Source organism: Archocentrus centrarchus, chromosome 18 (genome assembly GCF_007364275.1).
Source record: "Archocentrus centrarchus isolate MPI-CPG fArcCen1 chromosome 18, fArcCen1, whole genome shotgun sequence".
NCBI lineage: Eukaryota > Metazoa > Chordata > Actinopteri > Cichliformes > Cichlidae > Archocentrus > Archocentrus centrarchus.
Genome location: NC_044363.1, coordinates 17,660,766 through 17,797,951, shown reverse-complemented (window position 1 = coordinate 17,797,951; position 137,186 = coordinate 17,660,766). Strand labels below are relative to the sequence as shown.

At 41.0% G+C, this 137,186-nt stretch overlaps 5 protein-coding genes and 1 long non-coding RNA gene across 7 annotated transcripts; 4 read left to right on the top strand and 2 right to left on the bottom strand.

Moving 5' to 3' along the window:
• The first annotated feature begins 20,287 nt into the window (after nt 1–20,287).
• On the top strand, nt 20,288–80,661 carry LOC115797058 (high affinity immunoglobulin gamma Fc receptor I-like). The gene is made up of 4 exons (XM_030753538.1): nt 20,288–20,363; nt 79,395–79,655; nt 80,000–80,272; nt 80,393–80,661. The coding sequence occupies exons 1-4, from the start codon at nt 20,288–20,290 to the stop codon at nt 80,659–80,661; spliced, it is 879 nt and encodes a 292-aa protein (XP_030609398.1).
• On the bottom strand, nt 38,007–39,541 carry LOC115796956 (uncharacterized). The gene is made up of 2 exons (XM_030753455.1): nt 38,201–39,541; nt 38,007–38,085 (listed from the first exon to the last, which is right to left on the bottom strand). Exon 1 carries the CDS (start codon nt 39,516–39,518, stop codon nt 38,580–38,582), a length of 939 nt encoding a protein of 312 aa, XP_030609315.1. The 5' UTR covers nt 39,519–39,541; the 3' UTR covers nt 38,007–38,085; nt 38,201–38,579.
• A 482-nt stretch (nt 80,662–81,143) lies between the features above and the next one.
• Nucleotides 81,144–91,953, top strand: LOC115797057 (putative high affinity immunoglobulin gamma Fc receptor IC). The gene is given in 6 exon segments (XM_030753537.1): nt 81,144–81,270; nt 82,323–82,583; nt 83,450–83,746; nt 91,474–91,617; nt 91,740–91,755; nt 91,860–91,953. Coding segments are annotated over 6 exon segments (939 nt in total).
• Nucleotides 91,954–93,675: 1,722 nt separating this feature from the next.
• On the top strand, nt 93,676–98,058 carry LOC115796967 (uncharacterized). The gene is made up of 3 exons (XR_004021374.1): nt 93,676–93,817; nt 97,729–97,791; nt 98,015–98,058. It is a non-coding gene; the product is annotated as an uncharacterized LOC115796967 (long non-coding RNA).
• A 5,198-nt stretch (nt 98,059–103,256) lies between these two features.
• On the top strand, nt 103,257–112,491 carry LOC115796928 (obscurin-like). 2 transcript variants are annotated; one of them, XM_030753414.1, is made up of 18 exons: nt 103,257–103,301; nt 103,549–103,584; nt 103,813–104,079; nt 104,708–104,980; nt 105,099–105,380; nt 106,211–106,519; nt 106,655–106,930; nt 107,113–107,409; nt 108,562–108,822; nt 109,222–109,467; nt 109,620–109,727; nt 109,885–109,900; nt 109,984–110,072; nt 110,203–110,253; nt 110,339–110,395; nt 110,514–110,576; nt 111,844–111,900; nt 112,046–112,491. In XM_030753414.1, the coding sequence occupies exons 1-18, from the start codon at nt 103,265–103,267 to the stop codon at nt 112,066–112,068; spliced, it is 2,748 nt and encodes a 915-aa protein (XP_030609274.1). In that variant the 5' UTR covers nt 103,257–103,264; the 3' UTR covers nt 112,069–112,491. The 2 variants fall into 2 exon arrangements, with proteins under 2 accessions (XP_030609274.1, XP_030609273.1); XM_030753413.1 differs by having other exon boundaries at nt 109,981–110,072.
• A 4,015-nt stretch (nt 112,492–116,506) lies between these two features.
• Nucleotides 116,507–128,279, bottom strand: LOC115797056 (uncharacterized). The gene is made up of 12 exons (XM_030753536.1): nt 128,224–128,279; nt 126,876–126,967; nt 126,038–126,118; nt 125,108–125,314; nt 124,909–125,019; nt 122,787–122,990; nt 122,581–122,691; nt 117,648–117,851; nt 117,439–117,549; nt 117,018–117,116; nt 116,898–116,913; nt 116,507–116,522 (listed from the first exon to the last, which is right to left on the bottom strand). Exons 3-12 carry the CDS (start codon nt 126,114–126,116, stop codon nt 116,507–116,509), a joined length of 1,158 nt encoding a protein of 385 aa, XP_030609396.1. The 5' UTR covers nt 126,117–126,118; nt 126,876–126,967; nt 128,224–128,279.
• Between the last annotated feature and the right edge of the window lie 8,907 nt (nt 128,280–137,186).

Sequence of the window (137,186 nt, the reverse complement as noted above, 5' to 3'; positions counted from 1 at the left end):
AACACTGCACTATCCGAGCTACATGAGGCGATTTCCACCTATCAGGCTAACCAGCGTGATGCGGCTTTCATCGTAGCCGGGGACTTTAACAGTGCAAACTTGAAAAAGGTGATACCGGAATTGATTCAACACATCGACTGCCCCACCAGAGGAGAGAGGACCCTAGACCACTGCTACTCTCCATTCAAGAGGGCTACAAAGCAAAGCCTCTTCCGCCTTTTGGGAAGTCTGACCACACCTCTGTACTTCTCATGCCGAAATACAAACAACGGCTCAGGCAGGAACCCCCTGCTGTGAGAGAAGTGACACGGTGGTCTGATCAAACAGAGGCCGCTCTGCAGGGTGCGTTGGATTCAACCGACTGGGACATGTTTCGCAGCAGCGCGGGCGGAGACATCGAGGAGTTTACGGAAACTGTTTGTGGGATTTATTGGGAAAGTTGTTGAAGACACTTCACTTAGGAGGACCATCAGGACTTTTCCCAACCAGAAGCCGTGGGTGGATAAATCTGTCCGCGACGCCCTGAGGTCCCGCACCGTTGCCTACAACTCCGGCCTCGCCTCTGGGAACATGGAGGACTACAAGGTTGCATCATACAACGTCCGCAGAGCGGTGAAAGAGGCTAAACATCGCTACGGCCGCAGACTGGAACAGCAACTACAACAGTCTGACTCCAGGGGACTGTGGCAGGGACTACGCACCATCACGGACTACAAAGCACCACACACACACCCGGTGAGTGTCGACGCTTCTCTGGCTGATGACCTCACATCTTCTTTGCGCGCTTTGAGTCGGGAAGCCGACAGCCTGCTGCGCTCCGGCCGGAGGGGCGGAGACACTCACTGTGACGGAGCGCGACGTGAGGAGGGCGTTTAGACGTGTAAACACCAGGAAAGCGGCTGGACCAGACGGTATTAGTGGACGTGTCCTTAAGACCTGCGCTGACCAGCTGGCACCTGTGTTTACACTGATATTCAACCTCTCACTGAAACTGTGTGTGATTCCCACCTGCTTTAAAAAGTCCATCATAGTCCCTGTCCCAAAGAAACCACACCCCAGCAGCCCCAATGACTTCAGGCCATAGCACTCACCTCTGTGGTGATGAAGTGTTTTGAGAGACTCATCAAGACATTCATCACCTCCTCACTGCCCACCACCCTCGACCCACTACAGTTTGCATACCGGCCAGACAGATCCACAGATGACGCCATATCCTTCCTCCTCCACAAGACCCTTTCACACATAGACACTGGTAAGGGGAACTATGTGAGAGTGCTGTTTGTAGATTACAGCTCAGCATTCAACACCATAGTTCCCTCCAGGCTGGTCTCTAAGCTGCTGGACCTGGGCCTGGGCCCATCCCTGTGCAGGTGGGTTCACAGCTTCCTGACCAGCAGACCACAGGTGGTACGAGTGGGTCACCTCACCTCATCCTCCCTCACCCTCAACACTGGATCCCCCCAAGGCTGTGTGCTCAGCCCTCTGCTGTACTCACTGTACACCCATGACTGCGAGGCCACGTCAGAGTCCAACATCATCATCAAGTTTGCTGACGACACTGCTGTTGTGGGACTAATCTCTCACAATGAGGAGACAGCTTACAGGAGAGAGGTCTCCCGCCTGGAGAACTGGTGCCAGGAGAACCACCTCCTGCTCAACGTCAGCAAAACAAAGGAACTGATCGTGGACTTCAGCAGGAAGCAGCAGAGGGACTACCATCCACTTGTCATCAGTGGTGCTGAGGTGGACAGAGTGGACACTTTCAAATACCTGGGAGTGACCATCTCACAGGACCTGTCCTGGACTCATCACATAAACATCACTGTGAAGAAGGCCAGACAGCGTCTCTACCTCCTCAGGCGGCTGAGAGACTTCAAGCTCCCACTCAAGGTGCTCAGGAACTTTTACACCTGCACCATCGAGAGCATCATGCGTGGGAGCATCACCACCTGGATGGGAAACTGCACCAAGCAGGACTTCATGGCCCTAAAAAGGGTGGTTCGTTCAGCTGAACGGACCATCAGAACCACCCTCCCCAACCTGCAGGACATTTACACCAAGCAGTGCAGGCTGAGGGCCATGAAGATCCTAAAACAGCCCAGCCACCCCGGACACTCTCTCTTCTCCCTGCTCCCATCAGGCCGGCGTTACCGCTGCCTGAGGGCTAAGACTGAAAGGTTGAAGAAGAGTTTTTACCCACAAGCCATCCGTCTGCTCAACTCTGAGCCCTAACTGGACCATTATTGCACAATGTAAATATTATAATTTATAAAAGTGTGTATAGTGTATAGTATATAGATTATAGTGTATAGTGTGAATTACTTTTTTTTTTATTTTATTCTTCTTATTTATATGTGTGTGAATATATGGTTGCAGGTACAAAATACATTTCACTGTGCATTGTACTGTGTATAACTGTGCATGTGACAAATAAACACTATCTTAATCTTAATCTTAATCTCTTAATCTTGTGTGCGATGTTAGAGTTTTCTTTGAGAGGGAGGCACACACACACACACACACACACACACACACACACACACACACACACACACACACACACACACGTCATGTGATATTTCTTGTAGTAATGCCAAGAATGATCAGTAGGGGGCAGTGGGATGCTCATTAATGGAGCTCTCTGTTGCAATAGTAATATTTCTTTAGTTTAGCCTCTGTTCTTCCTTCCTTTCAAACTCAGCTCATACAGCTACAAACTGCAGTCAGCTGCAAACATATCAGCTTGTTTCTTCAAGACTTCAAGACTTTATTTGCCATTTGTACTCACACGCAAGGTTTGGGTACATAGGAATTCTTGTGCAGAGCTTTCGGGTAGGAGTGTAGAAAAAAAAATAATAAAATATAATTTTTTAAAAAGTATAGAATAAAATATGTAAATATTTACATAAATATATATGTATATACACACATATACAAAAATACAAAAACACTTGCTTAAGATGGAAGGTTGATGGATACTGAACAGCAGTTATTGCACACTTAGTGTTACAAAGAACACAGTATAAATTGCACATGTAGACAGATATTACACCAACAAGAGTTATTTTAATAACTGAATAAAGAAAATGTTGCACATCAGGTTTTAGCTGTGTGAGGAGTAGTGCACAGTGGATTTTGGCTGTGAACAGACCTTTACTCTGCCATCAGTCTGACTGTGGCAGGGAAGAAGCTTTTACAGAATCTAGTCCTGTGTGTGATGATGCTGTCTGCTCTACTTTTCCTCAGGCTGTATGTTGTGTGTTTGGGCCTGAGGAGAAAGTGGGCAGGGTGGTGTGGGTCTGGTATGGTACAGCTCAGCCCAGCCTTCTTTAGCAGCCTCATGAAGTGAAGTCGCTTCTGAGCCTTTTTCACAGTGGCTGCAGTGTTTGTAGACCAGCTCAGGGCAGATGATGAAGGCCGAGGAACTTGTGGCTGTCCACTCTCTGCACGTCAGTGCCCCTGATGGTGAGGGGGTACAGTTGAGGGGCTTTCTTCCTGAAGTCAGTGATGATCTCTGTAGTCTTTTCTATGTTGAAGATGAGGTCGTTTTCCTCTCCATAAGAAAGTGTGCTGTCGACCACCGCCCTGTACCCGGTCTCGTCCCCACCCTTGATGAGGCCCAGGATGGTGGTGTCATCAGCGTGTTTGTGGATGATGGTATTGTCCATGTTGGATACACAGTCGTGGGTGTATACAGTGAAGACTTTGGGGCTGAGGTTGTGGTTTACACAAAATGAAATCTTATCACATCAGGCTTCTGTGCTTATTTGCAGATTCTGCACAAACTCAGAGATGGTGGAGGTGGGCTGAAAGGTGATTTCAGATGCACAGCAGCTGCAGGCAGGCTAAAGCAGCTAAAATAGCTCATGAGAGTTTGTGTCTATATATGGACACGAGAAAAGTCTCAGCTCTGACATCAGAGGATGTGAGCTGGCATTTTGTGTGTCTGTGTTGCACACGGTTGTTCACTCTGACTCTTTAGTATCACGATGCTTAAATGTTTTTAAAATAATCAAATATTGCAATGATTGCAGATGATGTTTTGAATGACAGAAATATTTACTGTTGATATGAACTCACTGCTGTCTGAAGTTTTCATGTGTGCAGCTCTTCACAGTTTACTGTAATTACTCTGTGTGTTTGTCTCATTTTGTCTCAGCAATAATCCAGTTCAATAAAGTTAAATTAATGATTAAATCATTGGTAGTTTTCACTGTGTGTGTGTGTGTGTGTGTGTGTGTAGTCTTCTCACTGCTGTTTTTTCTTTTTTTGGCAGTGCTGCCATCATGTGTCAGAATACGCAGCGTTCAGTCAAACTCAACAAGCTCAGTTGAAGGTTTGATAACTTCAGAGCTGCTGAGCAGCAGATCAGATCATTTTTGACCTGTTTGTGTCTTTGAATAAACTTCTTTGCAGATGGAAATTTTGTTTACTTTCTGATAGATGCAAAATTTTAAAAAACAAAAATCCAATAAATATATTTTCATTCAAGGAAGAATCATTTCTATAATTTACCCTGTGTTTTTATGCTATGGCTCTTATTAGTAAACTTTATTTTATACTCTGCGTGTTTGTTCCCCAGTGAACACATTGAGGTCCACCTGCCCTGAAACCCCATTTTAAAGAGATGGATACAGGAGGCCAACACAGGGTTCAGCACAGCAGGACAGACATGGAGCTGTTTCTTTGGATCCAGCCTCAGACATGTTTTAGAGTTTATGAATTTCCTCTATTGTAAATAAATGACATTTTCTTAACAGTTACTTTGGTCTCTGTACTTCTTTGCTGCCATCCCTCTTTTAGCTGCTGTCCACCCTTTTGTAAAGGTCCTCTCTCTCTCTGTTACACCTACATGTGTGTGAAAGGCTGTTGTTGGTTACTGTCTGTGCTGCCACAGGTTTATTTTGATCCACTGACAGACCTCACTGTTTCTGTGTGAACCACCTAGAACAGAGGAAATGCAGCCTGTGGTTTCAGCCAAAAGTCTCCATTTAGCAGATGTCTTGTTTTCTGTTATCAGCAAACAGCAGAGATTTGACAAGAACACAAAGAGCACAGTGAGAATTTCACTTTGCTCTCTGTGTGCATCACACACTTTATATGATCTGCCTGTCCTGGAATAATAGTAATAATTATCACTGCTGCATTAAAGTATGCGTGACACTGTGTGACCACAGATACAAGTAGAGTCACCGTGGTGATGACACATGCTGGACTAAAGAAAGAAAGTGACATCCTGTGAAGCTGTGAAAATACGTCACACACTGAAATGCAGCTGCCTTTAAGCGTCTGTAGAAAAACAGACATTTCAAAAGAATCACAATCACCACCTGAATGTTAATAGATATTGAAACTTGTATAAGCAGTAAATAAGCAACAAATAAGCAATAAACAAGCAGTTACATCATTGTGTATTTTCCCTGTTCCTTAATCTGTTCCACAACACAAACAAACTACAGCAACAACAAAAATCTGCATTTGGATGGTTTGTTCCTCTCTGACTCCCTGGCAGCTGGTCAAAGGTTGTTTCAGCACACAAAACATGAAACAAACCCACCTGTTGTCACGGATCCGCTGTGTAACGGGCAGGAAGGGAACCCCAAGGCAGACGAGGTAGGTGGAAAAACAGACTTTATTGGATGTGGTGCAGAATGGAACCAGGAACTAAACCAGCACAGAAAACCAGGATAAACAGGGAAACACTGAGGAACATGGGAGGGACACAGCACAGGAACACTAGACGCAGAAACATCAGCAACACAACAAAGAACAAATACAAACTGAGGGCTTAAATACACAATGGGTAATCAGGGCAAGGGGAAACAGCAGGGCACAGCAGGTGAGGCAAATGAAACTAATTACACAGGGGAAGCAAACCTAAACACAAAGCACAGGGAAAACCAGACTGTCAAAATAAAACAGGAAGTGACAAACCAAGGTACATGCTGACTCAACAGGGGAACTGACATACAGACACAAGACCATAGATACGGGGGGGAGACAGGGACAAAGGGAACAAGAATCAAAACATACTGGGGACAAAACCTCAGGAAATACAAAACCCCAAAACACAAAATGCTGGGCAAACGGCCCAGACCGTGACACCTGTGACATTACCAAGTGTTACAAATGACCCACAGACGGCAGCCATATTGTTTCACACCCACAGCAGCAGCTGCACTATTTTATGAGGCCATTTTTGCCTGCCTGAAAGCCACCCATTCATTCATGCAGCTCTTGATCTGTTTCTCTTGGGTTTTAATGCACTGACGCTTCAGGATAAACTTATAAACTCTTTAATATGCAGAGTGATCGATCTGAGTGTCTGTATGTTTTTCACACATGCCATAAAATTAAATTAGGATGTACTTATGACATTGATTATTAATTTTAATATCTTTACTGAGTATCCAGCAGTTGCACTCACTCACTCACTCCTCATGTTTTCATTGTGCAGAGAAGCTGGTCTCATTCAGAGTCACTGAGTACAGTTTCATTATGGTTTCTTGATCATAAAGTAGTTCATTAAGCTCAGACTGCTCTGATGTCAAAGTTAGATTTCATTCCATTTAGGTAACAAAATGTATCATTTTCCATGTCCTTTCTGTATGAATTTCTGAAATAATTTGAAAGAATGGAATAATGTGTGTATGCACACGTCTCTGTGTCTGGGATAAGGATAAACACTTGTAGGAGCGTTTATCCTGGCAGGTTGGTTTTGATTTCTCTGTTTTTCTCCAGATCAGAATATTTCATCAATCAGAACGTGATAAGATTTCATGATCAGAACAACAATACCTTTGGGAGCAAAGTAAGATGGCGACACTTCGGCAAATGAAGTCACTCACAATCACCCAAAGCGACGCTCAGTTTGGTGTTTGTGTAACCCTTGTTACCTTGAACGCAGCACATGGCACACCTCAGCTGTCATGATTACGCAGCACATGGCACACCTCAGCTGACATGATTACGCAGCACATAACACACCTCAGCTGAAACGGTTGGCTCTCCTGTTTTGCTGTCACTGCTGAGCGGCACGCTAAGATCTAGCAGGGAGGTCTATGTTTGGGTTTTTGGCTCCTGCTGTGGCTGGTGCACTCTGTTGTCTGACGCGGAAACTCAACTGCAGAATCATTGTGCAAATACTCAGCGGTCAGGTTTTTTTGGGCATGCTTCAAGACACAGCTCAAGTGGGGAAAATTGGATGGCGTGCTGGTAGGAATATTTGTATTTCCTTTGGGATTTGGACTTTGTTCCCTGTCTTTCTAATAAGAGAACCTTGAACTGAACTGACTCCACTCGCACTTTGCAAAGGTGCACACACTGAACTGAGATGGACTAAAGTGATTCCAACATCTGAATGAGAATGAAGATATGTCCAATGTGAACTGTTTATTGTGTGTCTTTGTTGTTTTGTTTTGTTGTTGGTCTACAAAATTACATCTGTGATCACAGTAACATCTTGTTTCCTTGAGTGATTCATTGTTCACACCATTCAGGCTCCACAAAGGACAGTTCTTCTGCGTACAGTTATAATATTAACTTATTTTCCATTGCATATCATTTGGTCTACCTCTGTTGTGGGTTACAAAGTGGCGAGCCAGCCAGGAGCCTGGTGCTGTGTGTGAGGGTTGAATGCTTTGTGAAACATGGAATTTATTGTGAAGAATGGGATTAACATTTCGCATGCTGTTGTTGTGTCGGGTGTGACGAGTACTGAGAAGGATGAAGAAATAATTGACTGGTTAAAAAGATATGGGTCTCTAAAAAAAAAATAATTCTGGTTGATGATTCAGATAGTCCTCTATATAAAAACCTGATCGTTGAGTACACGAGCTATTCTGCGCAAAATGCTCTCAGTCAGTTTTTACCGTACGTTTTTCAGTCAGTGAATTGTCCTGGGTTGAGTTTTAGTGTGAAAGCACTGGCTGCAGAGTGCCCAGCCACGGTAGGAGTTCTAAGCCCTTCTGACTATATTAGTGAGTTGAAGCAGGTTGCTGAATCTAGTGGGACGAGTTTTGGGGAGGTTTTAAAAGACATGATGGGAGAAATAAGCAAGCAGTTGCTGTTAATGGGGCAATGTAATGACGCAAAAGATGAGAAAGCCTCAGTACAGATAGGAGATCCTGTAGGCACCCTACCTGGCCAGTGGGGGTCTCAGGATGAACTAGATACAACTCCTGTAATTTCTGTAGCTGATCAGCAGAGGTCACCTCGGACATTGCAGAGAGTCTCCCTGTCTCATAATGACATACACCCCCCAGAGGTACAAAAAGTAGTTGTGGAACATATCGTAAAAACAAGTGACTTGACTTCTCATGCTTCCCCTTCATTTAGGCTTTTTCCTTTTTTCTGGAAAATTTCCTAGACCTAGTAATGAAACAGTCTATGAAACCTGGAGATCACACATTGAACTGCTGCTGGCAGACCCAAATTTATCACCTCTGAACATAACCCACCGTATTTTGGAGAGTCTATTGTCCCCTGCAGCCGATGTAGTAAAACGACTGGGCCCAGATACTTTGCCTTTAGTTTATCTAAGAGTCCTGGACTCAGCTTTTGCCACAGTCCACGATGGGGATGAGCTGTTTGCTCAGTTTTTGAACACATTACAGAATCCGGGTGAAAAGCCATCTGCTTATTTACAGCGGTTACACTTCACGTTGAGTGGTGTGGTCAAAAGAGGTGTTGTCTCGGCTCAAGATATTGATAAACATTTGTTAAAACAATTTTGCAGAGGTTGCTGGGATAATGCTGTTATATCTAAACTGCAGTTAGAACAAAAAAAAAATAATCCGCCAGCATTCCCTGATTTACTTCTGCTGCTCCGCAGTGAGGAGGATCGGCAGCTAGCTAAGGAGTGCCTTATGAAAAAGCATTTAACCTCAAGCAAGCAACGTATTGATGTTCACTCCCAAAGCATGTGCGCTTGTGGTCACTCTGAGCTTAAAGCCATAAATGAACTTAAAGACCAAATGGACAAACTTCAGCGACAAATGTCAGCTCTGCTCTCCCAGAAACCCCAGCCGCGACAACTCAAATCACAATCCGGCAGCAGAAATACTGACACTACAAGACCCAGACCAGGCTATTATATTATAATTGTGGAAATGATGGCCATGTGTCGGCAGGCTGCAGTAACCCACCTAATCCTGCCCTCGTTCTGAAAAAAGGAAACTGTTGCAGCAAAGACAGCAAGCATGGGACGTGAATAATTCGAAACATTCAAACTAGAAGCAGTCTCTGCAGGGGGACATACAGGGGCTGCAATTGAACCATGTCCCATACCTAGATCCTTCCACCCATATTCCAGTTCATTGCCAAAAGGACTGATTGGTGCCAAAAGCACAGCCCAAGTTACAATTAAAGGAACTCAATTCAACTGTTTGTTGGATACTGGCTCTCAAGTTACCACTATATCACACTCTTTTTATAGTGATTACTTATCAGACCAAGGAATACATCCCCTTAATGATCTTCTACAAATAGAAGGGGCAAATGGTCAGGCTGTCCCTTATCTGGGCTATGTGGAAGTCAATATTGCCTTTCCACCTGCTTTTCTGGGGAGTTGTATTGACATTGACACACTTGCTCTAGTAGTACCTGACATAAGAGCATCAGAACCATCCATACTCATTGGTACAAACACCCTCGATCTTGTGTATGACAGCCATGTTGCAAACAATCAGTCGTTTTGCCCTGCCCCTTATGGCTATAAGTCTGTATGCAAGATACTGGAACTGAGACATAAACTGGCAACTGATGATTTTCATGGCACAGTGAAGTTGCATGCTGAAACACCGCAGGTTATACCAGCTGGGCAGACTGTTGCTTTGGAGGGTTTAGCCGTTACACGTCTCCTCCAGCCAGAAACATCAGTTCTTATTGAGCATCCATCCAGTTTTCCTAACCAGGGGGTTTGTTAGTCCAGGCTTGTGTAGTGTATTTTCCTCGCCACTCACCATATTGCTTGCCTGTTGTTATTACTAATCAATCCGACCATGATGTGACCATTGGAGCTAGGGCTGCCATTGCTGAGATTAGTGCAATTCAGTCCATTCAGTGCAAGGAACAGAGCATACCTGACGCTTTGTCCTCTGAATCTCCAACTCCCAGACTTAACTTTAATTTAGGGGAGTCTCCTTTATCACCAGAGTGGAAGTTTCGGATAAGTGAGAGGTTGAATAACATCCCAGAAGTCTTTGCCAGGCATGACCTTGATTTTGGAAAAACTGACAAAGTGAAACATTAGATTAAACTCTCAGATCCCACCCCTTTTAAGCAGCGTCCTAGACCAATTCATCCCCAAGATCTGGATGCAGTGAGGCAACATCTGAGGGAGCTTCTTGAGGCTGGTGTCATCAGAGAATCTGAGTCGCCTTTTGCATCTCCGATTGTTGTTGTGAGGAAAAAAAATGGAAGTGTGCGGCTCTGTATTGACTATTGGAAACTGAATCTACAAACCATCAAAGATGCATATGCACTGCCAAAGTTGGAGGACACTTTCACTGCTCTTTCTGGTTCGGAATGGTTCTCTGTTCTTGATCTTAAATCTGGATATTATCAGATTGAAGTGGATGAGGCAGATAAATGCAAAACAGCTTTTGTGTGTCCCTTAGGATTTTGGGAATTTAGCAGAATGCCACAGGGAGTTACCAACGCACCCAGTACCTTTCAAAGGCTTATGGAGAAGTGTGTGGGGGACATGAATTTAAGAGAAGTCTTAGTTTTCATTGATGACCTCATAGTGTTTGCACCCACACTAGAAGAACATGAGGAAAGGCTACTAAAAGTTTTGCATCGCTTAAAAGAGTTTGGCCTTAAGCTGTCCATAGAAAAATGCGTGTTCTTTCAGAAATCTGTGAAATATTTGGGACATGTTGTGTCGAAAGATGGCGTGCAAACAGACCCTGATAAGATCGAGACCCTCAAATCGTGGCCTGTCCCAAAGAACTTGAAAGAGTTGCGCTCATTTCTAGGCTTTGCTGGATATTACCGTCGATTTATACAGGGCTATTGTTCAATCGTTAAGCCTCTACATGACCTTACTGCGGGGTATCCGCCATTGCAAAAGAAGAGCCACTCTGTTGTCAGTTGGAAACGCTATCACAATCCCAAGGAGCCATTTGCGAGTCGTTGGTCTGACGCTTGTCAAAAAGCTTTTGAATCTGTTATAGACAAGCTCACTTCTACCCCAGTTCTTGCCTTTGCTGACCCTCATAAGCCATACATTTTGCACACTGATGCAAGTTCCACTGGTTTAGGTGCTGTCTTGTACCAAGAGCAACAAGGGCAAAACAGAGTTATCGCGTATGCAAGTCGTGGTCTTTCCAAGAGTGAGTCTAAGTATCCTGCACATAAACTGGAATTTTTGGCCCTTAAGTGGGCAGTCACTGATAAATTCCATGATTACTTATATGGAATCCCTTTTACCGTGATTACTGACAGCAATCCATTAACATACTTGTTAACTTCAGCTAAACTGGATGCCACAAGTTATAGATGGTTGTCAGCTTTGTCTACTTTTTCGTTCAAAATTATTATATCAAAATGGAAGACACAACGTTGATGCTGATGCTCTCTCACGCAGGCCACACGGCAACTTGACTAATGACCCAATGTCTCAAAAAGAAAAGGAGAGAATCCTGAAGTTCGTTCAACATCACCTGGATGATGCATCTGTCGCTGCCATTGATCAGCAAACCGTAAAGGCGATTTGTGACCACCAGCTTGTTTACAGCAGTCATGATAGAATGTCTATCACTGCATTTGTCCATTCGCTTTCAGTACGGGCCGAGTGTTTGCCTGATAGTTTTGTAAATGACGCTCAATTTGCTTCTCCCTGGATCACTCAATTATCTACTGCTGAACTGGCTGATAAACAAAGACAAGATCAGGCCCTGAGGTATGTCATAGCTCTGCTAGAAACTGGGGACACCCCACCATCCACCTCAAGGACTGAGCTTCCTGAACTGCCCTTTCTCCTTCAAGAACAAAATCGCTCCAAAATGGCATTCTCATGAGGAGGAGGATAGTTGGGGACCAAATCTTTCATCAGCTTGTTTTACCTCAGGAATTCCGAGATGAAGTATTGACAAACCTGCATGACCATATGGGACATCTGGGCACTGAGCGCACACTGGATTTGGTGCGTCGCAGGTTTTATTGGCCAAGAATTTGGCTGTTGACATTCAGAAGAAAATAAAAACCTGTGAGAGATGCATAAAACGCAAGGCTCTTCCTGAAAGAGCAGCGCTACTCATCAACATTTGTACCCAGCGGCTGCTTGAACTTGTGTGCATGGATTTTCTGTCATTAGAACCAGATAGGAGTAACACCAAAGACATCTTGGTGATAACTGATCATTTTACAAAGTATGCCGTTGCAGTCCCTACTTCCAACCAAAGGGCTAAAACTGTTGCAAAATGTCTCTGGGACAGTTTTCTGGTCCATTATGGCATGCCTGAGAAACTACATAGTGATCAAGGGCCAGATTTTGAATCCAGACTCATTAAAGAACTCTGTAAGATGACAGGCATACAGAAGACCAGAACAACTCCTTACCATCCACAAGGTAATCCGGTAGAGCGATTTAACAGAACACTCTTGGATATGCTGGGAACATTATCTACTGAAGACAAAAGCCACTGGAAAGATTTTGTTAAACCATTGGTTCATGCTTATAACTGCACCCGCAACGAAGTCACTGGATATTCACCATATGAGCTCATGTTTGGGCGGCAACCTCGTCTCCCCATTGACTTGGCTTTTGGACTACCTGTGAACAACGGTACCTTGAGTCATTCACAGTATGTTCAAAACCTTAAATCCATCTTGGAAAAGAGTTACAGGATCGCCAGTGAGAATGCACAGAAAGTGATGGGGAAAAACAAAATGCGGTTTGATCAGCATGTAGTTCCATCTAAACTCAACATCGGTGACAGAGTATTGGTTCGTAATGTGAAGCTTCGGGGCAAGCACAAGCTTTCAGATAAATGGGAACCAGATGCCTATGTTGTGATCAAGCAAGCTGGAACCCTACCAGTGTACACGGTACGTCCAGAAAATAAAGCCAAACCAGTACGAACATTACATCGTAATCTCTTGCTACCATGTGGATACCTACCTGTACCATCAACACCTGAAAAGAAGGGGAAAGCACCGGAAGTTGCATCATTCATTTCTCCGGGTGAGGATTGTGCACAGCCTTGCTCAGGTGAAGATGATGATGATGACCTGATCCCATATCACTGGTATGATTTACCTGCTATAGAACCTGCCAGGGTAACTACAATTGTTGATTTTCCCAGTCCAGCGACAGTCGTTCCAGCCGCTGTGAAAAGACCACCTGTGGCTCAATTTTCTGAATCTGAGCAAGGGGAGCCCCTGACCGGGGTGGGTGTGACCCTGGAGAGATTTTCTAACTCTGGATCTGAGATCAATGATACGCCTGAGGCCGAGTTACCAGAGAGTACATCCTTAGCTGTTGATCAAACCAGTGATGTTGGTGCCAATTTGGAATCTCCTGGTTCCCTCTCCTCTGAGCAATCTGGCACCCCAGATACCTCGAATTCTGACCTTGAATCACCTGTGCGTAGGTCCACCCGGGTTAGAAAGCCACCAGATAGATTACAATATGGTAACCTGGGGGAACCCCTTCTAAGAAGTATACAGTCCTTGTTTCATGGTCTAGCCATGGCCGTTGTTCCCATTTTAGGGGAAGATGATGTGTGTCTAGCTAGTGTTACTAGGCAGCCTGTAGTACAGCAGCAACCATTGTCAGGTGCAGGGACGCACCTGAGATAGGGGGGGAGCATGTAACCCTTGTTACCTTGAACGCAGCACATGGCACACCTCAGCTGTCATGATTACGCAGCACATGGCACACCTCAGCTGACATGATTACGCAGCACATAACACACCTCAGCTGAAACGGTTGGCTCTCCTGTTTTGCTGTCACTGCTGAGCGGCACGCTAAGATCTAGCAGGGAGGTCTACGTTTGGGTTTTTGGCTCCTGCTGTGGCTGGTGCACTCTGTTGTCTGACGCGGAAACTCAACTGCAGAATCATTGTGCAAATACTCAGCGGTCAGGTTTTTTTGGGCATGCTTCAAGACACAGCTCAAGTGGGGAAAATTGGATGGCATGCTGGTAGGAATATTTGTATTTCCTTTGGGATTTGGACTTTGTTCCCTGTCTTTCTAATAAGAGAACCTTGAACTGAACTGACTCCACTCGCACTTTGCAAAGGTGCACACACTGAACTGAGATGGACTAAAGTGATTCCAACATCTGAATGAGAATGAAGATATGTCCAATGTGAACTGTTTATTGTGTGTCTTTGTTGTTTTGTTTTGTTGTTGGTCTACAAAATTACATCTGTGATCACAGTAACATCTTGTTTCCTTGAGTGATTCATTGTTCACACCATTCAGGCTCCACAAAGGACAGTTCTTCTGCGTACAGTTATAATAACTTATTTTCCATTGCATATCATTTGGTCTACCTCTGTTGTGGGTTACATTTGGTTTATATTCTGTGTGTCACTGTGGCTCAGCTAACATTATAGCAATAACAGCAGCCTTTAAGTCAATGAACCATCAGTTTGAATTTGTATTTGAGGAAGACAAAAACATCCCAGTGAAATGCAAACTGAGCCTGGCTGATCTGAAGTGTGTCTGCAGCAGAGGCCATGCTCTCACAGGAGGACAATGATGCAGCTGCTGCAGCTCTGAAACCACAAAGAGCAGCTTTTAATGTTAGTTTGGATGAAGGTGCCACCAAATTAATGAACTTGATGCTGGTTTTTGTGGTGGAGGAGATGCAACCAATATTGCAGTGATGTAGCATAAATGCCATCCAAGGTGGAGCTACAGTAGTATAATTATGTAATAAGTCAATAAATACCATAATTAAGTTTGTTATTAGTTTGATGAAATAATTTAACCAAATAACCAAAACCAAACAAAAATATTTTTAAAAAGCAAATAACATATTTATAGCCTTATTATTGCAGCTGAAATTGTTTTTGTTTTGTACTCAGTGTTTATACTTTAGGAACAGTTTTCTAGAATACTCAAAGCTGCAGTATACGACAAAATAACAGCACCTGTTCATTTAAATTATGCTCATGTGTTAAGACACAAACTACTTGCAGACTGGAGCAGTCAGGGATCAAACCAGCAACCTTGCTATTAGTAGGTGAGTTGCTCTACATCCTGAGCTACAGCCACCCCTTGAAGGCCAGCTGTCATAGGGCGACAGGCAGGGTACACCCTGGACAGGTCACCAGTCTGTCAAAGGGCAAACACAGAGAGGCAGACAACCATTCACGACCTGTGGGTCATTTCTCAAAAAAACAGCACTGATATTTTAGTATGGTATAACTTTAAGTTACCTCTTAGCTACAGGCTTATCTGTACCATCTCTTCACTAAAAATAAAGAAATGAAACATGATCTCATGAACTGCTGAACTAAAATAAGGACGATCAACTGAAGCTAAATGTGTGCTGCCTTCCAGAGAACAGATTTTAGCTCTGATAGCTGACAGCAGAGAGAGAGATCGGCTCTTTGCTGCTGCTGCAGACATGAAACACTACTGATCAGCAGTTTCCTCATGCAAGCCAGTCATTTTATTAAAGCGCTGTGTTATAGACATTGTGCTATATTCAATATAGGGCTGCATCTCTTTATATCTACCCATGTTTCCACAGTAAATTGAATGCATGCTGAGAAAAAAAGAAAGCACTACAAAAACATGTATTATAGCAAGCAGAGCAAATGTCCAGTTCCCCTTTACACATGCAGAGATGTGGCAGCAATAACAAGGCTTCAGTCACACCACAGCTAATGTGTTTTTAGTAAACATTCAATTTCATACTCAGTAGATGTGCAGTCATACTGTGGGGAGAAGAAGTATTTGATACGGTGCTGACTTTGCAGGTTTCCTCACCTACAAATGGACTAGTTCTTATATAGCACTTTTCTACTCAGTATGAGCACTCAAAGCACTTATACAACCTGTTTGCATTCACCCATGCACTCCCATTCATACAAGCACTTCCATTTTCACGAAGCTAAGTGCTTTTTAATTAACTAACATTCACACGCATTCATACTCCGACAGAACGGTCGGAGAGCAACTTGGGGTTAAGTATCTTGCCCAAGGATACATTGGCATGTAGCCTGGAGTAGCCAGGATTCGAACCGCTGACCTTCCGATCAGGAGGTGACCTGCTCTACCTACCGAGCTACAGCCACCCCAAAAAGAATGGAGAGGTCTGTAATTTTATCGTAGGTGCACTTCAACTGTGAGACACAGAATCTAAAACAAATCCAGAAAATCACATTGTATGATTTTTAAACAATTAATTAGCATTTTATTACTGCCAATGATTTTGTAGTTCAAAGCAGTTTGTGATCACTCTCTAAAACCTGGCAATGCTTCTGCCCCCTACAACATTACATCAGGGACAGTGTCAGAAGATGAGGCCCAGTAAGAGTCATTCTGTCAGAGTTTGAGTGAACAGTTGATCAGTGAGTTAGCCTCAAAATACACTAACACCACTGATTCCCATCAAACTAGATAACAGGTTGTGGGAGGAGGGAGCAAAACCCAAGATTGCAGCACGCCTCAGGACTCTGCTTTCCACAACCACTTCTGGATCGCAGGAGTTCAGAGGCAGCTGCAGCAGAAGGTAATTGCACCACAGCCTCAATTTATTGATTCTAGGCTTATTCACAGCTTAATATCCTAGTAGAAAGTCTCTCTGAAGCTCTTCTTGTCTCTGCACTGAATGCCAACACACCAAACTTCTCCAGCTGACCTTGTCTTTTCTGGAAATCAACATGAATTAATACAGTTTGTTGTTTTTGAAGCTCTTTGCTCTCCTCTGTGCTATAGATTTACTTCCAGCAGCCACAGTGCCCACTAGTCCTGAAACAGAAGCAATGGAAAATTACATCTCAGATTCCCGAGCCACCAGGATAATCAGACCTCCCTCTTCCCCAGTTGGTGCCAAGTTGTTCTTTGTGGAAAAAAAATGAAGAACAAGTTGGCACGTTCTTCTAGAAAACATTGTAGAAATAGATGCATCAGACTATGAGGTGGGCACCATCTTGTCCTGGGTAGTTAATAACAAAATGCATACATGTGCCTTTTTAATTTGGTCGTTTCTCTTTTGCAGAATGCAAGTACGATATGGAAAACTGCTGGCAGTGAAACTAGCCCTAGAAGAATGGAGGCACTGGCTGAAGAGAGCAGAACAACCATCATGATTTGGACCGATCATAAGAACCTTGAATACTTGCAGTCAGCCGAATGACTCGACTCTCACCAAGCACGATGGTCCCTTCTTTGAAAGATTCAGGTTTGTCATTACTTATTGCCCAGAATCTTGAAATGTAAAACCTGATGCCTTGTCTTGCCAGTTTTCCACCACACACACCCACAAGTGACCTCAATCAGTCCTCCCTGCCTGCTGTGTGCTCAGAACAGTCACTAGAGGACCAAGGAGGACCATCAACAGGTTGTAGGACATCTGCTTCCTCTGCAGGTGTCAGAAATAAAGAGCTGGCCACACACCGTGAACAGGAGTGAAGATAAATGATTGTAATACTGCCATCACACTTTATGAGCAAGATAAGAGGAGGACAGGACATGCAGCCGACCTTACAGTCATTTCAAACCCTGAATAAAATCACCTTAAATTGAACCCTGCAGCATGATCCTGATCCACAGAACAGTTTAAAAATAACTTACAAGTTTCTAAAGAAAAATGAGGAAACAATTATGACCTGCAAAATATGTCACCTGACTTGAAGTAGCACAACTCCTTTGCATATCATAGAGAAAGGTAGGAACACAACACACAAGAAAGAAGCTTACATGTTTGCAGTGGACAGGAAATGTAAACACGTCACCAACTGCTGCGGTCAAAGCTACAGGAGCTGTTTGAGGGTGTAAAAGGAAGGAAGCACAGAGAGGCTGCAGCCAGAAGAAGAAGTCTGAGACAAACTCTGATCTTGTCTGTATTAAACGCAGCTTCTTTTTCTGCTTCTACTTCTCGTAGCTGCTGCTTCACTCTTTCTCTTTACAGGAAGTTTTCAGACGTGTCGCTGCTGGATGTGAGGATGGGACCCACTTTGCTCTGTGAGCTGGGCCTATTCTGTGAGTACATCACTGACTTCTATAGTTTGATTCATACTGACTGATAAACATGTTTCAGTGAGAAGAACAGAGTATCAGTCATTTGGAGCATTTCAGTTCATTTGAACAGAGGACTCTCATGTTTGTTATCAACATGGTTGTTTGTAGCCTGGATTAGATTTTAGTGCACTGACTCAGATTAGAGTGGAGCTGCTTTAGTTTATCTAAGAAAGGTTTGTTTCTGCATCTGTGATCATTTGATGCATTTTACATCTTAATCTAAAATGCAGCCAATCACAGCAGCCACTGCTAAAAGCCCAAGTGTTTTATTTCTGCCATATTTGAGTGTGTCTTTCGTTTGATGATGTCTGAAGTTTATGCTTTTATTGTAGTGCTCTGTACGCTCCTCTGCACTGGACACGTTCAAGGTGACTGAACACTTTCACTTTTTCAGTTTTTGTTTTAATTAGCAATAAAGATTCATCTCAGCCTGCTGCATTAAATATTATTTAATATTTGAAAATACAGTATAAACACAGATGTTGCCTCCTATAGTGCATAATAGTGTGTTAGATTGTTAATGTTGTGGTTGTGTTGGATTCTAGATGCTGTGTTAACTATTGAACCCAACTGCTCCAGTTTTTTCATTGGAGAGTTTGTTACCTTCATGTGTGACATGAATAAAGGAGCAGACACTGACTGGTATTACAAACTCAACAAGGATGGTCGAGAATTTATCCGCTACAACACAAACAAAGACTACAGATTACAAATAACATCTACAGGTTACAGTGGTAAATATCAGTGTTCTGGTCGCTGGAAGGGCTCAAATTATACAGAGAGCAGTAACATTGTCTCTGTAACTGTATCAGTCCTCAGTGCCAATAGTATAAATTTATGATCTCTGTTCAAATTCTCTGAATCTGAATTATAAACACAGAGAAAAAAAAATTAATGTTGTCATGGAAACTTTTTCCTGATGCTGTGAAACTTTAACCAGGACGTCTGTATTTTACCTGTTACTTTGCTCACAGTGTACACAGCACTAAAATACTCACAGACTCTGTGATCATCATTACTACATGTGTGTGTTTTAATGTAAAACAACAACTGTGGATAAAATTAAATTAATAAGTAAAGAAGAAGAAAAGAGGAAACATCAAAATCTTCATAAAATTTAAGGTGACTGATGTTTCTGTTATCCACACAGAGCCCCCTTAACCCACTATTGTGTGTCCTTCAGTGAACTGTATTAGTTACATTCAGTGTGACTTCTTCAGGTCAGAGAATGGACAAACAGTTAAACTGGGTTTATTTACAGATCTACAACCTGAGTTACTGTAGTTCTGTCACCATGTTGAGATAGAAATTAAAATGATCTCAAACTGCAGAGAAAAAACAAACAAAAAGTAAAGAAATATTTAGATTTGCTGCAAATGGGAAGCTGCATAACATTAAAACATACTTTAAATTTTAATTGTTGAATAATTTTTGGATTCATAGTTAATTCTGTGTGCATATTTTCCCTTCTCATTCATATCTGCAGGTACATACAGGGCCACACTGACAGCAGGAACAACAATCATACCAGTAGGGGGCAGTGTGACACTGACCTGCTCTGTGGGGACCTCTGCTGAGTGGAAATATGAGTGGTTCAGACGCACCCAAAGAACCACTGAAGTTCAAATCAGAAGAGATGATCAACAAAACAGCGTTATCAGAGTATCTCAAGGAGGAATCTACAGCTGCAGAGTAAGAAGAGGAAACTCAGTTTACTACACTTATAAAAGTGATGAAGTCAGCATTAAGATAACCTGTGAGTTCAGTAATTTAGTTTGAAACATTCACTCATGATTAGCAAACATACAATGTTAAGTTTTCTCTGTTGATTTCATGTTTCTGTTTGTATCTCAACTGTTAACATCTGTAAACAGTTTCCAATAAAGTTGCTGTAAAACAACAACAACACAACTGGCCTCAGATATTCAGCGGTGAGACGATCACTCTGACATGTGAGGTGCAGGAAGGAGGTGAACCCACTGAGTGGGAGTATGATGGAGAGGACCCAGGCAAACCACACAGTGGACACACAATAATTCTTTGACATTCAGATTTTCTGAGTCCAGCAGTGGAGACTACATGTGTAAGAGTCGACGCAGAGATGACTCATATTCTTCAACAGAGTGGAGTGAAGCCTTCACACTGTCAGTAACAAGTAAGTCATGTTTGTTGTGTGATCAATGTTTTATTAAAATTGTTGAAATTGATTTTGATGTCAGGCTGTAAAAATGTGTTTTTGTTAGTACATGTTGAGATTAGAGAGATTTTAGATGTTTAGGTAGTCTCACTCTTAAAGTTCATATTAAATATTTGGGATTCAATATTGCTGCAAAATTGAATTCAGTATTCAGAGAATAAACATTGAGATAAAATCTTTATTGAACAGATGAACCCCGTCCTGTCCTCACTGTGTCTCCATCATGGCTGAGTCCTGGAGCCTCAGTAACTCTGAACTGTGAGGTTGAACATCCGTCTGCAGGATGGAGCTTCTACTGGTATAAAGCTGTTCCTGATCTATCAGAGAAATCCTACAGTTATGAGCTGCTACCTGATGGCAGTGGGACTGCACAGGACTCCTACATCATTGATGGACAGACACACACAGCAGGATATGTGTGTAGAGCTGGAAGAGGAGACCCAGAGTATCACACTGATCACAGTGAACCAAAGTTTGTCTGGTCTGCAGGTCAGTTTGTTTCTATCCTTTCAATAAGCTGATGTTATGTCATCATTTGTATTCATACTGAGACACACTGCACTGATAACTAAAACAAACATGATGTCAGATTTCAAATGTTTTCTGTTGCAGTAAATCTTTCTTCATGTTGCTGCTTGTATTAATTATCTTTACTTATGCAGGTCTAAGAGTCTCAGCTTAGAGTCAGTAAAGATAAAACAGTCAAAACATGAAACTAAAAACTCAAAGATGTCAGCAGGCAGGTTATTGAAAAAGATGAAGCAACAGCTCGAGAGCAGCAACTACAGATGGCAGGTTATAAAGTATTTGGTTTCCCATTAAGGACAAAAAGGGTGTTTATTAATTAGTTGTATATAAAATAAACTTAAAGATCCCTTCAGTGGCGTAGTGGTTAGCAAATGAAAGGTCGCTGGTTTGATTCCAGTTCAAAGGAACAAATCCTCTTTGGGGTTGTGTCAGGAAGAACATCCTGCATAAAACTGCCAAATCAAACATGTGGAGCATGTGGCGCCCCCTTGTGGAAAAAGAGCAGCTGAAATTAGTTTTTTCTAAATAATGTTAATACTGATCTTCAGAAATGGAAACAAAATAAACATTAAAGTAGAAAAATATTTCTAACATGCTGTTTTTAATCCTAACATCTGTGAGCTTTGTCTCCTCCCTGCATGTTTCCAGATGTTCATTCAGCAGCGTCTCTCACAGTGAGTCCTGACAGAGTGCAACACTTCACCTCTGACTCTGTCTCACTGACCTGTGAGGGAAACTCTGCTGAGTGGAGAGTGAAGAAGTTCACTGAGGACGGCCGACTGAACTCTGACTGTAGGACAATGACTGGATCCACATGTAACATCAACACATCACAGTCAGGTACTGCAGTGTACTGGTGTGAGTCTGGATCAGGAGAGTTCAGCAGTGCAGTCAACATCACTGTACAGGGTATGTTATTATACATTTTCTTCTTGTATTTTAATGATTTGGATATCATGTGGAGTAATTCTATGAAGCAAAACAAGTAAAGATGAGAGTTTCTGACAATTTTATGCATCTCACAAAACAACATAATATTCTTAGTTTTTGTTATCATTTTAGTCATTTTTTCTTAAAGAGATTTACCAAAAACTATCAAATGCATATTTTATATCACAAAGTAGCTCAAGATGTCATCAAAATGTATCATGTAAAAAGGTGCAGTTGTATTAAAGGTTATGCTGTATTTGACCCATCTCATCCATCACATGGAGTTCTTACTCTTCTGCCCTCTGGGAGGAGGTACTGCAGCTACCACACAAATACAATCAGACTGTGCAACAGCTTCATTCCACAAGACATCAGGCTCCTGAACTCCAACCTGAAGTGATAGACACACAAACACACATGCACACACACACACACACACACACACACACACACACACACACACACACACACACTTACGGCGGACTCTGATACACACATACATACAGGAATTGAAATGGCAACTCTTCTGTATATATTGTACTGTGCATTTTTGTATTTATCCTACTGTGTATCTGCACTCTGTACTTTATCTGTCTTACACCTTTTTGTTCTATGTAGCTCAGATCTCAGCAAACTTGAATAATCTGGGGAATCATTTAAATAGTTTTAGCTTGGGTAACTTTTTAGTTTGCAGAAACCAAAATTTTAAATGTGGCTGCATTTCATCATCATCATCATCATCCCCCCCCCCCCCCCCCCCCCCTTCTCCCAGTGAAAACTTCCACCACCACAGTTTCCAAAGAGAACTCAGTCACATATTTTTCCTTATTGTGATGAAGATTTGGTTTAGGGAATTTTTTTGTGATATGACCTTAACCTCTTCGATCCTGGAGCTCCTTGTACTGGACTGTTATTAAAAAGCACGTGAGGCCAGTTTTTGCAGGTTGCTGAGTGCAGCACATTTACTGAGGAGGCTGTATAGCACTACTGTGGCTTAATGAATGGAGCATTTGTTGTGCTTCATTCCTGTTGCAACAACAATAACCCAGACCTTAAGAGGAGAAGGTTTCATGTCACAACTTAAAACAAGTACTATAGAAATTATTTCATAATAATAGGACACATACAGAAGTTTTTAAATATACAAGATTAGATATTAGATCTTAATGGTGAAAAGCATTTGTTCAATCTGTTTATTATTATTGTGTGTCAGCTTTTTCTAAAAGTCTGCACCAGCTGATGTGACTGAAACAATTGTGTTTGATTGTGTCACAGATGATCCTGATGCTCCTATCCTGGTGAGTCCTGTTCATCCTGTGACTGAAGGAGCTTCTGTTAGTCTGAGCTGCAGTTTGAGGACACAAAAAATACTTTCCAATGTGTTTTTCTATCACAATGACAAACTTATTCAAAATGATACCCGAGAGGAGCTGAAGATCTCTGCAGTGTCAAAGTCTGATGAAGGTTTCTACAAGTGTGAATACTCAGGAAGAGAGTCACCACAGAGCTGGATGTTAGTTAAAGGTGAGCAGGATCAAAGCATTTGATGAATATTTGGAAATGATTTTGATGACTGAGAAGGAAAATATCCAATATAATTACAGTTTATTAATAATTGTGTGTTGTTACAGTAACTGTGTCAGCAGCTGTGTGGCTGATTGTTGGACTGGTTTGTGGAGTCTCTCTCCTCATTATTCTCCTGCTCTTGTTGTATCGCTGCAGACAGTCCAAGTGTGAGAGCCTCTTCTTTTGATGCTGGATCAGATATTTTATTTACTACACACACTTTAATTATTCAGACATAAACATCATTCTGATGTCATTGTGTAATAACATGTGTCTCTTTCACAGATTCATGCTTCACCAGGTTGGTATAAAACCTTTTATTATTATTATTTTAAACCTGCATCAGTTATTTTGAATTTATTGTGTTTCTTTCATGTTTCAGGTCGATCCAGTCTGAGAGTCACAGTTCGAGCTCCACCACAAATCATGGAGTCAACCAGGATGAAACTCATGAATACGACTCTCTTCATCCTGGTCAGCACTTAAACTGATCTTTATTATCATTATTAATATTGACTCTTCATTCAGTCTGCATTAACTCTGAAATTTCTCAGGTTCAGTTTCAGATTTTTTTTGCTCTTATTTTTGAAAAATTTGATATTTTGATAGAATTAAAATAATTACACTAATCCTGGTTTATTTGTTTTTTTATTTTCATTAAACTCTATGAATGAAAGTGTAAATTGTACAGTATATATTTTGAGCTGTTCGAGAGCTTTTTTGATTTAATGAGACTGACTGCAGGTGATCTGTTTACAATCCTGTAACTACAAATGTTACATTTCAGGTGCAGATGAACCCCAGAGTGTCACATACTCTCTGATTGAACTGAAAAACTTTGGAAAGAAGAGTGAGTGTGCAAAACACATGCAACACAGAAAAGTAACACAGAAAACACAGTATGCTCTCCTCCTCATGTGTCAAGTCTGCATTTGTGTCTTTGTTGGTCACTTCCTGTTTTATTTTGACAGCCCTGTGCTTTGTGTTTAGTTTTGCTTCCTCGTGTCATTAGTGTCATTTTGTTCTCCTGTGCAGCTGTCTCTCTCTTTCCCTGATTACCTAGTGTGTGCGTGTGTGTATTTAAAGTCTCAGTGTTTAAATCTTTGTTGTGTTGTTGTCTGTGCTCACTCAGCTGTGTGTTCCCCTGTTTAGTGATTTCCCCTTTTTTCACCCAGGCTCATTATTTTGATGTCAGTACAGCCTTGGTTGAGATTAGTTATTGTATTTGGAGTTTTTGTATCTTGTGAGAAGATTTCAGCATTAAAGCTGTTTTGAGTCCAGCTCTGCTTCACACGTCCTGCATTTGAGTCCAACTCTGCCTGCCACACATACACATATGACAGTTGCAGGTAATTATAGGTCAACATGGAGTTTAGTTACTCTCTTATCAATCTTAGCTACTACATAGGACCACTGCACATCAGCAGAGCTGAATCTTACACACATCGAGGTCCATTGAGAGTTTTGTGTGAGTTTTTCTGCTTTATATACAGAATGATGTTGTTATTGTACAGGATGGTATTGTTTGTCCAAGTGTCACAATCATTTAGGTTTTTGGGGAGTCTTTAAGTTGGTTATATCTGCCTGCAATTGTTCAGCTGGATTTACTGAATCACATCATCCACAGATTCGGACCCAAACCACAGTCACAAAACACACACATGCACATCAGACACATAAGCTGAGGCGTCAGTGTAACAACTGATTGTCATTTTCATTCCTTTCACTGTGTTGTTGTTGTAAAAAGTTTGAATCCACCTCTAAGTCCAGAAGCATCAACAGCTTTGTGTCATAAACCTGCTGAACAAATGTGTCCTGAGGTCTGATCTTCTCTTTTAGAGGACAGGCTGATGTATGCTGAGGTCAACAAAAAACAAAAGAACAACAAGAAAACAGGTGAGTAAAGTCTGCATCACCTCCACTGAATATTCTTCAATATGTTTATTTTGTAGTTTCTTTTTATGTATTCATAATTCATCTGACTGGTATCTATTGCAGTGTAGTACCATCACAGAAAGTTTGGGGTGGGGGGGGTTGTGATCTGCTGAGTGTCCTTTGCGCTGCATTAGTGGAGACATCAGTCGTCCTCCTCCTGGATAATTATATTATTGTGTTTAATTATGATCTTACAGTCAGTTGTTTTAAATGATCTTTTCATCCACAGGAACATCGAGTCCTGCAGCTGATGCAGACGTTTATTCTGAAGTCCAATCAGGAAGCTCTCTCTGTAATTATGCTGCCATGCAGGCTGATTTATTCTTCACGTTATTAAACGGCTTCAGCCCAGAATATCTTTACATGCTGGAAATCACTTTGTCTGTTTGTGGTTGTCTTACAGGTCAGTGAGGAGAGCTGCAGCAGCAAAGCCAAAAGAAGCATTTGATGAAGCCGCTCTGGCTCCTCTGCTCCACAAATATCAGACATCATCTTTTTGTTTTGTTTTGTTTTGTTTGTTCAAGATTCAAAAAGACTTTATTGTCATTATATGTAAACATATAACGAAATTTGCGTTTTGTGTGTTTTATGGTTAGAAGATAATATTAAATATCGTATAGACTTAGTACGCTTATAGAATTTGAAATCCATGTTCTACAGTCAGTTGTTTTTCTATGTCATTGTTAAAGCTTTTGTATTTTTTGTATTTTATATGTATGTTTGAGTCTTCTGTTCAGCAGATGTTTTATGTTCTCAGCAAACAGCAGAGAGGAAACAAGGAATTCAAGGAGCACAGTGAGAATTTCATCAGCAGCTGTTTTCACAATTGTTATTTTTACAAAATCAATATAAATACAGCTTCAATTCTGTAAATGTTGGGATGCTGTGCAAATTGTAAACAAAAACAATGATTTTCAAATCTCATAAACTCATATTTTATTCACAAGAGAACATAAAAACATATCCAATGATTAAACTGAGATATTTTAATATTTCATGAAAAAATATTAGTTCATTTTTAATTTGATGATGGCTACACATTTGTTTTATACTTAGAGGATAATGTCATCTAGATTTACTATTCTATTTTAAAACTTTGAGTGTACCCTGTTCCAACAGCAGTGAGACCAAAGTGAGGAAGTACTAGTATGAATACCAGCAAATAGTTTTACTGTATCTGTCTAAAGATTTCCATTAGGTAAAAAGGAACATGATAATTACTGTAATATGCAAGCTGATGAATATGTTTAATGTTTTTTGCGTGTTTTTTAACCACTTTACACATCTGTAGTTTGGTGGAAAGTTTCATTTTTTAACATTTGAACGTTTTATGTTTGTGGCTGATTTTGGTTTGCTGTATAAAATGATCCACAAACCAACATCACAGCCACTGAAACAGTTTGTAACAACATGCGTTGGCTCGAGGTGAACAAGAGCTTCCACTGGAGGAGGCTGATGTTAAACTTCAGTGTTGGACAAACTGTTTGTGTTAAGGCAGCTGGTTTGTGGAATTCAGAGTATCAGAGAGCAGCACCGTTAATTATTTTAAATTCAGCCTGAAATCAGGTGTGAAAGCCTCCCAGCTCTGCAGTCAGAGAGGGACGAACATGAATGTCGCAGCCTTGTTTAACATGCTTTAAGTTTTGTTTATCTTTTATATTTCAGGTTTATTTACACACACTCATCAGACACTTTAGTAAGTACACTTTGCTCACTGGTTGGACCCACTTTTACCTTCAGTATTGCCTTAATTCTCCATGTCATACATTCAACAAGGAGCTGGAAACAGTCCTCAGAGATTTTGGTTCATATTGGCAGCAACTGACACACACATACACACACACACACACACACACACACACACACACACACACACACACACACACACACACACACACACAAGGTTGGGGTTATATTGGGCCACAATGATCTGATAGGCAGGTTAATGCATCTTACTGTCAAATTAGTTCGCTTGTCGTGTGCTGTAGCCTGGCATTGCTTCTGCTGACAACATGGAGATACTTCCCTTATTTCTTCTCATCCCCATGTAAAGTTGTGCTATTCACACTATTTGCTATGTTTGTGGCATTCATAGTATTTCAGCATTTGCAAACAAACAAAAAAAAATCACATATAATTCATATTTCTTCAAATGTTTTTCTTTTTTTTCCATTTGTTTTATAGTGGATGCTATCAGAGTACATAAACTGAATAAAATATATCCAGATTATATGATCTGTTTCTGTGAATCTAATTTTTAAAATAAATATAAAATCATCTTTTACAGTTTTTAAAAAACAATAAAATATCAAGTTTTTCTGATCTAGTAATTTATGATGGAGTATGATAACTCTCTGTGGTATCTACTCCAGCGTAGAATTGGCACATAGAAGATTTGGGGTGGGTATTGTGTTATATGAATTGTACTTTAATTGCTATACTCACCATTAATGAGGGCTGCATGATTATGGTTAAAAAAAAACCAAAACTTAAAAATTGATTATTACAATTATTTTGGTTTATATTGAGAACATGGGGCAGCACGGTAGCCTGGTGGTTAAGCAATGCTGCTTCACAGATAGAAGGTCTAGGTTTGAATCCACCTTGGCCCGGGCCTTTCTGTGTGGAGTTTGCATGTTCTCCACATGTCTGTGTGGGTTTTCTCCAGGTACTCCAGTTTCCTCCCACAGTCCAAAGACATGCAGTTACTGGGGTTAGGTTAACTGGTCATTCTAAATTGCCCACAGGTGTGAATGGTTGTCGGTCTCTCTGTGTTGGCCCTGTGACAGGCTGGCGACCTGTACAGCGTGTACCCTGCCTATTGCCCTGTGACAGCTGGGATAATGTTGTCACAGGGCAATATGCTGGGATAAGTGGAAGAGAATGGATGGATGGAGTGAGGACATGATTATTGATTCAATTTAGTAACAAAATTCTTTAATTGTATTATTATTATTTTTGGAGCATGTAGTGCCACATTCCTGCTGATGTGCAAATGTTTGCATCAAAATACAAACACAATTCAGAAAATATCAGCACGCTGTTTAAAATGTCAATAAAAACAGAGTGCAATGATTTGCAAATGTCATAGACCCAAATCTTATTCACAACAGAACACAGAAAACATCAAATATTTAAACTTAGAAGATGTTCCAATAATTAAAATATTAGGCTGTAAATCTTGTTTGTTTATTTAAGTATGTATTTATTTATTTTAGTTGAGAAAAGGATGTGTTAGAATAGATAAACGTTTACCTGTTTTTCTATGTATCACAATGTGTTCATCATAAACATGCACATGACCGTCAGATTGTAAGCACAAAACATACTCATACACACCCGGACCCTCCAGGTGAGGAAAGCAGGTAACGCCTGTTTCCTGATGTCACACACACACATACACACACCCCCACACACTCACGTGACGCTAAAATAAAAGAGCCGGCAGGAAGAAAGAAGTCAGACTCTCTTTCAGACACACAAATGGGTGTGAACTGACTGAGACTCTCCCTGCAGGTAAAAAGATCAACTACGGGTTTCTGTGTCTTTCTTTATTCAATGGTGGTCCGAACCTAACATTTTTTGGTCCTTCGAGAGCCGGGAGGGCAGTGAGGAGGTTTTTCCTAACGACAGCGGAGCAACGCCGGCAGACTGTCCGGACAGCCAGCTGCGATAGAGGCGCTGTGCAAAGACCCGAGACGTGAATTCGTTGTCAGGCCCGGCTTCATAGGTTTCTCCGCGGTCGCTGGGAACGCTTTCCTCGAGACCCGATCCACCAACGTGAAGACGACAGAAACCAGGTAGGACAAATCGTAGACTACTGAGTCGGACCGGGTCCGATTGCCATTATTACTTTAAGGGAAAGTTGGCTTTTCAGGGAAAACTGTAGTATACGTCCTCCGAACCGGGTTCGTGAGGTAACCGGCCATTGTAACTTTCAGGGAAAGTTCGCTTTTCAGGGAAAAGCGCCCTCAGAACAGGGTTCACGAGGGGCACCGGCCGAAGTAACTTTCAGGGAAAGTTAGCTTTTCAGGGAAAAGCGCCCTCAGAACAGGGTTCACGAGGGGCACCGGCCGAAGTAACTTTCAGGGAAAGTTAGCTTTTCAGGGAAAAGCATAGAGAAATAAAGTATAAAACGGTACCGTAGGTGTTCTCGCCGAAAGGAGAAAGTAAATATGTAACTCTAACGAACGGAGAGGTTTTAATTTGGCCTTAATTCGGAATTTTGGTGTTCTCGCCGTAAACAAAGATTTAAAATAGGCGCCATAAATACGCGTATGTGTGTGTGAATGTGAGTGACTGAGAGAGTGAAAGCTGCCATTGAAGTGGAAGCAGCAGCATGAAGAAAATCTAACGGTTTTCAACTTCATGGTCTGTTGAAGTACACAGTGAAGGGCGGATTTGGGTTTAGGTCTCAATAAAGACACGTGGTCTGTACGAGACAAAGCACAGGCTGATTGTACGTCAGAAACAATGGGTAAGTCCTCGTCGAAATGCGAGGCCGCCGTATTAGAGGGCGATGTAAAATTTATGGAATGGCATAAACAAGGGTCAACTCAATATATAAATAATGGAAGAAAAAATATGGGTTTAAGGGAAAGTTGGTAGTGACAGAATGTGAAAACTTAGTAACACAGCTGCAACAAAAAGCAGCATTTTGCAAGAAGGCGCAGTTGGAACTGCAGTGTGCAAAGTTGTGGCTGTTACAAGCTAAACGCCGACAGGAACAGCAGAAGGCAAAAGCCACAGCAGCAAAACCACCCACACACGTGCATGCAGCTGTAATAAAGGCAGATGAGGAAACTCACATTGTATGTAGATCCCAGCAAGACCGTAGTGGGCCTGACCCAGCAGCACCCGGAGCTGCGCCATGTTTAGAGGGGGGAGGGCCTAACGGGGCAAAACAAGCCGCGCCATGTTTAGAGGGGGGAGGGCCTAACAGGGCAAAACAAGCCGCGCCATGTTTAGAGGGGGGAGGGCCTAACGGGGCAAAACAACATGTGACCCAAGCAAGGGAAGGCTTAACAGCTGTTTCTCCCGCAGCTTTTTCTCCTATTGCAAGCCGCACCAGAAATGGAGAACTTAAAACACTGGCGCACATAGATGTGCATGCCACACCTAAGCCAGCAGGTTATCCCATTTTATCAGAGTACGGGTATGAAAGGGATTGTTTCAATTGTGGAGGGCCCCCACCTGCACTGGAACAAGTGGCACAAATCTTCCCCATGCTCCAAGTCGCGAACCCAAACACCTCAACCTCCCACTATTTTGGTTTACCAACCTTGGACTGAAACTGAAATGCAAGAGGCCGTTAAAGACTTAACCCCACACAAAATTGACATAGAACAATGGGCAACAGGAATTTTGTCTCTCTCATTTGATAAATTTCCATAACAATTTTGGTGATTGTTGGTAGGATCCAGTAAGTTCTTCCACAAAGAAGTGACGAGTCACTGGCCAGCTGAAGAAAAAAAATGCTTCAGTCCTCCTGCATTTGCAAATTACGGAGGAACTCGAATTTTCACCCTTTGCTGGCCAGCTGCCTGGATTCAAGGACCCTGCCTTAGAGGCACGGCCATAACACATATCGAGTGAGAAAGATTCCAAATAATTTAAAATGGGAAAAAGTATGATTTAAAAGGTAAATCAAAAATTGCATCTGTCACTGTCAGAGCCGAATAGACATTGGGAGTCTGCTTAAAAGGGTAACACCCATCAGCGAATGGGTGGCACGCAGACTGGGTCGCGTGTAAAAGAGGTTAAAGACAAATTGTGTTGTTTAACCTAAGGTGATTAGGCCTCCTTGAACGTGTCCTTTTTTCTGTTTTCTTACCTGTGAGAGACGTCTCACTAGGAAAAAATGGAGATGGGAACGCAGGAGTAGAAAATTAATAGTTAAAGAAGTGTGCGTAGAGCGCGATCTTAGCAGAGTTTGAGCGGCAGAACAGCTGATGCCCTAATTAATGGAGTGGCGGTTTTGGGGCCACCTCCATTTGTTGTTACTTGTGATAACTCATCTCTCTATGCCCTTTTTGCAGGCAAATTTATAAGCGCTGAAAATCTCTGACCCAGATCTGGACTCCTGCCCTCCGATCAGACATCGTCCAGACCAGAATGATCGTCGGTAAACACGAGATCCACCACCTCCACCTCCTCATCGAGTTGCTGCTGCACCACAACCTGCAGACAAGCAGAACAGCTCCACCTCAGAAGAGCCCTCAACACTCCCGAGGGAGAGGACGAGGATGTGGAAGAAGACGGGGATGATTTTTTTTTCCAGGTGCATCGAGATGACAGATGTTACAACTGCAGCCTGACGGGTCACCGGTGAACTGAATGTCCACAACTGGTGAATGGAACGCGGACTAACCAGACTGTGTCACACTGATCGGAGAGGAGGACTTCAGACAAGTCAGACGAGGGCAAGTTACTTGATCAGCAGAGAAGGGAAGTGAGATGACACCCACACACACACACCACTCACTCATTACTGGCATCTAACACACACACACAGCACTAGCACAAACACCTGAACCACAAACAAAGAAGCAAATGATGGCCTTTTTAGGCCTGTGTAATTATTGCAGAGCATGGATCCCTTTGCGTGCAAGCAGTATGTGCAGCAGCACTCGCTATGTAGGCCTCCAGAGAACTGGTGCTTTTCCACTCACTTACACTTGAGGTGCTGCTCTTACAGAGTAAAATGACATTCTTATCTCCAGCCAGACACCGGAGCTGCATAGCGCTCCTGTTATCGCAACCACACATAACTATAGAGCACTGTACCACTCTAAACCCAGCCACTCTGCTACCAACGCCACATGACGGCGACCCTCATGACTACAAATTGCTGACGGAACAAAACAGCAAGCCCAGCTTAGACTTACAAGATGAACCACTGGCGAAAGGCAACGTTGTGTTTGTGGACGGCTCAAGCAGGAAAAATGATAAAGCAAAACAGAAACGGGCTACGCTATAGTCACCAATACCACCATAATCAAAGCTGAGAAACTGCCCTCACACCTCTCTGCTCAAGCAGCCGAGTTAATCGCATTAACCGAAGCATGCAAGCATCATGCAGGTAAAGAAGTCACGATTTACACTGACAGCCAGTATGCCGTTTCTGCCGTACGTTCGTTTGCAGCACAGTGGGCGAGAAGGGGAATGCTGACCTCTACAGGGAAGCCAGTAAAACATGCTGAACTGTTTAAAAAAACCTATTAACGGCCATAAAACTACCATCAGCCCTGGCCATTTGTAAATGCGCGGCACACAAAACAGGCACAGACTTGATAGCATTGGGAAACAGCTACGCTGACAAAGCAGCAAAGCTGGCCGCAAGTGGTAAATATGGCACCTCAACAATTACACAACAATTGTGGAACCCTTGTGACCCGAAGTGCTGCATGATATGCAGCAGCAAGCAAAATTGAAGTGGAACAACTTCCTAGGTCACTATTCAAAACAGCAGCCATATTGATACATGCTTTAACACATGTATCAACAGGGGGGGATAGTGAGTAAGACCTATAAGTATTGCTTAGTCGTAAAACCTAGGGGTACAGCTAAAAAAATCACTGTTCTTATCATCCGCAAGAGCGCAGGACTCGTTGAAAGAACGAATGGCACAGTAAAAAACAGACTAAGGAAATGTATGGCAGAAACGGGAAGGCCCTGGGTAGAATGCATAGACTTAGTAAAAACATACATGCATGTGACCCCCAACAACACAGGGATAACCCCCTATGAGGCATTGTTTGGCCGACCTTTTAGACTCCCGGTGTACACAGAATAACAACAAGCAGAGGAAGAGACAAACTTGAGTGATTGAATGAGAAAGTTGTTCCAAAGCAAAAATGTTGTTGATACAAATAAAGTGCCGGAAGGCTCTTCTGCTTCTCCACAGGAACATCCGGTGGCGGTGGGAGACTGGGTCGTAGTCAGAGTGATTAAGAAGAAGTGCTGGAACCAACCCCGGTGGGACGGACCCTACAAAGTACTACTGACCACGCCAGCTGTAGTCAAAATAGCAGAGAGATCCACGTGGATACACCTTAGCCATTGCAAAAGGATTGAGCCAACCAACGCTGTGTAGGGGACGGAAGTCGGGGTACAAAGGGGGGGGTGAGCCCTAGGCCACCTTCGTCTCAATCCCATGAAGAAAACAACTGAATCCCCCACTAAATAGGGATGGCTCATTCACATGCAATGACCACGTGGAACTGGATCTGCACCCTGGGCGCATTGATGACCATCGCGACTGCAACACAAGAGTTGAGCGCCTTGCGTGCAATGGTGATGCAGAATAGAGTGGTTTTGGACTTGCTGGCTGCCCCGCAAGGAGGAGTATACACCCTGCAGCAGTATATGGAACGGCAGACACCTGGAGGGAGTCAGGACTGGCTCTCTTGGCTGACTACTGGAGCTTGGTGGCAAGTTCTGCTGAAAGTCTTAGGGCCACCAGGGGTCATTCTGCTACTGTTTTGTTTATTTTTCAGTTGTATTGTTCCATCTTTAAGGAAAATGATGACGAATGTTTTCCTTTCAGCTTTCTATCAGTGTACCCTTGTGCAGGGTGGGCAGGAGGGTGAAACAGAAGACCAAATATGAAACCCCCATTGAAAATGGGAGACCAAGTGATGGGGGTGGATGTAAACTGGTTTTCAAACTAATGTTTAAAATTTGCAAATGTGTGTAGGTGTTTCCCCGAGTGAGACTGACTAGCAGTGGCTGCCGTGAGCGGCGGGGCCGTTGAGGAATTTTCCTGTCTTAAAAGAATAGAAAGTGACTTTGGGTCAAAAGAAGGATAGACAGCCGCATGACAGGTTTTTCACCTCAATCTCATTCAGGATTGTATGTGCTATGTTCATGATAAACAGGGAGGAAATGTTAGAATAGATAAACATGTAACTGTTTTTCTATGTATCATAATGTGTTCATCATAAACATGCACATGACCATCAGATTGTAAGCACAAAACATACTCATACACACCCGGACCCTCCAGGTGAGGAAAGCAGGTAACGCCTGTTACCCGACGTCACACACACATACACACACCCCCACACAGCCACGTGATGCTAAAATAAAAGAGCCGGCAGGAAGAAGGAGGTCAGACTCTCTTTCAGACACGCAAACGGGTGTGAGCTGACGGAGACTCTCCCTGCAGGTAAAAAGATCAACTACAGGTTTCTGTGTCTTTCTTTATTCAACGGTGGTCCGAACCTAACAGATGGAAGACAAAACATTTGAAAATTAAATGCCAGACATGTAAAGTATGTTACATATGATGCTACTGCATGATAATTTTTGAGCGAACAGTCACATAAAATACAAGCCTACATGTTTTTATGCAGCCTGATGGAAGCAAAAGTGTTTCTTGGACAGGTCACACAAAGAACAAATAAACCTGTAACACTGAGATTTACTGAAGAAGATGAAAAGAACCTTGAGGACACTTTGATCAGATGAGACCAAAATTAATTTGTTCAGCTGGGGTCCAGAACAGGACCATAAGTGGAGGTACAAGGAGCTGAGTGTTGGGGAGATGACATTTATAGGTGGCACCATGAATGCCTGTGGATATACCAGAACTCCCAAAGCCTGCCGAAGAGGAATATTGCAGCAGATTCTCAGGACACTTAAAAAAATCACACAAGAGTTTCTAAAGAAGAAAACTGAAAACTGTGACCTGCAAACACCTTTGTATATTATAGAGAACGGTAACAACATTTATGCTTGCAATAAACAGGAAAGGTAAAAACATCACCCAGCTGCTGCGGTCAGAGCCACAGGAGCTGTTTGAGGTGGGCGTGAAAGGAAAAGAAGAAGAGAGAGAATACAGACAGAAGAAGAAGAAATGCAGCTCGTCTTTGTTCACCTTTTATTATTTATGCAAAGTAGAACACTTTGAGATCAGAGAGCAGCAGGGTGGATGTGAGGATGGGGCACTCTTTGCTCTGCATGACGGGGTTATTGAGTAAGTAGATTCCTGACATGGTTTGAATGGCACTGATTCATGAACATGTTTCTCCTTTGTGAGACTTTCAGAGCATCACCTGTTTGACCTTCATCTGAGCGTCTTTGTGATTTTTATGATTAATAAATTTATCATTAATATTTGTTTTCATGTTTCAGCCTATCCACCAAATTATAATACATATGCAGTGACATTTTTTATGAGCATGAACTATTCATTTATAAAAGATGTTTTAGTTCATCTTTGATAATCTCAGATGAGGTTTCAGTTTTTGTTTCAGTGCTCAGTACACTCTGCTATGGAAATGATAAAGGTGAGGATTTTTTTTCTTTGCTTTCTTTTTATAAAATATGTATAATATTGTTCTCTAATTTCCCGTCTCCTGTACCACTCTAAATCACATCCTCACTCTGTTTCAGTTGATACAATTTATTTAAAGTTGAACTCAGTGAGCCTCTTTGAACAGAGGATCCACTTTCCAGAAAGTCATAAAAGTATCAGATTAGTTCACAAGAGTATGAAATTACATATTTACCTTTTCTGTGTGGTGTTGTTTAGATCTGTTTCTGTGTGGAAAATAAATGCTGAGTCTGAGCTTTAAAAAGTGTTTCAGATTTTGTTTTAATTACACTCACTGACTTTGTTTTTCTCTCTGCTGATGTGCTTGTTCAACTCAAAGTCAGCATCTTCATGAAAGCAAAGCAGACTTAAGCCAACTCCCAAAATAATGAGTCATTTATAGAAGAGAAATAAAAACAATATTTAATATGAGAGCATTTTATAAAGGCCTACAAATTTAAGTTGTTTACATGGTATTAAGACTCTGTGTACTCTGTGAGTGGAGTGATACCATCACACTGACTGTATCGTGTAAGTTGGAGATTTTTCATCCCAATTATCTAAATAAGGCCACTTATTACAACTTTGTAGTTTTTCTTTTTTGTTGTTGCTTGGTAAACTATTTTGTTTTAATTCTGGCAACAACTTAACCTTAAGAAGAGCTTTTTATTCACAGTGAAGAGAGCAAAACAAGTCAGAGCAACTTCTCTGCTGTGCAGCAAAAAATCTGTGATGGACAAAGTTAAAACTGATGTGAGCACGTAGGGCAGGTGTAAATATGATGCAGTCCTCCATCCAAGTGACAATCTAATCACCTTTTTCCTTTCAACTCAACAGCAGCAGGTAAACCCAGAGCCACACTGACAGCACAAAGCTCAATCATACCAGCAGGGGGCAGCGTGACACTGAGCTGCTCTGTGGAGGGCTCTGCTGGCTGGAAGTTTGACTGGTTCAGACGTGATTCAGTCTCTTCTGAAGCTCAGCTCATGAGAGGAAATGAAGCAAACAGAGATATTAGAGTCTCACAAGGAGGTCTGTACCACTGCAGAGGAGGGAGAGGAGATCCAGCTTTCTTCTCTGAGGACAGCAATGAAATCACTGTGGAGGAAACTGGTGAGTTTCATTCTTATATTTCTGATGATCATTATGTGATTTGTGCTAACTGCTAAGCTGAGGAAGACTTTAAACTTTGAATTTTTAAAATTAAAATTAAACAGGAATGTTGGGAGAGACATACAGATGCAGGAAAAGGCCACAGGTCAGACACAAACCTGGGCCGCAGGCACCACTGGCATGTGGCATGCATGGTCCCCTGCTCATCCGCTGAGCCAACCTGGCAACCCCCCAGTAAAAGTTTTAATGGTGATTACAGGAACAGGCACTGCTGTTTTGGACACTAGATCACTCCACCTGAGCTCACATCTTTGCTCTTTTGTGTGTAAACAGACTCCACGTTAAACTATAACAGCATTTTCACTACTGCTGTTGTGTTATCGGTTGTTTGGTTGGGAAAACTGGAGGCTGCATGGGCTTAATGTTGTAATACTCTTTATTCATGCGCATGTCCCTGAATACATTATTGCAGCTCATTTTTTAGTCACTAATGTGTGTAAAAGACTCACATGGTGAGCTCTACAGAGTTGTGCATTAAACTATTATAATTCAGTTACTCGGTAAATTGTTGCAGCCTTAGATAGCTCTATGAAAGCTTACAATTGTGATCAAAAGGTTTCATCACTCCTCATGGGCATGAATGCCATGGTAGTTTGGCGGCTTTAACAATTTCTTTGAACTGGCCAAGGCCTATTAACTTCTCATTAGTGATCATGATTGACTCCAACTGGTAGTTCCACTTTGCCAAGCTTTGGAAGAAAACCCAAATTGAGAGGAAATTTGTTTAGGATGTAGGAACAACCCAAGAACCACCAATGCTCATCTGCTGGAACACCAGCATCACTGCCCTCAGTGAAGTGAGTTTTACATCACCATGGACTGGGAGGGTGCTGATCAAGAAAGAAGCTCCTGCTTCAAAATCAACACCTTCAAGCTTGACTGACATTAGCAGCGGCTCACATGGACGAGCCAAATGCTTTCTAAAGATGGTCAGATCTTATGTTCAGATGAGAAAGATTGAGCTATTTGGCCACAATGACAAGAGTCTATCCAGAATTGTGCCTGAAGCTTCTTGCTGGCTACCAAAAGTGTCTGGTTGAGGGTGCAACTCACTAAGGGGCATTTAACCAAATTTTAGTGGCTGTGTATGTATTTGGGGCTGTATGTATAATTTTGATCCAGTGTGGATGCTGCAGGGTTCTTTCTTAATGTAGCACCCTCACGGATTAACGAGCGCACGACGTAGAATCATAAAACAGGGTTTATTCTTGTCTTCACAACCCGTGAGAACTGCTCACGACAGAAGAAAACAACAAAAAAATACCATATCAAAACTCATTCTTGTACTTTGTGTCAGTCAACGAAGATATTAATCACAGATAATAAAACATATAAGTACACAAACCTCGTGAACTGACATCCAGGAGGGGCTAAACAATCCTTAACGATCTTAGTTTTTTCTTCTCCACCTTCTTTCTCCCTTCTTTCTTCACTTATCAACTTTCCGCGTTTCTTTCTCTCTGTGTGGAGCTAACCAGCCGCCGCAGCCCGCATAGCATGTGCATCGGTACAGTGGGCTCGGGTGGAAACACAAGCTACAAACAATTGTACTTTCTATAGTCCACCACTAGGTGGTGCAAAAGAGCAAGTTTAAATATACAGCTCAACGAAAACTTAAATGTAAATACTGTTACACTCCCACCAATCACTTGTGATTTTAAAGGAACAAACTATTAACAATGAAATAATGAATTGCTTATGAATTAAGAAGTATGAACTATATTTTAGGCAGAGTGAGGCTGAGAATCTTCTGCTTCTATCAGAATGACTATCTTCTGAATTGGTCTCTCCAGATGAACAGGTTTGGAGGTACGTTTTCCTTCTTTGTCCAGAGTTGGATCACTTATCAACAATTTCACCTTCCTCACTCTTCCGTCCTTACCAGGGTAAACTTCAATGATCCTTGCCAACTTCCACTGGTTGCGTGGAGTTATCTCATCCTTCAGGAGGACAACATCATCGACCTTAGCATTTCTACGCTCTTTGGTCCACTTCTGTCTACTCTGGAGATTCAACAAATACTCTCTTTTCCACCTTGGCCAGAAAGTGTTGGTGAGGAGTTGAACACGACGCCACCTCTTACGGAGGTAAAGATCTTCCTTCACGAACCTTCCTGGAGGTGGGGAGACGATCGTGGACTTCATGGTTAGTATGTGGTTTGGTGTTAAAGGTTCTGGGTTTGATGGATCACACAGTTGGTCAGTAGTCAATGGTCTGCTATTGATAACTGCCATGACTTCATACAGGAACGTCCTTAGAGAGGAGCTGTCGAGTTGTTTGCCTGATTGTTCCAGGATTGATGTGAGTACACTCCTTATGGTGCGGATTTGTCTCTCCCAGACGCCACCCATGTGGCTTGACGCTGGGATGTTCATGAGAAACTCGCAGTCCAGTTTTCCCAGTTTTGCTTGATCCATTTCTTTAAATGCTTCAACAAACTCATTTCTGGTGCCTACAAAGTTCGTGCCTTGATCACACCTTATTTGTCGAACTGTACCTCTGATGGCTATGAATGCACGTAAAGAGTTGATGAGGGAATCTGTAGACAGATCATCAAGCATCTCGAGATGTACTGCTCTGGAGCACACGCAGGTGATTAGCAATCCATAGCGCTTTAACTCCTTGCGGCCTTCCTTGACAAAAAAGGGACCGAAGCAGTCCATCCCACAGTAGATGAATGGTGGTGCAGTTTCCATCCGGTCCTCCGGGAGGTCTGCCATCTTCTGCTGCTCTGTGGGTCTTCTGAACCTCCTGCATTTTACACATTTATAGATACAGGATGAAACAATCTTACTGCATCCAAGTATCCAAAATCCGTTAGCTCGAAGCTGATTCATAGTGATTCCTCGTCCTTGATGGTAAGTCTTCACGTGATAATGTTTGACGAGTAACGCAGTCACGTGACTGTTTCTTGGCAGGATCACAGGATGCTTGACATCAGGATGCAAGGCAGCATGCATCAAGCGTCCGCCTACCCGAAGAATGCCATGGTCGTCAAGAAATGGACATAACTTGTGTAGCTTGTTGACCCTGTCATTGGTCTGCATCACTTCATGATGTTGTAAGGTTTTTATTTCCTGAGCGAACGCCGCTTCTTGAACCATCCTTATTATTGTTACCTCTGCTTCCTTTCTCTCTTGCAGGGTGACAATGTCACATGACCTCTTGTGATCCTTCACTTCCTTGACATAGCGCTTGAGTCTGGCAACAGCCTTAATCATTCTCAACCAGTCTGAAAACTTGTGTAGCCGATCCAACAGTGACCTTTGTTCTTCTGCTTGTATCTTGTGGACTTGAACCTTCTTGACCTCTGGGTCACTGTTCGATAACTCTCCCACCTTGATTTCACCACTGGTTATGACCTTCTGCCAGAGAAGATCTGGACCTTTGAACCAGTTTGAGGCTACAAGTTGTTTTGCTGTAAGGCCTCTTGAGGCGTGATCTGCTGGATTATCTTCGGAGGTTACATACCACCATTGTGTTGACTCTGTACTTTGTTTGATGCGTTCCACACGGTTTGCAACAAATACATGAAACCTTCTGGCTTCATTACTGATGTATCCGAGTACCACCTTGGAGTCAGTCCAGTACCTTTCTTCTGAGATTTCCACTTCCAATTCCCTTTTCAGCATGTCACTGATGCGAACGGCAACAACGGCAGCCGACAACTCAAGCCGTGGAATAGTTGTGACTTTGGATGGTGGAACTCTCGATCTTCCCATCACCAAGGAGCAGTGAACTTCGCCGGATGGGCTTACTGCCCTCAGGTAAGTGCACATGCCATATCCAGATGCACTCGCATCAGAAAAATGATGAAGCTCATAGTGTTGTGGCTTGAAGTTCGGAGGGATGTAGCATCTGCGAATCTTTACCTCTGCAAGGTTTCCCAGTTCACGCAGCCAGGACTCCCACTGGGGACGAAGGCTATCAGGTAAGGCTTCATCCCAACTGAGCTTGTCTCGGCACATTTGTTGCAAAATTTGTTTTCCTAGCAAAATGAAAGGTGACACGAACCCAAATGGATCGAACACAGAGGCAACTGTAGATAATACTCCTCTTCGGGTGAGTGGATTTCCTTGACAACCACTCGGAACTGGAATTGATCTGATTCCACGCACCATTGTACGCCAAGTGCTCTTTCCATATGCACTGCCTCAAATGCTATATCAAGGTCCTTGGCAACCGCAGCACATTCTTCCTTTGGAAGCAAAGCTAAAACTCGGGTGCTGTTTGAGACAAACTTGTGCAGCCGAAGGTTGCCCGTGCTGCACAATTTGCGTGCTTCGTTGACAAGCTGTATTGCTTGATCTTCAGTGTCGACACTTGCTAGTCCATCATCAACATAGAAGTTGGTTTTGATGAACTTGATGGTTTCTTCGTTAAAACTTCCTTCTCCTTCAGCTGCAAGGTGCTTGAGACCATAGTTGGCGCAACCTGGAGACGATGCTGCACCGAATAGGTGTACCTTCATTCGGTAGACTGTGAATGGAGTTTCAAGGTCGCCGTTCTCCCACCACAAGAACCGTAGGTAATCTTGGTCGCAAGCACGCACGTGAAACTGGTGGAACATGCGTTCAATATCACACATGAAGGCCACTGGGCCTTTACGGAAGCGACACAAGACTCCGAGCAAGGTGTTTGTTAGTTCTGGACCAGTCAGAAGATGGTCATTTAGTGAAGTGCCTTGGAACTTAGCAGAGGCATCAAAGACGACGCGAATCCTTCCAGGTTTTTGTGGATGATACACCCCATGGTGTGGGATGTACCAAACTGGTCTTTTGTCAGTGTCTTGGTCTGGAACCTTTTCAGCATCCCCATGGGCTATTATCTCATCCATGAAATTCTTGTAATCCATGTAGTACTGCTTGTTCCTCTTCAGCCTCCTTTCTAAACATTTGAGACGATGAATAGCACATGCCTTGTTATCTGGCAGGTTAGGCCTTTCGCTCTTGAATGGGAGTGGCATCTCAAAATGACCATCCTCCTTGTGCCTAATGCCCTTCTTTATCTTTGTTAGAAATCTGAGATCTTCTTGAGAGACCTTTACATTTTCTGAAGCCTTCTCAACAAAGTCAGATTCCAACATTTTTAGGACCTCTGTAGAAGAGACCGTTTCCCTTATCTGAGTTCTGTAAACATAGTGGACCTTGTTGGTGATGTTTGAATAGGGTTGAACATCAGGCACCACTTGCTTCACAACGACTTGATGACTCACTCCAAAGCCATCTCCATAATCGAGACATGGATTGCCATAACCCACAATACTCCACCCCAGATCAGTCCTTTGTGCGAATGGCTGGGTTTCATTTCCTGACACAACTTCACGAGGAACAAGTGCTTGGGGGCAGTTGTAGCCAATCAGCAGGCCAATATCACAGCTTTGTATTGGAGCAAGCTCATCTGCAATGCATTCAAGATGAGGCCATGCCTTGGCTGTTTGAGGGGTTGGAATGTGATCTCGATTTGCAGGTATGAAGTCTCTTGCATACGTTACAGGTAGGGAAATTGTCTTATTTGAGTAAAACCCTCTTACTTGTAGACCTGAGAGCTTGAAACAGGACACAACTGTGTTTCTTGAAGACATGGTGGTAAGCCTTAGCTGAGCTGATTCGCCTTTTATATGCAGAGCTCGTGCCGTTTCTTCAAGAATAAAGGTCGTGTCGCTCTGCGTATCAAGAAGCGCGTACACGAGAACTTCGCGCTCTGGCTCACCTTCAGCTGACACCCATACTGGAACAATGGAGGAGGTGTGAGTGTCATCAACATTCTGTGCGACTCTGTTAGATGTTGCTTCACTTGTTGTTGGTGTGAAACTGTTGTCTTGTGAAGCGTCTGGGTTTCTTTGTCTTGTGCTGTCACTGTTGGTTTGATTTCTCATTGTTCTTTCTTTTCTGGTACGATTGTCATGAAGACATGTTGGATGTTTTTTATCACATGTATCACATGTTGCTCTGCTCTCACAATCCTTAGAATGGTGACCAGACTTCAGGCAGCCAAAACATAACTGCTTGTCTCGAGCAAAGTTTAACCTCTCATCAATGCTTTCACTCATGAACTTCCTACACTTAAGCAGGCTGTGACCTGACTTCTCACAGTACATACAACTAGTACTGACAGATCTTTCATTTGAGTTAGTTGCCAGTACCTTCGCTCCATGGCTTCTGTTCTTTGGTGTTTTTGCTCCTTCAATTTCACTTGATTTCAGAGTGAAAAGAGATGTTATGGGATTACAGGCAATTTTGGCTTCTCGTGAGATGAAATCCACAAATTGGCTGAAGGTTGGAAAGGTGTGGCTCTCCTCTTGCACTTCCATAACCTTTCTGTTCCACCGTGAAATGAGCCAATCTGGGAGTTTTGCAAGCATCCTTTGGTTTTCATTGCAGTCATTGAGCACTTCAAGGCCCTTCATTTGTGACATGGCAGTCTTGCAGCAGCAGAGGAAGTCAGCAAACGCTTGAAGTTCCATACTGCTCTTAGAGCTTATCTTGGGCCATGCATCAAGTTTATCTCTATAGGCCTTGGCTACAAGGAAGGGATTGCCATACCTCTCTTCGAGAACTGTCCATGCTGCATAATATGCTGACTCTGTGCCAAGCGGAAAGTATCCTTCTATTGCCTTCCTTGCAGGTCCACTTACATACTTTCTCAGGTAATAAGTCTTCTCTTCAACTGGTATATTTTTTCTGCCGATTAGAGTCTGAAAGGAAATCTTCCAATCATTATATCTAATAGGATCACCGCTGAATATTGTTGGCTCTGGTGCTGGAAGACGACTTACACTGAGAGATTCTGCAAATGCCTTGACCAGGTCTGTTGTATTCACTTCTTGTTGGAGTGTCACATTTTGTGGGGAAGGACACCGGTTGAAATGTGAGTCATTGTTTCCAGACTTGACTTCATGTTTCTTGTCAGAGCTGTGATGAAGTAGGCTGTATATTTCTTCATCTGAGCATTCACCTTGTTCATACACCTGTTGTCGAGCCCTTGCTGCATTTAGCCTTTTTACTGTCTCAAGTCGCTCCACTTCTCTGCGCTTAGCTTCTAGAGCTCTCTGTCTTTGTGCTATTTCTGTTTCTTGTCTTTCAATTTCCTTCATATGAGTTTCTTGTTCAAGCAGAACTTGCAGCGCAGCTTCATTTGCTGCAACTTCAGCAGCTGCATCTTGTCTTTTATCCGAGAGCCTGCTGGAGTGTCTAGTGGAAACTCTTGAACGAGAGGAGAGCTTAGTGTTGTCTGACCTTACACTTATCCTGTCTGAGGCTACTAACTTAGATATAGACTCAGTCTCCCTCAAGCATTCATCTCCTTGAACTTCAGCTCTACTTGGGCACCTTGCTAGTGCTCCGATAATTGTCTTTGTTATGGCTTCACACGCGTCCATTCTCCGTCTTGTATCATTATCTGGAGATTCAATGTGTCTCAACTCTACATAGGCAGCATTCACATCTTTAGAAGCACTTGAAACCTTGGAGACATGTTCCTGTAGCAGACCCTTTGAGCACTGACCATCTATGGCTCCTTTGGCATCCTTAACAACAGCTTTCCACTTCTCATAGCGCACACTGAAACGATATGCAGCCTTCCTTTTGTGCTCATCGTGCAGTTCTTGGCCCTTTTCCGTCAGCGTACGGACTCTTTGGCTCCTTTGTGCCCTTTGTGAGGTAGTAGAGACATCATCAGCTGTGCCTTTTGCTGCTTGTAATTCTTCATCTGCAGGAAGTTGTTCCACGTCACCATCTTCATTAACTTCTGGATTAGCCTCGAACTCTGCCATTGTTGGAGTTTATTTTATTATTTACTCTTAAATTAACCTTAAGTGCAGGATTGACTACAGCAGCCTGAATTTGATTTGGTAAGGAGGAGTAAATGAATATTGGTCTTATTTGAACTGACTGTTGTGATCTTAAAACACAGTAATTATTGCAACTCTTTAAATCACGTCTTTACCAAGCCATTAATATTGTATCTTCTGGCACTTACTTAAACACAGTGAATGCACATTGCACAGATTACTTATCACAACATCAAATTAATACTATATAAATATCAGTCACTCAAGCGGTAGAAATGTAACAATGAGAAAATATTCAAGTCCTTTGCTTTGCTCCTCAATACTGAGAAGCTGGTTTTAATTCCTTTAACAGTCAATTTTTTGTAAGTAACTCAAGTAAGTCCTTTAACTGGGGCGACATTTATTTTGGGGGCCCCTGAACCTTCCTGCGATGGCTGTGTCCTTGTTGTGCATAGCCGTGACTGACCGTGGCGCCTCTGCTACTTGTTGTCGGCACCGTCCTTTCATCTACCAGCGCGGAGCAGAAGAGTTCTCACTGTAGCACCCTCACGGATTAACGAGCGCACGACGTAGAATCATAAAACAGGGTTTATTCTTGTCTTCACAACCCGTGAGAACTGCTCACGACAGAAGAAAACAACAAAAAAATACCATATCAAAACTCATTCTTGTACTTTGTGTCAGTCAACGAAGATATTAATCACAGATAATAAAACATATAAGTACACAAACCTCGTGAACTGACATCCAGGAGGGGCTAAACAATCCTTAACGATCTTAGTTTTTTCTTCTCCACCTTCTTTCTCCCTTCTTTCTTCACTTATCAACTTTCCGCGTTTCTTTCTCTCTGTGTGGAGCTAACCAGCCGCCGCAGCCCGCATAGCATGTGCATCGGTACAGTGGGCTCGGGTGGAAACACAAGCTACAAACAATTGTACTTTCTATAGTCCACCACTAGGTGGTGCAAAAGAGCAAGTTTAAATATACAGCTCAACGAAAACTTAAATGTAAATACTGTTACACTTAAACTTCTCCCAACAGGTGAAGCAAAGAATGAAGGCACAGACGATGTTCTTAGCATGTCATTTATTTTGTCACCTCTCAAAGTGTAAAACAAGGAGTATTTACAAATAAATAAATAAATAAATAAAAATTGACAAAAACTAAAAGTGGGGAAAAACACTATATATACTCTATATAGAAGGTCAAAGTTACTGAACTGAGTTCCTTCATAACTCAGCAGCCTTTTAGTGGCCATACACAAATTACCCTTGCTGTAACAGCCTCCCTTTAAACCAGTTGCTCCTCCCACTAGGTATGATGCTTACCCTCAGAAATACACGTTATTGCCAAAAGTACTCACTCACCCATCCAGCTCATTAAATCCAGGTGTTCCAGTCACTTCCATGGTCACAGGTGTATAAAACCAGCACCTAGGCATGCAGACTGCGTCTACAAACATTTGTGAAAGAATGGGTCGCTCTCAGGAGCTCAGTGAATTCTAGCGTGGCAGTGTGGTAGGATGCAATACATTCAGTCATGAAATTTCCTCACTACTAAATATTTTACAGTCAGCTCTTAGTGGTATTATAACAAAGAGGAAGCCATTGGGAACAATGGGAACTCACTTTGTGATTCATGATTCACATTCAGGAAGATTTGACTCATTAACTTTGGTGATTCAGGAACCGACCAGCTCTAGAAAATATTTCTTTTAACACGTTTGCCTGGTAAAACATTACATTCATTACAGACCCAGAAAGCTGCTCTGCATTCTTGGAGTTACATGTGAAACAATTATTATTACTGAGCTGTGACTATTAACAGTAACTCAGCAAAGCTTCTCTGCTATAGCTGTAAGAGAGCCATCATCAACCAGTGAAGGCTGAGATTAGATCTGATTATAAATGGTTATACTGGGGACAGGTACTGTTCCTAGTAGTAATCAATCACTAGTTAATAGTTACCAAAACTGTTTGCAAAAAAATCTTTTTTTATTTCATAATATTGTTTTGCAACACCAGGTTAAAATATAATAGAATCAATAAAAGTCTTCAAATAGAAACAACAACCAATGAAAAGAGCAGCGAGAAAATAATGAGAGTGAACAATTAATTACTTTCCAACAGAACCTGTCCTCACTGTGTCTCCATCATGGCTGAGTCCTGGAGCCTCAGTAACTCTGAACTGTGAGGTTGAACATCCGTCTGCAGGATGGAGCTTCTACTGGTATAAAGCTGTTCCTGATCTATCAGAGAAATCCTACAGTTATGAGCTGCTACCTGATGGGACTGCACAGGACTCCTACATCATTGATGGACAGACACACACAGCAGGATATGTGTGTAGAGCAGGGTTATAATAGTTTTGGATTTTAAATTATCGTTCAGCTTTAGTTAGTTTTTACTTTTTTTCTCTAATTCAGTTAGTTTTAGTTAGTTTTCAGAGTGGTTTTTCTCGTTTTTATTAGTTTTTATTTTTGGTTTCATGCTTAGTTTCAGTTAGTTTCAGTATTAGTTTTAGTATTTTCATACCTAATCAGGTGCAAGATTCAAGGCGCAAAAGTGACTATTGTGTAATGAAAACTTGACAAAAGATACCGTTTAAAGAAATATATTCAATAACCAACTGTTCATGAGACGTGCTGAATGTGTGTAATATTAAGGACACACATGAACATCAACAGGGAGAAACAAAGAAAAACATGAATTCCCAAACTCAATAAACTCCACAATAAAGTTCAGCATCAGTGCAGTAGATTAACAACACCTACATGTGGTGTTTGACAAAAACAAACTCTTTGAAGGAGTCAAAGCTCAAATCCAGCTGCATCCTGATGTTCTCACCACCTGAAGCTGCTTCTGTTTTGGAGCTAGCTTGGTTAGATGCTCGCTAATTAAACTTGCAGGGTCTTTGTGGCCTCTGTACACAACCTACAGAAATTGCCGACCTCATGTCCACATTTATGCTTGTGTAGCTGGATTGTGTGTGTTAATTACCTTGTGGTCGTGTGCAGGTGTTTTATATGCGGCGCAGGCTGGGACTTCTTTTTTGGTCCTCGCTCTTTGTGCTCAGTTTGTTGGCTGCAAACATAATTGTCCCATTTTTTTTCACTTTCTTCATTCCTTCATGTCCATCCTGATAGTTTCAGCAGTCTCCTACCAGGAATTTGCTGACAGTTGTGAGTCCTTATATTGATGCTTTGATTATTATTCCTGATTGTTATTCTGTCACTGATAAAGTAGCCGGAAACGCACAAGGACGCAACAGTTTAGTCACAACGTTCTGGGCTGCATGGACCCGACAAGCAGTCCCGTTTCTCCAGAGGCGCAGGCCAGGTTACCTCGTAGGATCAGAGCGGTTTCTGTAGCCGTTGTGCTTCTCAGGTGGATTTTGATGTTGCTGGTTTTTCCTGACTGAGAAATGTTCCGCACATTTTTTATCATCCACAACAAGACTTTCGATTCTATCTGTGCTCTTGTACTCAAAGAACCTCCATACGGGACTCTTTCTCGGCAGACCGCAGCCATTACTTTACGGACCAGCGCGGTGAGCACGCACATGCACACGCACTCACACAGTTGTCTGATGGCGCTCCCAGCTTAAACTCGGAGAGCGGAAAAAATGATTTCATATCAATCCACAAGACTTAAAAAAAAAAAAAAAAAAAAAAAAAAAAGTAAATGAAAGTCAGTTTATCGATAACTTCAGTTCGTTTTAGTTAGTTTTGTAAACTCACAATTCAGTTTTAATTAGTTATCGTTTTTTTCCTTTTAATTATAGTTTTTATTTATTTCAGTTAACGACAATGTTTTTTTCAATTTCAGTTTTCGTTATTTCATTCGTTTTCTTTAACTATAATAACCCTGCTGTAGAGCTGGAAGAGGAGACCCAGAGTATCACACTGATCACAGTGAACCAAAGTTTGTCTGGTCTGCAGCTCAGTTTGTTTCTCTCTGTCCTTTCAAAAAGCTGATGTTATGTCATCATTTTTATCCATCAAGTTTTTACTAAAATTCAGCTCATTAAAATCTAACTCAGAAGGCAGGTTAACAACTCTGACAAAGGTAAAAAGATAATGGATTCTCATTTAACAAATAACAGATGATAAAATTGTTTATTTAGAATGTACAAAAAATTTAAAACAACACAAAATAATGTTGGGCACCACGGTGGCGCGGTGGTTAGCACTGCTGCCTCACAGTTAGAATACCATCTGGAAGGGTTTGATTCCACCTTGGCCCAGGCCTCTCCCTCTCTCTGTGTGGAGTTTGCATGTTCTCCCTGTGCTTGTGTGGGTTTCCTCCCACATTCCAAAGACATGCACTTACTGGGGTTAGGTTAACTGGCTACTCTAAATTACCCATAGGTGTGAATAAGAGTGTGAAAGGTTGTCTGTCTCTCTGTGTTAGCCCTGTGACAGGCTGGCGACCTGTTCAGGGTGTACCCTGCCTCTCGCCCTATGACAGCTGGGATAGGCTCCAGCTCCCCTGTGACCCTGAACAGGATAAGCGAATGGATGGACAAAATAATGTTATTTGGTTTTCAAGCACGTTTTGCAGTTTGTTGAAATATTAGCTCTGATCTGCAGGAAGCAAATGAACATTTTCACTGTGATATTTTAATCCTAACATCTGTGAGCTTTGTCTCCTCCCTGCATGTTTCCAGATGTTCATTCAGCAGCGTCTCTCACAGTGAGTCCTGACAGAGTGCAACACTTCACCTCTGACTCTGTCTCACTGACCTGTGAGGGAAACTCTGCTGAGTGGAGAGTGAAGAAGTTCACTGAGGACGGCCGACTGAACTCTGACTGTAGGACAATGACTGGATCCACATGTAAAATCAGTTACATGTTAAAGTCACATACTGCAGTGTACTGGTGTGAGTCTGGATCAGGAGAGTTCAGCAGTGCAGTCAACATCACTTTACAGGGTATGTTATTATACATTTTCTTCTTGCATTTTAATGATTTAGACATCACATGAGCATTAGTCCCAGCTTTGCTGTACATGAAGTAATTTTATGTGGCAACACAGACAAAAATGTGAATTTCTGACAATTTTAGGCATCTCACCAAAGAACCATTTTACCTGCACTGTGCACAGCTCCATGAACTACTCTGCCCCACCTCTCCTCCTGCAGCTGTGCTCAAACCACACCTCACTGCTACAGCAGCCTCATATAAAAATGAATATAATAATCTAATTTAGTCAGCTGCTTGTTAAACATGTGCAGAGCTTCGTTATAAAGAATGAAAACATGGCACCAAAAAAAATTGAAACAAATCACAAATTACAAAGTTCAGATCTTGAATCTTTTGGGGAATCATTTAAATAATGAAGAACTTTTTGATTTGCAGTCACAGTGAAAACTTCCACCATCACATTTTCCAAAGAGAACTCAGTCACAGATTTTTCCTTATTATGCTGAGTTTTTGGTTTAGGAAAGTTTTTTGTGATCTGAACTGTGCAGCACATTTACTGAGGAGGCTGTATAGCACTACTGTGACTTAATGAATGGAGCATTTGTTGTGCTTCATTCCTGCTGCAGCAACAATAACCCAGACCTTAAGAGGAGAAGATTTCATGTCACAATTCCAAACAAGTGCTATAGAAATGATTTGATAAAAATAGGACACATACAGAAGTTTTTAAATATTCAAGATCAGATATTAGATCTTCATGATGAAAAGCATTTGTTCAATCTGTTCTTATTATTGTGTGTCAGCTGTTTCTAAAAGTCTGCATCAGCTGATCTGACTGAAACAATTGTGTTTGATTGTGTCACAGATGATCCTGATGCTCCTATCCTGGTGAGTCCTGTTCATCCTGTGACTGAAGGAGCTTCTGTTAGTCTGAGCTGCAGTTTGAGGACACAAAAAATACTTTCCAATGTGTTTTTCTACCACAATGACAAACTTATTCAAAATGATACCCGAGAGGAGCTGAAGATCTCTGCAGTGTCAAAGTCTGATGAAGGTTTCTACAAGTGTGAATACTCAGGAAGAGAGTCACCACAGAGCTGGATGTTAGTTAAAGGTGAGCAGGATCAAAGCATTTGATGAATTTTTGTAAATATTTTGATGACTGAGAAGGAAAATATCCAATATAATTACAGTTTATTAATAATTGTGTGTTGTTACAGTAACTGTGTCAGCAGCTGACAGCTCTTCGTGGCTGATTGTTGGACTGGTTTGTGGAGTCTCTCTCCTCATTATTCTCCTGCTCTTGTTGGATCGCTGCAGACAGTCCAAGTGTTAAATCTCATGGTTTGCTACCCTTTATGAATCAATCACACATGTGGAACAAACTGAAAATGGTAAAGCACATATTTTGAAAAGTTCAGAGTAGTTAATAGTGAAACAGCCTTTTGATTTAGGCATACTAAATATATTGGATATGTTTACAATCCTCTAACTATTTTTTTTTTTTTTTGTTGCATTTCAGTTGCAGATGAACCCCAGAATGTCACATATTCCCTGATTGAGGTTAAAAACTTTGGAAACAAGAGTGAGTGTGCAAAACACATGCAATGTAAAAAAAAATCTATAGTTTAGAGAAGTTTCGCAGTGCTAAAATGTTTTAATTCTTTTTTTTTTTTTTTTTTTTTTTTTAACAGGGAAGCATCATAAACCAGAGGACAGTGTTATTTATGCTGAGGTGAAGGTGGAAGCTGCAGGTACGTCACAACAGCCTCATTCACTGTTTGTACTTGAATGTGTCATCATCATACTGCAGGTAATTATAGGTCAACATGGAGTTTAGTTACTTACCAAACTTAGCTGCTACATACGACCACTGCACTGTTCTTACCAACTCTGAAATACATTTATTCAAAACATTTACCTGCAGCATCTCACTTTCATCATACACATTAAGGGTCGCAGTCATTTAGGTTTTTGTGGGTTTAGTCAGTTGTTCAGCTGGATTTACTGAATCACAGAAACTACAGATTCTGACCCAAACCACAGTCACAAAACACACACAAATAAGACACAATAGCAACACTGATTTTCATTTTCATTTTCATTCCTTTCACTGTGTTGTTGTTGTAAAAAGTTTGAATCCACCTCTAAGTCCAGAAGCATCAACAGCTTTGTGTCATAAACCTGCTGAACAAATGTGTCCTGAGGTCTGATCTTCTCTTTCAGAGGACAGGCTGATGTATGCTGAGGTCAACAAAAAACAAAAGAACAACAAGAAGAAAACAGGTGAGTAAAGTCTGCATCACCTCCACTGAATATTCTTCAGTATGTTTATTTTGTAGTTTCTATTTATGTATTCATAATTCATCTATTGCAGTGTAGTATCAGCACATAGAAAGTTTGGGGTGGGGGGTATGTGATCTGCTGAGTGTCCTTTGAGCTGCATTAGTGGAGACATCAGTTGTCCTCCTCCTGGATAATTATATTATTGTGTTTATGATCTTACAGTCAGTTGTTTTAAATGATCTTTTCATCCACAGGAACATCGAGTCCTGCAGCTGATGCAGACGTTTATTCTGAAGTCCAATCAGGAAGCTCTCTCTGTAATTATGCTGCCATGCAGGCTGATTTATTCTTCACATTATTAAACGGCTTCAGCCCAGAATATCTTTACATGCTGGAAATCACTTTGTCTGTTTGTGGTTGTCTTACAGGTCAGTGAGGAGAGCTGCAGCAGCAAAGCCAAAAGAAGCATTTGATGAAGCCGCTCTGGCTCCTCTGCTCCACAAATATCACACATGATCTTTTTGGTTTTTTTTGTTTGTTTTATGGTTAGAAGATAATATTAAATAATCATATAGATTATTATTATTTAATATAATCACATTGAAACGAACAGTATGATTACAAAGAGTGATATTATTTCCTTATTTCCTTAATTCTACTCTTATAGAATTTGAAATCTATGTTCTACATAGTTATGTTTTTCTAGCCATTGTTAAAGCTTTTGTATTTTTTGTACTTTATATGTATTTTATTAGCCTCGAGTCTTCTGTTCAGCAGACGTTTTATGTTCTCAGCAAACTTCACACAGCAGAGAGGAAACAAGGAATTCAAGGAGCTCAGTGGGAATTTCATCAGCAGCTGTTTTCATGATTGTTATTTATACAAAATAAATATAAATACAGCTTCAATTCTGTAAATGTTGGGATGCTGTGCAAAATGTAAACAAAAACAGAGTGATTTGCAAATCTCATAAACTCATATCTTATTCACAAGAGAACATAAAAAACATATCAAATGATTAAACTGAGATATTTTATTATTTCATGAAAAAAGTTCATTAGTACATTTTGAATTTGATGGCAGCTACAGAGTCTCAAAAAAGTTGAGATGGGCGCACCAAAAATCTCGAAAAGTAAGTAGCTCTAAAAGTAAACAGCTGGAGAAACAATTTGCAGCTTAATTAGGTTAATGGGCAAGAGGTCAGAAACGTGACTGGGGATAAAATATCTCAGAGAGTTTCTAAGAAGTAAAGACGGGCAGAAGTTCAATCTGCAAACAAATGTCCGCATTTCATGTGAAAAATTTCAGGATAATGTTCCACAATGTAAAAGTGTGAAGGCTTTGAATATTTCAGTACAAAATCTTCAGAGAATCTGGATAAATGATTTTCTGCGATGTTCTGTGGTGCATTGTGGTTGAATGAGTCTTTTGCTGAACATGCTGAACCTACAGTACGGCTGATCAGCATAAGCACAAGTTTTGAAAACTCTGGGGGCATCAGGGCCCACAGACTTGCCTGGGTGAAGTCTCATCAGTTGTCTAATGATTTGAAAGGTGGCTAAATTGGAAGGAGTGGTGGTCCCGATAGATTGCATATAGGTCAGTGTGGAATTGTCAACCTTTTGGAAGCGAAGGTGAACTTTGCTTGAATAGCCAACAACAACATTCATAATATGAACTGGGTGAAGACCATTAAAGACCAACCAGTGTTCAGAGAAGCACCGTTGGCACAGGAACATTCTAAAATTGTTGTTGTAAAAACTAAGTACAACAATACACATTGCACCTATAAGGCAACTATACCAAACTCAAGGTTGGAAGCATCAGCTTTCTAATATAACACACTGGCTGTGTCCAAATTCACGGGCTGCATCCTTCAAAGGATGCATTTGAAGGGAGATTAAATGAAGGCTGTCCAAATTCAAAGGTGCCTCCAAATGCAGCCTACAAATACGTCCTCCTTTTCCTGAAGGCCAGGTCGGGTGTATCCTTTGTGCCCCACCCTATCCCAACTCAAACTCAACTGCAGCAATGGTGGAGGACAGCAGCCAAAAATTTGAAATATTGCTGTTTTTTGACACAAAATAAGACATTTTTAGTCAGGAATGTATTTATGTAAACCTCAAATATCTGCTGAATTTATCAAGATATTATTTTTTAACAGCCAACATACCTCGCCAGTTGTCTGCTGACTGGGCGGTTGAAGCTCACTATACCCTGAGTGAACACCTGACTCCTGACACAAAAGTCCCTCTGCGTTTCGCCGCTGAGTTTGGACCATTAGTATTTTAAGGATGTTCAGAAATTAAACTTGTCATACCTGTGATGTCTGTGAAAACCCTAGAAGGTTATCTATAGATCATGAAGTATGCATGTCGCGTAGCAGGTTGCAAGTCTCAATTAAAAGGTGCTTTCAAATGTCTTGTTTACTGTCACCGTCAGCTTTTATCTTCTCTGTCACAATGTGAGGCTTTGCTGGGACCTTTATAGCACCACATGAAAAGTACAAAGTTAATGTAATCCTGATTATAGTCTCTTCAAGACACTGAGGAAAGTGTTCCCTTCATATGGTCCTTCACTGTTAGTTATTCTGTAAAGTTCTTGTTGCTGCATCTCCCTGTTTCAAATGATTTACTGCCCTTTAAATATAAAGACATTTTCCATATTGCAGAAAATTTCCATATTTTTACATGATGGTAAATTCATTTTTTATTGTGACGACTTCATCTGCTTGGCTGGGTGTTAAATATTTCATTTCTGATGGCCATATGGAGCGTGGAAGAGTGAGGACCCAAGTGCAGGATGCAGAGGCTGAGTGTGTTACCTTAAAGGTGCAGTTTTACTGCGGGCTGAAAAATCCATTAAAAGGAGAACTGAGGAATCTAAACAACTAAACATAACAGGAATATGCTAAAAGCCACAGAAACTAAGCACTTGGAGACACCAGGGCAGATGAACAAACTGACAAAGGATGAGGGGAGGCACATATACAGGAGGGTGCTTAGGGAAGTGTAGACACCTTCAGTCCACATGCTGGACTGATGAAAAAAAACGAAAACATTATGTCACAAGCTGTGTAACTAAATGCATTAATAATCTGTAACAGGCATTTCAGTACTTCCCCCATGTTTTGAGGTATTTTTAGGTTTCATTTTTAAAGTATCACAACCAAACCTTGAATATTAGTAGGTACTGAAATGTGTATAAGCAGTATTTAAGAAACAAATAAGCTATAAACAGGCAGTTACACCATCATGTACTTTCCATGTTCTGTTTTTTTAGTTTTAAACCCAAACTACAGCAACAACAAAAACTCTGCCTTTGGATTCTTTCTGTTTCTCTCTGACTCTCTGGCAGCTGGTCAAAGGTTGTGTCAGAGTAACTCAGCTAACATTATTACTGTAAGAAGGACAAAAACATTACAGTGAAATGCAAACTGAGCCTGGCTGATATGAAGTGTCTGCATTTTAACCTGCAGAAACTCCTGCAAAATGAACACAGCTGTAAAACAGTAGGACAATGATGCAGCTCTGAAACCACAAAGACCAGCTTTTAATGTTAGTTTGGATGAAGGTGCCACTCTGAGTGAAATTAATGAGCTTGTTGCTGGTGGAGGAGATGCAACTGATAGTGCAGTGATGTAGCATAAATACAATCTAAGGCAGAACTACAGTAGTATGATTATGTAATAAATCTCTAACTAGCTTAGTTCATTTAATCAAAACTAATAACTAAAATAAAACAGAATTCATTAAATTTAAAAATCAATGCATAGCTATGCTATTCTTTCTCATTTTGTACTCAGTGTTTACATTTTAGGAACAGTTTTCTATGCTACTCAAAGCTGCAGTATACAGTACTATTCTTATTCATCTTATTATAAGAATTGTTTTGTTGTATTACATTTGTGTATTTTTTATTTTATTTAGTTCAACAGTTTATATTAAGTTTGTGTTAAGAGTATCTTGGCTTTATTTTCAGCGACCTGAAGGCAAAACCAGGACAGGAAGGTTCACTTCTCAAAAAAAAGACACATCCTTGATGGAAAATGCTGTGTGAATAATTTTGTATGGTATAATTCTAAGTGACCACATAGCCACAGGCTTATCTGCAGCATCTTTTTTAAAATACAGTGATCATTTTTTTTATAGTCAGCTTGCAGAAGTAAAATGAGGAAGAACAGTTTAGGATAAATGTGTGCTGCCTTCCCGAGAACGTGCTTTATCCCTGATAGCTGACAGCAGACAGAGCTCTGCTTGTTGTTCTCACACTGCTGCAGACATGAACATGCATTACTGACATGCAAGCCATTTTAATAAAAAATAAAAAAAAAAAACTCCATGAGTGTGGTCAAAATTATTATCACAATAATTTTGATCAATAATCTGATCCAGTTATTTATCATGATTGATTTTAGAGTCAAAAATGCTTTTATTGCATCTTCTTTCACATTCATGCTAATGTACCAATGTCAGCACCCTGTTTAAAATGTAAATAAAAACAGAATGTATTGATTTACAAATCTCAAATAACCCATATTTTATTCACATAGAACACAAAATATGTCAAATGTTTAAACTGAGAAAAAAAGATATTAACTCATTTAGATTTTGATGGCAGCAACAAGACCATGTTTACCACTCTGTATAATTCCATCTTTTAGCAACAGTCTCTAAATGGGGAACTGCTGAGGAGCTGCCCCATTTTTGTCTGATAGAGGATTCTAGCTGCTCAACAGTCCTGGGTCAGCTTTTTCATATGTTTAGTTTCATGGTGCTCCAAATGTTTTCAGCTGGTGAAAGGTCTGGACTGCAGGCAGGCCAGTTCAGCACCTGGACTCTTCCCCAAAGCCATGCTTTTGTAGAAGCAGAATGTAGTTTAACATTATATTGCTGACTTTCCCTGAAAAAGACGCCATCTGAATGGGAGATTATGTTGCTCTAAAACCTGTATACACCTTTCAGCACTGATGGTGCCTTTGCAGATATGTAAGCTGCCAATTTCATAGGCACTAATGCACCCCCATACCATCAGAGATGCAGGCTTTTTAAGTGAATGCTGATAACAAGCCGGATGGTCCCTCTGCGCTTTAGTCTAGAGCAGGGCTCTTCAACTCCAGGCCTCGAGACCCCCTGTCCTGCAGGTTTTAGATGTGTCCCTGATCCAACACACCTGAGTCAAATGGCTGAATTACCTCCTCAGTGTGCAGTCAAGTTCTCCAGAGTCCTGCTAATGACTTCTATATTTGACTCAGGTGTGTTGAAACAGAGACACATCTAAAACCTGCAGGACAGGGGCTCTCGAGGCCTGGAGTTGAAGAGCCCTGCTCTACAGGATGCAGCATCCGTGTCTTCCGAAAGGGATTTAAAGTTTTGATTCATCTGACCACAGAACAGTTTTATACTTTGCCTCAGTCCATTTTAAATGAACCTTGGCTCAGAGAAGACAACATTGTTTCTGGATCAGGTTCACATATGGCTTCTTCATACATGATAGAGCTTTAACCTGCATTTGTGGCTTGCACATGGGGAAAGGTTTTGTTGGTACTCCAGTGTTTCAAGTGCTTGTACTAACTAGATTTCATCACGAGGTGCTGAGGACATCAATTAGGGCATTTGGTGTTGGTAAGACTTACAATTACAATTATATTCTGAAGTTCTACTTTTGCCCTTGTCTGAAGGGCATGAAAGCACGTCATATGTGCCAACTGACTCATAAACCAAACCTCCTTCTCTTCCAGGGATTGAACCATTGCCACTTTCCACGTGCCAATTTACAGAATGTGGAAGAGAAACTCAGTTCTGCTGCATCAATCTGCTTAACCCTTTCATGCATGAATTATGAGACCCTTATGGTGTTTTTATTCCTTCTTAAGCATGAAAAAAAATGCAATAGATATTTTGTTTATGGGCCTATTTTTCATGGAGTTACAAACATTTCCACTCAGCTGGAAACAATGCGTTTGATTTTTGAAACAGAGAAAAACGTATCTACCATTCTTGGAAGATCCCTCCAACCTCTGTGTGAGGATAGTAAGAGGGTCTAAAGTTTTTTTTTTGTTTCTTTGTTTTTTAATAGCATCTGATGTCTTTGTGTTCCCCTGATGAGTTTCAATAAGAAATACAGATTTTTAGATGCAACTTTCCATTTCTCCTCCCCAAACACACCTCCAAACACAAGATCAGCAACATAGTGTATGTAGTGTATGCTGTCCAGTGCAGTGAAGAGTGCTTGGACCTCTACATTGGATAAAGCAAACAGCCTCCTCACAAGCGAATGGCACAACACAGAGGAGCCACCTTGACAGGACAAGACTCAGAAAGGTCACTCTTTTTAGGATGCCAATGTTCACATTTTGGACAGTGAAGACAGATGTTTTGGAGGACGAGTAAAAGAAGCCTGTGAACGACCATCATTGAACAGAGGAGGTGGATTACATCACCAAATTCCCCCCATTTACAATGCTGTCAACCCCCATTCACACCTTTGTTCCAGTGACCTCATTAGGTCACATGAAACAAGTCCCAAATTGGTTTCATCTGAAACCACTGATTGTAATGACCCACGCCTCCTTTCACACCTTGGCACATGTGATTATGCACATGATCAATAGAGGGTCACAACTACCTCCAGGGGACGACAGGGGTTTAAATACCTGGGTCTCTCTACCATTTGGTTTGAGAACTGAAGAAACCTTTAGGATGAGAGGTGAAACATCTTCAGAAAACTAAAAAGAAGTCCAGTCGCCTTTTTTCAAGCTCCAGAGACATTTTTGAAAAGTAACGCTTTCAGATGGAAATGCATGATGTTCAAAACTATATTTATATATATATATATATAAAGCGTTACTTTTCAAAAACGGAAAAGAAAAATGATACAGTTTCCACTGGATCGTTGTCATGTAAACTGATGGCAGAACAGCGTGTGAGGCAAGCTGCCACTAGGTCTGCTTTGAGATCAGTAACAATGTGTGTCTTGTGTGCAAACAGCAAGTAAACGAGCTTCAGTGATTTAGCATCATAACGAATGAGTTATGATCACCACCTTGGCCAACATGTGTGATGCAGAGAAGATGGAGAGTGAAAAAACTGATAACTCCTTTAGTCCATTATCAAGGAAAGCTCTGAGGATGATGGAGAGTGGGCAGCTCTGACCATTTCTGGTCTAATAAAACAGGTAAGCTGAGCAGGTGCAGGCTCAGCAGCACTTTCAGGTTAGCATCTATGGGAAATCATTAGGTTGACTGAGTGTAATAAGTTTAAGCAGCTGTTTTGCCAACGCTCCACCTTCATTTTTCATCAGTATTTTTAACCCCTCCCCCGTGGATATTGACAGTTAACACACACTGCTCAAGCCTTTCAGCTGACTTTTTTCTTTCTTCTTTTGAGCTCAACAAAAACAATCGTTTCTGTAAAACTCACACAGTATATATGATACGCTGGAAAGGCCACCAATCTGCTGCAAGGCTAACACAGAGTGACCAACAACCATTCAGTCCCACATTCACACCTACCACCAATGAACCTAACCCCAGAGTACAGGGAGAGAACCCACTCTGACACAGGGAGAACATGAAAACAGAAAGGGGACCTTCATGCTGTGAGGCAACAGTGATGTGTGTGTCATGTGACCTCAAACTTGTTGGCAAAGGAAGGAGAGCAGGATGAGTTAACCTCCAGGACTGTGGATTTGAGCACTGCTGTCAGTGACTTTGCTGAGTGCAAGACCCAAACGATAAAGCCGTGATGGGTGAATAGTTTGTGTTTTTGCAAAGAACGGAAACATTGTTACCACTTATTTGTTGAAAATATGCACTCATACTGTAATATGTTTGTGTGATATATGTAGAAGTGACAGGAAGTGATTGTTGAATGAGGAATTCTGTCAGTGAGTGTGTTTGTTATACAGTGACCTTGTCCACTCAGTCTGCGAGGACCTGTGCTTAATGGGCTTCTCTCATTGGTTTACAGACATCACAGCTCTCTTTACTTGTCTTTGCTGAATCAATTTGTGGCAGCCTGGTTGCAGAAGATGCTGTGATTTTGTAGCATCAGCTTAGATAAATGTGTCCGTTCTCCTGACCTCTGACTCTGGTTGTTGTTCATGGTGCTGATCACAGGCTGGAATGATGTTTTTGATATTATTGATTACTGCTATATGATACTGTCTTTGCACTTACTGTGTGTCTGTGTATAATAATAATAATAATAATAATAATAATAATAATAATAATAATAATAATAAAATAATAAGATTAATGAGAATATGATTTTTTTGTATACTGCAGCTTTGAGTAGCATAGAAAACTGTTCCTAAAATCAGAGTACAAAATGAGAAATAGAATAGCATAGCTATGCATTGATTTTTAAATTTAATAAATTAAGGTTTTAGTATTAGTTATTAGTTTTGATTAAATTACCTAAGCTAGTTAGAGATTTATTGCATAATCATACTACTGTAGTTCTGCCTTAGATTGTATTTATGCTACATCACTTTCAGAGCTGCAGCAGCTGCATCATTGTCCTGCTGTTTCACAGCTGTGTTCATTTTACAGGAGTTTCTGCAGGTTAAAACACAGACACTTCATATCAGCCAGGCTCAGTTTGCATTTCACTGTGATGTTTTTGTCCTTCTTACAGTAATAATGTTAGCTGAGCTACAATGACACAACCTTTGACCAGCTGCCAGAGAGTCAGAGAGAAACAGAAAGAATCCAAAGGCAGATTTTTATTGTTTTGTATTTTGGGTTTGAGTTGTGGAATAAAAAAACAGAACATGCACATGGTGTAACTGCCTGTGATGTGAAACATCCTTTCACAGGGATGTTACACATCACACTACCTCTAAGTGACCACTTAGCTGCAAACTTATCAGTGACCCCCCCCCCCAAAAAAACAAAAAAAACAAAACAAAAAAAAAACAAGTCAACATTTTTTTTCTTTGGCTACAGAACTGAAATAAGGATGTACGATTTAATGTGTGCCACCTTCCAGAAAACATATTTTAGCCCTGACAGCTGGTCGTGCAGAGAGAGTGCAGGAAGAGCACCAGATGGAAAATTTTCAAACCTCAGCTCTTTGGCTTTGCTTGTCATCACACTACTACACATATGAATAATTATTGGCGAGCCACTTCCTCTTTCAGTTATTTTTGTATTAATATATTTTGTTCCAGATAATCTGTTTAAATTAGGATATATAAATATATGCTATATAGTTTTTAAACTAAAGAATCTGAATGCACACAGTATGATATTTAGTGTCTGCTCACACATTTGCTTTTAGTGAGAAGGTGTTGGTATCGTATTCTTGCTATCACACCTCTTTATGTGTAAAGAGGAAGTGGAAACTTGGGCTAAGAAAACTGTTTAATACAATAAAGCAGGAGATGATTTTTGCTGTGCTTTGTGTTTTTCCTCCGTATGCATTCACTCTTTAAAGTTACTGTTGCCACTTAAAAACATTTCAATCTTAGTAAACTTCAGTACTTGGTCCATAATTTGAGTGAAAAACCTGCTGCTAATCCAATTTGCTAAAGTAATATTTCTTATATATACAAACTTTGGAATTGGAAACAAGGTGCACGTCAGTAATCTTTAGAGCTGATACAGTCATGTTACAGGTACGTCTGTCTGTCAGCAATATAACTTAAAAGGTTTTAAACCAAAATTGATGAAACTTTGTGGAAATATTTCTTAGGAGCCCAAGAATATATGAATTAATTTTCAAGGTCAAAGGCCAAGGTCAGCAAAAATTTGCACAAAATGAAAAAAAAAACATCCCTACTGCATCATTGGTGAACTTTTAAAATTCAGATCTCAGTGACTTTTTCATCCAGTGTGATTACAATTAGTACTCTGGTATAACCAATTACTGTTGAAAATGAATGGTCTGAACAATACACACAAAAAAACACACATACATATACAATCCAAGAGAGGATGCTATTAGGGTGCATAAACTGAATAAAATACATCCGGACTAAATGTGCTGTTATCTGTTCATGTGGATCTGACTTTTAATAAAAATGTAAAATCATATTTTACAGGTTTTGAAAGCCAGTAAAATAAATTTATAGTCTGATGTATGATGGAGTATGACAACATTGTGTGGTGGTGCAGTACTGGCTCATAGAAAATTTGGGGTGGAGGAGGTATGTGCTCTACTGAGTGCCCTTCTAGTTTTTAGTTAAGAGAAGCTTCTTTGCTATCCAACAGTTTCAGCTGACAGCATGACGTTTTCAACACAAATATTTTGATTATTATGTTTTATCACCAAATCTCTAAAAGAAGCTAACATCTGTGTGCATCTGCATTTGTCCAACTTACAACAAGAACAAAAGAATCATAAGTGTTTATGTTTCTCTCCTTTGCTTCGGTTCAACCACATAAATTCTCATTTCCTGTGTTTCAGGTCACAGCCAAACCTAAAACCAGAATCCAACCACAAGATGAAACTATCTCAGAGCCACACCAGGATGCTTTTGACTATAATAGTGCAAGGAAAGGGTTAAGTCAATTATAATATATTTTCATGCAGCTTTTCCACCATGTTTGGCATGAACCTGTTCATGACTGTCACAGTTAAATGATGCACTGACTCTCAGCCACTGACTGTCTCCAAAAGCCTGGCAGAGAAGGAATATTCCACAGGACACGAGAAAAAATTGAGTTTCTAAAGAAGAAAGAAGTAAAATTGTAACCTGAATAAAAGTGATGCCCGACTTAAAGTAACAGAACCGGTTTTTAATAGAACAGAGAAAGGGAACAACACAAGGACCAAGCTAGTCTGTTCTGAATGGACAGGAAATGTAAACACGGCTGCGGTTGAAGCTACAGCAGCAGTTTGAGCTCAGTGTGAAAGGGAAGGAAGCACAGATAAGTGAGAAGAAGAAGTTACAGTCTTAAATGTGTATAGCACGGCATCTCTTTCTTCTCCATTATTAAAAGTTAAACAGTTAAAGATCAGCTGTGCAGCAGAGCTGGATGTGAGGATGGGGTTCTCCTTACTCTGCATGCTGGGATTATTCTGTAAGTACATTACTGACTTTCTCTGCTTCAGTGTTACTGATTAAAGAAACTATTTTATGACAGTTTATGAGGAGTTTAATGAGTTTGTCTTGATTTGTGCTGCTTTGATTCAGTTTAAAGTGGAACATTGTGTTGGATCCACTGCTGCTTTACAGTTTATACCAGTTTTTACAGTTTATAGGATATAAGACAAAACTTTGTGCCATCTGAAAGTTTACCTTTTAAAAATGCTTTAGTTCATAATGTGGTGATTTTCTGCCCATTAGTTGATGTTTCAATCTTGATTTTAGTGCTCAGTACTCTCTGCTATGGAAATTGTGAAGATAAGACAATGAGTTTATAAACTATGAATACTATTTATTTCTTTTTTCCTATCTCCTGCATCGCTCTAAATTAGGCTTCATGGTTATCCTCCGTGAATCGCCACCTTATCGTGGTGGAGGGGTTTGTGTGTCCCAGTGATCCCAGGAGCTATGTTGTCTGGTGGCTTGTCCCCCTGATAGGGTCTCCCATGGCAAACTGGTCCTGGGTGAGGGTCCAGACAAAGAGCGGTTCAGAAGACCCTTATGAGTGAAAAAACAAGGGAACAGTTTACCCTGCCCGGGATAGGGTTACCGGGGCCCCACCCTGGAGCCAGGCCTGGGGAGGGAGCTCGAGGGAGAGCGTCTGGTGGCCAGGCATTAGCTCGTGGTGCTTGGCCGGGCGCAGCCCGAAGAGGTTACATGGGCCCGACCTCCTGCAGGCCCACCACCCGCAGGAGGTGTCGTAGGGGTCGGGTGCAGTGTGTGTCGGGCGGTGGCCGAGGGCGGAGGCCCTGGCGGACCGATCCCCGGCTATCGAAACTGGCTGTTGGGACATGGAATGTCACCTCTCTGGTGGGGAAGGAGCCTGAGCTAGTGCGTGAGGTTGAGAGATACCAGCTAGACATAGTTGGGCTCACCTCAACGCATGGCCTGGGCTCTGGAACCAGTCTCCTGGAGAAGGGCTGGACTCTGTTCCAGTCTGGAGTTGCCCTCGGTGAGAGGCGGCGAGCTGGGGTGGGTATTCTTGTATCCCCCCGGCTTGCTGCCTGTACGTCGGAGTTTTCACCGGTGGACGAGAGGGTAGTTTCCCTGCGCCTTCGGGCTGGGGAACGGGTCCTGACTGTTGTTTGCGCTTATGCGCCGAATGACAGTTCAGGGTACCCACCCTTTTTGGAGTTGCTGGGTGGGGTGCTGGAGAGTGCTCCATCTGGTGACTCCATAGTCTTGCTGGGAGACTTCAACGCTCACGTGGGCAATGACAGTGAGACCTGGAGGGGCGTGATTGGGAGGAACGGCCTGCCCGATCTGAACCCGAATGGTGTTTTGTTATTGGACTTCTGTGCAAACCACAGTTTGTCCATAACAAACACCGTGTTCGAACACAAGGATGTCAATAAGTGCACATGGCACCAGGACACCCTAGGTCGCAGGTCGATGATCGATTTTGTAATCGTATCATCAGATCTGCGGCCGTATGTTCTGGACACTCGGGTGAAGAGAGGAGCTGAGCTGTCAACTGATCACCACCTGGTGGTGAGTTGGATCAGGTGGCGGGGGAAGATGCTGGACAGACCTGGCACACCTAAACGTATTGTGAGGGTGCGCTGGGAACGCCTGGCAGAAGCCCCAGTCCGGGAGATCTTCAACTCCCACCTCCGGCAGAACTTCGACAGCATTCCGAGGGAGGCTGAGGACATTGAGTCCGAATGGACCATGTTCCGCACCTCCATTGTTGAGGCTGCTGCTCAGAGCTGTGGCTGCAAGGTGGTTGGTGCCTGTCGTGGTGGTAACCCCCGAACCAGATGGTGGTCACCGGAGGTGAAGGGAGCCATCAAGCTGAAGAAAGAGGCCTATCGGGCTTGGTTAGCCTGTGGGACTCCGGAGGCAGCTGACAGGTATCGACAGGCCAAGCGGAATGCAGCTCGGGTAGTGGCCAAAGCAAAAACTCGGGTGTGGGAGGAGTTCGGTGAGGCTATGGAAAAAGACTTTCGGACGGCATCGAAGCGATTCTGGCAAACCGTCAGGCGACTCAGGAGGGGAAAGCAGTGCTTCACTCACACTGTTTATAGTGCGGGGGGGGTGCTGCTGACTTCAACTGAGGCTATAGTCGGACGGTGGAAGGAATACTTCGAGGACCTTCTGAATCCCACTGACACGCCTTCTGTAGTGGAAGCAGAGTCTGGGGATGACGGGGATGACTTGACCATCACTGGGGGTGAGGTCACTGAGGTAGTTAAACAACTCCTTGGTGGCAGAGCCCCTGGGGTGGACGAGATTCGCCCTGAGTTCCTGAAGGCTCTGGATGTTGTAGGGCTGTCTTGGTTGACACGCCTCTGCAACATCGCGTGGAGATCTGGGGCAGTGCCATTGGATTGGCAGACCGGGGTGGTGGTCCCCATCTTTAAGAAGGGAGACCGGAGGGTGTGCTCCAACTTTCGGGGGATCACACTCCTCAGCCTCCCCGGTAAGGTCTATGCCAGGGTGCTGGAAAGGAGGGTGCGTCCGTTAGTCGAACCTCGGATTCAGGAGGAACAATGCGGTTTTCGTCCTGGTCGTGGAACGCTGGACCAGCTCTTTATCCTCTCAAGGATATTCGAGTGTGCGTGGGAGTTTGCCCAACCAGTCTACATGTGCTTTGTGGACTTGGAGAAGGCATTCGACCGTGTTCCTCGGGGTGTTCTTTGGGAGGTTCTGCGGGAGTATGGGGTGTCTGGCCCATTGTTGCGGGCCATTCAGTCCTTGTACAACCACAGTGAGAGCTTGGTCCGTATAGCCGGTAATAAGTCGGATTTGTTTCCTGTGGGTGTTGGACTCCGTCAGGGCTGCCCTTTGTCACCGATTCTGTTCATAATTTTTATGGACAGAATTTCTAGGCGTAGCCAGGTGGCGGAAGGCTTCTTCCTTGGTGGCCTCAGAGTCTCATCTCTGCTTTTTGCAGATGATGCGGTTCTGTTGGCTTCATCAGGGGGGGGCCTCCAGCTCGCAGTGGAACGGTTCGCAGCCGAGTGTGAAGCGGCTGGCATGAGAATCAGCACCTCTAAGTCTGAGGCCATGGTCCTCAGCCGGAAAAGGGTGGAGTGCCATCTCCGGCTCAGGAACGAGTTCTTGCCTCAAGTGGAGGAGTTTAAGTATCTCGGGGTCTTGTTCACGAGTGATGGGCGAAGGGAACGGGAGATCGACAGGCGGATTGGGGCTGCTTCTGCAGTGATGCGGACGCTGCACCGGTCCGTCGTGGTGAAGAGGGAGCTTAGCGTAAAAGCGAAGCTCTCGATTTACCGGTCGATCTACGTTCCTACCCTCACCTATGGTCACGAGCTTTGGGTAGTGACCGAAAGAATAAGATCGCGAATACAAGCGGCAGAAATGAGTTTCCTTCGAAGGGTGGCTGGCCTCTCCCTTAGAGATAAGGTAAGGAGTGCGGCCATCCGGGAGGGGCTCAGAGTAGAGCCGCTGCTCCTCCACATCGAAAGGAGCCAGTTGAGGTGGCTCGGGCATCTGATTAGGATGCCTCCTGGCCGCCTCCTGGGTGAGGTGTTCCGGGCATGTCCCACCGGGAAGAGGCCCCGTGGTAGACCCAGGACACGCTGGAGAGATTATGTATCTCGGCTGGCCTGGGAACGCCTTGGGGTCCCTCCGGATGAGCTGGAGGAGGTGGCTGGGGAGAGGGAAGCTTGGGCTTCTCTGCTTAGGCTTCTGCCCCCGCGACCCGGCCCCGGATAAGCGGAAGAAAATGGATGGATGGATGGATGGATGGTTATATTTTTGTCACATCTGAACCAAAACCAAAACCAGACAGGGACTTTTTTCACAGATACCAGTAGCTGAGATAAACAGGTGACTGTGCTAAATGTAGGGGCTGATTATCCATGGGGAGAGAGCCCCAGCTCTCTCAGGGTGTTGTTCTGATTTGGTGAAGTCAGGAGAGCTGAGGGAGGGGTCGAGCCAGCTGAATGTGGCTGAGTGGTCAGGGACAGGAGAATAGAGGATACATCCAGGGAAACAGAGATGGAGCTCAGCAAGTGCCGGAGTAAATGAGATTTAACTCAGTTTGTGATGTGGCAGCATGGAGATTTAGACTATATTGCTAAAAGTATTTGCTCGTCTGCCTTCACATGCATATAAACTTGAGTAACATCCGATTCTTGATCCATAGGCTTTAATTTGACGTTGGCCGACCCTTTACAGAATGGAGGGGAAGCACATTCATCCCAAACAGAAAGTGATTCAAACACCTCTCAGGAAACTGGTGAGTTCAGAACTTTTACTTGGAATTTTATAACTTTGATTTTGGAGGAGATCCACTGTGAAACCAACATTTTAAACACTCATAATTGAATGATATAAACTTCAGTGCCTCAATACTGTAAAATATCTTCATTCACAGCTAGAGGAAGGAAGGATGAGAAGGAATTTCTTAATCTGTCAGTCTATCTATCTAGAAATACTAATGATAGTGTAGCAAAGCTAAGTACACTCATGATTCAGCAGGTTGTAGAACCACCTCCAACAGCAATAACTTAGTAAGTAATCATTTTATGGGTTTATCAGTCTCTCTCATCATTGTTGAAGAATTTTGGCCCACTCTTCTTTATAACATTGCTTCAGTTCATTGCACAGCTCTCTTAAGGTCCCAACACAGCATTTCAATCAGTTTGAAATCTGGCCTTTAACTGGTCCATTGCAGCACTCATTCTTTGCTTTTTCAGCCATCCTGTTGTAGATTTGCTGCTGTGCTTGGGATCAATGGGCCTCATTCATCAACGTGTGTGCAATAGTTCTTACCTTGTGCAAAAGGATTTTGCATGCAGAGTCACCATCAAATTCACAGCACATGTGCACTGGACAGTTTTATTCCCACCGCTGTGCATATGTTAGTGAATCAGAGTCATTCCAAATCTAAGGGTTTGTGGTGACTACATGCAATCTGCATACCAGCTACATACTGCCACACCCCAATTTCTCTAAACAAATGAGGTGGAGAAAGTGTGACAATGTTTGCAGCCTGCACCATTAAGGTAAAAAAACAGAAGTCAAACTGAAGAAACTTAGATTATAGAGTCCAAGAAAGAAAACAAAAGAAAACACAGCTTTCAAAAGTGTTTCCACTGTTGAATTAACGGGAGTGCTGAATGTTGTTTCCTCTGACATACTCATTGTGATAGTGATGGGAATTCCGGCTCTTTTCAGAGAGCCGGCTCTTTAGGCTCGGCTCCCAAAGAAGAGCCGGCTCTTTCAGCTCCCACATGGCTGCTTAGATTTTAATTTAAAAAAAAAGTGTAAAATGAATTACTAATGTAAAAACATACATTAGGCCTATATCAAACATTTCTTTATATACTCAACATATAATAGAGTGCTCCAAATACAAATTATAAAACAAAAGATTGGAAATCAGAAAAAAAACAAGGGCCTTTGAGGAGTTGATCCTGTTTCTCCTGCCTGATGACCTGCCCTGTTTTGTTCTTCTAATTACACTGAGGGATGAACAATTCCTATACTGTATACCTATGTAGGTTGTTTGTGCAGCCTGCTCAATATTAAATTTTAAATTTGCAGTCTACACTCTATCAGAATAATCCTTTATCGCCAGGCGATCGCTGCTGAATCGCAGGTTTCCTGACCTTACAAGCCGCGAACAGCTGATTAAGACATAGCATCTCACCGCAGAGTCAGCTGGTCAAAGGAACTTGATCAGCTGGCTTTTCACCATAACTCCACGACCATTCGTGCTATCTAAAAAATTCAAACGGTCCCTGAAAGCTCAGAAATTACACTTCACAGTCATGTAGTGTGTTAGGTTCGGACCACCGTTAAACAAAGAAAGACACAGAAACCCGTAGTTGGTCTTTTTACCTGCAGGGAGAGTCTCAGTCAGCTAACACTCACGTGCCTCTGAAAGAGAGTCTGACTTCCTTCTTTCTGCTGGCGCTTTTATTTTAGCATCACGTGGGTGCGTGGGGGGTGTGTGTATGTGTGTGTGACGTCAGGAAACAGGCGTTACCTGCTTTCCTCACCTGGAGGGTCCAGGTGTATGAGAGTATGTTTTGTGCTTACAGTCTGATGGTCATGTGCATGTTTATGATGAACACATTGTGATACATAGAAAAACAGTTACATGTTTATCTATTCTAACAATTCCTCCCTGTTTATCATGAACATAGCACATACAATCCTGAATGAGGTTGAGGCGAAAAACCTGTCATGCGGCTGTCTATCCTTCTTTTGACCCAAAGTCACTCTCTATTCTTTCAAGACAGGAAAATTCCTCAACGGCCCCGCCGCTCACGGCAGCCACTGCTAGTCAGTCTCACTCGGGGAAGCACCTACATACATTTGCAAAAATTAAACATTAGTTTGAAAACCAGTTTACATCCACCCCCACCACTTGGTCTCCTATTTTCAATGGGGGTTTCATATTTGGTCTTCTGTTTCACCCTCCTGTCCACCCTGCACAAGGGTACACTGATAGAAACTGCTGCAGGCTCCTTGCGGGGCGGCCAGCAAGTCCAAAACCACTCTGTTCTGCATCACCATTGCACGCAAGGCGCTCAACTCTTGTGTTGCAGTCACGATGGTCATAAATGCGCCCAGGGTGCAGATCCAATTCTACGTGGTCATTGCATGTGAATGAGCCATCCCTATTTAGTGGGGGATTCAGTTGTTTTCTTCACGGGTTTGAGACGAAGGTGGCCTAGGGCTCACCCCCCCCTTTGTACCCCGACTTCCATCCCCTACTCAGCGTTGGTTGGCTCAATCCTTTTGCACTGGCTGAGGTGGATCCACGTGGATCTCTCTGCTATTTTGACTGCAGTTGGCGTGGTCAGTGGTACTTTGTAGGGTCCGTCCCACCGGGGTTGGTTCCAGCACTTCTTCTTAATCACTATGACCAGGACCCAGTCTCCCACCGCTACCAGATGTTCCTGTGGAGAAGCAGAAAGGCCTTCCGGCAGTTTATTTGTATCAACAACATTTTTGCTTTGGAACAACTTTCTCATCCAATCACTCAAGTTTGTCTCTTCCTCTGCTTGTTGTTCTTCTGTGTACACCAGGAGTCTAAAAGGTCAGCCAAACAATGCCTCATAGGGGGTTATCCCTGTGTTGTTGGGGGTCACATGCATGTATGTTTTTACTAAGTCTATGCATTCTACCCAGGGCCTTCCCGTTTCTGCCATACATTTACTTAGTCTGTTTTTTACTGTGCCATTCGTTCTTTCAACGAGTCCTGCGCTCTTGCGGATGATAAGAACAGTGATTTTTTTAGCTGTACCCCTAGGTTTTACGACTAAGCAATACTTATAGGTCTTACTCACTATCCCCCCCTGTTGATACGTGTTAAAGCATGTATCAATATGGCTGCTGTTTTGAATAGTGACCTAGGAAGTTGTTCCACTTCAATTTTGCTTGCTGCTGCATCTCATGGAGCACTTCGGGTCACAAGCGTTCCACAATTGTCGTGTAATTGCTGAGGTGCCATATTTACCACTTGCGGCCAGCTTTGCTGCTTTGTCAGCGTAGCTGTTTCCCAATGCTATCAAGTCTGTGCCTGTTTTGTGTGCCGCGCATTTACAAATGGCCAGGGCTGATGGCAGTTTTATGGCTGCTAATAGGTTTTTTAACAGTTCAGCATGTTTCACTGGCTTTCCTGTAGAGGTCAGCATTCCCCTTCTCGCCCACTGTGCTGCAAACGAACATACGGCAGAAACGGCATACTGGCTGTCAATGTAAAACGTGACTTCTTTACCTGCATGATGCTTGCATGCTTCGGTTAATGCGATTAACACAGCTGCTTGAGCAAAGAGGTGTGAGGGCAGTTTCTCCGCTTTGATTATGGTGGTATTGGTGACTATAGCGTAGCCCGTTTCTGTTTTGCTTTATCATTTTTCCCGCTTGAGCCGTCCACAAACACAACGTGGCCTTTCGCCAGTGGTTCATCTTGCAAGTCTAAGCTGGGCTTGCTGTTTTGTTCCGTCAGCACTTTGCAGTCATGAGGGTCACCGTCATGTGGCGTTGGTAGCAGAGTGGCTGGGTTTAGAGTGGTACAGTGCTCTATAGTTATGTGTGGTTGCGATAACAGGAGCGCTATGCAGCTCCGGTGTCTGGCTGGAGATAAGAATGTCATTTTACTCTGTAGAAGCAGCACCTCAAGTGTAAGTGAGTGGAAAAGCACCAGTTCTCTGGAGGCCTACATAGCGAGTGCTGCTGCACATACTGCTTGCACGCAAAGGGATCCATGCTCTGCAATAATTACACAGGCCTAAAAAGGCCATCATTTGCTTCTTTGTTTGTGGTTCAGGTGTTTGTGCTAGTGCTGTGTGTGTGTTAGATGCCAGTAATGAGTGGGTGGTGTGTGTGTGTGTGGGTGTCATCTCACTTCCCTTCTCTGTTGATCAAGCAACTTGCCCTCATCTGACTTGTCTGAAGTCCTCCTCTCCGATCAGTGTGACACAGTCTGGTTAGTCCACGTTCCATTCACCAGTTGTGGACATTCAGTTCACCAATGACCCGTCAGGCTGCAGTTGTAACATCTGTCATCTCGATGCACCGATGATCATTCTGGTCCGGACGATGTCTGATCGGAGGGCAGGAGTCCAGATCTGGGTCAGAGATTTTCAGCGCTTATAAATTTGCCTGCAAAAAGGGCATAGAGAGATGAGTTATCACAAGTAACAACAAATGGAGGTGGCCCCAAAACCGCCACTCCATTAATTAGGGCATCAGCTGTTCTGCCGCTCAAAACTCCGCTAAGATCGCGCTCTACGCAGACTTCTTTAACTATTAATTTTCTACTCCTGAGTTCCCATCTCCATTTTTTCCCAGTGAGACGTCTCTCACAGGTAAGAAAACAGAAAAAAGGACACGTTCAAGGAGGCCTAATCACCTTAGGTTAAACAACACAGTTTGTCTTTAACCTCTTTTACACGCGACCCAGTCTGCGTGCCACCCATTCGCTGATGGGTGTTACCCTTTTAAGCAGACTCCCAATGTCTATTCGGCTCTGACAGTGACAGATGCAATTTTTGATTTAGCTTTTAAATCATACTTTTTCCCATTTTAAATTATTTGGAATCTTTCTCACTCGATATGTGTTATGGCCGTGCCTCTAAGGCAGGGTCCTTGAATCCAGACAGCTGTCCAGCAAAGAGTGAAAATTCGAGTTCCTCCGTAATTTGCAAATGCAGGAGGACTGAAGCATTTTTTTTCTTCAGCTGGCCAGTGACTCGTCACTTCTTTGTGGAAGAACTCACTGGATCCTACCAACAATCACCAAAATTGTTATGGAAATTTATCAAATGAGAGACAAGATTCCTGTCGCCCCATCCTTCTTGTGAAGGTGTCCCTTACTCTTCCCCACTCATGTTTAAAATGGTTGCAGAACACACGGAACATTTCATCTCCATTCAGGTTTAACGAGGTTTGTAATCCCCTCACATCTGTCACCCATTGTTCTATGTCAATTTTGTGTGGGGTTAAGCCTTTAACGGACTCTTGCATTTCAGTTTCAGTCCAAGGTCGGTAAACCAAAATAGTAGGAGGTTGAGGGGCGCTTGCTGTCCCTATGTTTGGGTTCGCGACTTGGAGCATGGGGAAGGTTTGTGCCACTGGTTCCAGTGCAGGTGGGGGCCCTCCACAATTGAAACAATCCCTTTCATGCCCGTACTCTGATAAAACGGGATAACCTGCTGGCTTAGGTGTGGCATGCACATCTATGTGCGCCAGTGTTTTAAGTTCCCCATTTCTGGTGCGGCTCGCAATGGGAGAAAAAGCTGCGGGAGAAACAGCTGTTAAGCCTTCCCTTGCTTGGGTCTCATGTTGTTTTGTCCCACTAGTATGGAGAGAAAATTGACTCAAAATGTGTCTGTAATGCAGGATTTGTGCGTGACTCAAATATCTGTGTGTCTGTAATGCAGGATTTGTGCGTGACTTGCTAAATTTGTAATTTTTTGTAATACACGAATCACCTGATACACACGCACAAAACTAAAGTTACACACGAATCACCTGATACACACGCACAAAACGGCGGTTACGAGTATACAAAGTTTTTGAGACACATTTCACGCTTCTGGTGAGCTCCCAGATTCGTGCGTAACTTGGTGCGTTTAATGCTAGTACAAAGCTGGGTCATCTGAGTTTTGTTCAGGGTCTAGTGTTTTTTTCCCGCTGAACTTATTTCACTCTATACTTGTGCCGAAGTGGAAAAGACGATTTTCTGTGGAAGATGGGATACCTCAGCACCCTTTAGTTATAACACATACACCTACATCTATTTTTTAATATTCTAATACTATTTACATATGCATTTGTGAGCTGTACAAATGTAATTATTTGGTTAAAAGAAACGACCACTAGGTGGTGCAATGCTTCTCTGGCTCGGAAAACAGCCAGTCAAACTCTGAGAGGCATTATAAAACATCTGAGCCTGGAGATAAATTTAGAGTTAGCTTTCATAGATCTGAAATGTACTGTCTTAGCTACCAACAGCTAAAGTAGCTTAGCTCACATAAAGATGAGTTCTAGCTAACAGAGAAATGCATGGAGAAATGTATCAAACTACTTGACACATAAAACGCAATCTCTAAAAATACTCATTATAATCGGATAGCAAAGTGTGCAGATTTTAACTTTAAATTACTTCTGAGGGTAGACCACCGTGATTCCCTGCCATAACAGTCGCCTACTCTTCCGTTGTGCCTCTCAGAGTTTGACTGGCTGTTTTCCGAGCGTGAAATGTGTCTCAAAAACTTTGTGCACTCGTAACCGCCGTTTTGTGCGTGTGTATCAGGTGATTCGTGTGTAACTTTAGTTTTGTGCGTGTGTATCAGGTAATTCGTGCGTAACTTTAGTTTTGTGCGTGTGTATCAGGTGATTCGTGTATTACAAAAAATTACAAATCCAGCAAGTCACGCACAAATCCTGCATTACAGACACACAGATATTTGAGTCACGCACAAATCCTGCATTACAGACACACGGATATTTTGAGTCAATTTTCTCTCCATACACTAGCCCCTCCCCCCTCTAAACATGGCGCGGCTTGTTTTACCCCGTTAGCTCCTCCCCCCTATAAACATGGCGCGGCTTGTTTTACCCCGTTAGCTCCTCCCCCCTCTAAACATGGAGCGGCTTGTTTTACGCCGTTAGCTCCTCCCCCCTCTAAACATGGCGTGGCTCCGGGTGCCACAGGGTCAGGCCCTCTACGGTCTTGCTGGGATCTACATACAATGTGAGTTTCCTCATCTGCCTTTATTACAGCTGCATGCACGTGTGTGGGTGGTTTTAACGCTGTGGCTTTTGCCTTCTGCTGTTCCTGTCTGCGTTTAGCCTGTAACAGCCACAACTTTGCACACTGCAGTTCCAACTGCGCCTTCTTGCAAAATGCCGCTTTTTGTTGCAGCTGTGTTACTAAGTTTTCACATTCTGTCACTACCAACTTCCCCTTAAACCCATATTTTTTCTTCCATTTATTTATATATTGAGTTGACCCTTGTTTATCCCATTCCATAAATTTTACATCGCCCTCTAATGCGGCGGCCTCGTATTTCAACGAGGACTTACCCATTGTTCCCGACGTACAATCAGCCTTTGCTTTGTCTCGTACAGACCACGTGTCTTTATTGAGACCTAAACCCAAATCCGCCCTTCACTGTGTACTCCAACAGACCATGAAGTTGAAAACCGTTAGATTTTCTTCATGCTGCTGCTTCCACTTCAATGGCGGCTTTCACTCTCAGTCACTCACTTTCACACACACATATGGGTATTTATGGCGCCTATTTTAAATCTTTGTTTACGGCGAGAACACCAAAATTCCAAATTAAGGCCAAATTAAAATTTCTCCGTTGGGCGGGAGTTACCAGTTTACTTTCTCCTTTCGGCGAGAACACCTACGGTACCGTTTTATACTTTATTTGTTTTTCCCTGAAAAGCTAACTTTCCCTGAAAGTTACTTCGGCCGGTGCCCCTCGTGAACCCTGTTCTGAGGGCGCTTTTCCCTGAACAGCGAACTTTCCCTGAAAGTTACAACGGCCGGTTACCTCACGAACCCGGTTCGGAGGACGTATACTACAGTTTTCCCTGAAAAGCCAACTTTCCCTTAAAGTTATAATGGCAATCGGACCCGGTCCGACTCAGTAGTCTACGATTTGTCCTACCTGGTTTCTGTCGTCTTCACGTTGGTGGATCGGGTCTCGAGGAAAGCGTTCCCAGCGACCGCGGAGAAACCTATGAAGCCGGGCCTGGCGACAAACGTCATGCCCCAGGTCTTTTGTGCAGAGCCTCTATTGCAGCTGGCTGTCCGGACAGTCTGCCGGCGTCGCTCCGTAGTCGTTGGAAAAACCTCCTCACTGCCCGCCCGGCTCTCGAAGGACCACCGTTAAATAAAGAAAGACACAGAAACCCGTAGTTGGTCCTTTTACCTGCAGGGAGAGTCTCAGTCAGCTAACACTCACGTGCCTCTGAAAGAGAGTCTGACTTCCTTCTTTCTGCTGGCGCTTTTATTTTAGCATCACGTGGGTGCGTGGGGGGTGTGTGTATGTGTGTGTGACGTCAGGAAACAGGCGTTACCTGCTTTCCTCACCTGGAGGGTCCAGGTGTATGAGAGTATGTTTTGTGCTTACAATCTGATGGTCATGTGCATGTTTATGATGAACACATTGTGATACATAGAAAAACAGTTAAACGTTTATCTATTCTAACATAGTGGTATTAAGGTATTTGTTGCCGGAAGTCCGCAAACGCCGGCACTTTTGAAGTACGCTGTTTCTGTTCAACATGTTTGGAGGTATAAGGTTAAAATGTGTCCAGTCTTTGCTACGCTTTCCATCACTCATTTTCCTCACTGTTCCCGCGTGTAGCCTCTATGTAAAGCAACTTCATCTGGCTCTTTCCTGTCTCAGAGCGCAGGAGCCCCTCCCTCTCTGGTGTTTGTTTACTCACTGCGCAGTGTGTGCTTGGACCCTGCCCCCCAGCTCAGTGTAGATGATCATATGCTACCATTCATCTTAACCAATCACGTGCGGCTTCCACAAAAAAAAAAAAAAAAAAAAAAAAAAAAAAAAAAAGGAAACGAACGAAAAGAAAAAAGAAACGGCTCACTATCGGGAGCCAGCTCACTATCGGGAGCCAGCTCCCATCGTTCACTTCAAAGAGCCGGCTCTTAGAGCCGGATCGTTCGCGACCGACCCATCACTACATTGTGAGTCAGGTAATAAAACAAGAAAAGTCTGGACATTAAAGTTGATATGAAAACAGGACTAAAAACCTTCGGACAAGTAAGAAATCCAGTGGAGGACATGGAGTTGCTGATCTTTTAGGGGGGGGAAAAAATTCAGATTCTACAATGTCTGTGGGATATGCCAAGAAATTCGATTGTAAGTGATGATATCCTACAATGACAGAAATAATTTTTAATGAAAGATAAGTTTAGGTAAGACTCATACCTATTGGAATATGCTTAAAGTAAAAGGTTAACACCTACAGCTTTTCATTCAGTATTTTATTTTTTACGGTCACGGTGCGTGAGCTGACCGTGTGGCTTGTATGGTGGTTAGGACCCAGATGCAACACTCAGGAGATGGCAGGTATGAATAATGAAAAGTGAGCATTTATTGAGGCAGAACCAGTGGTGGTTCTGCCTTATACTGTGGCCATCAAGAGGCCACAGTATAAGGCCCCTTGATGGCCCCTTACTCAGAGGGGCCAAGTATTTGTGGTAGATGTGGTGATATATGGACCAATAAAAATTAAAGCCATTACATTAAAGTTATGGTAAATCTTATCACCATGAGATGTAAGAATTCAGTGAACTTATGTGCCATTTCACTAAATAACAATATCAGACATTTCATACATTACAGCATTAACTGTTGTTGCTCTCCCTAAATGATTTCTGACCTGATGAAAAGGGGCTGGAGGTGCTCTGCTCTTGACCAGCCTCTGGTCTGCTGTGTCCTGCTGCTCTCTCCCTCCTCTCACCCTGCTCATTTTCAGCTGGCAGACTCACTCTGCTCAAAAACTGCTGAATTCCCGCCTGAGACTGACCCTTTCTTTTCATATTCTTCTCTATCACTGCCAAATATTATAGTTAATGTTAACACACAAATGCAAATTACAAAGAAGTACATGAATAAGTATTACATGAATTAGTGCTAACATTCATGTCCAAATAGGGCCTCAGTTAACATTACTCTTAACAAACTTTGCTTCTTAATTTAATGTTTGTCAGACTTACACGATGTGAAAGCTGTGAGTAAAAAGGGATTTATGACTTATCATTACCAACAAACTCCTCAAAATGTAGACAGGCATCAGTTGTCGGTTAAAAAGCTGTCTCCGGGAGATCGGTCAAATCTTCTTTTTCTTCTGTAAGCTTTATTCACGCTGAGCATTCCTATTTGGCTCATTAGCGCTACTGGTGTTTTGGCATGGAATTGCATCCACCTACAATTTGATCCTCGCTCTCGGACAAAGGACAGATGAGTGACAGGACAGGGGCACTTCAGGGGGCCAATCAGATTTCAGATGGGGCCAATGCCCCTGTGGCCCCGCCCCTAGAACCACCAAGGGCAGAACATAAGTGGCAAATGAACCAAGGTAAAAGAACAAACTGACAAATAAACTTAAACTGGGAGCTGAACTAGAAACACTAGGGATACAGAGAGCTGGGGAGCAGAACACAGCCAAAGAGACATAAATGATGTGAAAAGAGATGAGGGGAAAACTGAGACCATAAATACAGAGGAATAATTAGGGAACAGGCAACAGGTGAAGGGCACAGATGAAACTAATTACACAGAGAGACAAGGGGAAGCAAAACTAAAAACAAAGCACCTAGGACAAGGGACTGTCAAAGTAAAACAGGAAACAACTAGACCAAGACAGAAATGCAGACTTGACACACTGCACAGGAAATAACACAAAACACATCAGACCAGAGACATGACAGAGGGACAGAACAGCCACTAGAACACAGACATGCAGGGGAGACAGGAACAAAGGCAACTAGGAATCAATGTGTAAATAGCAATAACTAATAAAGAGAGGAACTAAGATGAATAAACAAAACCAAAACAAACTGAGAACATAATTGAAAACTCAGTGAAAACAGAACCTAGACTAAAAAAACTAAACACAAAACACTGGGCACACAACCCAGGACCATGATATTTACATGCAACTTAATTCCTTTGTATTTATTTTGCTTTATTTGAAGATATCTTTGAACAAAATTCAGGGGATATAGGTGTAGTGTCTGAAATGCCTATGTGAAACTGCATTTATGTTGTCTCCTAAACATACAGGAAAATTCCAGCAAGAGGTCTTCTCAGGTTTGGGAGCTCATCTCCTATTTTTATCTGGACCAAAAAAGGAAAGTTGTAAAATTGAGGATTCTCTGACCCCCCCAAGAAAACTGGTCTAAACCAGTCTGTGTGGCAGCATGTGTACCAGATATTAAAGCATATATAAGGTTGAAAGTTTTTTTGTTTGGGGAGTTTGGATCAATTGCCTTTCCTCTCCCAGACGTCTCGAGAGAAGTCTGTTTTGACATTGTCTTTTTTGTAATAAACTTTGTTATTTTATAAAGACCAAGAATTGACCAAGAATTCCTTCAAACACAACATCATGGCATCAAGATCAAGAAACCACACTGGAAAATCAAATTTTACCATTTGAAGAGAGGAAGAAATCTGCAGACTGTCAGACGCAGTTAAGCAAATACAGATAAGAGCAACAACACAGGGATTTCAGTTCTCTGTAGAGAAAACCAAAATGGTGCATTTTACTAGAAAACACAAAGATTGTTTCATCCATCTGTTTGGGGAAAAGGTAGAAAGAGTGGATTCATTACAATTTTTGGACATGCACTTGGATTCAAATCTTCCACGAGTACAGCATGGTAATAAAGTTGAGGAAAAACAGAAAAGATTTTAAATATAATTAGATGTCTGCTGGAAGCGCAATGGAGAGCATTAAAATTTATGTGAAGCTTTAATGAGATCTAGTCTTGATTATGGAGCTGTAGCATATGGGTCAGCAGCAGACGGTCCAGTTGGACAGAATGCAGGTTAATCACTGCTGCGGGGCAATAAGATCCTCATCTGTGGCTGCTGTTGAGTATAGAGAGTATACCAGCTTGTGCCCATCTGAGGCTGGGTTTGTCTGTAAGGTGGAAGTGTTAACCATGACACTATGAAGCCACTAATTTATAAAATATAGATACAAGCTAAAAACTGGACAAAGTACATACTACAACATTTTGCTAAAAACAAAACAAAAAAAATCCTTCAAAGTGAAATGTTTAAAAGTGAAGTTGTTTATATGATATTGTGATTGTGTCTGTATATATGTGCTGATGTTCAGTCAGAAAAACAGTTTATGTTCTTGAATCAGCTGTTTAATTTTTTTTTTGCAGTCTCTCTGCTCTTCAGTGGCAGAAGTTGTCAATTATTTTATTTTTCTCCTAACTGGATATTTTTATGTGAACAGTTCCCATTAAGCCCACTGTGATCCTGCAGCCATCCTGGACTCAGATATTCAGCGGTGAGACAGTCACTGTCAGATGTGAGATTCAGGGAGGAACTCAGTGGATGTATGAATGGAGTCCAGCCAAGTTAAACACACCTCCAACATCCAATGAATACAGAATCAGCAGAGCTGCTGAGTCTGACAGTGGAGGATACAGATGCAGGGGCAGAAGGGACTATTTGTTAACATGGTGGAGTGATACCATCACACTGACTGTATCAGGTAAGTTGGACAAATTTCATCAACATTATCTGTTTTATTTAATCAAAAAAATTATTTTGTTACAACTTTATCTTCATTGTGTCTGTCAGGAACAGTGTTTGGTAGCAAATTGACTGAAAAGCAACTTCATGACACAAAACAAAATCAAATCTTTTAGTGATTAATGAATCTGCTGTAGTTTGTTTTTAAGACAGTCTAGTGTGTCATATATGCAGGAAGTTTTCTTTTTGATGCCAGCAACTAAATTACTCAGTAAATGTTTAAAGTTTGATTATTACTACTAAAATAATCCTTCCTGAAGCAAATTATATTTGAACTTCTTACTTTTATAACCTCTACAGCAGGTAAACCCAGAACCACACTGACAGCACAAAGGTCAAAGGTCATACCAGCAGGGGGCAGCGTGACCCTGATCTGCTCTGTGGAGGGCTCTGCTGGCTGGAAGTTTGACTGGTTCAGACGTGATTCAGTCTCTTCTGAAGCTCAGCTCATGAGAGGAAATGAAGCAAACAGAGATATTAGAGTCTCACAAGGAGGTCTGTACCACTGCAGAGGAGGGAGAGGAGATCCAGCTTTCTTCTCTGAGGACAGTGATACAGTTATGATTAAGGAACAAGGTGAGTGTTAAGTTTTGTTGTGAAATAAAACACACATTGATGATCAAACATCAAAGTAAGACTTGATAACTATGAAGGTTTTTCCTTTGTGTGTGTTTTTTGTGTGTTTGTTGGGAACAGTTTTGTCTGCTGTGACTCTGCATCCCAGCTGGTCTCAGATATTCACTGGTGAGAAAATCAGCCTCAGATGTGAGATTGAAGGAGGTGAAGGAAAGGTGTGGAAATATGAATGGAGAGCACCCAACACAATCAGCCCTCCAACATCCAGAGAATACAGGATCAGCAGAGTTTCAGGGTCCCACAGAGGAGCCTACAGCTGTCGGGGTAGCAGTGACTATCTCTTTACAGAGTGGAGTCATCCCTTCGAACTGAGAGTTTCATGTGAGTAAATCTGTCCCGGTGTCAGTATGAAACAGTTTTTTTACAACTGTTATTCCAGCTGGAATAAAAGACACCATTTAGTGTTACTGTTACTGTGAAAGTACTTTAAATTTAAAGACTGTGCAGAGAGGACAGCACATCTAAAAATGATTTTTCTCTCAGTAAGTGACTAATGAATCAGAGGGAGTCTGTAGTTTTGCAGTCAATCTCTCTGATCTGTTACATGCAGGGTCACTTTTTATCAAAGCTAAATGACTACAAAAATGTTTAGTGACCGATGCTGTAACAGCTTTGTTCCTGAAGCAAGTGACACTAATGTTTTACTTCTGCTCGAAACTCAACAGCAGGTAAACCCAGAGCCACACTGACAGCACTAAGCTCAATCATACCAGCAGGGGGCAGCGTGACCCTGAGCTGCTCTGTGGAGGGCTCTGCTGGCTGGAAGTTTGACTGGTTCAGAAGTGATTCAGTCTTTTATCAGCTTCAACCCATGAGAGGAAATGAAGCAAAGAGAGATATTAGAGTCTCACAAGGAGGTCTGTACCACTGCAGAGGACGGAGAGGAGATCCAGCTTTCTCCTCTGAGGACAGCAATGAAGTCACTGTGGAGGAAACGCGTGAGTTTAGTGTTACATTTCTCCCCAGAGGCAGATCAACTTATGTGATCTGTGCTGATTATTTGTCTGTCAGAAACTTAATGTGGACACATGGGCAAATGGAAGAATCCATTTAATTTTGTTGTGGATTCCCTTTCTTTAAAATTGTGTGATTTGGAGGATGAACTCTCCAAGTTCCCAAATTAAATCTTTCATGTAGTTTTTAAATGTAGAAAGAAACATTTAAGCATTAACCACAAAAAGGACACTGCAGTTCAATACAGTGCTTTTGGTGGCCAATGTTTATTTTGAAGGCAGTTGCTTAATTTCTATTGTACAAGTTGGATGATGGAGCAAGTGTTAGCTTCAGGCTGAACTGTGTTGCACATTTTAGTTCAAATTAACAATAACACAGAGAAAGTTTGCACATTGTTTAAGCAGACATTTAAGAATTAACTCACACAAGATATGCAATACAACAAGTCATACATACATTTGCATTAACACAAGCAGGACAATGAAAATAGGAAATATCCCCCAAACTGTCATTTCTCATTATACAACTTCAACAACTGCAAATGAATTATAGTTCATATTCAGACCTCACATCCCAGTAATCCTGCTGCAGTCTCTCTTCATGGAGGGATCCAAGTAAAAACTGAACTTTTAACAAATCTTTGTTGGGAAAGTTTTCAGATATTTTCTCCTCTTGTTGTTATACTTGCTCATGTCAAACTCAGCTATTAATGTCTTTTTGAGGTTAAAGGAGAATTATTCCAACTCATGAAAAGTGTGTAATTTATGGACTCCAGAGAAAAGAAAATGGATTAAAGTAAATACTGGAACATTTTACTAGATACTTTATTCTGAAGTTGAAATAATTTAAATCAAAGTATATTGTAATGTTGTGATTTTGTCTGTATATGTGTGATGTTCAGTCTGCCAATTTATTATTATTATTATTATTGTTGTTGTTGTTGTTTTTGCAGTCACTCTGCTCTCATTTTATAAATAGCAGAATTTTTATGTTATGTTTCTATTTGTCTCCTAACTGGATATTTTTATGTGAACAGTTCCCATTAAGCCCACTGTGATCCTGCAGCCATCCTGGACTCAGATATTCAGCGGTGAGACAGTCACTGTCAGATGTGAGATTCAGGGAGGAACTCAGTGGACGTATGAATGGATTCCAGCCAAGTTAAACACACCTCCAACATCCAATGAATACAGAATCAGCAGAGCTGCTGAGTCTGACAGTGGAGGATACAGATGCAGGGGCAGAAGGAACTATTTGTTAACATGGTGGAGTGATACCATCAGACTGACTGTATCATGTAAGTTGAATTTAATTCATTTCATCAACATTATCTGTTTTATTTAATTAAGAAAAAAATCATCCATGATAGAACAAAACTATAAGATGAAATGCTTCACAATAAGTTTCAGCTGCTTCATCATATCGACTAAGAAAGATGACCTCTCTGATCCACTGATCGCTCTTCTGAGTTTGAAATGTGAAATAATGTCTTCCTTATGTGGCTGCACATGTGGAGTTTTATAATTTTCAACAATGTATTATGATACATTTAGTTTGTTGTTAGCACGTTTTTTAAAAAAACAAAACAAACAGAACCCTCTGGATGTCGTGCTATATTAGTCTGTTTATTCAGTCATTTGATTTTGTTATAGCCTTTGAATTATTAATAAATTATTAAATGTTTCGTATAATAACTATAAACTAAATACATTGTGCAGATCAGTGATATAGTAGTACTAGTAGTATACAGTTTGTTGTAGATTCAACATCAGAGTTTGGTGATATTGTTATTCACATATTTCCATTCATTTCTTTAAATTGGTCTCTGTAATGTTACGGCTGCTGTGGATGCCCAACATACTTATTGCAGTTCACACCCAGGATTTTATTCTTTTTGGCTCAGCAGCTTCACAAACCTGCTTTCCAGCACACACCAATGTTGCTCAGACTTCCTTGCTGTCAGCTGTAGTTCCTCTCATCCACACACACCTTCTTTCCAGCTACTGTGTGAAATAGGAGAGGAATAATTAGATGATGCCAGCCAGCCTCCTTTGGCACTGCCCCTGAACCCACTGCACCCACTGCACCACCCCTCCCTTGCAGCCGAGTCACCACAGTCTGATTCATTTACTTGTACTGTTCTTGTTCTAAACTGAACTGCAGCTAAACCAAAGGCTGAACTGAGAACTGATAACACAGCTGTTCCAGTAGGGGGCAGAGTGACCCTGACCTGCTCTGTGAACCCATCATCATCATCATCATCATCATCATCATCAGGATGGAAATACTACTGGTACAGAGATGAGAAACACTCTGAACCTCTGACCACACAAGATGCAGTTTTCCTCTCAAATGGACAAATCAGAGTCTCACAGGAAGGACTCTACAGGTGCAGAGGAGGAAGAGGAGACCCAGTTTACTACACAGAGTACAGTCAGTCAGTCAGGATTGAAACAATCGGTGAGTTTACATTTAACACAGTGTTAATTAATTTATGATGTAGGAACATGATGTGTTTACCACCAGATGTCTGGTCTTAAATTAAATATTTTCAGCATTCATGTGTTCTTGTTGTTCTTTCTTGAACATTAACAGTCTCAAACAAAGCTGTTGTGACTCTGCATCCAAACTGGACTGAGATATACAGAGGAGAGACGATCACTGTCAGATGTGAGATCCATGGAGGAGACACTGAGTGGGATTATGAATGGGAAACAAACAGATACACAAAACCTGAAAATCAAAATGAATACAGGATTAGATCTGCTTCATCATCCAACAGTGGAAACTACCGCTGTAAGGGCCGAATGAAAAGTTCACAGCTTAAAACAACAGAGTGGAGTGATTCAGTCACACTGACAGTTTCTGACAGTAAGTAGAGTCAAAGCTCCTTTAACCTGAGAATATAAACAGGCTGTAAAAATGTGTTTCTGTTAGTACATGTTGAGATTAGAGAGATTTTAGATGCTTAGATAGTCTCACTCTTAAAGTTCCTAAAGAAAATCTTTATTGAACAGATGGACCCCGTCCTGTCCTCACTGTGTCTCCATCATGGCTGAGTCCTGGAGCCTCAGTAACTCTGAACTGTGAGGTTGAACATCCGTCTGCAGGATGGAGCTTCTACTGGTATAAAGCTGTTCCTGATCTATCAGAGAAATCCTACAGTTATGAGCTGCTACCTGATGGCAGTGGGACTGCACAGGACTCCTACATCATTGATGGACAGACACACACAGCAGGATATGTGTGTAGAGCTGGAAGAGGAGACCCAGAGTATCACACTGATCACAGTGAACCAAAGTTTGTCTGGTCTGCAGGTCAGTTTTTCTCTCTGTCCTTTCAATAAGCTGATATTATGTCATCATTGTTATTCACAGTGAGATACACTGCATTGAAACTTATGCCCATGATGACCCACAATTAAATGTCTGTGTTCATTCAAGTGCTCCAAAAGAAGAATTTACTCGAATCTTTTTCTTTCTCTCTGTGATCAAGTCAAACTAAATGAACTTGTTTCCTTCTGTTTTCTCTTTTCAGTTAATGTGATAACATGAAAAACAAAACAGCTACCCGCTGTGGTGATCTTGTGGCAAGAGAGCAGCTGAAAGTAGCTTACTTTGTATAAAATATAGTTAAAGGGTTCCAACTGTCCAGGCTAAAAATCTGAGTTTAACCAAAAAATAAATAAATAAAATAAATCAAAAAAACATTGCACTCTGTTGAAATGTTAACCCTGATCTTAGAAATAGAAACAAAAGAAACATCAAAGTGGAAGAATATTTATAACCTGCTTTTTTTAATCCTAACATCTCTGAGCTTTGTCTCCTCCCTGCATGTTTCCAGATGTTCATTCAGCAGCGTCTCTCACAGTGAGTCCTGACAGAGTGCAACACTTCACCTCTGACTCTGTCTCACTGACCTGTGAGGGAAACTCTGCTGAGTGGAGAGTGAAGACGTTCACTGAGGACGACCGACTGAACTCTGACTGTTGGAGAATGAATGGATCCACATGTAAAATCAGTTACATGTTAAAGTCAGATACTGCAGTGTACTGGTGTGAGTCTGGATCAGGAGAGTTCAGCAGTGCAGTCAACATCACTGTACAGGGTAAATTTTTTTCTTTTATTTTAATCATCACATTATGAATACTCTCCTCTATGTTATGTAATCATCTGTGGCAAACAATATTTTTAATTTCATGCTTTTTTTAAGTTGGCTTAAGTATGCAGCATAATGCTCTTTCTGTTCATAAAACAATTTATCTCAAATTTGCACAGTGTCCACAGTAAATGAGTTTTTTACATTTACTTTTTAGCAATAAACTCTTAACACTGCCATGTTGAAAAATGCAGTGGTAGCAAGGATATTGCTATGTGTGGGTTTTCCTCAGCACAGAGATTTCAGAGCAGCAAATAGCAGTGGTGTGAAAAAGTGTTTGCCCCCTGCCTCATTTCCTGTTTTTTTGCATGTTTGTCACACTTAAGTGTTTCGGAACATCAAACCAATTTAAACAATAGTCAAGGACAACACAAGTAAACACAAAATGCAAGTTGTAAATGAAGGTGTTTATTAGTAAAGGTGAAAAAAAATCCAAACCATCATGGCCCTGTGTGAAAAAGTGATTGCCCCCCTTGTTAAAACATACTATAACTGTGGTTTTTCACACCTGAGTTCAATTTCCCTAGCCACACCTAGGCCTGATTATTGCCACACCTGTTCCCAATCAAGACATCACTTAAATAGGAGCTGCCAGACACAGTAAGGTCCACCAGAAGATCCTTGAAAGCTACACATCATGCCGAGATCCAAAGAAATTCAGGAGCAATTGAGAAAGAAAGTAATTGAGATCTATCAGTCTGGAAAGGGTTATAAAGCCATTTCCAAAGCTTTGGGAATCCAGCGAACCACAGTGAGAGCCATTATCCACAAATGGCGAAGACATGGAACAGTGGTGAACCTTCCCAGGAGTGGCCGGCCGCCCAAAATTACCCCAAGGGCGCAGCGACGACTCATCCAAGAGGTCACAAAAGACCCCACAACAACGTCCAAATAACTGCAGGCCTCACTTGCCTCAGTTAAGGTCAGCGTTCATGCCTCCACCATCAGAAAAAGACTGAGCAAAAATGGCCTGCATGGCAGAGTTCCAAGAAGAAAACCACTGCTGAGCAAAAGGAACATTAAAGCTCGTCTCAATTTTTCCAAAACGCATCTTGATGATCCCCAAGACTTTTGGGACAACATTCTGTGGACCGATGAGACAAAAGTGGAACTCTTTGGAAGGTGTGTGTCCCATTACATCTGGCGTAAAAGGAACACTGCATTTCAGAAAAAGAACATTATACCAACAGTAAAATATGGTGGTGGTAGTGTGATGGTCTGGGGCTGTTTTGCTGCGTCAGGACCTGGAAGACTGGCTGTGATAAATGGAACTATGAATTCTGCTGTCTACCAAGAGATCCTGAGGGAGAATGTCAGACCATCTGTTCGTGTTCTCAAGCTTAAACGTACTTGGGTTCTGCAGCAGGACAATGATCCTAAACACACCAGCAAGTCCACCACTGAATGGCTGAAGAAAAACAAAATGAAGACTTTGGAGTGGCCTAGCCAAAGTCCTGACCTGAATCCTATTGAGATGTTGTGGTATGACCTTAAAAAGGCCGTTCATGCTCGAAAACCCTCTAATGTAACTGAATTGGGACAATTCTGCAAAGATGAGTGGGCCAAAATTCCTCCAGAACGCTGTAAAAGCCTCATTGCAAGTTATCGCAGACGCTTGGTTGCAGTTGTTGCTGCTAAGGGTGGCCCAACCAGTTATTAGGTTTAGGGGGCAATCACTTTTTCACACAGGGCCATGATGGTTTGGATTTTTTTTCACCTTTACTAATAAACACCTTCATTTACAACTTGCATTTTGTGTTTACTTGTGTTGTCCTTGACTATTGTTTAAATTGGTTTGATGTTCCGAAAGACTTAAGTGTGACAAACATGCAAAAAAACAGGAAATGAGGCAGGGGGCAAACACTTTTTCACACCACTGTAGTCTTAATTTCAGTTGCACTGTATGTGTCATGTACAGCTGTGGCAGGCAGGTTGAGGACCCCAGTGCAGGACTCATAACAGGACTGAACTTTAAACATCAGCTTTATTTAGCTGGGAACACTCAGGGCAGAACTGGTTGAAGCCAGTCGGACAAAGTACAAAACTCACTTTAAACTTGAAGTAACAGAACAGAACAGACTAACAGAACACACAACGGGCAGGATGCCAACAACGAGGATGCAATGAGAAACCAAGGGAAAAGCAGACAATATATACACAAACACACACACACGTAATCAAGGATATAGGACACACCAGGGAAAACAGCTGAAAAGAATCTCACGCAAACAAGACAGAGGAAGCAGATGAGACTGAAGTTAACGTAAAACAGGGAATGACTAAATACTGAGACAGGACTAAAAACTAAGACACTTGAACCAGACAGACAAAACCAGACAGAAACATCAGGGAGTCACACACACAGTGGGAACACAGGGAGACAGGAACTAAATACAAAAACCATCAGACAGAACAGAACTCAAATAACTAAGAATCAAAACAGATTCTGAATGTTCAAACAAAACTTAAAACACTGGGTCCTTTATCTAGGACCATGACAGTATGCACACATCTCTACAAATGAATACATGCTCTGTGCAGAGTGCACTTGAACCAGTAACTCAGGTTAGTGTGTTTCTTAGGTTTGCTGTACAGCCTCATGTGGCTGCACAAACAGAAGAAGCTGATCAGCAAATGTGCCTGTCCACTCTTCCTGACACTGCTGTCTGAACTACTCTATAACCACACCTCACTACTACAGGAGTGAATATAAAATGAATATGACAATCTAATTTAGTGAGGACTAAATGGCCAGCATGTAGTACTTCAAAAAGGAAGAATTGACAAAAAAAAAAGTTCAGGTCTTGACCAAGCTGAAACTTCTTGGCTAATCTTTTTTCTTTTTTTTTTTTTTTGTGGTACATTGATGGATACAAATTGCGCTGAATGTGTACTCATTTTTTCTACAGCTAACAAGGCATATCTCTGCTTCTCATCTGTAGCTGCAACTAAACATCACAGCAACGCCATCACAGTCCCAGAGAAAGTTTCCACTGTCACAAACAGAAGTCACATACAGTAAAGTCTTGTGCCACCCCTCATCTCATTATATTTTGCTCCAAGGAGTCAGATTTGTTTTTGCAGTTTTTTTGAAGTGTCTTGAGCAACAGTTCTCCAGGCTCTTTGAAGATCTTCTTCTTTTGGCATTGGCTGCTTTTTCACTCATTTTCAGTCAAGTCTTTGTACCTGCTCATTTTCAGAGAAATTATTTCTTTTCTTTTTTTTTTCTTTGGTTAAGCCACTTATTACTGACCTAAAACTCATTCAAGCATAAAAAGGCACCCAACTCAAGGGATCAACCAGTGTTGTGTCTGCACATAACTAATTTTAAACTGTATCTTTAGGTACTTTGGTATTAGCAGCTTATCACAAAAAATACATCATTTATTCACATTTCTTTAGTTGAATCTATGAAAAATAAGACAATAAAACTGTAGTTTTATGCCTGTCATAAAACTGATCAAGTGGAGGAAAAAAGAAGTAGCGGGCCTTAATACTGTCTACAGCAGATGAGCAGTATCTGAAAGTCATGTCCTCAAGAAATAGGAAAAAATCCAGCAAAAATCTAGGACACAGGCCCTAGGATGCATCTGGATCTTCAGTTGATCCATCTACTGTTCACTGAAGCCTCATCAGAAGTGGTCTCAGTGGAAATGCGGCTGTCAAGAAGCCATTTTTAAGGAAGGGAAACAGAGAGAAAAGGCTGAGGTATGCCACATTAAACAAGAACTGGACTGAAAATAAGTGACAACAGCTCTGATGGACTGATAAATCAAAATTTGAAATTTTTGGTTCAGATTATTGTCAAGATGTACAGAGGAGATCAGGAGAGAGATACAACCGGGAGTGTCTCCAGCCGTCTGTAAAACACAGTGGAAGCTCTGTCATGGGTTGCATTTCAACCAGTGGTGTTGGAGATATTGACAAAATTGATGGAATTACGAATGAAAGGCAGGCAACATCCAACTAATGGCAATGGTAATTCTATTTATATAGCACATTTTATTACACATAAACTCAATGTGCTTAACATAGAAGAAAACAGAATAATGGCGTATGTAAGGCTACAATACCTTAAGAAAATGAAAACAACACAGTAAAACTTTACAAAGGAATATAATCCAAATTAACATACACACACACAGTTATTAACTGTAAGCCTGTGGAAATAAAAAGGTTTTGAGCCTATTTTTGAATGTAGACACCATTGTAACTGACCTCAGGTCAGCCTGTTCCAAAGAACAGGACCACATTAACTGAAAGCACCCTGAGAACAAGTAGATCTAATTCTGGGAACAGTTACATGTAAAAGATCCTCACCTGATGATCCAAGAGGTCTAGCCTGGAGAACTATTCCTGAAGACTACTTCAAGAAATTAGAAGAAAGCTGCCTCAGAAGTGAAAGCTCTTCTGAGGCCTTTATTCTTCAGCCTGTGCTGAAGAATAAAGGTGGTCATATCAAATACTGACTTTCAAGCTACAAACACTGTTTTTGCCTCATATACTGTAATTCCATGTATGTTTTAACATGTTTCAATAAATTGCTGCACATATTTCTCAGCAAAATAGAAAAAAAATGTGGGGTGGCTCAAGACTTTTGCACAGCAATGTATTTCTCCTTATTTGTTCATAATGTAATGAGGATTTGAATTAGTGAAAGGTTTGAATTTAAGTTTTTGTATCACTGATCAGTTCAAAACAAGAACTGTTTGTTCACCCCTATGATGATGTCCGGTTGGTTAGCCATCACATGTTTGTCTGTCAGTCCCACAGAAACTTAGCTCTGTTGTTCTCAGCCACCCTCAGGGGCTTCTTCAATGTCTGCAAGTTACCTTCTGGTAGTTAATCCCCTCAGTTCTGACTACTTTTCATGTCTTTGTTACCATTCGTCTACACTTTTCCAGTCCGAATGACATTTCAATATCATTACTGTTCATTCTGGTGGTGTGGATCAGTAAAGCCATATATCCTCCACACTTCGCATACAGCTTGATGTCATCCATGTAGAGGAGGGGGCTGATGAGGCTGTTTTTATATATATATATATACATATATATATATATATGTATATATATCATATATATCATTTGTTATTCTATTCTAGCTTTTTCTAAAAGTCTGCAGCAGCTGATCTGACTGAAACAATATGTTTGATTGTTTCACAGATGATCCTGATGGTCCTATTGTGGTGAGTCCTGTTCATCCTGTGACTGAAGGAGCTTCTGTTAGTCTGAGCTGCAGTTTGAGGACACAAAAAATACTTTCCAATGTGTTTTTCTACCACAATGACAAACTTATTCAAAATGATACCCGAGAGGAGCTGAAGATCTCTGCAGTGTCAAAGTCTGATGAAGGTTTCTACAAGTGTGAATACTCAGGAAGAGAGTCACCACAGAGCTGGATGTTAGTTAAAGGTGAGCAGGATCAAAGATTTGATGAATATTTGTAAATGATTTTGATGACTGTGTCATGGAACAGCTGTATGGCAGGCAGGAAGAGGACCCCAATGCAGGATACACCTGATGGAGGTAAAATATAAACTCTGCTATATTGGCGAGTGCAGAACAGAAGGTAGGGCTGGACAGAACCAGCTGCAAATTCAGGATAACAAAAAATAACTTGAATTCCAAAGGGCAAAAACAGGATTCACACAGCAGGAGAATCATAAGACAACGCTATGATAACAGGCAGAGAAAACACAGGACTTAAATACACAGGAGGGCTAATGAGGGAGGTGAAAACAGGTTGGAACAAAGATGACACTAATAACACTGACGAGACAAGGGGTAACCAAACTGAACATAATACACAAGGACCAGACGCCTATCAAAATAAAACAGGAAGTAAGAGGAGGGAACAAAGACGCAGAATATTGGGACAACACAGGGAACTAGAAATAACCAACTAAACCTCACAACCAAAAGAAACCCTGAACAGAACAGACAAAATAAGGCAAAACAAAACACACAGGGTCAAAAGGACCCTGGACCATGACAGACTGAAAAGGAAAATATCCAATATATTTAAAGTTTATTAATAATTAATTGTTGTTTGTTATACCTTGTCAGGAGCTGACAGCTCTTCATCTCCGGTGTGGGTGATTTTTGGACTTGTTTGTGGAGTCTCTCTCATTCTTCTCCTGCTCTTCTTGTATCGCCGTAGAAAGATCAAGGGTGAGACTACAAACTCTTTAATTACTGAAATACACAGACTCATTGTGATATTGTGACAAAAAAAAAGTAGCAGTGAAGCAAATCACATTAACAGAACAATTCTTTTTTTTTTTTTTTAACAGATTCAAGCTTCATCAGGTTGGTTTATTTTTCATTCTTTATTGTATTAAATTCACTTTTTTTTTTTTTTTTTTTAAATCTTACAATCCATTTATCTATTAAGCTGTGTGTGTTTACGTTAGGCCATACAGTCAGGAGTCCACCACAGATCATGGAGTCAACCAGAATGAAACTCATGAACACAACGCTCTTCATCCTGGTCAGTTTTTTAAGTGAATATTTGATTTTTCATTAAGTCTCCATCAGTCCTAACATTTCTTAGGTTCACTCTCTGGTCAGCTGTCTTTTAAAAGAATATTATTTAAAAGTCCACGAGACTGGAACTATTTCCTAAAAATTATTCAGTTGGTCAACTGACTGAAAGCTCAGAATTACACCAGATTTTACACATTTTACATGGTGGTATCTTTTACTGCTTCTGTTGTTGTTCTGCATCATATCAACTCATGCTGTGACATCATTACGGCCCCAAGGTACAAACATATTTTAAAGTCATGGTTTGACTCATAGATTCCTTAGTAAACTCTGAAGATGGTTTAAGATTGTCTGCCTTTGCATTTATCTTTAAAAATGTAACATTTATTTGGTGTAACAGCATTAAAATAATTATTCTGAGCTTTACTTTTTTTTTTTTTTTTTTTTTTTAGATAATGCTAACCTCTATGAATTAGTCACATATGTGGAAGACACTGGAAATGGTACAGTATACCTTTTGAATCGCACACAGCACTTAGAAATGAATCAGCAGTTTGTTTTCAGGAGGCTGACTCCATGTGGCATGCTTACAATCCTGTGACTACAAATATGTACATTTCAGAGATAGATGAATCCCGAGAGGTCACATACTCTCATATTATGCTTAAACACTTTGGACAAAAGAGTGAGTATGGAAAATATATTCATGTAGACGAAAATACAAAAATGCAAATAGTTTTAAAAAATTCGTTGTTTCTTTGTGGAATCATTTGATCATCTAACCAGGGAAGCATCGTGAACTAGCGGAAAGTGTTATTTACTCTGAGGTGAAGATGGGAGCTGCAGGTATGATCTCAACAGCATTGTTAAGTGTTTGTACTGAAATGTGTCATCACATCATTATATTGCATTATATTAACCAGTTATCCTGCTCAGCCATTACATACTACCAGTACATATCACAAGGGTGCTGCGGTGCTGCGCCCTTTGTGCATTTTTTTTTTTTGTCCCTACTTTACATACAGTATATATATATATATTTTTATTGTAGGCAGTGTGTGATTTGTATTTACTTTCCATCTCTTTTTTTCTTCTTTTTTTGTTCTGTTGTCATCTTCTTAGATTTTGAATTACATTTTAAATTGAATTTTTTTCCTCAGTGTTATGAATTTTTTTTTTTACACAAGAAGGGACGTGATTTTTTTTTTCTTGCCAGTTGTAAATAAAGATTTTTGTTCATATACAGTGTATCACAAAAGTGAGTACACCCCTCACATGTCTGCATATATTTAAGTATATACTTTTCATTGTGTCAAAGTGTCATTTTGTCAGTGTTGTCCCATGAAAAGATATACTTAAATATCTAAATTTATATTATATTATATTATATTATATTATATTATATTATATTATATTATATTATATTATATTATATTATATTATATTATCTGCGGTAAATGGAATAGTTCTTCTGTAGCACTTTTCCATTCTAGCTGAGCACTCAAAGCACTTTATACAACATGTTTGCAATTCCACACAAGCACTATTTCAGAGTGCTTTATATCTAACGTTCACATTCATACTCCGACGGTTGCATCAGAGAGCAACTGGGGGTTCAGCATCTTGCCCAAGGATACTTTGGCGTGCAGACTGGAGCAGCCAGGAATCAAACCACCAAGCTTCCAATTAGTAAATGACCTGCTCTACCTCCTGAGCCACAGCCACCCCTATATATAAATTCACCTCTAAGTCTGTTTATTCATCCAGCAGCTTTGTATCATACAGTGTATCTGCTGAACAAATGATCTGACCTCTCTTTCAGAGGACAGTCTACTGTATGCTGAGGTCAACCGCCCCAAAAAAGAAAAAGCCAAGAATGAAAAAGGTGAGTAAAATCTGCCATTAAAGTTTGCTTTAATCACACATCAGTTGTCCTCATCCCCAAGTACAAGTACATTATAGTTTTGAACTATAACATTAGAGATAAGTGTCTAAATGATCTCTTCACTAACAGGAAGATCAAGTCCTGCAGCAAATAACAAAGCAGCTTATACTGAAGTCAGATTAGGAAGCACTCTCAGTTATATACAAAAATAATCATGTAAATTTAGTCCTCTCTTTCAGCACAAAGCAAACTCTAATCACTAATCTTTATTTTTACATTTAAAGCATTTGTTTAAAACTTTAAATGTTTCCTGTTGATTGCATCCACAAGAAAAATCTTATGGGAATTATGGGATCTTTAATTGCCAGTAGTGCAGTTTTAAAGTCAAATTTTCCAGTGTTAAGATTAAGAGATTAAGACAGATTAAGATAGTGTTTATTCGTCACATGCACAGTTATACACAGTACAATGCACAGTGAAATGTATTTTGTACCTGCAACCATATATACACACACATATAAATAAGAAGAATAAAAATAAAAAAGTAATTCACACTATACACTATACTCTATATACTATACACTATACACACTTTTACGTGGAATTATAAATTATAAATTATAATATTTACATTGTGCAATAATGGTCCAGTTAGGGCTCAGAGTTGAGCAGACGGATGGCTTGTGGGTAAAAACTCTTCTTCAACCTTTCAGTCTTAGCCCTCAGGCAGCGGTAACGCCGGCCTGATGGGAGCAGGGAGAAGAGAGAGTGTCCGGGGTGGCTGGGCTGTTTTAGGATCTTCATGGCCCTCAGCCTGCACTGCTTGGTGTAAATGTCCTGCAGGTTGGGGAGGGTGGTTCTGATGGTCCGTTCAGCTGAACGAACCACCCTTTTTAGGGCCATGAATTCCTGCTTGGTGCAGTTTCCCATCCAGGTGGTGATGCTCCCACGCACGATGCTCTCGATGGTGCAGGTGTAAAAGTTTTTGAGCACCTTGAGTGGGAGCTTGAAGTCTCTCAGCCGCCTGAGGAGGTAGAGACGCTGTCTGGCCTTCTTCACAGTGATGTTTATGTGATGAGTCCAGGACAAGTCCTGTGAGATGGTCACTCCCAGGTATTTGAAAGTGTCCACTCTTTCCACCTCAGCACCACTGATGACAAGTGGATGGTAGTCCCTCTGCTGCTTCCTGCTGAAGTCCACGATCAGTTCCTTCGTTTTGCTGACATTGAGCAGGAGGTGGTTCTCCTGGCACCAGTTCTCCAGGCGGGAGACCTCTCTCCTGTAGGCTGTCTCCTCATTGTGAGAGATTAGTCCCACAACAGCAGTGTCGTCAGCAAACTTGATGATGACGTTGGACTCTGACGTGGCCTCGCAGTCATGGGTGTACAGTGAGTACAGCAGAGGGCTGAGCACACAGCCTTGGGGGGATCCGGTGTTGAGGGTGAGGGAGGATGAGGTGAGGTGACCCACTCGTACCACCTGTGGTCTGCTGGTCAGGAAGCTGTGAACCCACCTGCACAGGGATGGGCCCAGGCCCAGGTCCAGCAGCTTAGAGACCAGCCTGGAGGGAACTATGGTGTTGAATGCTGAGCTGTAATCTACAAACAGCACTCTCACATAGTTCCCCTTACCAGTGTCTATGTGTGAAAGGGTCTTGTGGAGGAGGAAGGATATGGCGTCATCTGTGGATCTGTCTGGCCGGTATGCAAACTGTAGTGGGTCGAGGGTGGTGGGCAGTGAGGAGGTGATGAATGTCTTGATGAGTCTCTCAAAACACTTCATCACCACAGAGGTGAGCGCTATGGGCCTGAAGTCATTGGGGCTGCTGGGGTGTGGTTTCTTTGGGACAGGGACTATGATGGACTTTTTAAAGCAGGTGGGAATCACACACAGTTTCAGTGAGAGGTTGAATATCACTGTAAACACAGGTGCCAGCTGGTCAGCGCAGGTCTTAAGGACACGTCCACTAATACCGTCTGGTCCAGCCGCTTTCCTGGTGTTTACACGTCTAAACGCCCTCCTCACGTCGCGCTCCGTCACAGTGAGTGTCTCCGCCCCTCCGGCCGGGAGCGCAGCGGGCTGTCGGCTTCCCGACTCGAAGCGCGCAAAGAAGATGTTGAGTTCATCAGCCAGAGAAGCGTCGGCACTCACCGGGTGTGTGTGGTGCTTTGTAGTCCGTGATGGTGCGTAGTCCCTGCCACAGTCCCCTGGAGTCAGACTGTTGTAGTTGCTGTTCCAGTCTGCGGCCGTAGCGATGTTTAGCCTCTTTCACCGCTCTGCGGACGTTGTATGATGCAACCTTGTAGTCCTCCATGTTTCCAGAGGCGAGGCCGGAGTTGTAGGCGGCGGTGCGGGACCTCAGGGCGTCGCAGACAGATTTATCCACCCACGGCTTCTGGTTGGGAAAAGTCCTGATGGTCCTCCTAAGTGAAGTGTCATCAACAACTTTCCCAATAAATCCCACAACAGTTTCCGTAAACTCCTCGATGTCTCCGCCCGCGCTGCTGTTACTTGATAGAAATGTCTGTATATGCACAAACAAATGTTATTATAATATATAACTAAAGATATTTCCCAGAAAAATTAAAACAAGCTAAAACAATCAAATGTCACTTTTTTTTCGCCGTCACAATAATACAATGCACAAAATGGGTAACGCTGTGAGCCAGCCACAGACTTTATTTTCCCAGCTTTGCCCTTGTCTTCAGCCCATTGTGGAACTCTCAGGTCTCTTTTTTCTAAGTTTTGGACCTCTTTTTGTACATATACATATGTAAACAGCTCCACTTTATTAGGTACACCTTGCGGGTACCAGGTTGGACCTCCTGTAGCTTCAAACTACCTTAGTACTTTGTAGCACAGATTCAACAAGGTTCTGGAAACAGAGATTTTGGTTCATATCAACATGACAGCATCACACAGTTGCTGCAGATTTGTTGGCAGCACATCCTTGATGTGAACCACCACATGCCAAAGGTGCTCTATTGGACTGAGATCTGGTGACTGTGGAGGCCATTTGTGTACAGTGAACTCCAGATTGAGATGATCTGAGCTTTGTGACATGGCATGCTATCTTGCTGGAAGCAGCCATCAGAACATGTGTACACTGTGGTCATAAAGGGATGGATATGGTCAGCAACAATACTCAGGGAAGCTGTAGTGTTTGGTGCTAAAAGGCACAAAGCATGCCAAGAAAATACCCCCCACCACTACACCACCAGCCTGAACAACTGATATAAGGATGGATCCATGCTTTCACATTTATGCCAAATTTTTAACCCTGCCATTTGAATGTCACAGCAGGACTGAGGCTCATCAGGCCAGGTGATGTTTTTCCAGTCCTCTTTTGTCTAATTTTAGTGAGCCTGAGTGAAGCATGATCCCAGTTTCCTGTTCTTAGCTGACAGGAGTGGCACTCAGTGTGGTCTTCTGCTGTTGTAATCCATCTTCCTCAAGGCTGGATGTGTTGCGGGTTCAGAGATGCTCTTCTGACTATTTTTATTGTAACAAGTGGTTATTTGAGTTACTGTTGCTTTCCTTTCAGCTCAAAGCAGTCTCCTCTGACCTCTGACATCAAGAAGGCATTTTCACAAAGAGAACTGCAGCTCACTAAATATTTTATCTTCACCTTTCTGGTGCTCAGTTTGCATTTCAGCAGGTCATCTTGACTAGGTGTACATGCTTAAATGCACTGGGCTGCTGTCATGTTATTGATTGTGTAGATATTTGTCATAATGTAGTTGATCAGGTGTACCTAACAAAGTCCCCAATGGGTATATTCGTATCTATAAAAAAATATACATAATTTAAGCATTAATCTGTCTTATATTTTACATCTGTCCATCAGTGCAACAGCTGTATATCAAATTTCTGCTGCACAAATGTATCCTGAGATCTCCTGTCTCTTTTAGAGGACAGTTCGATGTATGCTGAGGTCAACCGCCACAATAAAGGAAAACCTAAGGAAAACCAGGGTAAGTAAAGTCTGCAGTTATCTGCAGTTATTAATTTAATAATTTACTGTAATAATTAATGATTCAAAATGTGAATCTTTTGAACCTTTGAGCCCCATGTCACAAACTTTATATTACTTATGAAAGCTACTCTAACTCAGTTGACCTGCTGATTAAGTTAATTATTATTTTTACTTATGAAAATACATAGAAGTGTTTTAAATAATCTTCTTTCTGCTCATAGGACAGTTAAGTCCTGAATCAGCTGATGAGGCAGTTTACTCCGAAGTCACATTAGGAAGTGGTCCAGGTAATATTAAAAAAAAAAAGTTGAAACGTGATCTTTAGTACAACAAATAGTAACAAATACTACTGTTGTGCATGACTAAAGATATTCCCGAGGAGAAAAAAGAAAGTCTATTTCTTTGTCTGCCCGTTCATCCAACAGCTGTCCTGTCTCCTTTAGAGGACAGCCCAATGTATGCTGAGGTCAACCGGCGCAATAAAGGAAAAGCTAAGAAAAACCAGGGTAAGTAAAGTGAGCACAATCATCTCCAGTGGTGGGCTTAATAATTTACTATAATAATTAAGGATTAAAAACTTAAATCTGTTTTAGTCATTTTTTATGTCTGCATTTCAGTTTATATCACTAATAGAAGCTGTATTACTCTATATTCATATCAGTGAAGTAGCTAACTCGATTAACCTCTGAGTTAGGTAAAGTGTTTTTTTTTTTCATATCAGATTAGAGAGAATTCATTTAAATAATCTTTTCTCTGCGCTGAAATCAGAGTGTTTGCTCTGAGGTCAAATTAGAAAGTTCTCTCAGTAATTATGCTAACATTTAAGATGCATTTAAGTGTTTTATTCTTATTCAGTTCAGTTCAGTTCAATTTTATTTATTTAGCACCAAATCACAACAACAGTTGCCTCAAGGTTCTTTATATTGTACGGTAAAGAAAGAAGAACGAAACCCCAACAATCAGAAGACCTCGCCTATGAGCAGCACTTGGAGACAGTGGGAAGGAAAAACTCCCTTTTAACAGGAAGAAACCTCCAGCAGAACCAGGCTCAGGGAGGGGGGGTCATCTGCTGTGACCGGTAGGGACTTAGGGGAGAGAGAAGAGAGCAGAGATAGACCATTTAATAGTTACTAATGATTAAATACTGTAGTTGTGTATAAACACACAGGAAGTCAAAAGAGTGAAGAAACACTCATAGGAACCCCCCAGCAGACTAGGCCTATAGCAGCATATCTAAGGGATGGTTCAGGGTCACCTGATCCAGCCCTAACTATAAGCTTTATCATAAAGGAAAGTTTTAAGCCTAATCTTAAAAATAGAGAGGGTGTCTGTCTCCCGAATCCAAGCTGGAAGCTGGTTCCACAGAAGAGGCGCCTGAAAGCTGAAGGCTCTGCCTCCCATTCTACTCTTAAGTATCCTAGCAACCACAAGTAAGCCAGCAGTCTGAGAGGGAAGTGCTCTGTTGGGGTGATACGGTATTATGAGGTCTTTGAGATAAGATGAGGCCTGATTATTCAAGACCTTGTATGTGAGGAGAATGATTTTAAATTCTATTCTAGATTTAACAGGGAGCCAATGAAGAGAAGCCAATATGGGAGAAATATGCTCTCTCTTTCTAGTCCCTGTCAGTACTCTAGCGGCAGCATTTTGGATCAGCTGAAGGCTTTTCAAGAAGATTTTATTCATTAGTTCCTAATATTTACAAATTGGAAATCCCTGTGTATTTGTTGTGGTTGTCTTACAGGTCAGTGAGGAGAGCTGCAGCAGCAAAACTAAAAAAGAATTTGATGAAGCCCCTGTTGCTCCTCTGCTACTCAACTCCCAGACATGCCCTGTATTTTGTACAGTCAGTTTGTTACTAGATAATAATAATCATCATGATTACATTAATGTACAGTGTATACAGTATAGACTTCATACTATCTTTTATCAAAAAGCACAAACTTATGTGTTCCCATTTAGTGACATGTTCTCTGTATTTACTTAATAACATCAGCTGACTTAAATTCAGTTTTTGTAGTGTTACATAAGGTAGGTTAATGTTTGGGCAACAAGGAATACTATAAATTTATGTATTTAAAGATATTCTGCATTATTTAAAAGAACTGATATGATACTGTGCAGATTTGAATGTGTCAATAAATGCATTTCTTCTTGACTGCTTTCGGCATTTCGAGATTTTTAATTTGGCCTGATCAGTATTTTTGCTTCATCGTGATGTTTGTAAAATATAACAGTGAAAACATAAAGAATTTATTTTTAACTTTAATTAAATGGTATTATATAATATGAAGTATGAATCATAATTGCTGTCACTGAAAAAGTAGGCAGCTGGACCTTTTTTGGTCGTCACACGATCTAAGGTGTGAAAAAAAGGCGTGGTTCATTACCATCATTGGAGCCAACAGGTGAAACGTTATTGCGTCATACTCCCTTCCCAGCAGTTTCAGTCCCCACTCACAACTTGCCTCAGGTGACCTCATATGATGTTGAGGGTGGGGCAAGGGCTCCAGTGGCAGTAATGATCCACTTTGGCTCACGCGACGACTCACACACTCAGTAGTGGGGCAGTGACCCTCAGCACCACCTCCAAAGAGGATCGCCCCCACTATGGGCTAATTACCTGGGACTCTGCCAGGTGTTGTTTTAGAACAGAAGAAGCCTCTTGGATGAGAGGTAAGACATCCTCACAAACAAATGCTAGTAATAATGTTTTTTGTTAATCACCTGAATAAGCAAGTCTAATTCTGAGTTAAGGATCAAAGTTGGGTGCAGAATTATGTTTCTTATGACCTTTACCTGCTTTTTGAATTTTTAATTATCTTTGTGACTCTTGAAATGTGCTTTAAAATAAATACTGCTAGCTAACAATTTTTTTTTTCTTTTTTTTTTTTTTTTAAATTTGACACCGTGTTGTGGTGCAGTTCCTCATAAGTTTCATCGAGGTTTGCGTCTCCACCTTCTCGCTTGGATTTTGTGGATCAGGCACAGCATTTGGCCACTAGGGGGCAATGCAAGACGCAAAACTAAGGAGTAAAAACTGTCGATCGTTCTTGAGCTGGCTCCATAGAACATAAGTGATGCAGAGGTTTAAAATTCACAGCTTGCAAAAGTTAGTAGATCAACTGTATTTTTTTTAAATCATAAATTAAACAGCTTAGTGCTGTCATCGCTACTTATTGTGCAATGACCTCTGGGCACTTGGTGTCTCTTTGTTTTTTGTGCTGTGCTCTGTTCCGCAGGAGCTCATTGGAGAATATTTTTTTTAATTAAGATTTAAAATAAAAACCTGCTCACTGGCTGCAGTGAGTTTGGCTATAAAAGCTCCCTCCTTTCTGCAGGCAGCCAGTGACCTCTGTGTGCTGGTGGTGTCGTCTGTCTGATCTCTGTACAGATTTTGACATCTTAGCTACGGTATGAGCTCTTGAGTTAATTCTGCTTTGTACACATTTTGTCACACATCTATGTATTAATGGTGTGGGATGCTGCAGAATTTGGTATTGATCCGATAAAGCGTAATTACAGAGACAGTATTGCTGATACCAAGTACCAATACTTTTAACTTATAATGACAGTTTATGTAGGGGAGAACAGTGGATTGGGATGTCATTTAAAAAGTTTCAGCGGGCTGAGTATATTATTTGAATATCAGAATATCGTCTATAGGCACATTATTACAAATTCTGATTCCAACGCTTCAAATGTTATCAGTATGGGCCTGAAAACTGCTAATAACGTTCATTTAATGGACTGATAACATTCGAAGCGGGTGACCATCATCAATTTGCAAATTCTGAACACATTTTAATGACTTTTATCTTTTTACTTTATACAATAATTCAGGATTATAGCCAGAAAAAAAAAAAAAAAGAGAACTGAGAACTCCAGTAGAGAACTGATAAATTTCTCAGCTTGGCGCAGCCCCGGGCGATCAATAACTGGCTAGAACCCTGTAACACAACAAAACACACCCTTCAGTTTTTCATGTATTTTGAAACTGGGCTTTTTGGAGACATCAAATATAAAGGTGCCTGTCTTTAAAGTACTTTGGGCCAGTTTCTGTTGTTTAAAGGTGCCATATAAAAATCACAGATTGACAGTGAACTCAGATATACTCGGATCTAATATATGCATAGTTCGTGTTGACCAATAACACTTTAACATTAACTAATGCTGAAGAACCAACATCATTTACATCACTTTCACCAGTATACGAGTTACCTGGGTATTGTCTGCCTCTCTGACAGCACTGTGGGCTCTGTCTGTGTGATGTGGTTCAGGGTCTGTCCGAGGGATTTCCTTCCTCCTCTCTTTGTTTCTTTTCCTGCTCGTTCCAAGTCAAATGTTTTTCTTTTTTCTGATCTTTCATGTCTGTACATATGGTGGTGCTGTTGCCACAGTAGGTCATTTCCTTCCAACATGCATCGCTGTTTGCAGTGTTTTCATTTAGATTGTAAAGTACGTCTACATGATGCTTTGCTTTCTGGTTCTGCTCTGTGCTGCTGTGTCATGTGACTACAGGACAACTAATCATAGCAGAACCAGTTTTAAGTGGTTTCATAGTTGTGTCCACAACCATTTGTAGAGCACAGTGGAGGCTGTGTCATGGTTTGGATTTCTGAAAGTGGCATGATCCATGAGCTTTAGGAGTGGGCCCACTGTATTGTTAATGAATGCTAAAAAAAGGAACACTTCTGTTTCACAATACTTCTTGTATCACTCATTTCCTGTGTCTTGTACTTCCTGTCGGTGAATTTATCACCAAACAGATCACAGATCACCAAACAGATCACCAAAATTCTATCTATCTATCTATCTATCTATCTATCTATCTATCTATCTATCTATCTATCTATCTATCTATCTATCTATCTATCTATCTATCTATCTATCTATCTTATATATCCTCTGTAATACTTTTAAAATGATACATCAGCAGCAGTTCAAAGATATTACTTCAAGTCCTTTAAAATGTATTGCTGTGTTTGAAAAGCTTTCAGCAGTGTGAATTGCAAAAGTCTGATCGGCAGTTAAAATTGAATTAATCAAAACTGTTTTTAGAATTGCACCTTGACTGTTTCAGTGTCCTTCATTAACCTTTTGTACATCTTTGGGAAATTCAAAGCTGTTTACAGGTGAGTGACAAGCTGATCATAAGACAGAGATTACCATTAAAGTAATAAGACTAATTAATAGTTTATATATACATATGTATTTATACATGAATGGGGATATTTTTTGGATAAAACTGTTTTTTCAGTGGCAAAAGAGGAAGTATAAAGACGTCAAAGTGTGCTGTTGTCCACGTTTGCTAATATTGTGTAAAAGGAAGGAAGCACACAGAAGAAGTTGGAAAAAAATGTTACGTACATTTTTCATATGAACTGCACCAGTTCCGGTTCCTTGTTTCATTCCAACTTCATTCTTTGTTCTTACTAAAGTTTTCAGATGTGTTGCTGCTGAATGTGAGGATGGGACACACTTTGTGCTACAAACTGGGCTCGTTCTGTGAGTACTTCACTCTTTTTTTTTCAGCTTGAATTATACTGATTATTGAAAATTCTTAGTGTGAGATTATCATTTGTATCATTTTTAGATTAGTTATTAAATTGAATGAGATTAGAGTGGAAGACTGGTTTAATTTGAACTCAACAGTAATGACACTTTGATGGTTTTACGTCTTGGTGTTCTACAGTGAATCAATAAAATTCAACCTGGAGAGACTGATTTCCTTTTTTTTTTACCTTTATTGTAGTGATCTGTGTGCTCCTCTGCACTGGATACGCAGATGGTGACTGAACACTTTCATTTTCTTCTGTTTCATTTTTATTTATTACGGAAAGATAACCTCATCCTTCTGTATCACTCTTACACACACACACACACACACAGACACTTGTGCACACTTCATTTCTCTTATTTTTCAATATATTTATTGAACATACTGATAGAGATGTTGCCTCCTATAGTGCATAAAAGTGTGTTAGATTGTTAATGGTGTGGTTGTGTTGAATTCTAGATGCTGCGTTAACTATTAAACCCAACTGGTCCAGTTTTTTCATTGGAGAGTTTGTTACCTTCATTTGTGACATGAATGAAGGAGCAGACACTGACTGGGAATACAAAATCAAAAAGGATGGGCAAGAATTTGTCCCCTACAACACAAACAAAGACTACAAATTAAAATTCACATCTGCATATCAAAGTGGTGAATATCAGTGTTCTGGTCGCAGGAAGCGCTCACATGATACAGAGAGGAGTAACACTGTCTCTGTAACTGTATCAGGTAAGTCCTCAGTGTTTTATCACTTTGACCAGTGACATTAATTGAGGATCCCTGTTTAAATACTGATCTGAATTATAAAATACAGAATGCAGTTAATTACTGTTGCCACAGAAACTTTTTCCTGATGCTGTGAAACTTTAACCAGGACGTCTGTATTTTACCTGTTACTTTGCTCACGGTGTACACAGCACTAAAATACTCACAGACTTTGTGATCATCATTACTACATGTGTGTGTTTTAATAACAACTGTTACAAATTACATGAAATAATGAAAGACCTAGAATTTTATGTAGGTGGTAGTTGATGATGTTTCTCTGATCCAAGCCAAAAGTTAAACAAAGCTCTCTAAACCCATTGATGAACTGTATTAGTTTTACATTAAGTGTAATGACTTCATGCCAGAAAATGAATACTGTGCTTACTTTGGGATGTAAAAATTTCTGTGGCTCTGGCACCATTTTAAAATAAATACAATTACTAACAGAAAGTCAAAATGTCTTTAGCTGCAGAGCAAACAAATAGAATTGAATGATTTATTGCAACTGGGAAGCTTTAAGCATGTGTCTGTTCTTGTATTTTTAGATGCCATAATGAATGATTTGTATGTTTCACATATTCCATAACAGCAGATAAACCCAGGGCCACACTGACAGCAGGAACAACAATCATACCAGTAGGGGGCAGTGTGACACTGACCTGCTCTGTGGGGAGATCTGCTGAGTGGAAATATGAGTGGTTCAGACGCACCCAAACAACCACTGAGGTTCAAATCAGAAGAGATGATCAACCAAACAGAGTTATCAGAGTATCTCAAGGAGGAATCTACAGATGCAGAGGAAGAAGAGGAGACCCAGTTTACTACACTGATATAAGTGATGAAGTCAGCATTGAGATAACCTGTGAGTTCAGTAATTTAGTTTGAAACATTCACTCATGATTAGCAAACATACAATGTTAAGTTTTCTCTGTTGATTTCATGTTTCTGTTTGTATCTCAACTGTTAACATCTGTAAACAGTTTCCAATAAAGTTGCTGTAAAACAACAACAACACAGCTGGTCTCAGATATTCAGCGGTGAGACGATCACTCTGACATGTGAGGTGCAGGAAGGAGGTGAACCCACTGAGTGGTATCATGAATGGAGAGTACCCAGGCAAACCACACAGTGGACACACAATAATTCTTTGACATTCAGAGTTTCTGAGTCCAGCAGTGGAGACTACATGTGTAAGAGTCGACGCAGAGATGACTCATATTCTTCAACAGAGTGGAGTGAAGCCTTCACACTGTCAGCATCAAGTAAGTCATGTTTGTTGTGTGATCAATGTTTTGTAATTATTTCTCAGCAAGAAATACATTAGATGTTCTATAAAGCATGTAAAGCACTTAAATTTAGAAACTGCTTTTTCTCCTTAGTCTATGTGTCAGGGTCAATTCAAAAAACATCATAACAGGTAACAATATTTTTTTCCCATGAAGCACCTACCACACATGTACACTTTATGGACAGATGCAGAAGAAAGTCACACTGTCTTAAACTCTAACAATTTTGCTTCAAGTAAGCAGACACACTAATGCGCACACTATGACTGTGGTTTAACGAGAAAAGATGAGTGAAGAATTAAATATTTTGTGAAAATGTAAAGAGAGAAGAAAAAAGTTAAAGGTTACTTAGTTTATGCTTGCTCCTCTTCTGTAGCACTAGCTAGATGCAGAAATACTGTGACTGCAACTCTACTTTATGTGCAACTGTACCACCAAGGAATCACAGGGATGAGAAGGACAAAAATGTGTTGAGGGTGTGAGCACCCTGTGGGATGCCATTATTTTCTTATTCCTGAGCTGGTATCTCCATGCTGCCATTGGAAACAACATGACATGAAAAACTAACTCATTTGACAGTAACATGCATCAGATTTAATTGCTCAATCACTGAAGGTGTCAGAATGCTGTTCCAGCTTACTTTAACCTAAATGGACCCATTAGAGTTACTACCCCCCCCCCCCCCCCCCCCCCCCCCCCCCGTACAGGCAAGGTACACCCTGTACAGGTCGCCAGCCTGTCACAGGGACAACACAGAGAGACAGACACTTTGAAAATGTGATTGTAGTTTATTCTAAACTCAACAGGTCGACCAAAGGCCCAACTGAGAGCTGATGTCACAGACATTCCAGTAGGGGGCAGTGTGACCCTGACCTGCTCTGTGAACCCATCATCATCATCATCATCATCATCATCATCATCATCATCACCTGGATGGAAATACTACTGGTACAGAGATGAGAAACACTCTGAACCTCTGACCACACAAGATGCAGTTTTCCTCTCAAATGGACAAATCAGAGTCTCACAGGAAGGACTCTACAGGTGCAGAGGAGGAAGAGGAGACCCAGTTTACTACACAGAAGACAGTCAGTCAGTCACGACTGAAAAAATCGGTGAGTTTACATTTAACACAGTGTTAATTAATTTATGATGTAGGAACATGATGTGTTTACCACCAGATGTCTGGTCTTAAATCAAATCTTTTTGTCATTCATGTGTTCTTGTTGTTCTTTCTTGAACATTAACAGTGTCAAACAAAGCTGTTGTGACTCTGCATCCAAACTGGACTGAGATATACAGAGGAGAGACGATCACTGTCAGATGTGAGATCCATGGAGGAGACACTGAGTGGGATTATGAATGGGAAACAAACAGCTACATAAAACTTCAAAATCAAAATGAATACAGGATTGAATCTGCTTTAACAGTCAACAGTGGAAACTACCGCTGTAAGGGCCGAATGAAAAGTTCACAGCTTAAAACAACAGAGTGGAGTGATTCAGTCACACTGACAGTTTCTGACAGTAAGTAGAGTCAAAGCTCCTTTAACCTGACAATATAAACAGGCTGTACAAATGTGTTTCTGTTAGTACATGTTGAGATTAGAGATATTTTAGATGTTTAGATCATTTCAGTCTTACATTTTGTGAGACATTTGGAGACAATGCTGTGCAGGAACTTTCTGAGAAAACTGTTTTCCCACTAGAACCCCGTCCTGTCCTCACTGTGTCTCCATCATGGCTGAGTCCTGGAGCCTCAGTAACTCTGAACTGTGAGGTTGAACATCCGTCTGCAGGATGGAGCTTCTACTGGTATAAAGCTGTTCCTGATCTATCAGAGAAATCCTACAGTTATGAGCTGCTACCTGATGGCAGTGGGACTGCACAGGACTCCTACATCATTGATGGACAGACACACACAGCAGGATATGTGTGTAGAGCTGGAAGAGGAGACCCAGAGTATCACACTGATCACAGTGAACCAAAGTTTGTCTGGTCTGCAGGTCAGTTTGTTTCTTTGTTGCTTCTTTCCCTTTTAAATTCTGGCCTTTCAGCTTGTAGAAGACATGTCATAAACTGAAGACTAACCTGGCTTTGAACACATTTATTTCACAGTCTTATCAGTTGCTGTGAGTTAATCTTTTCTTTCATACCAAAATGTTGTCAGACTTGTTTTTCAAGGTTCTAATACATTTATAGGATTTTCTTTACAGAGATTTTTCCTTTTTTTTTTCTTTTTTTTTAAACTCCACTTTATGTTTCTGTTTCTGGTATACCGTGTTGTTACGGAACATGGGGGAAAAAAATAGGATAAAAAAAAAAAAAGAGGCACTTTTGTGAGATCTCGCAAAACTTGTCAATATTAGGACATACGCTTCGGCGTTAATCTTGATATTGCTGTGTCCCTGAAGATGAAAGGTTTGGCGAGAGACTGCCAGCAAAAGTTGCCTTTATTTATAATTCAGTTTTGTTATTGTTGGTTGTAACCACACCAAAACTGTACAGGCATTAATGAATGAACCCGGCTGTCTGTCTTGTTCTCACGCTGTCATTGCTTCACTCACTCGCCACAAACACCCAGTGCTGCCCTGTCCCTCTTCTCCTCTCGGGGGGGGTGTCGAGTGAAGCAGTGATCGCTTGAGAGGAAGACAGTCAGCCGGGTTTATTCATTCATGCCTGTACAGTTGGGCTCTTCAACTCCAGGCATCAAGAGCTGGTGTCCTGCAGGTTTTAGATGTGTCCCTGATCCAACACACCTGAATCAAATGGCTGAATTCCCTCCTCAGGATGCAGTCAAGTTCTCCAGAGTCCTGCTAATGACTTCTATATTTGATTCAGGTGTGTTGAAGCAGAGACACATCTAAAACCTGCAGGACACCAGCTCTCGAGGCCTGCAGTTGGCCACCCCTGCTGTACAGTTTTGGTGTAAAGTAAATAATTTGTGCTCCTGTACACCACTACAATGGATTTTGAATCAAACAACTGTTGTGTGCTTGAAGTGCAAAACTTTAATTCAATGGCTTTGACAAAAACTTTACATTAACTGTTTAGGATAATTCTTATGGATCGTGAGCAGAAGGAGCTTCATCACAATATGGATGTTATTGCACAGTATATTTTACACAGTCTGACCCTTTATCATGGTTTGTTTCCAGATGTTCATTCAGCAGCGTCTCTCACAGTGAGTCCTGACAGAGTGCAACACTTCACCTTTGACTCTGTCTCACTGACCTGTGAGGGAAACTTCACTGAGTGGAGAGTGAAGAAGTTCCCTGAGGACGGCCCACTGCGCTCTAACTGTTGGAGAATTAATAAATCCGCATGTAACATCTACACATCACAGTCACATACTGCAGTGTACTGGTGTGAGTCTGGATCAGGAGAGTTCAGCAATGCAGTCAACATCACTGTACAGAGTATGTTATTATACATTCTTTCTTGTATTTTAATCATCATCAGATGATGCTTGTCCCAGCACCCTCCTGCATGTTATGAATGCATCAAAGTTATTGTTAAGCCGTTATGAAACCATAATAGAGTGCACTGCTGTGAGTCTGGATCAGCCTTTAGCAATGCCATAAACATGACCACAGTGTGAGTCTAGTCAGATGCTCTTGTACCTAATATTTGAACATTGTGGTCTGCATGCTCAAACCACATCAAAACAGTCTCTCTTTGTTTATTTTTGGATTTTAATACCTACTGTATACATGGTTAAAAGATACATTTCAGACATGGGCAAAAATATTCCAATCATTGTAACTTAGCCTGCTCCAGCTGACTACTAATGTTCATCTTGTCTGATTGTTTCACAGATGATAAGGATATTATCCTGGTGAGCCCCGCCCATCCAGTGACCGAGGGAGATCCCGTTACTCTTGTCTGCAAACTTCGGACAAAAAGTATTCATTCTCATGTGTTTTTCTATAAAAATGACAAACTGATCCAAAATGACAGCAGAGGGGAGCTGAGCATGTCTGCAGTCTCAAAGTCAGATGAAGGTTTCTACAAGTGTCAACATTCAGGAAAAGAGTCGCCACAGAGCTGGATGCCAGTAAAATGTATGTAATCATTTCAGACAATTACTATAAGTACTGGAAGTAGTTGCTGTTGTATTAGAAAATATCCAGTGTATAATGTGTTGTTGATGCTACATAAATACAGTTTGTTAAAAACAAAACAAAACATTTATATATTTATTTTTATTTGACAGCTTCCAGACCTGAAAAATCATTTCTTGTTCCGCTCATCGTTGGACTTGTTTGTGTAATTTTCCTCATCATTGTTCTTCTGCTGTTGTGCTGCTTCAAACAGGCAAAAGGTGAGGTCATTTCCTGCTGCAGCTTGACTGATTATATCCTAATTATCCAGAATTACAGGTGTATTAACTGTAGTAACTCTACTGATGCCATGATAAAACAATTTTCTAGAAGCAAAATATATCTTTGTCATTTTTTCCCTTTCTTTTTTTAAAACAGATTCGTACTTTATCAGGTTGGTACAAGAATCCACTCTCTCATTTCCACCATAACAAAATTACATCCTGTGATTGTTATTAAAAGTTTTGATTCCAGCAGATCTAAGAGACCAAATCAGAGCTCTGCTGCAGACTGTGGGATCAGCCCAGAGGAAGCTCAACACAGCCACTATGCTTCTATTCTCCAAGGTGACCCTTTGACTTTCTTTCTTTCTTATATTTTTGTACTAATTGTAAACTTTAAACCTCACACTTCCATCTCTGGTTCAGAATCCTTATAAAGACAATTGAATGATTATTCCTTGACTTGATTTTGTAGGTGAAACTTCTCACTATGAATCAGTCAGCTACCAGGATGGCACAGAAATTGGTACAGTAGATACACTGGCATATGAAAGTAAGTGAAACCACTGGAATTATTCTCACTTATGCATAAATGTTTAACTCTATTTCAGCTGAATCTGGGGATGTCACATATTCTTTGATTGAGCTTAAAAACAACAATAAAAGGGGTAAGTGCTTTTCTCCTGAGCTAGAAAATGCTGTAGTTTAGATGATTTTCCAGGACAGTAGTATCTGAATGAAGTACAGAAAACTTATTTATATCCATTCATCTTATCCTCTTAACAGGGAAGCCCACATTACCCGAGGAGAGCTGTGTTTATTCTGATGTAAAGATAGGATCCTCCACAGGTACGGCCCATTGCAACAATTCTGCCCAAGATATTTTGTTAGTTATGTGTTTTCAGACTTATTTTGAATAATACACCAAGGAATAATCAGCAATTAGTAATTATTCCTCTACATACAGTAGATAAAATCTTTGCTTATTTTTTTTTTATTTCACAGATTTCACACTTGTTTGTAGGAGTGTAGTTTAACGCACTTAATCATGATCATTCTTTAGTTACATGGCTTTATAAGACAGAAGTATTGGCCTAAAGTATGTGGCTCCATAGTTTAGCGGTTCACACATTTGCTTGTCAAGCAGAAGAGAGCTGGATCAGCTCCTGCCAGAGGCACAAATCCCGTTTGGGGACATCTGGTATAAACCTCTGCCAAATGAATGAGGTGCTGCTGAGACCCCTTTGTGACACACGCACAGCTGGAAGTAACATTTTGTATCTAAATAATGCACAGAACACTGTATGTGTATTCAATCACCTCATCTTTCGTCTTTCAAAGAGAAGACTAATAAATGAGAGGAGAGTGCTGTTAAAGACAGAGTCATCTATGGGTCAGGTCCATTAACACATTCCTACCCACTTTACGTTCCCATCTACTGCAATGTAATGTTTAATAACCCACCAACCTTTGACCACACTTATAAATGTTTAATTTCCCAGATTCATCAAATTCATTAAACATATACAATTAGGTCCATGATGTGTTTGACAAATCTCTGCACACGGCCACAGTGGATTTTGAATCAAACAATCATTATGGGACTGAAGTGCAGACTTTCACCTTTAATTCATGGGGATTAAAAAAAAAAAAAAGTCATAAGGAAAAGGTGAAGATGTGAGGAGTCTTTATTGATTATACACCATCAACACTTCAGTGTTTGCAGATACCATAAACTACTGTAGTACTAACCCTCAGCTGAGTGTAGACTCTGGCAGCGGTGGAAGAGAAGTGAAGAGTGAAGCTGAAGAGTTGCATGATTACGATGAGGAACAGGAACAGTGGAAGGACTCACTGATACTGGTCCTGCTGACAAGGAGGTGAATGGAGAACAGGAGGGCTGAACTGATCTGACTCTGAAATGATGGCCAACAGCATCAACAACAGACAAACAGCATCAGAGAAAGAAAAGGCTGAAACATGGAAAACTCCCTCAGCTCAAATAATGAGTTTAGGTGTTGCCAGACAGAAAGATGTAAATGGATAGAAACTCAAAGCCCCCTAAAGCTTTTATCTTTGTCATCCATCTGTCCTTTTCTGTGTGTTTTTGTTTCAGATGACAGCATGTATGCACAGGTCTCCCACAAAAAAGCGAAAGCCAAGAGAAACAACGGTGAGCAAAATAATTTGACACAGAACATTTCTTGAGCGCTCTCGTACACTTTTTACACAATAAAGAAAACTGTACAAATGTACTGTTGATTTAAATTGAGATGTTGCTAGGAAACATTTTCTAACTAATATTTCTATATTTGCAGGAAAATCGACTCCGATGAAATAGTTTATGATGAAGTCAAAAGGAAAGTGCAGCTGTAACATACTGTCATTGGTCACTGTAATTATTTACATTAACAGGTTTTTAATGAATATCACTTTTTTTCAGAATAAGAACAAATCTGTATCAACAAAACATGGTTGAATGACAAAATAATAACCACACTCACTAATGTGCCATCATATGAACTTAATATCCTGTTAATAATGACAGTGTTCCCATTGCATTGATACACCAGCCACTTCCAAAAGGCTTCAGTTCATTATAATTTAAAGCTTTAAATAATGCAGCTTTTAAGTCAGCATTACTTTCACATCCACATGATTAGATCACATTTACAGTTACAGTAATTTCCTGTTTCTTTTTTTTTTTTAATTATAAAGCCAACCGAAGCCAAGTGCTTGCTCACAGCAGGTCATTTTGACTGTTGGGTTTCTCTGTAATTGTTGTAGGGTCTTTACCTTAGAATATAAAGCACCTTGAGGTGACTGTGTGTTGTAATTTGGTGTTATATAAATAAAATTGTATTAATTGTATAAATATTTTATGCTCACTTGAATGGATTAGGAATAGTTATCTGTACTTTTAAAAACTTGTTTTAAAAATTCTTGTACACTAATAAACTTATTTTCTCCTTCATGAAGCTGTCAGTAGAGTTTAAATTGTGTTTTCCTGATAATGTGTTCTGTTTGTAGAATGTTAAAACCAGCTATGACAGTATAATAAGGAGCAGGTAACAAGACATCTTTAAAACTGTACATGTACAAAGTCCTGATATTTTGTAACAGTTTGTATTTTGTACAAATACACTATAGTTTAATGGGATTTTGCTTTCAAAATTAATATAGTTTTTTCCTCCCTCCTATCTACTCATATTACCCATCCTGACACATCTCAGACTAAGAATGATACACAATAAGAAAACAAAAGCTTCCTGTAGTTCCTGTAGTCATTCCAAAACACTTGAAATTTGGGGCCCATTGCACAGATGTCCGCAGATGCTATTTCTGCATTATTATTTAGCATTAGTATGTTGGAAGGGATCATCCTTGATGAGGAAATGTCACAGCAGTTGGAAATGTGAGAGTTTTTTGAAGCAGGAAGTGAAATGGGCTATGGTTAGAAACAAAAGTGCCACAGAAAGCAAATAAGCTCATACTCAGAGGTGTAGTCCTGCCAGGACACACCAAAGCGACGCTCTGCCACTTTCACGCAATAAATTTATTGAAGATAAAATGAGTGAGCAATGCTGTTCATCATATTATTTAGGGCCACATTTACTAACAGTCTGTGCCAGCTCAAAACCCTCTTTTAGTGTTAAAAAGCTGCTGTCAGGGTTTACCAAAAAAGCACACTGTCAGTTTTGTGACAGTTTTTTTCTGGCTCTCTTCCACAGCATGTCTTTTGTCCTGTCTACCACACCTCACCCCTAACTGGTCGCAGCAGACGGCTACCCCACCCTGAGCCTGTTCTGCCGGATACTGGAGGTTTCTTCCTGTTAAATAGGAGTTTTTCATTCCCACTGTCGCCAAGTGCTTCCTCATAGGGAGATTGTTGGGTTTTCTTTGTATTGTAGGGTCTTTACCTTACAATATAAAGCACCTTGAGGCAACTATTGTTGTAATTTGGCGCTCTATAAATAAGAATGATCTGTAGTTCAGTTTTCATTATTGTGAGTATTTTAATTTAAAAAAGAAAATGACATTGAATCATTAACGGTAATTGTTTGTACCCGAGTACCAAATTTCATCAGGATGGATAAAAAAATTTAGTGAGTTGAGTGAATTTTTAAGTTTCACCAATGATGAGATAGGGATTTAACTTAGTTAATGTCACAACACTGCTGTGGGGCAGGCAGAAGATTGGACTCCAATGCAAGACTCAGTAAACTGACAGAAACTCAAAAAACAGCTTTATTCACTTTGACTTATTGCTGGAGCATTCCATAAAAAACAAACAAACAACAACAAACAAAAAAACAATATAAGCAGACTGGCAGGGCATCAGTTGAAATGAATAAAGCCTTCTGTGAGTACTACACAGCATGAGGGGAGACACTACAAAGAGCAGGAGGAAACACAGGAAATAAATACACATGAAGTGATGAGGAAAGTGAAACCAGCTGGGGAGGACAGGTGATCAGAATACACTAATGAGCAGGGTTATTATAGTTAACGAAAACGAACGAAATAACGAAAACTGAAATTGAAAAAACATTGTCGTTAACTGAAATAAATAAAAACTATAATTAAAAGGAAAAAACGATAACTAATTAAAACTGAATTGTGAGTTTACAAAACTAACTAAAACTAACTGAAATTATCGATAAACTTACTTTCATTTACTTGTTTTTTGGGGGTTTTTTTTTAAGCCTTGTGGATTGATATGAAATCATTGTTTCCGCTCTCCGAGTTTAAGCTGGGAGCGCCACAGGACAACTGTGTGAGTGCGCATGTGCGTGCGCTCACCGCGCTGGTCCGCAAAGTAATGGCTGCGGTCTGCAGAGAAAGCGGCAGAGTCCCGTATGGAGGTTCTTTGAGTACAAACACCTGCACACGACCACAAGGTAATTAACACACACAATCCAGCTACACAAGCATAAATGCGGACATGAGGTCGGCAACTTCCGTGGGTTGTGTACAGAGGCCACAAAGACCCTGCAGGTTTAATTAGCAGCATCTAACCAAGCTAGCTCCAAACCAGAAGCAGCATCAGGTGGTGAGAACATCAGGATGCAGCTGGATTTGAGCTTTGACTCCTTCAAAGAGTTTGTTTTTGTTTAACACCACATGTAGGCGTTATTAATCTGCTGCACTGATGCTGAACTTTATTGTGGAGTTTATTGTAGAATTTATTGAGTTTGGGAGTTCATGTTTTTCTTTGTTTCTCCCTGTTGATGTTCATGTGTGTCCTTAATATTACACAAATTTAGCATGTCTTGTGAACAGTTGGTTGTTGACTATATTTCTTTAAACTGTATCTTTTGTCAAGTTTTCATTACACAATAGTCACTTTTGCGCCTTGAATCTTGCACCTGATCAGGTATGAAAATACTAAAACTAATACTGAAACTAACTGAAACTAACTAAAACTAAGCATGAAACCAAAAATAAAAACTAATAAAAACGAGCAAAACCACTCTGAAAACTAATTAAAACTAACTGAATTAGAGAAAAAAAAGTAAAAACTAACTAAAACTAAACTATAATGTAAAATCCAAAACTATTATAACCCTGCTAATGAGGTAGGAGGAAACAACTGAATACAAAGTTCACCATGTAAGGTTACCAAAGTAAAACAGGAAGTAACTAAACAGACCTACACATGTGAACCAGACATTGACAAAATACCCCAAAAACACAACAATCCTGGGTCCATGACCCAGGGACCCTGACAGTTAAGTTTTTGATTTAAATTTGTAACAGAAAAACAAACAAAAGAACAGGGAAGAAACATAATCTCGCTCCACCTGTTGGTTGGTGAGGTAAAAATCATCATCATACAACTTTTGTGGATATAATTTTATGTGTGGAAATGTTTGGTTCATTAACAAATGCACAAACTTACCAACTCTAGGGTGGTTTACCCAAAAATGAATTACATTACACACCCAGTTGCTTTTATTATGCTTGACATCATGCCAATAACATGAAATATGAAAACATATTATTAAGATGGTGCACAATGGTCTTTGAGGGCCCATACTGACCCTTCAAATCCTAAAAAAGGAAAAAAAAAATCCAAAAAGTAGAAAAATAAAATCTAGGCATATTAATATTCATAGGAATACAAACCTGTAAAGAATATGTATCCAATGATACATTGTTAAACACACATTTGTTCAGAAATACAGTTTTGTCTCATGAATGAGATTCATTTAAACAGATAAGACTACTAATTAATGCCACTGTGCACATTATTTAGCCAAATACAGCAAATACAAAAAAAGACCCGCTAGATCCACCAATAACAACATGTACAGACTAACCAGTCAAATCTGATTAAAGAAAAGAAAAAAAAAAAAAAGCTTAAAAACTTTCCTTGTTTTGCCCCAGGATACATTTTTAAGAGCATTTTTTCCCCTTGGAAGTTAGACTTGTACTGCCATAATTTTCAGTTCAGCATGCCTTTTGTGTGATGTCTTTCTCTTTAATGATGTTTACAACAGACCCCATAGTGGCACTTTCTCTCTCAGAGAGGTAATCCCACAGAAGCTTGCTCCATGCACAACATAATAAAAAAAAATTTTTAAATGAGGTAAAACGCAGTGAGAGATGTCAGTTGAGCACATAGCTAGTTTAATAATTAGTTTTATAATTTGCAATAACATGACTAAACAAAAGAACAAAGGGCGTTCTGTTGCTCAGTTCTGCCTGCATTTATTTATTCTATCAACTCTTGTCAAGAGCTTTGATCTGTTTTGATGGTCATGTGATGTTACTGCTCATCTGCTGGTCCATCTGAAATAAGAATGTAATCGAATTACTTAAAATTCAGAGTTGTTCAACAGCTCTAAGATCCTGACAAAGTCATAGTATACCTTTTGCAGTATCTTCAGAGCCTCTCATAGTTTCATAGACACAATCATCACCTAGAGATAAGTGAAAATTTCGTTATTTTAATAAATGTGAGTGAACTAACATTGTCTTTTCTTTTCTTGGGCAGTTTCATCTGGTTAACTAACCATGAACAAGAGAGGAGTACACATTCTGGTGACTTTCATCCTGGGTGACTGTCTCTGACGGTGTGCGCCTGAAATGTTTATTAGCTGAGTAAAACTGTGACATGGAACATCTTGTATATAATATATTACTGATGTTAAGAGCTGAACCAACCTGTCGCAGCACAGATCTGTGAAAAACAAGAGTGCTGTTACATGTTTTAGAAAATTAAGTTTACTGGGCTTTATTGAATGATTTGAATTTAAGTTTACTAATGTCAACAAAGTGTCTCACCTTTCAACTTTGAGTAAAAAAGCAGAGTGATCAGCAGTAGAATGATCAAAATTCCAATTAACAGCCCAACAATCAATGTGACAGAAGAAAAGCTGGACTCTGCAAGCATAAATAGTATTGTAGTATAGAAGACTACCCTTTTTTATATAAAACACACAAGACACTGTGTACAATCTTGTTAAGTCACAGTGTTGTGTCAGTTTCTTAGTGCATTTTGCACAGCTCACTCTGGGGTTATGTTTTTGTTTTTCTTCCATGTTTTTAGTGATCACTCTTGTTATCTAAGGTTTGTTAAATCAGCAAAGCCAATTCAGTTTCACCCTCACATAATTAAGCTACATACTTCAGTCAGTAATTTCAGATATTAACAGTCTGGAAAAAAAAAAAAAGAGTCCAAATTTGTGTTAATTTTGACACTTACGTCTCACTGTGAGCGTAATCTTGTTCATGTTTTCCACACCATCACTGCTCAGGAGATGTACCCTATAGTCCATGGCATCATATAGGGTCAGGTTATGAATCATCAAGTCACCTAAGGAATAGAATACAACATAACACTATCAAGAAAGAGATCAAAACACACCAGCTTTACCAAAAAAAAAAAAAAAAAAGCTAATCATTTTTTGTTACCTGACGTGATGTTAAGATTGAGTCTCCCTTTATACTGAGAGACGAGCTCAGTGCTCGTCTTCCCACTGTGACAGGTGGCAATCCAGGTTTTGTTGGTGAATACCGACCACTCAACTTCAGTGAGATTCCACAATGGGTCGGCTCCCGAGGACAATGTAATGGTGTGCCCAAGATACCCAAAGACTTCCCCAAGTGATTTAACCTCTGTTGAATCACATTTAATCAGATTTAGTAATATGGTACCTTATCCAGAGCTGAGCGCACTAAAAACATAAAATGAAAACAAGCAGTCCCCTAAATATTCTCCTTTGATGTAAAGAAAACTGAGCATGTGTAATATTTTGACTGAAATCATTTTTGCTTTCAGTCAAAATGTGCACACATTTACATCTGTTCACCTTTAGTTATTTTATTCAGATAGATACAAAGATAGCTTTTATTGTCATTGTACTAGAGTGCAATGAAATTGAGCAGCAATCCTTAAGGTGCCTAGACCCAATAAAAACATTCAAAAACTCTAAAAACATTCAATAAACTCCAGATTATTGCACAGGGCCTAAGTAGCTTAAATAAATAAATAAATACTTAAATAAATTTTAATAAAAAAAAATTCATGTGCGTGTATTCAATTCCCATACAGCACTAGGGTAAAAGCTGTTTTTCTGTCTGTTTGTCCTGCATGTGATGGATGTTATGTCTTTAAGGCAAGAGATTTTTGGCTGTTCAAATTTTTTTCTTTTTTTTTTTTTAATTAAGATTTTGCACTGGACCCCCACCCCCAGACCATACAGTGCACACATGTTACAGTGTTGCTATTCCAAGAACATATATCAACTGGGACAATCGGGTAATCCTGGAAATCCAAAAGAAAACTAGAAGCACTCAGAGAGCGCAAACCTCCGCCAAGGCCATAGGGTCACTGACGCTGTAATACGTGTATCTAAATACTGTGAAATAATCTTTTATCTTTCCCAGACAACAATAACTCCCTATCCCGCAATAGTGAAGAATCCTTAAAAAAATTCCTGGATCCAGATCGTGATCCGGATCACCACTAAAATGTAATCACTTCTTCCTCTTGTCATTTCCAACCAGTCCACAAATTTAATCAAAATCCGTTCATAACTTTTGGAGTAATCCTGCTGACAAACAAACAAACAAACCAATGTGACCGAAAACATAACCTCCTTGGCGGAGGTAATAAATAACCAACAACAAAAATTCATTCTTTCATATCACACAGAGGCCCTAATTCTTTTTAATGAGTCCCAGAAGCTGTCCCAATCAATATCTCCACTTCCTTTCATATCGCTGAGCATGGCCTCATTTAACTCGGAACACTTTGTGGTCTTCCAATGTCTTAAGATGATCCTACATGCTGTCACAAAACCAACCACTAGGACTGAGAAGACTCCTTTTGAAATGTCCGGCAGTTGAGATCTGTCAACCAATAAACACAGTTCAGGAGTCTGAGGGATCTCAGAGCCCGTCCATGCACTCAGAACCGCCAAAATTTTAGTCCAGAAAGGTGAAACCAAAGAACACTCCCTGAAACAGTGTAGATATGTGCCCACCTCTTTTTTACATTTCCAACACATATTATCTGCCATTAGTTTCATTCTGTGTAGTCTGGTAGGTGTATGATAATATCTATGTAGCACCTTATATTGTGTGCATTAATTTCTGGCCTCTTTCACACATTTACCACTCTCTGATAGGACATCTAACCATTTTTCTTTTGTGTACTTTATTCTCAAGTCTCTGCGCCATAAAAGTTTAATGTTTGACGATTCACTATTCAAAGTATAATTTAACAATTTATAAAATTGAATAGTTGTATGTCTGTCACGAGGCATCCTAATATAGTCTAGAATATCATTCTCTACAGTGTCTTTAAATTTTGAAGTAACACAATGTCTTATTTGTAAATATTTCCAAAAGTTAACCCTACCTTCCAAATCAAAAGTGCGAGTAAGTTCCTCATAGGATATGAATTGTCCATCTTTATACAAATCGCCAATGGTGCATATGCCAGTGCTTCCAGAACACAGGTGTTTTACCAATACATATAACAGGGTTATTCCAGAGAGATGCATATTTCTCCACCTGATGTGAAAGCTTTAACAGTTTGTGTACTTTTGACCAGACTTCACAAGAATGAATATAAACTGGGTTTGTTGTATCAATCTTTTGAGACAATTTGTGTTTCGGATCATATGGTGAACAAATATCAGTTTCAAAGTTTAGCCATTCTTGCCCATGCTCACATTCTTCCCAATGTTTAACTAATTTAACCATCTCAAATGACAAATAATAAAGCTTTTAATCCGAAAGTCCTAGTCCACCCTTTTCTGTAGGAGCATACAATTTTTCTAGTTTTATCTTTGGTTGTTTACCTCGCCACATGAAATGTTTAATCAAATTTTCATACCTTTCAAAAAAAATTAAGTGCAATTGTAATAGGAAGCATCATTACCACATAGTTAAACTGAGGGGCGGTGATCACCGCTCCTCAGGTCAGTCTTGTTCTTACCAACTTGAAACTTCTTCCCATTGAAACTGGGAGAATCTAAGCTCAGGAGTTCTATTAGCATGCTAGTCGTTTTTTGATAATCAGTGTGTTTTGCACCATGAATTCACTCTTAGGGGTCAGACTGCCAGTGCAGAGTTCTACTCTAACATCCTGAGGTGGGGGTCCTGCCAGGTTAGAGGAGGATGTCCAGGGAGTGATCTAAGCCATGTCTGGCTGCACAAGATAAAAAACCTTGAAGGAAAAAGTAGCCAAATGTAATTGGGAAAGACTTTTTCTTTTGACTTCCAACTTTCAAACATTCAGCTTTTCATTTGTAATGCTGTGCGTGCTGATGTGAACACTGCTTACAAGTCTTACAGAGAAAGTAATTCATGAAGATTTCCTGATCAAGTATTTTTGGCCCTGACCCAGAAGAAGAACAGTATTCTTCATACGTCAGCATAGTGCCTAAGTGGTTAGCACTTTTGCATGTTCTCCCCGTGTTTGTCCAGCTTTTATCCGGGAGCTATGGTTTTTGTGGTAATTGAAAAACAGGCTAGGTTTATGCTGCCTATTTTGGATAAGGAGTCTCTCAGGATGTCTGATTTCAAGAGTTTCACTTCATGGTTATATGAAAGTTATTACAATAAAGTTGCTACATTGTACAATATATACTACTGCTTTCCTGCATTAGTTTTACTATTAACATAATAACTTGCATTTTGAAAATTTTCTTCCTTCAGCAAGGAGAAAGCTACAGTAAAATACATTTGTCCATCTGTCAGGAAGAAACTAACCAGCTGAATTTCATTAAATCTGCTAGTTTATTGGTATACAGTTGGTCCTAAAGTTTCCAGAATTTTTCACAGTTTCACAAGATTATCATTTCCAGATATCGCTGTCCTGTAGGTATTGGTGTATGATCACAACTTAGGTAATGTTAGCCACAAGATGAGCATAATCATGTATCATTAGTTTTTCAGACACATGAAAACTCTTGAGTTTGCTTTGTAGTCAAACTATTTGGCTGGCTCTACAGATAGCTGAGACATTTTGTAGTAAGAAAAGTAGCTCTGGTGAAAAAATAAAAATATGGGAATGCATGGCAGCTGCTTATTCTTTATTGACGGATGGCTAAGTTTGCTAACAAGCTGGCATTATGTAAATGTATTGCAGAATGATAAGGAACAACAGAAAATCCTATGCTACAAATGGGGCTTATCAAGCAATTTTTTTTTCTTCTGGGAGAGACTGCCTTCCTTTGGTGTGAACTTGGGGCTTTGTGATTTTTTAGGCCTTTGCAGAAAAGCTACACAATGAATAAAACCAAAAAAAATGCCACAGCAGGGATCCTCAAATCCAGGCCTCGAGGTCTGGTGTCCTGCAGGTTTTAGATGTGTCTCTGCTTCAACACACCTGAGTCAAATATAGAAGTCATTAGCAGGACTCTGGAGAACTTAACTGCATACTGAGGAGGTAATTCAGCCATTTGAATCAGGTGTGTTGGATCAGGGACACATCTAAAACTTGCAGGACACCAGACCTGGAGGCCTGGATTTGGGGATCCCTGCTCCACAGTATGGGCAGTTAAAAATAATTTTTTTGTTAATAATAAAAGGTTAAAGTGAATGAAGTCATTGAGACTGTTGTGAAACCTACAAAAACAATGCTTTGGTTGCTTTCTCCACTCCTCTTCTCTTTATTTTTCAAATATCAGAAGTTTTATAAAACCAAGGCTACATGAGCTACATCAGGCTGAGGTAAACTTCATGTTCAAGTCTCTGAAGCTTGAAAAGAGGCAACTGGATTTCTTTAAGCTTCTTGAACACGTTTTATATGAAAGGCCTGTCCAGTTGCCTTTTTCCAAGCTCCAGAGACTACATGACCCTGGATGACTGAGAAACTGCACAGATAACAAGAGTGCTGTTACATGTATTAGGAAGTTTACTAGGCTTTATTGAATGATTTGAATTTAAGTTTGCTAATGTCAACAAAGTGTCTCACCTTTCAACTTTGAGTAAAAAAGCAGAGTGATCAGCAGTAGAATGATCAAAATTCCAATTAACAGCCCAACAATCAATGTGACAGAAGAAAAGCTGGACTCTGCAAGCATAAATAGTATTGTAGTATAGAAGACTACCCTTTTTATATAAAACACACAAGACACTGTGTACAATCTTGTTAAGTCACAGTGTTGTGTCAGTTTCTTAGTGCATTTTGCACAGCTCACTCTGGGGTTATGTTTTTGTTTTTCTTCCATGTTTTTAGTGATCACTCTTGTTATCTAAGGTTTGTTAAATCAGCAAAGCCAATTCAGTTTCACCCTCACATAATTAAGCTACATACTTCAGTCAGTAATTTCAGATATTAACAGTCTGGGAAAAAAAAAGAGTCCAAATTTGTGTTAATTTTGACACTTACGTCTCACTGTGAGCGTAATCTTGTTCATGTTTTCCACACCATCACAGCTGAGGAGATGTACCCTATAGTCCATGGCATCATATAGGGTCAGGTTATGAATCATCAAGTCACCTAAGGAATAGAATACAACATAACACTATCAAGAAAGAGATCAAAACACACCAGCTTTACCAAAAAAAAAAAAAAAGCTAATCATTTTTTGTTACCTGACGTGATGTTAAGATTGAGTCTCCCTTTATACTGAGAGACGAGCTCAGTGCTCGTCTTCCCACTGTGACAGGTGGCAATCCAGGTTTTGTTGGTGAATACCGACCACTCAACTTCAGTGAGATTCCACGATGGGTCGGCTCCCGAGGACAATGTAATGGTGTGCCCAAGATACCCAAAGACTTCCCCAAGTGATTTAACCTCTGTTGAATCACATTTAATCAGAGTTAGTAATATGGTACCTTATCCAAAGCTGAGCGCACTAAAAACATAAAATGAAAACAAGCAGTCCCCTAAATATTCTCTTTTGATGTAAAGAAAACTGAGCATGTGTAATATTTTGACTGAAATCATTTTTGATTCAAATCTGCACACAATTACATCTGTTTACTTTTAGTTATTTTAAGTCTTCAAGGAAAGAGATTTTGGCTGTTCCAATTATTTTTTTTCTAATAACACAATCACATCATTATACAATGATCTATTTGTGTACCAAAATTCACTGACAGACATTAAACAGTGTTCTGGAAATATGCAACAATTAAATTCAATGAGAGATTTCTGATGTTTTAAGAAATCATTCAGCATTACTGAGAGGGTTTTCTCTAGCCAAATAAGCACTTACTGTACAATGTGCTCTACCCATAAACTGCACAACCATTTTGACCGTTACCACTGTGGACTTTTGAAACCAGGTGTCATGATGTGGAACTGACTGAGAAATCATATCACTGAGTAGCAACTTTTCGTCTTCAAGATATAACCGCCTTAAAGCATTCCCTGTTCATCATGTGTTTTAATGTTAATAGTTTATAACATGAATATCATGTTGTATTCAATAAGATTTAAAACCATTGACTGAGACCCTAAACTTATCAGGAAAGTGTTTACTGAAGACATGGATTGAGGGAGCCATTGGAAGATGGTAGATTGGTCCTTGTGGGTCGTGGGTGAGTTGTTGCCCCAAGTGAGCAGGAATGTCAGGATCCTGTTCATGAGTGAGAAGAAGGTGGAGCGTGAGACTGACTGGTGAACTGGTACTGCATCCACAGTAACGCAGTGCTGTACCAGATCATCATGACCTTAGGGATAGGGTGAGTTTAGAAATCTGGAGGGGGAGCCAAGCAGAACCACTGCTCCTTCACATCAAAAGGAGCCATCTGAGGTAATTTGGAGATCTCAACAGGATGCCTCCTGGACTCCTGCCTTTGGAAGTTTTGTGGGCATGCACAACTGGGAGAAAATGCCAGGGTAAGACCCAAAACACAATGGAGAGATGATCTATTTCATTAGGTCTGGGAATACCTCAGGATCCTTCTTGAAGAACTAGAAAATGTTCCTGGGATTAAAAAAAAAAAACCATCTGGGATACCCTGCTCAGCCAGTGGCCACTACAGCCTTACTTCAGATAAGCACAATCAAATGAATGGAGGAGCTTTCCCCTGTTAGTCACAGGACAGAATGTAGGCACTTCCACTTGGAAGCCACGTGAATCTTTTATATACTTCTATGCCATAAACCTCCCTCACCCAGCACCCTGTCTCTGTGACCCTCTGTACCGCCTGAACTGTGCTCAACTGTAGACTCAGAGCAAGGCATCAAAGGCCATCACAGGCATAAAAAAACATATCAATGCATTAATAAAAGGAAAAGAAGTGTTTGTGTGTTTATATATCAAAACAGACATTTGCTAGTTAACTGCTTGTACTGCTCAGATTAAAAAGGTATATTTTAAAGAGTTTCTTTAAATTTTTTGATAGTTCATTCTACTAGAGATGGATGCTTGAAGCCTTTTGTGTGTACTTTTGGTTTATGCTCATGATGTGTCATGATTCTCTCACTTTACGTGTATAATGTAACTTGAAGTGGTTTCATCAGAAAAATTTCTGTCACTTCTACATTTTATTTAGATTACTTTCTGACAGGCTGCAGGTAGTTAAAGAAAGCCTGCCATTATGTGCATGTATTTACTTTAGAACCAGATGTCTGCCAGGGTGGTAAATTCTTATTTTTAATATTCTTGTGTGTTTTTATGGCATGACTGACTTGAACGAGAAATGCAAAAAGCTGCCAAAACGTAAGTAACATATTAATAAGTTTTTAATCAAGCTGGTAACTTACGTTTCACAACGAGCTTAATCATGTTTACTTGGTCTTCACCCTCACTGTTGAGAAGGTCCACCGTGTATTCCATGGCATCATCTAGGGTCAGGTTATGAATTGTTAGGTCACCTAAAAAATAAAATATAATGAAACACTCTCAAAAAACGAAATCAAAACATACCTCCTTTGCAATGAAAAGGCAATAATTTTGTGTTACCTGTAACGGTGTTAAGACTGAGTCTCCCTTTATATTGAAAGACACGTTCGGTTCTTGTCTTCCCTTTGCGATAAGTGGCAATCCAAGTGTTGTTGGTAAATACTGACCACTCAGTTTTAATGAGATTCCATGATGGGTCGGCTCCCGAGGGCAGTGTGATGGTGTCTTCAAGGTATCCAAAGATTTCTTCAGGTAGTTTAGCTTGTACTGTTGAGAGAGAGAGAAAAAAAAATCAACAAGACTAATACACAGTAAACTAACTGGTGATGAGAAACAGGCGGGGAAAACTGCACTGATTGCAGGAATCATACACATGAGCGAAAACAATCAGGGGCAGCAGAGAAGACATGAAGTAGAAACAACAACCAGACACATGAGAAAATCAGCTACCAAAATAAAATAGGAAATAATGCAAAAGACAAATGACTAACACAAAGACATGAAGATTAACATTGAACACAGTAACAGAAGTGGGTGAACACACAAGGGGCTAATACACTGACAAGAGAGAGGGAGCCAAAGACATGGAAACACTGGGAAAACACTCAAAACACAGTTTCCCATTATCCCTCTCCACACCCACTTAGATAAAAAAAAAGTCAAACACAAACATTCACATTGAAAAGTGATGGGTTTTGTCTAAATATTTAATCAATTTCAAAAAGGAAAAAAATGTCACAGGAACTCAAAATAATGAAGTAAGGAGAGCAACTATAAAACTTTGAGCTTACAATATTCTGTTTACTTTGAGCATACGACTTTACATGTGCATTTGCCAGCACACAAACAGACACACACACAAAAGATTGCTGGTTACGTTTGTCAACTGAAAACACATCTTTTAAAAAATATACACAAATCACAAAATACCCCCAAAATTCAGCAATCTTTATTCAGATATCAGCAAGAAGAATTTGAAGTCACACTTACCAAGGAGGAAAACCCTGAGAAACAGCACCACACTGTGTGTGAAGAAACAGTTCAGGCAATGAAGGTGGCCCACATCCATCTCTTTGGGAAGAGGAACAGATTGTGTTTCCATTTCTGGTCTATGAACGAGTATATTGTTCAGCTAGCATAAAAAAGCGATTGCCTGATGTACAGGCAGCTTTTTCAACATTTGAAAATGCCCAGAGTCTGATTGTATCCCCTCATTGTTCCATAGCAAATCAAATTTCAATGTCTCCCAGGTGTGACCATACACCTGCAATATTCCATAGACATATTCCACAATCAGCCTTTGATAATCTTTATAAACTCTATGAAATATCAGCGACATGAATTAAACATGTCTACAAAATCAGGACACTTGCTAATACCTATAGGTTTAGTAACAGTGTAATCATGATGCTTGTCCATAATTTATTTCAACAGGAAAATGAGAAAAGTTCCCTTATTTAGAACACAAAAACATATTTGCTTGAATGAATGAAAAAAAAATCACGCATTTAACATTTCAGAAGATGATTAAAATAATTATATTACATAGTTTAACATTGTGCATTATGCATCATGTGAAGAGAGGTGCAATATGATTTAAAATTTCAAAATTCAAGTTTTGGTATCAAGATCCTTTTTTTTCTTTGTTCAGTATTTGTAGAACTGCTGCTCTAAAAAGTTCTTTGTATGCTGCAAATTTGCCTTTCTTCTGGTGAAACACTGAGCTTGAGAGAGATGAGTTTCCCCTCTTGTTTTCCTCTTTTTTTTTTCAGATAAGAGATACCATGATGTACAATCTTCTGGCTTTCTTGGGTCATAAAATGTATACCTTTGTCATTTGTAGGGTGCTTCAGAGGGGTGTGGTGAGGTGCTGAAGCCTATCCCAGCTGCTACACAAGAAGAGGCAACCTGGACAGGTCACTAGGATTAAAATTGAAAGACAGACAACAATTCGCAATCACATTCGCACTTATTGCCAAAGCAGAGCCACCAATTAGCCTAACGTGGATGAGTTTGGACTGTGGGAGGAATACCCAGAAATAACCCTCATAGGCACACAGAGTCTCCACTCAGAAAGACCCCAGCCAGCCAATGGATTCAAATCCAGAGCTGTCTTGCTGTGAAATGACAATGCTGGACCACTGAACCACTGTGCTGCTCACCTAACAAAAAAAAAAAAGAAAGAAAGAGAAAGAATGAGATACAAAATTGTTTTAGGAAAAAGTCTGATGCCAACTTCTGTTTTTCAAAAGAGCCCTCATTTTCTGTTATTCAAACTCAATGACCATTTTTTACAGACCAGAGTGGGCCTTAAATTACTAATTACTGTTATTAATTATGTTATTAATACTAATGCTTCTATTTATTACAAGGGTGCACAACAGCACCTATAAAAGAAAATACCCAGTGTCTCATTATTATTTTTGCTGTGGATTGTGAAGACCAGTAGCTATCCATCTACTTGAACACTACAATACAAAAGTGTAATTAAATAAATATTCGATCATCATTATAGACAGAGTGAGCTCCACTGACTTATTTCAGTGGAGGAGTCCAACACACACACACACACACACACACACACACACACACACACACACACACACACACACACACACACACACACACACACACACACACAGAAATAAGTAAATAGAGCCTAAAAGCTGGGTTTGAACCATCGTCCAAAATAGCTACCTGCTGAGACTGCAGCCTCACAACATGAGGAGCCACTGACGCCATGCTGTGCTGACGAAAAGAAACATTTTAAACATTATTTTTCTACAGATCATCACTTTCTGCCTTTAAAGAAACTACACATGCAGTCTTCCTTCAAAAGATCAGCACACATAGGATGATAAACGTCCCTGTAAACTCCGACCTCAGCTCCCACAAAGCTACAAACTAGCAGGAAAGTAGAAGTTCAAGAAACACACGCGTTCATAAAAAGCTGCTTGTCAAAACCCCCAGCACTGACTGACAGACCAAACTACCACCAAAGGCAGAACTGACGTTACTCAGGACGACGCAGTGCATCTCACTGTCAAGTGAAAATTTGCAGGCTAAAAATACAATAAAATATTTTATAAGGTTCACTTGCACTGCTGCTCCATTTTAAGGCAGCGATCAACTGCAAACGCTTTAAACCTGCCGCTGCACGGTTCATGTTCACACACCTGAGAGAATGAATCGCATCAGCCGCCAGTTAGATCATGATGTCATTTTCTGAAATAAAAAGCACTTGCTTACACAAAACTATTAAACAAATAGAACCAGGACTACATCACATTTCCTTGTTAAAGTTTTGACCAGTTTCAATTTTCAGAGTGCTACTCTGCCCGCTACACCCCCCTTCCTTCCTTCCGCCTTTAAGTCGCGTCTAACGGTTTCAAATAAATTACTAGGATAAACGGGGGCTTAACAAATCTACCTCCTTACCTGCGTGAACTGATGAAAGCCGAAGTGCGTTTGAGTTAGTTTGCATAACATAATGCCAACATGTTACAGTCTGTTGAGTAGGCGTCTATGTCAAGCATGGACTGTAAAATAAGGGTGGACGGGATGTGTGTAGCTATTTTTCACGTGGGTGGGGTGTCAGCTTCACTCAGCTGATGTGTGTATATAAACTCGATTAGTAACATTAAGAAAGGTGTCCACTGGGAAGTTATCACAGAAACACACAGGCATGAGTGCAGTCAGAGGTGATGTCTTTTCTTGTCTGGTTTTTAAACAGACAGGAGGAGGCATATGTGGTTGCATAGGGCCCTCTGACTACCAGGGGGGGGGGGGGGGGGGGGCCCAAGCTCACCTAAATGTTTCATGAAACTTTTTTTTTAAGCATGCCAACAGAAATAAGAAATTATTACAGTACTCCAGAATTATACAATTGTAGCAGTACTAATAATACTAATAATGATTAATGAGTAGACTGCTTGCTGACTGACTTTGTGAGTCAGCGTGCATTCAGTTTGGGCAGGGATGCACATAGGCAGTGCTCCAGGTGACCTGATGGTCCGTCAGTTACCATCATTGAGACTACAAAACTGAAATGTCACAGAAACGACCTCTCCCTCTGCAGAGAGGAGGAAAATGAGAAGATTAGGGGGGATCGTCTGTTACTTCAGTTCTCGACACACACAGACACAAGCTATTTTCTGCTCCCAGATTACCTCATGCTTATATATTTCCTTTATATATTTTCTTTATTTCCTGTGTTTGGGTGCTATTTTCTTGGGAGTGCTATGACTTTTCCAGGGGGAGCTATAGCACCCCCTATAGCCCCCCCGGCGCCAGATTTGGTCTGTATTTCCTGTGTTTGGGTGCTTATCCTACTTGCCACACAGCCACACACCTAATTGTGACACTTGTATGTCAGGACTATTAAATATTTCCAAGGTTCAGTGGACATACCAGCTGAGGATATCTTGGCTTTTATTCATGCATGCATGTTTAGACATAACTGTGGATTTGTTTAGTCACTGTTCCTGTGGTGGCAGCATTTTGTTGTTTTCACATTGTGGTCAGGTTGCATGGATAGACTAGTGGACATCACTTTTATGCCTCATTGTGGTCTTAGGATACTGCTACACCTTTTTGTGGTATAACAGTGTAATAACATCTTTATGGCACTTCTTGTAGCACTGGGCCCAATTGCTGACCGCTTGTATTCAATATTATTCCATTGATGCTCAGCAATTCTGTATGCTGAATAATTACTATTTATATATTACAAATGGCTTATTTACTTGTCTGTATTTAGGTGCATTTGCATAATTATGTAAAAATACCCATCTTTTGGATGAAAAGAGCATGTCCAAAATTTCCAAAAGCAGATCAAAGACCCTAAATCACACATTTCCTTATCACATTTTTCCTAAAAAAGTCTATGTCCACTAGATTGGATATGCCATGCATTGATACTTGTCCCACCCACCTCAATGACATGGACATGACATAGTTTTACAATGTGAGTCATACTGAAATACATTGTTTTTCAATGGGCTTATGTACATGAGGCTGAAACAGCAATGCATCCCCAAAAAATCATTTTCAGCATCAACCCTTCAGCATTAGTAACGGTTAGGTTCAGGTGACAATGAAGTGTGTGTGTGTGTGTGTGTGTGTGGGGGGGGGGGGGGGGGGGGGGGGGCTTGGGCTGGCGCTGTGACAGTGGGTCTTTTGTGTTGTACAGAGCTTATTTTCTTTGAAATGCAGAAAAGCTCTTATAAGAAGAGCTGTTTGGTTCTGTATTTGTACATACTGTAAAGAGAAAGCAAAGGAAGTGAACTTTGGGGGAATGAAAGGGCAAAAAATAAAAATGAAATGGACTAGATTTGGATTAAGTCTGCTCAAAGTTTGGTGTGTGCTGAAGTTTTGCAGTATTTGAAAGTTAATAAGCTAATATATTTTGTGATGGTGCTTTTGTGTAAGTTTGGGTTCATTCAGTTGGCAGAACAATAAGTATTTATTTATTTGCTTCCTCAGTGTTGGTTTGAGGTGTGTGAGAAAGCCTGACAACATCAAATGTCAGGAGAGAGACCTAGCACCTGATCAAACCCTCCCAGTACTGATCACACGTGTCTTCTTTTCACCCATGGTTCTCTTTGTGTCTTGCCTTCATGCCCAAATGCATACAAATCTTAATTACTGAACTTTCACATAAGCTATATTAAAGCTTATGTGATAAATGAGTGGAGGCTGAGAAAAACAATGGCTGCTAGTTTGAATTATTAAATGTCAACTCACATGTATATAAAAGTGATCATATCAGCATATCAATCCAACTCACAAAGATGCACTGAAATCACTAACACAATTGTATTTGATGTCCAATAAGCAGAGTACTGAAGGCCAAAGGATAGGTTATTTTTCCAAACCTATAAATATTAAGGGAGTAAGTCTTTTCTGAAGGCTTACTACCACCATAAATCCACCACAAGTTATTTTGGTACAATTTTATTTAGTTCAGGGTTACGAGTTTCATTCACATCCATCATGCAAGTACAAATGAACCCTTTATGAAAATAGAACAAGTCTGCCAGATCATATCTTTACATATATACATGCTGTAGTACATTCTTGTGAAATATTCCAACTTATTATATCTCAATAGAATCTTCATAACACTAATTTGAATAATATGTATGGAAGAAATCCACAGTAACTACAGGAAGTAGCTAAAAAGTGCACTAACACACAAAGAAATTGAAAATCATTTTTTGTATTTACATACTTAGACACAGAAATGCCTTTGCTGTACTTAACAACTTGTTTGTTTGAGTTGCGGAGCAGAGAGCTCACTGCACTCCCAGTCAGAGGGGCAGAGACACTCACTGTGTCATACCATACTAGCACACCCCAGCAGCCCCAATGACTGCAGGCCCATAGCACTCACCTCTGTGGTGATGAAATATTTTGAGAGACTCATCAAGACGTTCATCACCTCCTCACTGCCCACCATCCTCATCCCACTACACAGTGGCGCAAAAAGGGGGTATGCACTATATGCAATGCATAGGGGCGCCGCACAAGAGGGGGGCGCCAAAACGATGTGGGAAAATATTTCTGTAGTTGCATTTTCTGTATTTAACACCTGTGCATATGACATGGTCAATAACAGAGGCGCGGCGCTGATTAGGCGCCCCCGCGCTCCTTCACCTCCCCTCCTCCTGTCCCCAAGACAGTCGTAAGTTATGTCATAGAAGTCTTGTATTTTATAAGTCCATGAATAAGTGATCTGCACACATGAACACAGTAAATGTTGAGAGGATGCGGATGGTGTGTGTGTGTGTGTGTGTGTGTGCGCGCGCAGTGTTCAGCTAGCACTGGTCTGAGATGCCCTTTAGTCGGGCTGAGGATTTCACCGCTTCACTTTCGGAGCTCTGCTATCTCTGCATTTAGCAAACAGGAGCCCCGCGGACTCCACACCGGCTAGATCGCTGCTTTTATCGCTGCTTGCACCTTTATTATTTCACTGCAATTTACAATCTACCACAGCAGGGAAAGTTCACAATGTGCACGTTTGATGTCCCTAAGGTCATGCGCGCACTTGATTTCGCGGCTACAGAAATGGAAATGACAACCAGCATGAATGAGGAGAAGTAAGAAGAAAAACGAAGATCAAATGAAAATTTCAGGCATGATTTAACAGGAGTGGATCATCGCTGACAAGTTTTTTCCACGCCTCCATTGTCTGTGTGGTTTTACTCACTAAGCAGAGAATGGCAGCTGTTATTTTTTCCTTACTTCAGCTGTAGTCACCAGAAGGATCACTATAACCACAATCTGGTGGTAATCACACTATTGTGGTTTGGTTTGGTTTGGTTTGTGCGATTGTTTGGTGCCGTTTCCTTAAATTTCTATGAAGTGACAGATTTCCTGAGGCAGCTCATCGCACCTGTGTCACTGTAAAAAGTGCTGACTGATGTTTTATCCGCTGATCACTGATCAATCGGCAATACAGAAAACTGGTGCACAGTTCTTGGCCTGCCGGCAGCTGTTGCTGTGAGTGGGATTTGTAGTATAAGTGGTGGGAGCACATTTACCCACTGGCTATTAATAATAGCTATATGAAACATCTTGCTGGCCGTATAAAATTAGAACGTGGGCCGGAAGTAGCCCGCAGGCCTTGAGTCTTACACACGTGACATAGAGAAAAACTGCAGTACGGAAGTTAAAATATGCAGATGAAATTTCTGGCTAGGGTTGGGGGGGCGCCTTTAAAAATGTGTCCGCATACACCTCAGAAATTATATAGCTGCGCCCCTGCCACTACAGCTTGCATACCAGCCAGACAGATCCACAGACAACGCCATACCCTTCCTCCTCCTCCTTTCCCATGTGGACACTGGTAAGCAGAACTATGTGAGAGTGCTGTTTGTAGATTACAGCTCAGCATTTAACACTATTGTTAGGTTCGGACCACCGTTGAATAAAGAAAGACACAGAAACCCGTAGTTGATCTTTTTACCTGCAGGGAGAGTCTCAGTCAGCTCACACCCATTTGCGTGTCTGAAAGAGAGTCTGACTTCCTTCTTCCTGCCGGCTCTTTTATTTTGGCATCACGTGGGTGTGTGGGGGTGTGTGTATGTGTGTGTGACGTCAGGAAAGAGGCGTTACCTGCTTTCCTCACCTGGAGGGTCCGGGTGTGTATGAGTATGTTTTGTGCTTACAATCTGATGGTCATGTGCATGTTTATGATGAACACATTATGATACATAGAAAAACAGTTAAAGGTTTATCTATTCTAACAACTATAGTCCCCTCCAGGCTGGTCTCTAAGCTGCTGGATCTGAGCCTGGGCCAATCCCTGTGCAGGTGTGTTCACAGCTTTCTGACCAGCAGCCACAGGTTTCATGAGTGGGTCACCTCACCTCATCCTCCCTCACCCTCAACACTGGATCCCCCCCCAGGGTTGTGTGCTCAGCCCTCTGCTGCACACATGGTACCCCATGACTGCGAGGCCACATCAGAGTCCAACGTCATCATAAAGTTTGCTGACGACACGGCTGTTGTGGGAATGATCTCCCACAATTAAGAAACAGCCTACAGGAGGGAGGTGTCCTGCCAGGAGATCCACCTTCTGCTTAACATCAACAAAACTAAATAACTGATTGTGGATTTCAGCGGGACGCAGCAGAGGGACTACCATCCACTTCTCATCAGTGGTGCTGAGGTGGAAAGAGTGGACACTTTCAAATACCTGGGAGTGACCATCTCACAGGACGTGTCCATGCTTTGTTGGCTGTGTTTCTGCTCCTGTTGTGCTCCTAGTGTTTCAAGTTAGTTTTCCCAGTTCAGGGTTTTCTTTTTTAATCCCCTGCCTTGTTTGTTCTTTTTTGGTTTCAGCCACAGTAAAGGATTATTTTTGTTGCTTTATGACTGCCTGCTCCTACGACCTGCATTTGTGTCCTCACCTCCACACACGCCACACAGCCCACATGCACTGTGACACTCCATCTTATCTTAAAGACCTCATAGTACCGTATCACCTCAGTAGAGCACTTTGCTCTCAGACTGCTGGCTTGCTCGTGGTTCCTAGGATACTTTTAAGAGTGGAATGGGAGGCAGAGCCTTGAGCTTTCAGGCCCCCCAGCTCCCATTTTGGATTCAGGAAAAAGACACCCTCTCTGTTTTTAAGATTAGGCTTGAAACTTACCTTTATGAACAAGTTGTAGTTAGGGCTGCATCAGGTGACCCTCAATCATCCCTTAGTTATGTTGCAATGAGCCTGTGATGGTTTAATGCTGAAAAATATATTCCTATACCATCTTGCAAATGCTTTGTGTTCTCTTTGTATGTCTTTTTTCTGCAGGGTGTGAAATTTAGTCATCTCCTCCATTTCCTCATGTTGTGCTAAATATGTACCAGTCAACAATTCAATGTGTGAACAGATTATGATGATAACACTGTTGAATTTTATGCTGTGACAGCAACATAACTATCAAGCCAACAATTAGACATGAAATAAAACCTGAATCCTCCTGTCGTTTTAAAACCATTCTCCATTCCTACGTTACTGTTTATCATTATTGTGTTGACAGAGATCACAAACTCAAGCATTTGTTTCTTCAGGAGGAAGTGAAGGTCAATATAACTGCAGTTATGAGAGCTTTTTTTGAAACAGGAAAGGCAAGAAAGGTGGTCTGTGGTGAGAAAGGCGTTTCAAAGAAAGCAAATGAGCTCATGCTGATAAGAGATGCAGCTTTGTTTCACCCACAGTTCTGTTTTCTGCCCTGCTCATATACTTCTGAGCATCAAGGTGGAAATATTTGTCAGAAGTACACAGACACAGTTTTCAGTGCTGGATGTGAGGATGGGGCATGCTTTCTTCTGTGTGTTGGGGTTATTTTGTGAGTACACTGAATATTTACATTGTGTCAGTTTCTTTGAGAACAGATAATTTGGTATTTCATCAACTTCGTTTAGAGTTGGGGATCCCGCTTTTGTTAGTGCAGGTTACCTGGTGCATGCTTATCTTTGTAGTGACATCGTTTATTAAACACAATGCTGCCATCAGTAAAACACCAGCAGGTTTTAATTGCATTTGTTTATTCAAATTTGAACAATTTACATCAATTTTATAACATTTGATAAAGTATTAATTTTTGTTTCAGTGCTGAACACGCACCTCTGTTGTGGAGCCGTACAAGGTGATTGCACACTTTCTGTTTTTTTACTGTTTCATTGCTCCAGATAGATCTATAACACACATGAGTACCATCAGCCACATCTAGGCACTCTAGGCATTTCTTTAACACAAATAAATGTGTGTTGTGCTAATGACATTTTTCAACTCATCTTTAATGCTTGAGCAGTTTCTTTGGAAATGCATGACATGCATGACAGGAACACAAAACTGGCATAGTTACCAAAGAGTGAGTGAAGAAACTGACAAAACGTAGTGTTACTTAAGGGGATAAAAATGACATGAACTAGTGAAGAAATATCCAAATACTTAGGAGGAACCACTGAGTAATATTGCATCATCAGTTTGGTTGTGTGGGCAAGTATTCATTGCCTAGTTTTGAATCATTTTAGTAACTTTCATCTAGTTTTTAGTAATAATTATGAACAAAGTATTTGCTAGCAGTTTTTCTTCCACAGTTATTCGTCTTTTCTGTTTGGTTTCAGCTGCTAGACTAAAAATTAAGCCAATTTCTACAGAAATGCTGTACAACTTGGTTCCCAGAGAAACAAAAAGTCCTGGTCACTTAATGTAATGAACATGTCTACAGATACATACCACTGCACTGGCCATCACGAAGGTATTACAAAAGCCAGTAACAACATCACTCTCACTGTAATGGGTAAGTCAAAAATATGCAATAGAAACAGATGTAACCCATGTTAAAATCTGACATAAAAAAGAATAAACAGTTGATTAAAAGTCTGCAGACAGAAAATAACGTCACTGCCCCTTTAAGGAACCAGCGTTACAGACGCAGCACCTGAGTGACGCTGCAGTACACAGACCGGAGGGAGAGAGCAGAGGAGGAGTCGGAGAGAAGAGCGGTGATTAATTAACAGGAAAAAGTTAATATTATGGTGAAAAAAACATAATCTACCTGGTCGGGAACTGACAGGGATTTTATGAGAACTAAGCTACATCGGGTTTGGTCAGGTTTTTTGCTTGGTTGGAAGCTCGGTCGGAGCGAGGATTGGTTTGCCGTGTGCGACGTGCACATTCACAGACGGGATTCAAGATGGCGAGCCAGACCCAGACCTTCAATTCATCTTCTCCATCGCATTAGGGAGGGATTCTCCTGCGTGTGGTAATTCGCTGCCGGAGCGGTAGGAATATCAGGAACTAGTTCGAACTGAACTGACCAGAACTGAGAACTGATTGAATTATTATCCTTTTTGGACTGAGTCAAACTGAAGCTTTTCACTGAACTGAGTACCTGAATTTACATTTTGACTTGAACTTGAATTTAAAGTGCCATACTTTGATTTTCATATGTTTATGTGTCTGAATGTGATTTGAATAGTTGTGGTCCACTTTGATTTAATTGTGTTTGAAGGTATTTTTCTTACCTCTAAAAGAAAGGAGATTGAGTTAACTCAGGAAGAAAAATAGGAATCTTAAAATAGATGCAACCTAGGAAAAAAAAGACTGGTTTAACTAACTCAAATTAGTCTTATTGAAAAAAGCTAGGTAAACTAAAGAGCAAAAAGAAAGAGTGACATACTCTTTATTTTTTTTCCTTTTCAATTATATTTGCCTCCTTATTAAGAACCTGCAGGGTAATTTTTGTTTTATGTATTGTATTTTATGTGTGTGTTTTTGCATTCAGTAAATTGCCGGCCTGTTCCACTTAAAGCAGCGGTCTCTGGTGGTGTTATTCTTGCTCCCCACTCCTTAGAGCCTAGAACTGGTCCAGTGGCGCAGTTAGCGGTGTGACACCGGTGCTACAAACGTGGCGAGCCAGCCAGGAGTGGCTTAAAGCATTTAAACTAGAAACCAGAGACCGTATAATATTGTTATCAGAAAAAAAAAAGAAAAAAATGGATGTCGTTCAAACCAGTAGTGTAAAAATCCCTAACTCAGTCATAGTTAGCGGCATGACCGATACAGAAACTGATGACGAACTAAGTGACTTCCTGAAACAATATGGTTCCGTTCAAAGAGTAATCCCAG

Coding starts and splice junctions, on each gene's coding strand:
- LOC115796928 (XM_030753413.1), top strand. CDS start 103,265: ATGGGACACACTTTGTGCTACAAACTGGGCTCGTTCT. Junction 103,302..103,548: donor CTACAAACTGGGCTCGTTCT/GTGAGTACTTCA, acceptor CCTTTATTGTAG/TGATCTGTGTGCTCCTCTGC. Junction 106,520..106,654: donor AGTCACGACTGAAAAAATCG/GTGAGTTTACAT, acceptor GAACATTAACAG/TGTCAAACAAAGCTGTTGTG.
- LOC115796956 (XM_030753455.1), bottom strand. CDS start 39,518: ATGGACTGCTTCGGTCCCTTTTTTGTCAAGGAAGGCCGCAAGGAGTTA.
- LOC115797056 (XM_030753536.1), bottom strand. CDS start 126,116: ATGGATGTGGGCCACCTTCATTGCCTGAACTGTTTCTTCACACACAGT. Junction 125,020..125,107: donor CAGTCTTAACACCGTTACAG/GTAACACAAAAT, acceptor TTTATTTTTTAG/GTGACCTAACAATTCATAAC. Junction 117,550..117,647: donor CAATCTTAACATCACGTCAG/GTAACAAAAAAT, acceptor TCTATTCCTTAG/GTGACTTGATGATTCATAAC.
- LOC115797058 (XM_030753538.1), top strand. CDS start 20,288: ATGTGTAAGAGTCGACGCAGAGATGACTCATATTCTTCAACAGAGTGG. Junction 79,656..79,999: donor CATCACACTGACTGTATCAG/GTAAGTTGGACA, acceptor CCTCTACAGCAG/GTAAACCCAGAACCACACTG. Junction 80,273..80,392: donor AGTTATGATTAAGGAACAAG/GTGAGTGTTAAG, acceptor TGTTGGGAACAG/TTTTGTCTGCTGTGACTCTG.